We start from the raw sequence: 144,179 nt of genomic DNA, 5'->3' as shown, positions 1-144,179 counted from the left end.
ACAGGGATGTCGTTTGCGCACGGGATGAGTCGGCTATTATCAGAGGATCTTGGAATTGAACAAAAAACAATCGATTATCCTGTCTGGAATTGTTCAGCTATCGCCATGTAAAAAAAAAAATGACTGACGGGGCAGATTTGTACCAGACTAAAATGACAGATGTGGTGTTTTGTGCTCGCAATTACATCACCTGACCTTCCCCAGTAAAACGAATCCTCTCCGACTAGGGCTTATGTTTCACCTGAAATAAACTGTTCAATCATAAAGCCTATGTTGATGTTGGACCCCGATGCGTCTGTCCCCGATGACGTCAATGAAGAAATGGGCGGTGGAAGCTCCTACGAAAGCTGATCATGATGCATGTGACTTGATGGTGACAGCCCAGTAATAGATTGACTGCAGTCCCTTTTTTTAGTGACAGGCCATTGTTCCTCTTTGTATCTCAAATGACAGTGGTTCCATACCTATAGTCCTGTTACAAAGAGTACTTTCATTGAAACGACCAATTTTAGTCGGCCTTTAACCAGATCCCGAATATATCCGCATGATCTCTGACCGATCACATTTCTGTAGGCTACGTGTACAATATTCTGCCCATTTGAAGGAATGTATTTTAGCCCGTTAGTCTGGAACTGCCACACGCAGCATTTAGTTCACTCTAACAACACTCATAAACACAAACACGTCAGATCCCTTGTTTCCCCTCCCAAATACGAGGTATTGTAGCCGACAGTGCACGGAGAGCGAGTGCGCTGAGGGCTCTGCATGCAGCTCTGTACACTCGCAGACTCATTTTGCTGGAACCGAAAAGCCACATAAGCCCCAATCACCCCCCCAGAGCGGTGGCCTCTCCAGTTGTTGAGCCCCCCAGTGGCATGTTTAAAGCCCTTTAGATGAGGAGGAGAGGAAGAGGAGGAGGGGAGGGGGGGATTTGACATTTTCAATATCTTCAGAGGATTTATTTGCCCCTGCTTTAGATGCACTGGTCCCTGTGGAGAGGCACGGGCACTCAGTGCAGCTCTCTGGGCGTCCTACTGAGGGAGGGAGGGAGCGGGTGAAAAGTGGGGTGGGGGGGGGGGCTAGATCACAGGAGGAGAGAGGAGGTTAGGCAGAAGGTGGAAAGGAGATGAGGGAGAACAGGGGGTTTACTTGAGTTTGCCAGGTTCCCCATTAGCCACAGCACATGCAGCAGCTACTCTTCCTGGGGTCCACACAAAACATACAAATACATGACAAAGTACAGAACGGAGAACTGTTGAATGACAACGAGGGAGGAAAGGAGAGAGAAGAAGGTGTAAGACGGGGTGCGAAGAACAGGCGGGATATCAGAGGGAAGGAGAGGAAGAAGGTGTAAGACGTAGTCGCATTTACATTTAAAGTTTGGGCTGCAGTTGTGTTCTAGTGTGATGGGTTAATTAATTTTGAAGTGTGTGTGGGCGTAGGTTTTGTGTGTTACGTTCTCGTGAATGACTTCACCTCCTCACCCTGCAGGCAGAGAACTCCTTACTCATTCCCTGGTCATAGAATTTCAAAAAAGAAATGTCTTTGTATCTCCTCTCTCTCCCTTTGATAAGTGTCTGTCTGCCTGTCTGTGTAGAACCCCTAATGAGAAGTTATGGGCTAGGTGAGGCTTCAGCGGCCGCCAAAATGAATTGAGTCATCAAGTGGCTTTTTCATGGCTGATGTCCTGCCACATAAGACGCTTTGTCAGTCAGTGATGGGAATTTTAATTGGTTAGCCTGGCTGGCTTATCATTGGGCTCCATGGGCACATATTTTATTATTCGCCGGTATAGTACTTTGAATTGATGTTTTTGGCCAAACCAACACACACACAGAAGACAAACGCACACACAGTCACAGGCTGTGACAACAACGCGAAGACACAGAGGTCTCCACAGAAAAGTGTCTCCGAGCGTGAGAAGTGAAAACATGTCTTTTATCTGCATAAAAGGATAGGAAATGTGAAGTTGTTCCTCTCAATCCCTCCTCCTCTCTCCTCTCAATCCATCCTCCTCCTCCTCTCAAGACCTCCTCCTTGTCCTCTCAATCCCTCCTCCTCTCTCCTCTCAATCCCTCCTCCTCTCTCCTCTCAATCCATCCTCCTCTCTCAATTGGTTAGCCTCAATCCCTCCTCCTTTCCTTCAATCCCTCCTCTAGTACTCTGAATCCATCATTTTCCCCTCAACCCTCTCCTCACAGAAGACAATCCCTCCTCCTCTCTCACAGGCCCTCCTCCTCTCTCCTCTCAATCCCTCCTCCTCTCTCCCCTCAATCCCTCCTCCTCTCTCCTCTCAATCCCTCCTCCTCTCTCCCCTCAATCCCTCCTCCTTTTATCTGCAATCCCTCCTCCTCAATCCCTCCTCCTCTCTCCCCTCAATCTCTCCTCCTCCTCTCTCTCTCAATCCCTCCTCCTCTCTCCTCTCAATCCATCCTCTCCTCTCTCCTCAATCCCTCCTCCTCTCTCCTCTCAATCCATCCTCCTCTCTCCCCCCAGCCCTCTCCTCTCTCCTCAATCCCTCCTCCTCTCTCCTCTCAATCCCTCCTCCTCTCTCCTCTCAATCCCTCCTCCTCTCTCCCCTCAATCCCTCCTCCTCTCTCCTCTCAATCCCTCCTCCTCTCTCCCCTCAATCCCTCCTCCTCTCTCCTCTCAATCCCTCCTCCTCTTTCCTCTCAATCCCTCCTCCTCATTCCCTCCTCCTCTCTCCTCTCAATCCCTCCTCCTCTCTTCTCTCAATCATTCCTCCTCTCTCCTCTCAGTCCCTCCTCCTCTCTCCCCTCAATCCATCCACCTCTCGTCCCCTCAATCCCTCCTCCTCTCGTCCCCCAATCCCTCCTCCTCTCTCCCCAATCCCTCCTCCTCTCTCCTCTCAATCGCTCCGCCTCTCTCCCCCCAATCCCTCCGCCTCTCTCCCCCCAATCCCTCCGCCTCTCTCCCCCCAATCCCTCCTCCTCTCTCCTCTCAATCCCTCCTCCTCTCTCCTCTCAATCCCTCCTCCTCTCTCCTCTCAATCCCTCCTCCTCTCTCCCCTCAAATCCTCCTCCTCTCTTTCATTTTCTCCTCCTCACAACTGTTGAGATCTTCATTGTGCAGCTAGCTGTCAAGGGTGTGTGTGGTGTGTGTGTGTGTCTCCAGTGGTTTGTTGATGAGCTCAACTGTCTGTGTCACCCTCCTGCTGGTCTGTCAGACACAACAGTGACAGGCCTAACAGACAGCTGCCTCTCATCACTTAGCTCACACCCACCAAGGTCTAATACAGCACAGAAGGAACACACACACACACCTCCCCACTTAGCCTCCCCCGTCTCCCCGTCTCCCCCCCCCCCCGTCTCCCCGTCACATCGAGGTCTACTCTGAGCATTCCCGTGTGCGCTTGTGCAGTGTGTGTTCGCCATAAACAGTAAGCGTATCCAACGCGTTGTGGCTGTCTTTCTCCTACAATCAGCACTTTATTCTCTCAAACTTCACTCTGCACTCCCCGTGAACTCATCCCCTCTCTAAACATATTTTGTGTGTGTGTGTGTGTGTGTGTGTCATTTCCCCTGACTGTGACCTCCGTCAGGTTGTGTTGAGGTCTCTCGTCGTCCCCTCTGCCAAACCGTGGCGGCAGGCATGCCTGTCCCGGTATGTGTGGATGTGAGCCCCGCCACAGGCTGCCTGGCTTACAGCAAGTGTCATAATACAGGACATAAGGGAAGACAGAGAAGCACAGGAGCAGCATCGCCCTGCACACAGCTACATTAAGAGATTCAGTTACTGGAAGACTGAGCTGTTTCATTATTCAGGAGCTAGTCTGTCCAACTCACTTACTGGGAAACTGGTCTGAGACCGGCAAATTTGAGAATGATTTTGGAAACGTGTGTTTTGGATGAATTTGAGTGGGGGGGGGGGGGGGGGGGCTAAACTTCATGTGCCTCTCTCGTTAACTCACTTTTCTGGCACCCGTCCATCCACCCACAGGCTGACATGTTCAATCATTCGGTCACTCTCCAATGGTTCTCAGTGTACACACACATGCAAACACAGGTGCATGCAAGCACACACATAATGTGCCCACACAGTCTATAATCATGCACTTTAGATGGAAATGTATCTGTGGCATGTGTCTCCTCTCCCACTCTCTTCCCGCACAGCAGAATCCTATCTCAGGTGTGTGTGTTTTCTCTCCGAACACGCGACACACACACACACACACACATAGAGGTTCATATGAATGAAAATGACCAACGATAATAGCCTCTATTTGCCGCCCAAATCCTCTGCACTATCTCCTCCTCCTTCCCTCTCTTTCTTCCCCTTTCTCCTCCTTCCTTCCTCCCCCTCTTTCTTCCCCTTCCTCTCTCTTTCTTCCCCTTCCTCCCCCTCTTTCTTCCCCTTCCTCCCCCTCTTTCCTCCCCTTCCTCCTCCTTCCTTCCTCCCCCTCTTTCTCCTCCTCCTCCCTCCCTCTCTTTCTCCTTCTTCTTCCCTCCCTCTCTTTCTTCCCCTTCCTCTCTCTTTCTTCCCCTTCCTCCCCCTCGTCCCCTTCCTCCCTCACTTTCTTCCCCTTCCTCCCCCTCTTTCTTCCCATTCCTCCCCCTCTTTCTTCCCCTTCCTCTCTCTCTTTCTTCCCCTCCCTCCCTCTTTCTCCTCCTTCCTCCCGCTCTCTCTTTCTTCCCCTTTCTCCATCTCTTTCTTCCTCTTCCTCCCTCTCTTTCCTCCTCTTCCTCTCTCTTCCTCTTCCCTCTTCTCTTTCTTCCCCTTCCTCTCTCTCTGTCTTCCCCTCCCTCTCTTTCTTTCCCTCCCTCCCTCTCTTTCTTTCCCTCCCTCCCTCTCTTTCTTCCCCTCCCTCCCTCTCTTTCTTCCCCTCCCTCCCTCTCTTTCTCCTCCTTCCCCTTCCTCACTCTTTCTTCCCCTCCCTCCCTCTCTCTTCCCCTCCCTCCCTCTCTTTCTCCTCCTTCCCCTTCCTCACTCTTTCTTCCCCTCCCTCCCTCTCTTTCTTCCCCTCCCTCCCTCTCTTTCTTCCCCTCCCTCCCTCTCTTTCTCCTCCTTCCCCTTCCTCACTCTTTCTTCCCCTTCCTCCCTCGCTTTCTTCCCCTTCCTCTCTCTCTCTTTCTTCCCCTCCCTCCCTCTCTTTCTTCCCCTTCCTCTCTCTCTCTTTCTTCCTTATCCTCTTTCTTCCCCTTCCTCTCTCTCTCTTTCTTCCCCTTCCTCCTCTCTTTCTTCCCCCCCCTCCCTCTCTTTCTTCCCCCTCCTCTCTTTCTTCCCTCCCTCCCTCTTTCTCCTCCTTCCTCTCTCTCTTTCTTCCCCTTCCTCCCTCTTTCTTCCCCTCCCTCCCTCTCTTTCTTCCCCTCCCTCCCTCTCTTTCTTCCCTCCCTCCCTCTCTTTCTTCCCCCCTCCCTCTCTTTCTTCTCCTCCCTCCCTCTTTCTCCTCCTTCCTCTCTCTCTTTCTTCCCCTTCCTCCCTCTCTTTCTTCCCCTCCCTCCCTCTCTTTCTTCCCCTCCCTCCCTCTCTTTCTTCCCCTCCCTCCCTCTCTTTCTTCCCTCCCTCTCTCTCTTTCTCCTCCTTCCTCTCTCTCTTTCTTCCCCTTCCTCACTCTCTTTCTTCCCCTTCGTCACTCTCTTTCTTCCCCTTCCTCTCTCTCTCTTTCTTCCTCTCTCTCTCTGTCTTCCCCTTCCTCTCTCTCCTTCCTCTTTCTTCCCCTTCCCCCCTCTTTCTTCCCCTTCCTCTCTCTCTCTTTCTTCCTCTTTCTTCCCCTTCCTCCCTCTCTTTCACCCCTTCCTTCCTCTCTCTCTCTGTCTTCCCCTTCCTCTCTCTCTTTCTTCCCCTTCCTCTCTCTCTCTGTCTTCCCCTTCCTCCCCCTCTTTCTTCCCCTTCCTCCCTCTCTTTCTTCCCCTTCCTCTCTCTCTTTCTTCCCCTTCCTCTCTCTCTCTGTCTTCCCCTTCCTCCCTCTCTTTCACCCCTTCCTCTCTCTTCTTCCCCTTCCTCCCTCTCTTTCACCCCTTCCTCTTCTTCCTCTTTCTTCCCCTTCCTTCCTCTCTTTCTTCCCCTTCCTCTTTCTTTCCCTTCCTCACTCTCTCTTTCTTCCTCTTTCTTCCCCTTCCTCTTTCTTTCCCTTCCTCTCTCTCTCTTTCTTCCTCTTTCTTCCCCTTCCTCCCTCTCTTTCTTCCCCTTCCTCCCTCTCTTTCTTCCCCTCCCTCTCTTTCGTCCCCTTCCCTCCCTTCTTCTCCTCCCTTCCTCTCTTTCTTCCCCTTCCTCACTCTCTTTCTTCCCCTTCCTCACTCTCTTTCTTCCCCTTCCTCACTCTCTTTCTTCCCCTTCCTCTCTCTCTTTCTTCCCCTTCCTCTCTCTCTCTGTCTTCCCCTTTCTTCCCCTTCCTCCCCCTCTTTCTTCCCCTTCCTCCACCTCTTTCTTCCCCTTCCTCTCTCTCTCTCTTCCTCTGTCTTCCCCTTCCTCCCCCTCTTTCTTCCCCTTCCTCCCTCTCTTTCTTCCCATTCCTCTCTCTCTCTCTTTCTTCCTCTTTCTTCCCCTTCCTCCCTCTCTTTCTTCCCCTTCCTATTTTGGGTAGCCATAGTACCTGTGTAATTGTGAGTTTTTTTATCTGGGCCGGCGTGGGGCCTGCAGACAGACAGAATGCTGATAGGGCAGATTACACAGGGAGCGGGGGACATCCTGCCAGATAGCGTGCCTCCGCTGGTTTGGCTGATAGACCCAGATTAAAAGTGGGGGCCATTGCCAGATAGTGAGCCCTGGGAGGGGTGATGCTGGGCCACAACACAACATCATTATCGCAGTCTGTCTTTGAGGCTCACACACATTCTGATTTAAGGCAAAGGGAGAGGGCTATTTTGATGGCAGGGTCTTATTCAGGTGTTGAATGATTTGTGTTGTGTTGGATTTGGTGAATGTCGTGACTGTCACAGAGGCATTTTAGATGTAGGGGAATTGACACACACTCTACGGGTGGATATACACACGCGGACACACACACACACACACACACACACACACACAATGTAGTGGCATTCAGATCGCAGAAACATTTTTTTAAATTCTACCCTCTCCCCAAAGATGTGTTACTGTCCCCCAGTATCTTAGTGTTTATAGTGGCATTGGTCTGAGCTCATTTGCCTATGCCAAGCCTCCGGGAGACATACACACAAACATACATAAACACATAGGCAGTACCGGAGATGCATCGGGCAGGGTGCCGGAGATGCATCGGGCAGGGTGCCGGAGATGCATCGGGCAGGGTGCCGGAGATGCATCGGGCAGGGTGCCGGAGATGCATCGGGCAGGGTGCCGGAGATGCATCGGGCAGGGTGCCGGAGATGCATCGGGCAGGGTGCCGGAGATGCATCGGGCAGGGTGCCGGAGATGCATCGGGCAGGGTGCCGGAGATGCATCGGGCAGGGTGCCGGAGATGCAGGATGCCTCTAACACTACACTCCTTTCCTCCCCAAGTCCGTTTTAACCCAGCTTGTAGATGTTTAGAGTAATGCTGTACACTGTACTTACAGCCTGTTAACTTCCCTATCACGATTGGTTGATACCCGTTGGCTTAATCACTCAAGTCTTTTTTGTGTGTACGTACACACGCGCGCGCTCGTGAGAGAGAGAGCGAGAGACAAGTAGAACAAAGAAATCCCTGCATGCTAAGGTGGATGTATTCACTGCAGAGGCATAAACAGGGCTGTAGGGAAGAACAGTCCCTGGAGAAAGAGACAGGGAGGGTGGGAGAGAGGGAGAGATTGATTCATACACACTCTCCTTCTCTGTGGTGGTGCTGAGGGACTACAGCTCCACTGCCTGTCTTCAGTGATTGCGAGTAGCAGCGTAGTGCACCTTCACATCAAATCATCAAATCCCATTGTATTGGTCACATACACATGGTTAGCAGATGTTATTGCGAGTGTAGCGAAATGCTTGTGCTTCTAGATCTGACAGTGCAGCAGATTCTAACAGGTAATATCTAACAATTCCACAACAAAACCTAATACACACAATCTAGTAAAGGAATGGAATGAGAATATATAAATTTAAAATATATGGATGAGCAGTGACAAAGCGGCTAAGATGCAATAGATAGTAAAGAATAGATAGTGAAGGATACATTATACAGCATATACATATGAGATGAGTAATGCGAGATATGCTAACATTCTTAAAGTGGCATTATTAATGTGACTAGTGTTCCATCTATTAAAGTGGCCAATGATATCAAGCCTGTAGGTAGGCAGCCGCATGTCTGTGCTAGTGGTGACTGTTTAACAATCTGATTGCCTTGAGATAGAAGCTGTTTTTCAATCTCTCGGTCCCAGCTGTAATGCACCTGTACTGACCTCGCCTTCTGGGTGGAAGCGGGGTGAACAGGTTGTGGCTTGGGTGGTTATTGACCTTGATTATCTTTTTTGCCTTCCTGTGACATTGGGTGTTGTAGGTGTCTTGCAGGGCAAGTAGTTTGCCCCGGTAATGTGTTGTGCAGATCTCACTACCCTCTGGAGAGTCCTGTGGTTGTGGGCGGTGCAGTTGCCGTACCAGGCAGATTGTGCACCTGTAAAGTTAGTGAGGGTTTTCGGTGACAAGCCACATGCCAGCTGGTCTGCGCATGCTCCGAGGACGTGGCTAGGGATGCTGTCTGGGCCAGCAGCCTTGCGAGGGTTAACACGTTTAAATGTTTCACTCACGTTGGCCAAGGAAAAGGAGAGCCCACTGTCTTTGGTAGCGGGCCATGTCGGTGGCACTGTATTGTCCTCAAAACACGCAAAGAAGTTGTTTAATTTGTCTGGGAGAAAGACGTCGATGTCCGCAATGGGGCTGGTTTTCTTTTTGTAATCCGTGATTGTCTGTAGACCCTGCCACATATGTCTCGTGTTTGAGCCGTTGATTTGTGACTCCACTTTGTCTCTATAATGACACTTTGCTTGTTTTGATTGCCTTACGGTGGGAATAACTACACTGTTTGTATTCGTTCATGTTTCCAGTCGCCTTGCCATGATGATTAAATGCGGTGGTAGGTGCTTTTAGTTTTATGCAAATGCTGCCATCAATCCACAGTTTCTGGTTAGGGAAGGTGTTAATAGTCACAGTGCGTACAACATCTCCTATACACTTGCTGATAAACTCGCTTGCTAATAAACTCAAAACATATCCCAGTCCACGTGATCGAAGCAATCTTGAAGCCTGGAATCCGTTTGGTTAGACCAGCGTTGGATAGACCTAAGCACGGGCGCTTCCTGTTTATGTTTCTGCCTATAGTAGGGAAGCAACAAGATGGAGTCATGGTCAAATTTGCCAAAAGGAGGGCGTGGGAGGGCCTTGTATGCATCGTGGAGGTTAGAGTAGCAGTGTTCGAGTGTGTTATTCGCTCGTGTACTGCAATCAATATGCTGATATAATTAAGGTAGCTCTGTTTGCATAAAGTCCAGTGAAGTTCCTTGGTGGCCGTCTTGGTATCCGCTTGCGGGGGGATATACACGGCAGGGACGATAACCGAGGAGAGATCTCTTGGGAGGTAATACGGTCTGCATTTGATTGTGAGGAATTCTAGGTCAGGTGAACAAAAGGATTTGAGTTCTTGTATGTTGTTACAATTACACCATGGGTCGTTAATCATGAAACATACACCCCTGCCCTTCTTCTTACCAGAGAGATATTTGTTCCTGTCGGCGCGATGCACTGAATATCTGTTGGCTGTATGGACACTGACAGCATGTCCCCAGCTAGCCATGTCTCCGTGAAACAGAGTATGTTACAATCCCGGATATCTCTTTGGAAAGCAACTTTTCCCCTAATTTCGTTGACTTTGTTAACTAGGGACTAGACAATAGTGAGTAATATACTTGGAAGCGGTGGGTGGTGTGCGCGGATCCGAAGCCTCACTAGAAGACCGCTCCGGCAACCTCTGCTACGACGGCGTTGTTTTGGGTTGGCCTCTGGAATCAGCTCAAATGCCCTGGGAGGTGCAGACAAAGGATCAGCTTTGCGAAAGTCGTATTCCTAGAAGTAATGGTTGTGCTGGTAAGTTGCCGTTTCTCTGATATCCAATAGTTCTTCCTGGCTGTATGTAATAACACTTAAGGTTTTCTGGGCTAACAATATAAGATATAATACATTAAAAATTCAATACTGCACAGTTTCCTAAGGACTTGAAGTGAAGCTGCCATCTCTATCGTCACCATCTTATTCATGTTTGTTTGCTGCGTCAAGATGGAAGGCATGTGCAACTGTGAAACACGGTGGCCATTTTGTGCCAAATTGTATTAATTACCTGCAATAGAGCCGCCGCCACCACATCGTCTTCTTTATTTTCACAATATAAATTTTTTATACTGCAACCTGGTTGGTTACGTGAGTATAGAATCCACGTGCAACTGTGGAGGCGGGAGCCATTTTGTGCCACTACCTACCTGTCGCATAGCTGTCTTTTTTTGTCATATTTATACTGCACCTTTGTGTACACCACCTGCGTAGACACCTGCCAGAACTGAGCCACCACACCACGTAGCTTCATTATCTTCCACACCTTTAAAAAAAATCTGTTAAAATGAAAGGGATTGGATCTGTTTGTCTGTCTTTCCCTCCATGTCATTTTGTGGATGCGATCTATGATGAGGCTGTTAAGGCTGTGGTGTTGCTCATCTGTCTGGCTAGCCATGGGGTTCGGGCCTTGATTACAGTGGAACCCTGAAGGCCATAACCTCAGTCTATTGCCGGTGGAAATGAGGCTTGGTCTGCCGCAGCCAATTCGGTCTCCTGTCAGCATCCATCTCCCATTCAGACAGACACACACACACACACACACACACACACACACACACACACACACACACACACACACACACACACACACACACACACACACACACTCTCTCTCCTCTCAGCATCAATTTCCTTTCATTCAAACAGGGTCAACTCCATGGACACACACCAGCTGCTTTCAGACTGGACGGGAAACTAGATATTAAGAGAGTGCGTTTGTGTTTAGGTGTGTGTGGGGGGGGTCAGTGTGTGTGTGCCGGTGCAAGATGGAATGTGCGCGTCATTTTGTGTTTGGTATGTGCATTACTACGTTGGTCTATAGAACTACACCCCTGTCCTTTCCAAGTGTGTGTTTTCTTCACACTCTATATTTCTGTTTTTGCAACTACACTACCAGGGTGTGTTTAACGTCCACCCTCTGAGTGTGTTAGTGGTTTAACGTCCACCCTCGGAGTGTGTTAGTGGTTTAATGTTCTCCCTCGGAGTGTGTTAGTGGTTTAATGTCCACCCTCGGAGTGTCTTAGTAGTTTAACGTCCACCCTCGGAGAGTGTTAGTGGTTTAACGTCCACCCTCGGAGAGTGTTAGTGGTTTAATGTCCACCCTCGGAGTGTGTTAGTGGTTTTACGTCCACCCTCGAAGTGTGTTAGTGGTTAATGTTCTCCCTTGGTGTGTGTTAGTGTTTTAATGTTCTCCAACCGGTACTACCGCCGCGTTTGGGTATGTGTCCGCAGCTATGATTCTTTCAGACGGAGTTACGCTGTGAGCCCGACCTCATGTGAGCCAGAGTTTTTAAGCAGTCAGTCTCCATGCATAATTCATCACAAAAGAACAGCAAACAATAGCTGAGCGTTTTAGAAGGCAGAGCAAGTTGACAGTGTGTTCTTGGTGTATCTAATACAGCACTTACTGCTTAAAGTAGTGCCTCCCTCTTTCTCTCTCTTCCCTGGTGCTATTGGTCTGTTTGTCGATTTGCCTGTTTGTGCCTGTCTCGGTCTGTGTGCCTGCTTATCTGTGTGTGTGTCTCACCATATCATGTATGCCGGTGCGTGTATGTTTGTTTGCAATACGGTATACACTGAGTGTACAAAACATTAGGAACACCTGAGCTTGCCATGACAGACTGACCAGGTGAATCCAGGTGAAAGCTGTGATCCTGTATTGGTGTCACTTGTTAAAGCCACTTCAATCGGTGTGGATGAAGAGGAGGAGACGTGTTGAAAATGATGTTTAAGCCTTGAGACGATTGAGACTTGGATTGTGTATGTGTGCCATTCAGAGGGTGAATTGGCAAGACAAAATATGTAAGTGCCTTTGAACAGGGTATTTAAGTGCCTTTGAACGGGGTATTTAAGTGCCTTTGAACGGGGTATTTAAGTGCCTTTGAACGGGGTATTTAAGTTCCTTTGAACAGGGTATGGTAGCAGGTATATCAAGAATGGTCCACCACCCAAAGGACATCCAGCCAACTTGACACAACTGTGGCAAGCATTGGAGGCAACATGGGCCAGCATCCCTGTGGAACGCTTTTGACACCTTGTCGAGTCCATGCCCCAATGAATGGAGGCTGTTCTGAAGGCTCAAGGGGATACAACTCAATATTAGGAATGTTTTGTAGACTCCGTATATATGTTCCTGCATCTAAAGTTATTTACGTTCAGGTAATCTGTTAAATTATTGTACTGTAATCTGTTGAGGCACTTCTGGGTAGAGACGGCTGCCTTTTACTGAGATTAGAGTAGGTGGAGATGGATACACACATGCGCAAACATGACAATGTATGCTTGCACACACTGTAGAAATACACAAAACACACATGGCAATGCACTCCGATGATTTCTATCCGATGGCTCTCTGTCTGTTACCAGTCCATTTCACTCTATTGTCTCGTGATTGAGTTGCTGCCCGTAGTTGTAATTGAACAGGCTGTGTGCAGCCCTCGTTAGCTGCCCGTAAGACACAGACCGATATCAATCAGGTATTCTTCTTCTGTTTCTAAAGAGGAGAGATCAAATTAAATAAGGGAGGGATACTCAGACAGACCAGGTCGGCCCTGGCTGTGATCCTCACTTCAACTAGGGGTCCTACAGAAAAGGGAGTCTAAGGGGCACGGTCACATGACTTTGGAGCGGATGTGCGACGAACAGGTGTCCACGTACTTCTGGTCCTGTCGTGTATTGGTTTGATAGAAAGGCCACTGTGTTTGTGAGGAGGAAAGGTGACGAGATCTCGGGAAGATAATAGAAGTGTAATAATAAGGAATGAGGACAGAAATGCAGACTTGTCAGAATTGACATGGATCTACATGGGAGAGAGTGAAAGAAAGAGATTTGCAAGTATTACCTCGTTAATGACTCCGTAATTATAGCGAGCAAAATATTGATTGTGGTAATGAAATAAGGCTTCAGCCATAATGGTCTTTGACTGACAATGAGCAGCACGTTTTAGTGTTTAATTTGACCTTTATTTAACTAGGCAAGTCGGATAAGAACAAATTCTTATTTACAATGGCGGCCCACCCCGGCCAAACCCAGACGACGCTGGGCCAATTGTGCGCCGCCCTATGGGACTCCCAATCACGGCCGGATGTGAAACAGCCTGGCTTCGAACCAGGGACTGTAGTGACGCCTCTTGCACTGAGATGCAGTGCCTTACCTCGTTAATGACTCCTTAATTATAGCTTGCCGAGTGGGCGGAGCTTTCAGCTCATCTGCGGTAACAAGGGACGTTTTCCTGGTCACTTCAGGTCATGTGGTAAAGTATTTCTCATAGAATGTGGAAAGGTATTTTTGCAGTCTTCATGTTCAGTGTTCCAACAGTACATGTACTGGATATTATTGAGTAAGAAGCAGAGGTTCTGAGGAGAGCAGTCTCAGAGGGAGAGAACATCTCCACCCACCCTCCAGCCATCAATAAATACAAAGATGTATCTTCTTCCAGATCTGTATGGAGACCCACTCCACTCACTGCTAACATCATAACCCTTTTATGACTTCAATGAAGTTGTCCCAGACAGAACTTTGACAAATGCATTTCATTATTTATTTTCTTGTCTCCCTTTCACCCCCCCCTGTCCTTTCCACTTCTCTTTTTCTCACTAGCGCCCTCTCTGGTGAGTGAGTTTCGTGCGGAGAAGATTGAGCAGCGCAGCCTCACGCTGGTGTGGAGGGAACCTAGCTACCCCAACAGCAGCCGCACCGAGTACGAGATCAAGTACTACGAAAAGGTAACGCCGTCACCTCCGTCATATACGGTCACATTTCAACTGTCGTCATATTTGGTCAACTCCGACACTTGGAAAAGCTCCATTGCCTTAGATTTAATCTTAAATCCGCTCTTTCGCGCAACGGCTCTTTCATGCGTTCACCCTACTCCACTCCGTCGCACTCCCTCTCAATTAAACTCGGTCACACTCTCAACTCGTCTCTTGGCCCTCTCCTTCTTTTAAGCCGTTTCTCTTTCCGTTACATTATTTCGCCCCCGCATTATCTCCCTCCATCACATCCTACTCTCGGGAGCACCATCCATCTCTCAAATCCACCATGTCCACTATTAATGGTCTCTCCACAGGGACTCTCATTGCGCCTGTCAGTCTATCTCGGTGTGCACTTTTCACTCTTCTCTTCTCTCCACACGTACGACAGCGTTAAAGAGCACGCACCTCCAAATCCTCATTTACCGCACGATGACGAGCAAACAGGGGCGCGCGCGCACACACTCGCACGCGTTCAAAGACATGCATGCAAGTCATGGGGGCTTTGGCTACCTTAAAGCGTCATGATGGTGATTGGCGAGTTTTCTCCATATACACTATGTTGCTTTGACGCTGACGGTTTATGCGCGTCACATCACTGTTAACCTTTAGAATCAAAGCCATTTTAAATCACGCAAGTCTACTTTAAAATAGAGCCTATGTAAATAAAATAAAAATAGTAATTACATTTTTTTTTTATAAATATATATATATATATACACACACACACACACACACACACACACACACACACACACACACACACACACACACACATACACACACACACACACAGAGTACCAGTCAAAAGTTTGGACACCTACTCATTCATTGGTTTTTCTTTATTCTTTACTATGTTCTACATTGAAGAATAATAATGAAGACATCAAAACACGTATGAACCCTGTAGTAACCCAAAAAGTTTTTAAAAATCGAAATATATTTTTAGATTCTTCAAATAGCCACCCTTTGCCTTGATGACAGCTTTGCACACTCTTCACCTGGAATGCTTTTCCAACAGTCTTGAAGGAGTTCCTACACATCTCAATTGGCTTGAGGTCAGGTGTTTGTGGAGGCCAGGTCATCTGATGCAACATCTCTCTTTCTTGGTCAAATAGCCCTTACGCAGAAAAACAAATGATAGTCCCACTAAGCACAAACTATATGGTATGGCGTGTCGCTGCAGAATGCTGTGGTAGCTATGCTGGTTAAGTGTGCCTTGAATTCCAAATAAATCACTGACAGTGTCACCAGCAATGCACCATCACACCCCCTCCTTGCTTCACGCGTGGAACGACAGAGATCATCCGTTCACCTACAGTCCACAAAGACTGTCCACAAAGACTTTTTGGTTGGAACCAAAAATATAACATTTGGACTCATCAGACCAAAGGACAGATTTCCAATGGTCTAATGTCCATTGCTCATGTTTCTTGGCCCAAGCAAGTCTCTTCTTATTATTGGTGTCCTTTAGTAGTGGTTTCTTTGCAGCAATTCAACCATGAAGGCCTGATTCACAGTCTCCTCTGAACAGTTGATATTGAGATGTGTCTGTTACTTGAACTCTGTGAAGCATTTATTTGGACTGCAATCTAAGGTACAGTTAACTCTAATGAACGCATCCTCTGCAGCAGAGGTAACTCTGGGTCTTCCTGTCCTGTGGTTGTCCTCATGAGAGCCAGTTTCATCATTGAGCTTGATGGTTTTTGCGACTGCACTTGAAGAAACTTTCAAAGGTCTTGAGTGACTGAGCATCACGTCTTAAAGCAATGATGGACTGTTGTTTCTCTTTGCTTATTTGAGCCTTTCTTGCCATAGTATGGACTTGGTCTTTCACCAAATAGGGCTACCTTCTGTATACCACCCCTACCTTGTCACAACACAACTGATTGGCTCAAATGCATTAAGAAGGAAAGGAATTCCACAAATTCACTTTTAACAAGGCACACCTGTTAATTGAAATGCATTCCAGTTGACTACCTCATGAAGCTGGTTGAGAGAATGCCAAGAGTGTGCAAAGCTGTGAATCTCAAATATGAAATATATCTTGATTACTACACTTTTCTGGTTACTACATGATTCCATATGTGTTCTTTCATAGTTTTGATGTCTTTACTATTTTTCTACATTGTAGGTAATAGTAAAAATAAAGAAAACGCCTGGAATGAGTAGGTGTGTCCACACTTTTGTCTGGTACTGTAGATGTTTTATTGTCCCATACACCGGATAGGTGCAGTGAAATGTGTTGTTTAACAGGGTCAGTGCCTTGCTCAAGGGCACTGGCCCAACGCTCTCTGAGTGATCTTATGGCATGTATAGACTCCGGATCATCAAAGAGGAAAAGTTCATTGCTAAAATATAATTGTGTATGCCATTTTATCCGAAGCAACTTAGTCATGCGTGCGTGCATACATTTTACGGACATGCGGTCCTGGGAATCTAACCCACTGTCCTGACTTCGCGAGCGCCTTGCTCTACCCACTGAGCTCCAAATGACAATGTAACAAAATGTTTGGTTTTTTAAGTGTCTTGAAACAGAGCGTACACCCACTTGGTGCTTTCATAGTTCCTTCCTGCCACTCTCTCTCCTTCCTCATTCAGGAACAGAAGGACAAGAGCTACTCAACGGTCAAGACGGCCGCCACCCGCATCAGCGTCAACAACCTCAAGGCCGGCACCACCTACGTCTTCCTCATCCGCCCCTTCTCCACCCCGGCCCCCTCCTCCTCCCTCCTCTCCGCCTCTTCCTCCTCCTCTTCCTCCTCCCCCTCTCCCATCGACTACGGAGGCTACAGCGCTCCCCTGGAGCTGCAGACACTTGGTGAATGTGAGTATGGCCATTCCTCACTCCTTTTCCTCGACTATCTTGTTCCAATGCCGTGAGGCAGCTTAGGATATGGTCGTGGCGGTGTCCGGCCAGCCCACACAATGATGGCCTCGTGTTTGCTAAAGACTGAGGTGTGTGTATGAAGGGGCTCCGGGATTTTGAAATCAAGCCGTGAAATGGCTCTTCTTTTTGCTCTGTGATAAGGTGTCCCTTTATTGTCATCTGTTTGTGTGTGTGTGTATTCTCCCATGTGCCTGCTCTTACACAATATGTCCGTTCCAATCCACAGTGGCGCTGGCGTCCAGTGAGCAGAACCCAGTAATCATCATCGTGGTGGTGTCTGTGGCCGCCCTCATCATGCTGCTCTCTATGGGAGTGGGCCTGCTCCTCTGGAGAAGGTACACACACACACACACACACTCATACAGATACACACACACACACTCATACAGATACACACACACACTCATTAGGATATACACAATGTGCACACGCACAGACACACAAACAAACAATCTGAAGAAAGTACACGCACACACAACACACACCGTGCAAATGCACTCGTACTAGTGTACACAACATGCACGTACACACGCAAACAATTACATCTGAAGAAGGTACACACACATATAATATGCACACACACACACACACTTCTAAACACACACTCAGTCAGTGCTCATGCCACTCCATCATCATCCTGATTACAATAATCCAATGACGAGAAGCACTCTGCCTCAAAGCATGTAATCACATTGAGAAGAGCTTTAATGCATGTTCAATCAGCTGTGTTCAGAGCCACTGTAATATAGAGCATTAACAAGCGACATTAGACGGTCTATTGTCAATGCTGGGGTAGCCATGCTAAACGGTTGCATCGTTAAACTCGGGACATTTTCATGATTTCAATTTGACCTATCCTCTTAGGGTAACGTACGGTATACAGCTAAGTCCGTTCAATAGAATTTGGCTGGCGCTCTTACTTTGTAACTCATCGCTGTTTTCTGTACAATTATTTACAGTTGTCATGCACAATTGAGGACTTTGGTTACCAATGTAGTAACGACATGACATGAGGGCAACTCCATAAGGTCATTGTGTCTCAGGCACACACGTGAACACGTGAGTTTTATTCAGGTCGGTGGAGACATGGAAAGTAGTTTTCTGCTTGGCGTTCCATCCCGGTGCACTTTCACATCTGTTCAGGTCTATTGAAAAGAAGAAGAAAAAAACAACTCACACGCCCACACACACTCCCCCGCATCTTCACACACTCCCCCGCACCCTCACACACTCCCCGCATCCTCACACACTCCCCGCACCCTCACACACTCCCCCGCACCCTCACACACTCCCCCGCACCCTCACACACGTGCCCCGGCGTGTTGGCATGCAGAACCACACTCCCACGCAGTCGAACACAATTACACACGGCCGCAATCAGATGTGACCCATTTGGTTAACTCTCCTATACAGAGCCATTCACAGTCGGTGTGTTTAACATGTCGCCTGAACCTTCACAAAATGTTAGTCTTCTCAGTAAGAGAGGAACACGTGATGTACACACACACACACACACACACACACACACACACACCCACAGCAGATCTATCACCCTGATCACCCTGATCTGATAGCATCTGGGCGCGCGCTCATGGGTACGCGAAATAAGCGCGCGCCCGATTGACAGTTCCTCCTCAACGTATCGTGTTGGCGTGAATGAAGGAGCGGGAGACGCGCGCGCACACAGGGATATGTAGCACCTCGCGGGCGCAATTCCGCCCTCACACCGCCGTGCTTTATGAATCCTTTACACGCTCACCTAGATACATACGGTACTTTATGGACGCGTGCCCACAGACACGTTTCAAGGACGCAATCCTGCGGACACGACGCCCTGTCCCGAATCCCTACCGGCGTGAACCGATTGTCCTTCATTGAGAATGGATCTATTCCAAACTGTTCATCCAGAACGCTCGCATCATTCATCAGTCTATGAGAATATGGTTATCAGCCATCTCTTTATGTCTCGACCACAGAGGCAAAGACAAATGGGTTGATACCTCAATTACCATGCTTCCTCGTTTGCAAATATGGCTGACCCCCCCGACATCCCCGCGGGGCACCAGTTACAGATGACCTGCTCACTGAGACGTGTGTGTGTGCGCGCGCACACACACACACACACACACACACACACACACACACACACACACACACACACACACACACACACACTCTGTCTGTCCACATAGATTATGTCCACTTGAATGAAATGGCCCTGTCAAATCAAGCGGTTTTAAATTGTTTGGAGTCGGCTAGATGTTTTGCCTAGGGGTCATATGGGGTATACATTAATATTCTCCATCCCTCCTCCAAACACTCCCTCCTCCCCCTTCCTCTTAGAGACGAGTTATGGATACATTACTGGAACACACACGCACGCACGCACGCACACACACATATATATATATAGTGGAGATTTTGTCATAGTCATGCACACACCGACACGCGCAGTTATTGCCATTCTGCATATAAAAACGAATAGTTTCCTACTTTAATTTAGATAAGCATGAACAGACCGATGCATCACACACACACAGTTCCTTCTTGCTTGACAGAGTTTGATAGTGCCAAGGTTTCAGGGCAGCAGCAGCCCCTAATCTCTCCAGGAAGCTCAGGCTTGGCTGGTCAGAGCACTGATTGTTTACCCTCTGCTGCCTCCGGACAGACACCGTTGGTCACACGGTCAGTTGAGGGGTTAGATCGAGGGAGAAAAATGAAAAAGTACTATGGAAGGAAAGAAAGAACGATCAGCATAAGTGGAAGGCCTGTGACACAATCATAGGAAGGGTGTATGAGACGGAAGGAAGGAAAATAATCCCTTGTCTCGCTTGCTGCACGCCTGGTACACACCAGTGCACCACTACCACTATTTCCTCTTTTTGTTTTGCTCACTTCCTCCTTGCTCACCTGACCAATAGTGCTCTAATTCCCTCAACCCCTCAGCTTGGCTCCCCCCTTTCCCTTTTATGTCAGCACCTGTGAGGCTCTCTATGCTCTTCACAAGGTCAATACAGTACTCCCAGAATCTCCCATATGTTGGCAGACTACATTGCAGTCTAATGTGCTACTCACTGGAAGAGATTAGGTATTTTGCCAATTAAATCTCAAGCCTAGTTTGCCAAACTCTTCGCTGTATCTCGGCTCTGGGTGAAGCACCGTGCATACCTTCTGGTTTACTTCCAGCCTGTCCTATTACATCATTTGCACCTGTCCTGTAGCCAATGAGGAGAGAGGATGTGACTTAGCCCTGCCCCCTCCCCTTCTTCTCTTCTACCCAGCAGTCTCTCGCCCAGCTCCTCCAACATAGCTCCTACTAGCGTGGTGCTGCTCTCCACCTCCTTCTCCACTCTTCCTCCTCCTCCTCTTTCTCCCTACTGTCAGCTGTCAACCCCCAGGTACAGGCATGTCTGCACTCCTCCCCCGCTCCTCCCTCCTTCCTGTCATCCCTTTGTTTGGACCATTCCTCCTCTCTTTCACCCTCATTCTTTTCCTGCCTGACCCAGTCCCCCCCCCCACCCCAGCCCCAGTCTAGACAGAGAGAGGATGACACAATGAAGCTGCCCCCTCTCCTGGAGTGTGTACTTTAATGTGTATTGTGGCACTGAACAGCGCTCATCTGGGTAAGAGACCGTGGTCTCGGCATTGCCTCCCTGTCAGCATCGAGGTTAAATAATTCAATAAAAAGGACCTTGGGCCTGGTTCCATTCGGACCCCTTCCCATTTGGTGTTCCCAGGTGGAAATGTATACACTACAGTGGAGGCTCCACTTGAAATGTTGGAGGGCTAGGTGGAGCTTACAACTGTCTGGGAGAGCTGCAGGGGTCGGGGCTCAAATGGAACCAGGCCGTTGTATGCCTTTTGCTCTCTTGCCCTATCTCTCTCTGCATGTGTCTGCTGGTTGGTCCTGACAGATTGGCCCTATAGGCTTGCCTTATTTTCCCCACTCCTCTCTCTCTGGCCCTGCTGGTTAAGAGTCTGTATGTGTCAGGTCCCCCCCACCACCAAACCGGTCTTTCCCATCACACCGTGTGCATGCACTGGTGATACGGCTTGACGTGCGCATTAACACATTTGAACAAGGACACTCAGACAGACCAGGCATGCACACACACGTGGACAGACACACGCATTAACAAGCACACACACACGGCAGACAGGCAGACCACACTAACACGGACATGCAATCACACACTACAGACATATTGTAGACACAAATGCACAGTTGCGAGCACACAAAAACAACGACGTGCACTCACAGACTCGTGTATATTGCACACCACAGGCGGCTGGTGGCACCTTAAATGGGGAGGACGGGCTCGTAGTAATGGCTGGAACGGAATAAATGGAATGGTATTAAACACATGGTTTCAATGTGTTGGACACCATTCCATTTACTCCGTTCAAGGCATTATTATGAGACGTCCTCCCTTCACCAGCCTCCTGTGTTTATTATATATGTATGCACATATTTAGCCTTTAGCTCTGCCTGGCCCGGTGTCTTTCTTTTGTGTCAAACTGGTGGTGAATTATGGACCACTCAGTCTCTGAATGCTTCCCTTCGACTCAAACTGTAACTTCAATCAAAGGCCTCTGTCCTCATCTTAATCCCTTATTATGCCTGCGTGCATGGTGGCCAAACAGAATGCCTGGCTCTGTCTGTCCCCATTCAGTTCTTAATGTCTCACTCTGGTGGCCTTAACCCTCCTGTTGTGCCTGTTTCATGTTAGTTCATTCTATGTTCCTGGTCCAAAATGACCGCCCCGTTATAGCTGATTATAGATCCATAATAATACATATACTATCACCTAATGTTGTGTTAGATCTTTGTATCAACTTAAGTTCTTGTGAACATTACAAGTTTTGAACTTCTATTGGCTCTTTATGTCCTGTAGGCCTCATTGACCTGAACTCATTCAACTTGTTTTTGATTAAAAAAACACAAAAAAAGCATAATGTATGGATTATTTTAACTATAACAAATACTCAGATGAAACATATTGTGCTATTTATCACAGACTACTTCAATGTCAGTTTCCTGACCTCTCTCTCTCTCCTCACCTGTGTCATGATCAAAGATATGATCAAGAGCCTCACATACAGTATATCGTTTAGTCATTGTGCTGCCACAGAATGAATTGTGAGCAAGGCCTCAAAAAAGCTTGATATACCAGAGCTGCGAGAAAACTTCTATATATTATTGAAACAATGTTGAGCATGTTTGTGAGAATGCCAACAGGTGTGGTTCCCGTGGGGGGAAGATTCTATTGGGGAAAGGTTCCCGTGGGGTTTGCCATGGAAGCCAAGAAGGGGAGTGACGTGTGTGTGTGTGTGTGTGTGTGTGTGTGTGTGTGTGTGTGTGTGTGTGTGTGTGTGTGTGTGTGTGTGTGTGTGTGTGTGTGTGTGTCCATCTGTGTGTCCATCTGTGAATGGGCATGTGGCAGTCTGTGTCCATCTGTGTGTCCATCATGCATGTGGCAATCTGTGTGTCCATCTGATGAATGGGCATGTGGCAGTCTGTGTCCATCTGTGTGTCCATCTGATGTGTGTCCATCTGTGTGTCCATCTGATGAATGGGCATGTGGCAGTCTGTGTCCATCTGTGTGTCCATCTGATGAATGGGCATGTGGCAGTCTGTGTCCATCTGTGTGTCCATCTGATGAATGGGCATGTGGCAGTCTGTGTCCATCTGTGTGTCCATCTGATGAATGGGCATGTGGCAGTCTGTGTCCATCTGTGTGTCCATCTGATGAATGGGCATGTGGCTGTCTGTGTCCATCTGTGTGTCCATCTGATGAATGGGCATGTGGCAGTGTGTCCATCTGATGAATGGGCATGTGTCATCTGATGAATGGGCTGTGGCAGTCTGTGTCCATCTGTGTGTCCATCTGATGAATGGGCATGTGGAAGTCTGTGTCCATCTGTGTGTCCATCTGATGAATGGGCATGTGGCAGTCTGTGTCCATCTGATGAATGGGCATGTGGCTGAACTCAAATTTTATACACTAATTGTATTCCCGCCCATTCATTTCTAATGACCGGGAACACCACACGTGTACAAAAGTTTAATAAAACACCCAAAATGTAATGAATCATCCAAATGTGTTTTGTGTGTTCAGATGCCCTGTGTGGACAAAGTCATGGAACCTTATGACAATCAGATTACATGAACTACAATTTTCAGAGAGAGAACTTGTAAATCTGTCCAATTCGACCGGAGCACAACAGCAGGGTTAAGAGGAAGGCCCTGAACTCGAGTTGGAAATTCCCACCAATTAGACGACCTCTCTACTTTACCACTTTAGGACTCCCTGTTGAGGCACAGGATGAGCAATGTGAGAGGAAGTGTTTACAGCTCATTAGAACAGGATGCGCGTGTGTTTGGGCGGGGGGGGGGGGTGTATTTATGCAGAAGTGTGTGCCTGTGGAATTGTGCAAACTATGAGTGTTTGCCCATGTGTGTCCACTCAAACAAAGCAGGTTTGATTTCCACAGTAAGATGCCCAGTTTCAAAAGTGAGTTTTGTCCAGCCAGTTCCACTGAGCAACAGGGGGGGGGCTCTACCATTGATCCAAGTTCCAATTCACTGATGTCCAGAAACCTATTCTCATTTCCAAGAGGGATTGAAGACTTGTATCCATCGATTTCTGCAACGTTAGTGATGTTTTACGTCTGTGTGGCTTTGTTTGTTCCCTCCCTGCAGACAATGTGGATACAGCAAGGCCAGTCAAGAGGGAGACGAAGAGCTCTACTTCCAATGTGAGTAACTGTGGCGACACACACTTCCTCTCTGTGTGTGTGTTGAGTCTGCACTCTATGGATGGAGGAGGAGTCTGCTAGTGTGTTGTTGAGAGAGATTACTTGTGAGGTATTAACTTGTGCGTGGCCATTAAGGCTTCATTCCGCGTGTGTGTTTAGGCTACACTGAACACACCGCTCCAGTCCATTAGATGGTGTGTGAGGCGGGATGTGATGGAGAGAGATGGAAATAAATGGGGATGGAGGGAGGAGGATGAGGGAGGGAGGGAGGGAGGGAGGGAGGGAGGGAGGGAGGGAGGGAGGGAGGGAGGGAGGGAGGGAGAGGGAGGGAGGAGAGGAGGGAGGAGGATGAGAGGGGGAATGACGAGAAGGGAATTGATAGATGGAACAAAGGCAACGTGGGAGGAGTAAGAAGACAGAGAGTGGGGGCCAGTCAGATGATTTGCCGTCCCCCGAGAAGGAAGGGTTTGAATGTGTGTCGCAAACTTTTAGAGTTGCCCGTGTCTCTGTTTTACCATCAACCTATTTGAAGGGCTTTGTTTGACAGATTGTGGGCGGTTTGACATTTTTCCTGTGTGTGTGCGTGTTTGTGTGTGTGTGTTTGTTGAGAATTAAATATGCCCGGAAAATAACACGCCATCAGTCGACGAGCTCACACACACACTTTCTCCCAGACGTGAACAAATGCAGACAGACATCTACACACACTAAAAGCGTACACACGCTGACACACGTACTCACTCCCCCTTGGTAACAATACATTTGCAGTCTCTCGGGAACCCCTACAGCACAGTGTTTCCCTACCCTGGACCCCGAGTATCCCCAAGGGTACCGTGGTCCTGGACAACACTGTTCTAGCATGCTGTACTGAATGTTGCTGCCCATCTAACCCATCAGTTAGGACACGAAGCTGTTTCCTCCCCCATCGGTGGGTCTCATTACGTCTGTGTGTGTGCATGCCTTCATGCGTGTGTATCTCTCGTGCAATCATGCAGTGTTTATATCCGTTAATTTCCCCCCCAATCGCTTGTGGCAAAGACATGGTTAACCCTGAAACAAATCAGCTACACAAGAAGCCCAAGCAGGAAGAGAGGGAAGGAGGGAGAGGGAGAGGGAGAGGGAGAGGGAGAGGGAGAGAGAGAGAGAGAGAGAGAGAGAGAGAGAGAGAGAGAGAGAGAGAGAGAGAGAGAGAAATGAATCAAAACTGGTGTTGGCCTGCTTTAATTAATGTTGTGTGGTTACAAAACCCATTGCTTTGGAAAAGAGGATATTCGATCCTTCCACTTAACACTGGCCAGCTGGAATGGAGAAGTTTTCATTTTCTCTGCAATCAGACTGTGTGTGTGTGTGTGTGTGTGTGTGATCAATAAGCTGTTATGAGACAGTGAGTCGAGACCTGGTCGATTTAGAGTTGTAATCACATTTCAGAACCAGTCTGGCCCAAAGGCTTCTGGGAAGGCCCGGCATCTTAGGTAGAAGTAGGGCCTAAGTACCACTGGTTTTGAATCCTCAGAGTAATTAAGTCCAATTTGGGGTATATCCTGATCCTAGATCTGTTTCTAAGGGTAACTTCATCCCAGAACTAGTCTTGTACTGCGGGGGTGACTGCGTAAGAGGTCAAAGATTAGGTATTGAAAAGTCCATTGGCTAGTGGCGAGAGTGTACATTTATTGGTCATTGGTCATGAGCCACATAGTAGTTAAAGGCTGAGGGGCTAGTCAGGGTTGAATAGGGTTTAGAGACTAGTAATGGACTTACAAGGGAGATCAAATCAAATCATCATGTTCAGATCAAATCATTTTAACTTTACACCTTTCATAATGGATTGCAGGTTAGAAAGCAAGAGTTTACAAGACAGACATTTAGTGGGTTCACAGATACTTGTGGGATAGGAACTGAATATATATTCCTTTGTTGCAGGTAGAGTTTTTAGGTTGCCTTGTGAGGATAGAAACTGATAACAAAGTGACACTAAGGCCTTTTACCTCAGGATTTTCTCTCTCCTGACAAGTATTTCCTGCCCTAGTTCCTAGTGAATATTTATTATTGTTTTTCCTCAGCAGTTCTGAAGTCATAAGAGACAACCCCCTTGAACTGAGCTACTGTCTCCAGGAAATGTGAGCTGCACAAATAAGACATACAGTGATGTGGTTGATTCCCTTTTTCCCCAAGTAGCACAATAGGTGAGAAGGTGGTGACGGGACAAACGATGGAGTCCGATTTTAAAACACACCATCCATACAGTGGTTGTCAAACGAAAGACTACACCAGATTGCCACATATGTCGTGATGTATTTTGCGTGCCTTCAATACGGTTTTGTGACTCACAAACAGGACTGGCGTGTGTAGTTTCTGTGGTGTTGTGGTAGATTGTTGCAGGTTGTAATCTTGCGTGACTTTCCGTGTCCCACAGTTAAGATCCCGACCCGGAGGACCTACATAGACCCAGAGACGTGTGAGGATCTGGTGCAGGCTGTCCTCACCTTTGCCAAAGAGCTCGACAACTCCAGCATCAAGATAGAGAGAATTGTCCACACAGGTACTGAGACAGTGCTTTGGCTTTCGTATACTCTCATATTCTCTTTCTTTGTACTTCTGTCTCTTATCTTTGCCAATTTTCACTCCTCTATCTCCCCTCCCTGTTTGCCCTGTTTTTATCTCCTTCTCTCTCTCTCGCTATCTCTCTCCTCATCTCTCTCTCTCTCTCTCCTCATCTCTCTCTCTCATCTCTCTCTCTCTCTCCTCATCTCTCTCTCTCTCCTCATCTCTTACTCACCCCCACCTCTCTCTCTGATAAACCAGCACTGCAGTCCGCTATCTAACCCCGTCTCTGTGTCTCCACCTGCAGGTGACTTTGGGGAGGTGTGTCGTGGCTGTCTCAAGCTGCCCAGTAAGCGGGAGCTTCCGGTGGCCATCAAGGCACTGAGGGCCGGCTGCTCAGAGAAACAGAGGCGCTCCTTCCTCAGCGAGGCCGGGATACTGGGACAGTTTGACCACTCCAACATCGTCCGTCTGGAGGGAGTCATCACCAGCGGTGAGCTAGTTACCGAAATCTTAAATAAACCCTTAGCCCCTATGCATTTACACCTAGCTCCTATTTACTATGCTTTATAGAGGGCAACTGTCTGGGGGGGGCATTTACTGAACAGACCACACAACCACAAAACGATTACTCATTGGCAGATGGACAGCAGTTGAATTCCAGCAGAGAAGGGAGAGGGGGATAAGGTTAATGGAGAAAGGTAGGTGAGGAGAGTTTCAGAGGGGCAGATGAGGTAGAACCAGGGTTGAAAGGAATGGGACTGGTGCCTGCCTGCCTGAACACACACTGTGCACCGTACGACTGCAGCAGATGTGTTGGATACGGTAATTGGTGCTAGAGACACAGCAGGACTCTGAAACGCACTCTAATCTTCCCCGCCACCTTACACACACCCTCACACGTGTGCATGCTCACACACCGGTGTGCATACACACTCATTCAAACTGTCGCACACCACACACACCGCCCTCGGATTGCAAATCACCCCACTAGCCCGCCATTCGAACCCCTTCCACCCCCACAGCCCACCTGTCAGCCCCCACCACCTCTCCCTCCATCAGAGGGCTCCAGCACTACAGAGAGGGTCATTAGAGAGACAGAGACGTGCGGCTAGCTAAACGTCCAGCAGGGGGCACCAGGGGGAGGTGGTGTAGGATACCGGGTAGTGTGTGGTAGTGTAGGGATGTTGATGTTGGGGGGGGGGCTCAGCAGGATAGTTTGCCTGGTAGGGAAGAAGAGGTAGAGTAGTGAGCCAGAGTAATGATAGTGATTTAGTGAAGCGGTAGTTCTGTATGTTAGTGTTGCATGATAACGTATGATGTGGTAGAACAGAGTGATGGGGTAATGTCATGGTTTTAGTCCTGTCTGCCTCTCCTCCAGTCTGTCTGTTTGGGATAGAGGGTGCCTCAGGGAGGCTGATGGTGTCCATTTATAAGGCACTTAGATCACAGCCAGCAAGAGGTATATGTGTGTGTGTGTGCGTGCTCAGTTTCCATGTTACTTTGCTCCATCTCTGGCTGACGTGCACACACACACACACACACACACACACACACACACTAGCTGGTCACTAAAGGGAGCCTTTACTTCCTGTATTTCTAATGGAGCAGCATCCTTTTCTCCTCAGCTGGCTGCTCTCTCCCTCACCCTCACCATCTCTCCCTCCTTATCCCAGCGCTCTTTCTGTCCCCTCTTCTTCTACTTTTTGTGTGTTCTTTCCCTCTCCCGTTCCCTCATTCCTACCCCAGTGCCGTCTCCTACTGTCCTCTCTTCTTCCCCCTCTCAGGTTTCTGTCTTCTCTCCCTTCACTATTTTGATACAGTCTGGCCACCTGCACTCAGCGAGTCTGAGAAGTGTGTGTGTGTGTGTGTGTGTGTGTGTGTGGTGTCATTCAACTTGGTGTGACTGAGAGAGCAGCACACAGGCCATCCTGCTCCTCTCCAGTAGATGAAGGATGGCAGTGCATAACCACTGCTGCCCCCAAGTCAGCTGGACTATAATAATAACGTGTGTGTGTGTGTGTGTAGGTAACACCATGATGATTGTGTTGGAGAGCATGTCCAATGGGCCCCTGGACTCCTTCCTCAGGGTAAGAGTGTGTGCATACTGGAACAGTGTTTACCTCAGCATGAGCCCTGGTCTACTTTCCAAACGTTACAATAGATGGTTGGTATAAAATAAATCCCGAGGCATGTTATGTATCCTTATAAAGCCACATAACTAACCATCATGTCATTGAATCCTTCATAACGGAGTTTGTTCTCCGTCGAAACGGCAATGTATTATATTGCATCTCTACGGTCCTTAACCCTACTATCGACCCCCTCCTCCCCCCCCTCCAGAAGCACGAGGGCCAGCTCTCCGTGCTCCAGTTGATGGACATGCTGGGGGGCGTGGCCTCTGGGATGAAGTACCTGACCGAGATGGGCTTCGTCCACCGCCGCCTGGCTGCCCACAAGGTACTGGTCAACGCCAGCCTGGGCTGCAAGGTGTCCGGCTTCAGACCCTTCCAAGAGGACAAGATGGAGGCCATCTACAGCACAATGGTGAGACTACTGACTGATATTCTATTACAAGTAAAAAAGTATATTACTAGATATATGTATATATTTAACTAGTACTATATATTACAATTATATATTTTTTTAAATCTATTATATTACTACCTAGTCTTTACTCTTCACCCATAGAGGTCATCTCCAGCACACTGGTGAAGGGACTGACTGATATTATATTACTAGTAAAAAAGAATATTACTTGTTATATTTCTTTACTAGTACTGTGTATTATATATATTTTTAAATAATATATTACTACCTATAGTCTTTATTCTTTACCCATAGAGGTCATCTACACCACGCTGGTGAGACTACTGACTGACATGTACTGATATTTACATGGTTGAAAACCTTATTGTTTACAACCTTCTTTAGTCTCACTGTGATAGGTAATACATATATGTACTATATTGTTTACATTGTTTCCTACTTTGTTTAGCCTTTACCCATATAGACCACACTGGTGAGAGACCTAGCTGATATCTTCTCCTGTTAAATATATTACTCCTAATAAATACAAAAAATCTCATTTTATAAAAAAATGCTATAAAAATCATACATTCAAAAAAAAAAAAATCATACATTCAAATGACAATGACAGAAGCCCCATTGAAGCCGGCGGGAGAGGTGTGCTTCTTTTTGTATTTCCCTTTTATGTTGAATCTGATGTGCAAGTGTGTGTGCAGTGCAGACTATGATTTAAAAATGCATTCTATAATGAATCCGTGTTTCCCTGTGGTTTCTCCTTCTCTTTGTCTGACTCCCTTTTTTCCACTCTCTTTTGGTTGACAGTGGTTGATTTCGATTAGATTTAGATGAGGCAGTGTGTAGGATACATTTGATTTGACTGTACATTACATGATGATTTAAGAGTAACTGCGTTTCAAACTATGCAACATCGGGAACCAGAACTATTCTGGAGTAGCGATGAAGTACAACTTGAATGGCGATTCAGAAAATCCGTTTTCCTTGTGGCACATTTTATTTCCAAAGCGTGGAAGTCGTGACAAGATAAGTTTTTTTTGTGTTTCAATTGTATTCATTTCGGTAGGAATGACTACGCTACTCTCTTACTGGTTGCCCATGTTCCTAAATGTCTACTGACCCGTAGCACTCACATCTGTAGCCATGAGGTGCTTTGAAAGGCTGGTCATGGCTCACACCAACACCGTTATCCCAGAAACACTAGACGCACTCCACACTGCCCTTTCACACCTGGACAAAAGGAACACCTACGTGAGAATGCTATTCATTGACTTCAGCTCAGCGTTCAACACCATAGTGCTCTCAAAGCTCATCAATAAGCTAAGGACCCTGGGACTAAACACCTCCCTCTGCAACTGGATCCTGGACTTCCTGACGGGCCGCCCCCAGGTGGTAAGGTTAGGTAACAACACATCTGCCACGCTGATCCTCAACACTGGAGCCCTTCAGGGGTGCGTGCTCAGTCCCCTCCTGTACTCCCTGTTCAGCCACGACTGCATGGCTGCGCACGACTCCAACACCATCATTAAGTTTGCAGACGACACAACAGTGGTAGGCCTCATCACTGACAACGATGAGACAGCCTATAGGGAGGAGGTCAGAGAATTGACCGGGTGGTGCCAGAATAACAACCTATCCCTCAGTGTAATCAAGACAAAGGAGATGATTGTGGACTACAGGAAAAGGAGGACCGAGCACGTCCCCATGCTCATTGACGGGGCTGTAGTGGAGCAGGTTGAGAGCTTCAAGTTCCTCTGTGTCCACATCACCAACAAACTAGAAAGGTCCAAACACACCAAGAAAGTTGTGAAGAGGGCACGACAACGTCTATTCCTCAGGAAACTAAAAAGATTTGGCATGTGTCCTACTTCTACAGCTGCAACATCGAGCGCACTGGTTGCATCACTGCCTGGTACGACAACTGCTTGGCCTCCGACCGCAAGGCACTACAGAGGGTAGTGCGTACGGCCCAGTACATCACCGGGGCTAATCTGCCTGCCATCCAGGACCTCTATACCAGGCGGTGTCAGAGGAAGGCCCTAAAAATGTTCAAAGACTCCAACCACCCCAGTCATAGACGGTTCTCTCTGTCCCAGAGCACCAAGTCTAGGACCAAAAGCCCATATCAACAGCTTTTACCCCCAAGCCAAAAGACTCCTGAACAGCTAATCAAATGGCTACACAGACTATGCTCCCCCCCGCCAACCCCTTTTTTACGCTGCCTTTTTTACGCTGCTGCTACTCTCTGTTTCGTATAATGTTTACATACCCTACATTATTCATCTCATATGTATACGTATATACTGTGCTCTATCATCTACTGCATCCTTATGTAATACATGCATCACTAGCCACTTTAACTATGCCACTTTGTTTACATACTCATCTCATATGTATATACTGTACTCGATACCATCTACTGCATCTTGCCTATGCTGCTCTGCACCATCACTCATTCATATCTTTATGTACATATTCTTTATCCCCTTACACTGTGTATAAGAAATTAGTTTTGGAATTGTTAGTTAGATTACTTGTTGGTTATTATTGCATTGTCGGAACTGGAAGCACAAGCATTTCGCTACACTCGCATTAACATATCTGCTAACCATGTGTATGTGACAAATAAAATTTGATTTGATTTATCATCTATGCATAGTCACTTTAATTCATCCTACATGTACAGTGCCTTGCGAAAGTATTCGGCCCCCTTGAACTTTGCGACCTTTTGCCACATTTCAGGCTTCAAACATAAAGATATAAAACTGTATTTTTTTGTGAAGAATCAACAACAAGTGGGACACAATCATGAAGTGGAACGACATTTATTGGATATTTCAAACTTTTTTAACAAATCAAAAACTGAAAAATTGGGCAAAAGGTCTGAAATGTGGCAAAAGGTCGCAAAGGGGGCCGAATACTTTCGCAAGGCACTGTACATATTACCTCAAATAGCACAACTAACCGGTACACCCGCACGTTGACTCTGTACCGGTACCACCACCTGTACATAGCCTCGCTACTGTAATTTTTTACTGTTTTTATTTACTTATCTATTGTTTACCTAATACCTATGTTTTACTTAAGCACTGCACTGTTGGTTAAGGGCTTGTAAGTAAGCATTTCACTGTAAGGTCTACACCTTTTGTATTCGGCGCACGTGACAAATAGACTTTGATATGATGTACGTACAGTACCAGTCAAAAGTTTGGACACGCCTACTCATTCAAGAGTTTTTCTTTAGTTTGACTATTTTCTACATTGTAGAATAATAGTGGACACATCAAAACTATGAAATAACATATATGGAATCACGTAGTAACCAAAAAAGTGTTAAACAAATCAAAGTATATTTTATATTTGAGATTCTTCAAAGTATCCTCCCTTTGCCTTGACGAAAGCTTTGCACACTCAAGGCATTCTCTCAACCAGCTTCATGAGGAATGTTTTTCCAACAGTCTTGAAGGAGTTCCCACATATGCTGAGCACTCGTTTGGCTGCTTCTCCTTCACTCTGTTGTCCAACTCATCCCAAACCATCTCAATTGGGTTGAGGTCAGGTGACTGTGGAGGCCAGGTCATCTGATGCAGCACAGCCTGGAGGTGTGTTTTGGGTCATTGTCCTGTTGAAAACAAATGATAGTCCCACTAAACACAAACCAGATGGGATGGCGTATCGCTGCAGAATGCTGTGATAGCAATGCTGGTTAAGTGTGCCATGAATTCTAAATAAATCACAGACAGTGTCACCAGTAAATCAACCCCACACCATCACACCTCCTCCTCCATGCTTCATGGTGGGAACCACACATGCGGAGATCATCCATTCACCTACTCTGCGTCTCACAAAGACACAGCAGTTGGAACAAAAAAAATCTCAAATTTGGACTCATCAGACCAAAGGACAGATTTCCACCGGTCTAATGTCCATTGCTCGTGTTTCTTGGCCCAAGCAAGTCTCTTCTTATTGGTGTCCTTTAGTAGTTTTTTTTTTAAACAATTCAACCATGAAGGCCTGATTCACACTGTCTCCTCTGAACAGTTGATGTTGAGATGTGTTTGTTACTTGAACTCTGAAGGAGTTAACTCTGCTGCACAATATAAATTCATTAGAGGTAACTCCGGGTCTTCCATTCCACACCCTAATCTGGTGGTCCCAGCGCGCACGACCCACGTGGAGTTCCTGGTCTCCGGTAGCCTCTGGAACTGCCGATCTGCGGCCAACAAGGCAGAGTTCATCTCAGCCTATGCCTCCCTCCAGTCCCTCGACTTCCTGGCACTGACGGAAACATGGATCACCACAGATAACACTGCTACTCCTACTGCTCTCTCTTCGTCCGCCCACGTGTTCTCGCACACCCCGAGAGCTTCTGGTCAGCGGGGTGGTGGCACCGGGATCCTCATCTCTCCCAAGTGGTCATTCTCTCTTTCTCCCCTTACCCATCTGTCTATCGCCTCCTTTGAATTCCATGCTGTCACAGTTACCAGCCCTTTCAAGCTTAACATCCTTATCATTTATCGCCCTCCATGTTCCCTCGGAGAGTTCATCAATGAGCTTGATGCCTTGATAAGCTCCTTTCCTGACGACGGCTCACCTCTCACAGTCCTGGGCGACTTTAACCTCCCCACGTCTACCTTTGACTCATTCCTCTCTGCCTCCTTCTTTCCACTCCTCTCCTCTTTTGACCTCACCCTCTCACCTTCCCCCTACTCACAAGGCAGGCAATACGCCCGACCTCATCTTTACTAGATGATGTTCTTCCACTAACCTCATTGCAACTCCCCTCCAAGTCTCCGACCACTACCTTGTATCCTTTTCCCTCTCGCTCTCATCCAACACTTCCCACACTGCCCCTACTCGGATGGTATCGCGCCGTCCCAACCTTCGCTCTCTCTCCCCCGCTACTCTCTCCTCTTCCATCCTATCATCTCTTCCCTCTGCTCATACCTTCTCCAACCTTTCTCCTGATTCTGCCTCCTCAACCCTCCTCTCTTCCCTTTCTGCATCCTTTGACTCTCTATGTCCCCTATCCTCCAGGCCGGCTCGGTCCTCCCCTCCCGCTCCGTGGCTCGATGACTCATTGCGAGCTCACAGAACAGAGCTCCGGGCAGCCGAGCGGAAATGGAGGAAAACTCGCCTCCCTGCGGACCTGGCATCCTTTCACTCCCTCCTCTCTACATTTTCCTCCTCTGTCTCTGCTGCTAAAGCCACTTTCTACCACTCTAAATTCCAAGCATCTGCCTCTAACCCTAGGAAGCTCTTTGCCACCTTCTCCTCCCTCCTGAATCCTCCTCCCCCTCCCCCCCCCCTCCTCCCTCTCTGCAGATGACTTCGTCAACCATTTTGAAAAGAAGGTCGACGACATCCGATCCTCGTTTGCTAAGTCAAACGACACCGCTGGTTCTGCTCACACTGCCCTACCCTGTGCTCTGACCTCTTTCTCCCCCTCTCTCCAGATGAAATCTCGCTTCTTGTGACGGCCGGCCGCCCAACAACCTGCCCGCTTGACCCTATCCCCTCCTCTCTTCTCCAGACCATTTCCGGAGACCTTCTTCCTTACCTCACCTCGCTCATCAACTCATCCCTGACCGCTGGCTACGTCCCTTCCGTCTTCAAGAGAGCGAGAGTTGCACCCCTTCTGAAAAAACCTACACTCGATCCCTCCGATGTCAACAACTACAGACCAGTATCCCTTCTTTCTTTTCTCTCCAAAACTCTTGAACGTGCCGTCCTTGGCCAGCTCTCCCGCTATCTCTCTCAGAATGACCTTCTTGACCCAAATCAGTCAGGTTTCAAGACTAGTCATTCAACTGAGACTGCTCTTCTCTGTATCACGGAGGCGCTCCGCACTGCTAAAGCTAACTCTCTCTCCTCTGCTCTCATCCTTCTAGACCTATCGGCTGCCTTCGATACTGTGAACCATCAGATCCTCCTCTCCACCCTCTCCGAGTTGGGCATCTCACGCGGCCCACGCTTGGATTGCGTCCTACCTGACAGGTCGCTCCTACCAGGTGGCGTGGCGAGAATCTGTCTCCTCGCCACGCGCTCTCACCACTGGTGTCCCCCAGGGCTCTGTTCTAGGCCCTCTCCTATTCTCGCTATACACCAAGTCACTTGGCTCTGTCATAACCTCACATGGTCTCTCCTATCATTGCTATGCAGACGACACACAATTAATCTTCTCCTTTCCCCCTTCTGATGACCAGGTGGCGAATCGCATCTCTGCATGTCTGGCAGACATATCAGTGTGGATGACGGATCACCACCTCAAGCTGAACCTCGGCAAGACGGAGCTGCTCTTCCTCCCGGGGAAGGACTGCCCGTTCCATGATCTCGCCATCACGGTTGACAACTCCATTGTGTCCTCCTCCCAGAGTGCTAAGAACCTTGGCGTGATCCTGGACAACACCCTGTCGTTCTCAACCAACATCATGGCGGTGGCCCGTTCCTGTAGGTTCATGCTCTACAACATCCGCAGAGTACGACCCTGCCTCACACAGGAAGCGGCGCAGGTCCTAATCCAGGCACTTGTCATCTCCCGTCTGGATTACTGCAACTCGCTGTTGGCTGGGCTCCCTGCCTGTGCCATTAAACCCCTACAACTCATCCAGAACGCCGCAGCCCGTCTGGTGTTCAACCTTCCCAAGTTCTCTCACGTTACCCCGCTCCTCCGCTCTCTCCACTGGCTTCCAGTTGAAGCTCGCATCCGCTACAAGACCATGGTGCTTGCCTACGGAGCTGTGAGGGGAACGGCACCGCAGTACCTCCAGGCTCTGATCAGGCCCTACACCCAAGCAAGGGCACTGCGTTCATCCACCTCTGGCCTGCTCGCCTCCCTACCATTGAGGAAGTACAGTTCCCGCTCAGCCCAGTCAAAACTGTTCGCTGCTCTGGCCCCCCAATGGTGGAACAAACTCCCTCACGACGCCAGGACAGCGGAGTCAATCACCACCTTCCGGAGACACCTGAAACCCCACCTCTTCAAGGAATACCTAGGATAGGATAAGTAATCCTTCTCACCACCCCCCCCTTAATGATTTAGATGCACTATTGTAAAGTGGCTGTTCCACTGGATGTCAGAAGGTGAATTCACCAATTTGTAAGTCGCTCTGGATAAGAGCGTCTGCTAAATGACTTAAATGTAATGTTAAATGATTCCTGTGGCGGTCCTCATGAGAGCCAGTTTCATCATAGCGCTTGATGGTTTTTACGACTGCACTTGAAGAAACATTTAAAGTGTTTAAACAGATTAAGAAAATAAATTCTACAAATTAACTTTTAACAAGGCACACCTGTTAATCGAAATGCATTCCAGGTGACAACCTCATGATGCTGGTTGAGAGAATGCCAAGAGTTTGCAAAGCTGTCATCAAGGCAAAGGGTGGTTACTTTAATAAAGCTAATATATAAAATATATGTTTATTGGTCACTACATGATTCCAAATGTGTTATTTCATAGTGTTGTTGTCTTCACTATTATTCTACAATGTAGAAAATAAAGAAAAACCCTTGAATAAGTAGGTGTGTCCAAACGTTTGACTGTTACTGTATGTGTTTGCATATCTAAGTATGATCATTTTATTTGTGGACTGGGCATCCTGATGCATGACACAATAATCAAATAAATAAATAGCAAATATATAATAATCATAGTGTAGTAGGATGTTGAAATGTAGATTCTAGCATAGGCTACATGAAACATACTCATACAAGATGGCCAGTGTCAAGTGTGGAGTTGAACGTGTGAATTGAAAATCTCTCTCTCTCTCTCTCTCAGCATGCGGGGAAGAGTGTGGTGTTGTGGACAGCCCCAGAGGCCATCCAGTACCACCGTTACAGCTCAGCGTCTGACGTCTGGAGCTTTGGCATCGTCATGTGGGAGGTCATGTCCTACGGAGAGAGACCCTACTGGGACATGGGCAACCAGGACGTGAGTAGAGTGACTGTCTCTCTCTCTCCCTCTACACTCAACCTTCTCCTCTCTAGTCTCTTTATCCAACTCATCTCTCTCGCTCTCTTCACTCAACCTTCTCGTCTCTAGTCTATCCATCTCATCTCTGTAACTCATCTCTCTCTCTACACTCAACCTTCTCCTCTCTAGTCTCTTTATCCATCTCATCTCTGTAACTCATCACTCTCTCTACACTCAACCTTCTCGTCTCTCGTCTATCCATCTCATCTCTGTAACTCATCTCTCTCTCTACACTTGACCTTCTCCTCTCTAGTCTCTCTATCCATCTCATCTCTGTAACTCATCTCTCTCTCTACACTCGACCTTCTCCTCTCTAGTCTCTTTATCCATCTCATCTCTCTCGGTTGATCGTGCTCTCTGTCTTTCTCTCTGTCTCTCTGTCTTTCTCTCTGTCTCTCTCTCATTCCCTTTGATCTTTATCCACATGTGCATCTCTGTCCCCTCCCTCACCCCATTCCCTATGCTGTCTCCTTCTCTACATATTCATCTCTCTCCTATACTTTCTCTTCTCTTGTGCTAGCTCTCTCTCTCTCTCTCTCTCTCCCCCCGTCTTCTCTGTCCCCTCTAAAACGGTGCGAACTTTTTGACTTGGGCTATAGCTCAGATCTTATTAGAGGGAAAGCCACGGGTGCTTCTCTAAAAGTCTCTTTGAGCTCTAAGTCCCCAGCATAAGTCCTCTCCGTGACCAATCCTGTTTCTCTTAAGGACACCATGTCGCTTTTTGGTGGCGGTCCCAAAGTGCCACCACGATCCCCGCTCTTAGAGGAAGCCTAAAATCCCGGCAGGAAGCGGCACTCTCTTTAAGGAAATGTGAAATATAGCTATTTTAGGAGGGTGAGAAGATTTGTCCAATCGCTAGGACCCTGCCGCCGCGAGTTTGTGTCGATGAGGGCGTGTGTTTTGGTTCCCTTCTCCCCTCCCTCTCAATTTTTCAGAGGGATCGCTTTTTTTTCGCTTTGGAAGAAAACCCCCAAAACTTCAAAAGAGTGCAGAAAATGTTGCGTAAGACTTTGTTGAAGAGAAAAGTGAGAGTGCTTTTGAGCCAACATGCCTTTGATCCAAGGCCGTGTCATGAATGGCATTCAAAGGTATTAGAGGAGATAGAGGGTTAATCAGAGTTCACAAAGTTCACACTTAAGCCAACAGCTTGTTCATGCTAATACGCTGGCTAAATCTTTCCACTAATCCGAATGATAAAAAGGCAAACTAGACGACCATGAAATGTTGAAATGAATTACCATGAACCGTCCCTCAGCTAGGACATGAACCGGGACGGTGTATTACTAGCTTACCTTTTCAATATCCAGACTCTGTGTCTACCTCTATGTTCACAGTACTAAACTCTCCAAAAGAAATGTCAAAGGCCAAGCTGGCTGAGCCCTTGAGATATTAATGCATTAAACAAATACATCATTTCACCATTATCTCACGCAGCCCACACGCTGCCCTAACATGCCCCTTTTCTTTTTAGCTCTGATTAAATGGAAAATGTCCGCCAATGAAGAAACACTTTAGGAACACTGTTTGGTTAAATCGGAGGTCAGGACAGAACTGAAGAGGTCTGTGTTTTTAGTGAATGTGGAACATTTTCAAAGTTTTTTTTCCGAAGAGCTTTTTCTAGGGAGCAGTGTTAGAACACGGTGCTTTAAAGGGGGAGAATATATTTTTGTATTTAGAAGTCTTTATGGGGGATAAATCTGTTTGCTGGATTAGCGCTTTTGAAAGAACCTTTGAATAAAGAGATTGTTTTGGTGTCGTTTTGTTGTCGGAGATCTCCTGAAGCCACTTTAGACTGAGATGGTGTCATCGCTCACTATCAACATTTCTCCCTGTAAGTTAACACCCCTTTCTCTCCCGCCATCTCCTCTCCGTCTCGTCCTAGGTGATCAAAGCGATAGAGGATGGCTTCCGCCTGCCCGCCCCTATGAACTGTCCACCCCACCTCCACCAGCTGATGTTGGACTGTTGGCAGAAGGAGAGGACCGAGAGACCCACCTTCAGCCAGATCCACTCGGCTCTCAGCAAGAGCATCCGCAGCCCCAACGGCATCGGCTCCTCCACACTGGCACGCAGGTAGGACATAGGCCCCTGCAAACCATACTTAACACGGGCTAAACAAGGGTCAATATACAGGCTAACAGGTAACAGACTTTGCTAGCCAACATGGGCTGGCATCGGTAGGGTTTGTTTATGTCGTCCAAGCAGGTCTCCCACTTCCCACTCAGTTTTGATATCAGAGTAGAAATACTACCGCTTATGGTAACAATAGACTCATGCATCCCTTCCTGAAATCTATCTCTCTCTCTCTCTCTCCCCTTCTATCCGTAGAACCCTCCCTCAGCTAGGAACCCTCCCTCTGGGCTCCTCCATCTCTCTGGCAGAGCGGACTCTTCCGTCGTTCCCCTCGTTTAACTCGGTAGGGGAGTGGTTGGATGCGGTGGACATGGGGCGCTACAAGGACAACTTCACCGCGGCAGGATACTGCTACCTGGAGTCTGTGGCCCGTATGACAGTCCAGTGAGTGGCTCTAAGTGTGTGTGTGCGGGTGGGCGAGCGAGCGAGAGAGAGAGAGAGCGTTGATGCACAAACAAGTATGTTGCTGGTGCATCTGAATATCATGAGTTGGTATAGTCTAACTGATATCTTTGTGCTGTGGTCGTTCTCCACAGAGATGTATTGAGTCTAGGCATCACCTCTCTGGAGCACCAGAAACAGATCCTGTCTGCCATCCAGACCCTTAGAGCCCAGGTCATCCAGATGCACGGCAGAGGGGTGCAGGTCTGACACACACACACACGTGCAAATGGACGGACGGACGGATAGAAGGATTTTCACAGAGGAGAGACTTGTCTCTCATCCAGATGGACAACATGAAGTGGATAGAGAGATCGGAAGAGATATCGCCACACTGCACCCACTCACTCTTCCTCCTCCTCCCTCTCTCTAAGTCCTTGGGAGCGAGGCATCTTCCAGTCATGTGATCAACGTACTTTGTCAAAAGTCATATGACTTTTGTCTGCACGCTGACCCAAATTGACTGGATGTCCGCTCTGACAACAGGCCCTGGATCAGTAGTTACAGAGACTTAAAACTACCCGGATAGAGAAGTACTGTCCACCTAAAATGTCTGGCACTGCTCTCAAAACATGGGGTAATTACATTTCCTTGATGGAGAAGAACTGTCCCCTCAAGCAGAGTAATACTCTACTGAACCACTTGTCTCAGAACTGAGGTTAAAACCAACCTGGTTAAGAAGTACTGTCCATTACAGGGCTGCCCCTCTACCACTGGTCTCAGAACAGTGGGATAAGGCACTAATGGTGAAAGTTCTGTCTGTCGAACAGGGCTAAAATGATAAAACTGGTCTCAGTTCAATGGTTAAAACATTACTGTTCCGGCCTCTGAAGTGATCGAGTGACTGGTTCCCACAGTGTGGGCGGAGCCCAGGCCGTGTCAAGTCGTACGTAGCCCGACCAATCACGAGGCTGGAAAAAGACTTACCTTCAGAAGGAAACTACTGATTAAAAAATGAAAACTAGAAAACTGTAAATCGAAACAAAGGATTTTCGTGTGTTTGATTGTTAATTTCTATTTAGTCTGTTACACAATTTGTCTTTTTTAAAGTTTTTCCGTTAACCGTCTCTGCTCTCCCGGTGTTTTCTCAGTGTGTGGAATGGCTAATGTCCCTTAGCCGGGATGTCAGTGGTATCATGTAGCGTCTCGCTAATATATTTCTCCTGTCTAAAAAGCATTTTCACTACATGGGTATATTGCACTGTTGAGAATAAAGGTCAAGTCTCAAGCTGACGTATCTGAAATGTATTCATATTTATGTGTGTTTCCAGTTTACAGACTCTCACAACCTGAGGGGACGAGGTTACGAGGGTCATACTTGATTTTTTTCCTATTTTTTTAATTACTAAATAATTTGTGTCATTTTGTGTTTAAGGATGCTGCAAAGCACATGTCCCTTTGGTGTCAAGCATATCCCTTCCTAGCCGTTCTGTTTCTTTTGATTACAGTGTGTATCATAAAGTTTTCTTAATTTTTTTCTAGTTAGAGAGATTCTGTTACTGAATAAGGGTGTTCTGAACCAGAAGAAGATATTATGAAGAGGACTTAAGTATGTTGACTTTTTTCTTCTCCTAGACAGGGGGTGTAGAATCATTTTGATACAGTCAACAAATCTACAGTAGTTGATATAGGACTTATACATTTTGAGTCCAGTGTCGCTGGATGTATGGTATCGATGTGTTGCATTATATATGCAGTATTGCAGTATTTCAGAATGTCGTAGAGTGATCATGTATGTTTTTTTTCCGGGCCAGCAATTCAAGCCGTCATGCATAGGGCCCTGTGTTTTGGTTAATCATGTCACATGACCTGAATTTTAACCTTTTTGTTTAAAGCTTTTTCATCAAACTGTCCCCCCTTTCTTTTTATGTCAGATGGTCCAAGCGCCATCCTCAGACAATTGCTTACATTTTTGGTCTAATTCTCATTTCTGGAAAATGCTTAAAATCAAGGTTAAGTGGTTAACCAAAACACAGGGCCCTAGCTATACATCATGGTTGTACACATAACGTGTTCTAAATGTTCCCACAAATCCCACAACCCCCCACTGTGCAGTCACAAGCCACTCCCATTTGTCAGTATTATGTATTTCAAAACAGGTAACATTTAATTGTAGGCAACATGTTTTGAGGCATTTGATTTATATCATACTCTTGTAGCTCGCTGCAGTGCATTCGGGAAGTATTCAGACCCCTTCACTTCTTCCAAACTTTGTTCCATTATTTTAAAATACTTATTTTAAAATACTTTTCCCCCTCATCAATCTACACACAATACCCCAAAATAACAAAGCGAAAGCAGTTTTTTTGTGTGCAAATTTATAAAAAATGAAAAAGATACCATATTTCCGTAAGTATACAGATCGTTTGCTATCAGACTTGAAATTGAACTTGATCAGGGAGATGACCAAGAACGCGATGGTCACTGACAGAGCTCTAGAGTTCCTCTGTGGAGATGGGAGAAACTTCCAGAAGGACAACCATCTCTGCAGCACTCCACCAATCAGACCTTTATCGTAGAGTGTCCAGACGGAAGCCACTCCTCAGTAAAAGGCACATGACAGCCCGCTTGGAGTTTGCCAAAAGGCACCTAAAGGACTCTGACCATGAGAAACAAGATTCTCTGGTCTGATGAAACCAAGATCGATCTCTTTGGCCTGAATTCCAAGGGTCATGTCTGGAGGAAACCAGGCACCGCTCATCACCTGGCCAATACCATCCCTACGGTGAAGCATGGTGGTGGCAGCATCATGTTGTGGGGATGTTTTTCAGCAGCAGGGACTGGGAGACTAGTTAGGATCGAGGGAAAGATTGTGATGGAAAATGTTATGTTTGTGCTTTTCTAGTAACAAATGTCTGTGTTCATGCAAGTGACTGACTGACTGTGCCTGGGAGTAATCCTCACCATCAGTATCTGCAATTTGCTAGTACACCCAGAACCTTGTTTTGAGAATGAAAGGGATATCTCAGTGTCAAGGTTTCAGCTTGGAGAGAAGAGGCCTTGTGAGGTATTGGTCTGTCACATGCATGAACCAAACGTTAATGATAAATTAATTATGAATGATGAATAGGCTAAATCATGCAAATGTAACTTGTCTGCGTAAGCCGTATGAGATCTAACGGGACTGCCCCGACGAAGCTCACTTCAGACCAGTACTTTATGCATCTAGGTTTGACTGTGACTTCTCCAGCTTGCTGTTAATAAAACAATGATTCATTTAATATTGGCGTTCAGTGTCCCTGTGTAGAATTTCCACGACAAGATGAATGGAACAAAGTACAGAGAGATCCTTGATGAAAACCTGCTTCAGAGCGCTCAGAACCTCAGACTGGAGTGAAAGTTCACCTTTCAACAGGACAATGACCCTAAGCACATGCAGGAGTGGCTTCAGGACAAGTCTCTGAATGCCCTTGAGTTTCCCAGCCAGAGCTCCGGGCTTCAGCCCGATCGAACATCACTGGATGACAAAGCTGAAAATCTGTGCAGAGAACATCCCCATCCAATCTGACAGAGCTTGAGAGGATCTGCAGAGAAGAATGGGAGAAACTCCCCAAATACAGGTGTGCCAAGCTTGTAGCGTCATACCCAAGAAGACTAGGGTGTAATAGCTGCCAAAGGTGCTTCAACAAAGTACTGAGTAAAGGGTCTGAATACTTAATGTGATAATTCAGTTTTTGTTTTTATACATTTGCAAAAAAATCAAAATCTGCGTTTCCTTTGTCATTATGGGGTATTGTGTGTAGATTAATCAGGGGGGGGGGGACTATGTAATCAATTTTAGAATAAGGCTGTAACATAAAGTTTGGAAGAAGTGAAGGGGTCTGAATACTTTCCGAATGCACCATACACAATAGATGTTTTATTGGTTCAGTGCGGATCATAAATGGCATCTTGTAATAGTATCTGGTATGAAAGGACTACCAGTACATTCTCTTTTCTTCCCCTCTCTCTCTTTCCCCCTCTCTTGGTTTTGCCTCAACACCATATATAAACCCATATCATGTTCTGAAAAGATACTCCTATAGACTCTCACACACACACACATATATACATATATATATACACACACTGTTTGTTTATATATAATATATATATATACACACACACACACTGTTTGTTTATATATAATATATATATATATACACACACACACACTGTTTGTTTATATATAATATATATATTGTTTATATATATATAAACAGTCTCAACAGCCCTGTATACACAGACACCAAACTGGACCTTTTCACTTCAGCAAATCAGTCGTTGTTGTCCCCCCCTCTCTGTTTACTCTACCATTACAAAATATGTTTACTGTAAATATGTATTTGAAAATGCAATCTATTTTTATAATTTGTTTGAAGAACAATGTGTTGAAAATATCTGCTCACTGTGTAGGGGTTTTATCGTTTGAATTTAGGGCCATTGCCAATCAACTTGGGTGTTTGGAATTTTAAAACATTTTTTTTTTTTTTTTACCTGTTTAGAAAAACAGATGGCTGTTGCAATATTGACATGTGTTATTAAAAAATCTCCAATAAGAGCAAACATTGTCTGCGTGCTTCAGGCTCTGAGCTTGATCATCTGTTCATCCTTACCCATATGCAATTCTGCTTCATTCCCCTTGTCAAAAGATGCAGTCAATTAGTTTACAAAAAACTCAACTCTTTCAGTTCACCTTTTGTTCTGTTCTTCTCAGCAAACATTCTGTTCACAGCCTTTGCCAATGACTCTCCGGATTGAATCAAGGCCTTCATTGAGAAAGAGCCCTGGAATTGTGCTCAGTTGTGAATCCCGGCCTCAATCTTGTTCTAAAGGAAGCTCCAGCAAACATGGTGGATAAATGAAGATGTCTTACTCAGGCCGTATACGATTGATAAAATTGGTCTCAGTTCCAGTCTACTGTGACACCAATCAAGCCCCCAAGGACTGGAATTTCTCATCCCTTGCTCAAGGGGTGGTTCTCCCATAGGCAGCAATGCGATAGCAGTTGGGTCTGGTCTGCTTTGTTCATTGACTGTATATGTCTCACTTCCTTCTCTGGCTCCACATCAAGGGCAGAACTAATGTGATTGGTTGGATGAAAGCTATGGGCACAGCTTGAGGTGACACATCAGTCGGTGGAGTTTACAGGTGAGTTAAATTTAAAAAAGGCCTTAGGGGTGGTTGCCAAGAACTCAACCAGAGAGGAAGAGGCGAGGCAAGAGGGATAACTTGGCCCAAACTCTGTCTTCTTGTTCAGCAGTCAATGAGTGTAAAATTTGGTTAACAAAAAATGTAATGGCTTATTTGCTTGAATAGACGTTTCGTAATTATTAGGTTGTTAGAAGTGTACCGATATATAGGACACTTGACATCAAATTTGAAAAAGACCTTGCAGTGAAATGCTTACTTAGCCCTTAACGAACAATGCTTAAAAAACAAAGTTCTCTACATTAGACACGTCATTCAAAACTAACAGGTCTTGTGATTTTGTTCGGAAAACACTGCCATTCCAAATGCCACACTCATTGACCGATTACCTACACCCAGTGCTGACCTGTGGAAGCACTTAAAGCTAATGTCTTCACTTAGACATCAGAGCTTGAGCACTATAAATAGCTTTCAGGTTGCCTTTCTTGGTTTGGACAACAATGGAGGCCAATTTTGGAGAGAGAGTTGGAGGAAGAGTAAGGGGTGCGAGGAGGAGGGGGAGGAAAAGCTTATCTGTTTTTCTTCTGTAATATTCACCTTGAAATCTGTATATAAATAGAATGTTTTGAGAAAAAAACACATGTTATTTTCCCCCCCTTGCATTTCTGTTTATAGTGTAAATATATACTGAATATGCATACATACTGTATATATTTGTGTACATACATGTACGTGTGAGTGCCACGACAAACTGCTGTGGACTCCACTACACACTGAACATGCAAAAGACACAAGATTAACTCAGCAAAAAAAGAAGCGTCCTCTCACTGTCAACTGCGTTTATTTTCAGCAAACTTAACATGTGTAAATATTTGTATGAACATAAGATTCAACAACTGAGACATAAACTGAACAAGTTCCACAGGCATGTGACTAACAGAAATGGAATAATGTGTCCCTGAACAAATGGGGGGGTCAAAATCAAAAGTAACAGTCAGTATCTGGTGTGGCCACCAGCTGCATTAAGTACTGCAGTGCATCAGGATGAGCCTGCAGGAAGGGTACCATATGAGGGAGGAGGATGTCTTCCCTGTAACGCCTAGCGTTGAGATTGACTGCAATGACAACAAGCTCAGTCTGATGATGCTGTGACACACCAACCCAGACCATGACGGACCTTCCACCTCCAAATTGATCCCGCTCCTGAGTACAGGCCTCATTCCTTCGACGATGAACGTGAATCTGACCATCACCCCGGGTAAGACAAAACCATGAGTGATGCTGGCCCCCACTGTTCAGGAGAATTGTGGTCTCTCGAACTCCGTAGCCAATGTGAGTAAGACATTTAAGCGCGTTAACTCTCGCAAGATCCCCAGCTGCGTCCTCAGAGCATGCACAGACCAGCTGGCTGGAGCGTTTACGGACAAATTCAATCTCTCCCTATCCCAGTCTGTTGCCCCCACATGCTTCAAGATGTCCACCATTGTTCCTGTACCCAAATGACTATCACCCAGTAGCACTCACTTCTGTCATCATGAGAGGCTAGTCAAGGACCATATCCACCTTACCTTACACCCTAGACCGCACCACGGGAGCATTCTGCGTCTAAGGAAAGCCAGGGAGATCATTGCGGAGCTCAGCCACCCAGGCCATGGACTATTCACTCTGCTACTGTCTGGCAGACGATACAGGTGCATCAGAGCCGTGACCTGGAGGCTTGGAAACCGCTTCTATCACCAGGACATCAGACTGTTGAACAGCCGTCACTAGCCATCTTCCTGCCCGGTACTCTGTCCTACACATTAGAGACTTTTTGGCACGCATACTCTCACACACTCACTCACTCACTCACACAAAATACAGACATGCTCACACACCTCATACACACATACAGAGTCCTGCACACATATACACTCACACACACATATTCACCCATACTCACAAACATACACACACAGCCAACGCTGCTGTCCCTTATAAACACAGCAAAAAAAATAAACAGCCCTTTTTCAGGACCTTGTCTTTCAAAGAAAATTCTTAAAACTCCAAATAACTTCACAGATCTTCATTGTACAGGGTTTGAACACTGTTTCCCATGCTTGTTCAATGAACCATGAACAATTAATGAACATGCACCCGTGGAACGGTCGTTAAAACACTAACAGTTTACAGACGGTAGGCAATTAAGGTCACAGTTATGAAAACTTAGGACACTAAAGAGGCGTTTCTACTAACTCTGAAAAACACCAAAAAAAATATGCCCAGGGTCCCTGTTCATCTGCGTGAACATGCCTTAGGCATGCTGCAAGGAGGCATGAGGACTGCAGATGTGGCCAGGGCAATAAATTGCTATGTCCGTACTGTGAGACGCCTAAGACAGCGCTACAGGGAGACAGGACGGACAGCTGATCATCCTCACAGTGGCAGACCACGTGTAACAACACCTGCACAGGATCGATACATCCGAACATCACACCTGCGGGACAGGTACAGGATGGCAACAACAACTGCCCGAGTTAGACCAGGAAAGCACAATTCCTCCATCAGGGTTCAGACTGTCCGCAATAGGCTTAGAGAGGCTGGACTGAGGGCTTGTAGGCCTGTTGTAAGGCAGGTCCTCACCAGACATCACCGGCAACAACGTCGCCTGTGGGCATAAACCCACCGTCGCTGGACCAGACTGGACTGGCAAATGGGATCTCAATCCTATTGAGCACGTCTGGGACCTGTTGGATCAGAGGGTGAGGGCTAGGGCCGTTCCCCCCAGAAATGTCCGGGAACTTGCAGGTGCCTTGGTGGAAGTGTGGGGAAACATCTCACAGCAAGAACTGGCAAATCTGGTGCAGTCCATGAGGAGGAGATGCATTGCAGTACTTAATGCAGCTGGTGGCCACACCAAATACTGACTGTTACTTTTTATTTTTGACCCCCCCTTTGTTCAGGGACACATTACTCAATTTATGTTAGTCACATGTCTGTGGAACTTGTTCAGTTTATGTCTCAGTTGTTGAATCTTGTTATGTTCATGCAAATTTACACATGTTAAGTTTGACAGTGAGAGGACATTTCCTTTTTTGCTGAGTTTATATAGAGACATTATATGGACACTTAATTTATCTTGTATACAGTTTTTCACACTGTGTATTTATATAGTGTATTCTCAACCTCAATCCCCAAGCACTGACTTGCCAGGAAAAGTCAACGAGTAAGGAGAGAGAAGCAAGGAAGAGCCTTGGAAGGAAATTAAAAAAGAGGGAAAGAGAAAGAGCCACAGAGAGATTGAAAGAAAGAGCGAGTGAACAAAAAAGAGAGGGCGAGAGAGGAAGTACCGTAAAGTCTTGAGTGACTCCCAGCTGTGCGTCGGTAAGGGACGCCTCTCTCTCCTTCTCTCTCACTCAGTAGATTAAAAAGTCCACATAAAGGAGAGAGAAGAGTCCACTTGCAGTTCAATGGTTGAAAGAAAGTGCGCTGGAGCTCAAATCGGCTTCGAGAAATTAATCCCTGTACTGTGGCTGGGCATAAACAAACGGGACAGTGTGTGGATCTGAGAGTGTGTGTGTGTACAGTGAGCTAAGGGCCACCCTGGCAATTCTAGGTGAAAATGTGCGCACACACTCGCTCACTGGGGAGGATAGAGACGTTGAGGCTTTAAAGAAAGTGTAAGAGAGAGAATGCTAAAGTATGGTTATTGGTTGGATAGATGTGAAAAATGAAGGAAATGAGGCAGAAAGAAGACTGAACTGTCCTCCTGTATCTCCAGGGAGAAAAGACTGAACTATCCTCCTGTACTTCCAAGGAGAAAAGACTGAACTATCCTCCTGTACTTCCAAGGAGAAAAGACTGAACTATCCTCCTGTATCTCCAGGGAGAAAAGACTGAACTGTCCTCCTGTATCTCCAGGGAGAAAAGACTGAACTATCCTCCTGTATCTCCAGGGAGAAAAGACTGAACTGTCCTCCTGTATCTCCAGGGGGAAAATAGCAATAACTTCACTTATTCCTAGAACACTTTATTCCTTTCACATCTCTTCTACTTCTTGCTCTCTTTTGTACAAGTACAGAGAACAACTAAGACGCATTATGGCCTGTAGTGCCTTGATCTGATCATGAAGCCCTCCTCATTCTCACTTTTTCTGATGGAAGAGACACCGTTCTCATCAAATCCTCTCTCTCACACACACACACACACACACATCCCTCCCCAGTGTAACCCCCCTGCCTCTTTATCCAATTAGAGGGCACAAGTTCAGTCCTACTAAATCACAACTTTCCAGTGAGCTCAGATTAAACTCTGTGTGACCGCCATGTGGCTTGGGAGCTCCCTCTCTCTCTCTCCTTATACTACAGTTATCACTCACTCACTCTCTCTGTCAGTCATTTGGTCAGTCAGTCAGTGTCTTTCCATCTGTGGATCTTCTTGGATCCATGCTTGTGTAGTAATTGCTTTATTTTACTCCCTACGCTCATCTCAGTCAATATCTCCATGCTTCATCTCTCCCTTCCACATTCCATCCCTCTCTCTCAGTGCCAGGAAACAACCACAGAGCCAACAATCCCTTCATTCTCTCTACTCTATTTTTACTTCCTCGTCATTGGGTGATCTTTCCACTCATCCTGACAGATATGGGATTTAAAGAAGGGCCATCCTACGGTGTTTTTGTGCTCACTCACTCAGTGAAACAGCAGTGGAGAATTACATTAAACTGACACGTGTCATTTCACCCTTTGGTCAGAGAGGGTATTTGTTTGATTGACAGGAGGGAGTTGTGGCTGGGCTTGAAACACCATAGATGATAGAACACTAACTCTGTGTTGTCTGTTTACACTGCTATGCTTTATCTTGGCCAGGTCGCAGTTGCAAATGAGAACTTGTTCTCAACTAGCCTACCTGGTTAAATAAAGGTGAAATAAAAGATGCTGTTTCAAAAGGTGTCTGACACTGCCTCTTGGTGGTGGAATTGTGTATTACTCACATTGCAAACATATTTTCTGCATGCCCTGTACAGTACCTTTGGAAAGTATTCAGACCCCTTGACTTTTTCCACATTTTGTTACGTTCCTGCCTTATTCTAAAGTGGATTGAATAAACAAAATCCACATGTACACAATGACAAAGCAAAAACAGTTATTTTGACATTTTTGCAAATTTGTTAAAAATAAAAGAAATACCTTATTTACCTAAGTATTCAGACCCTTTCCTATGAGATCTGAAAGATCTGAAAGATCTGAAAGATCTGATGAGATCTGAAATTGAGCTCAAGTGCAACCTGTTTCCATTGATCATCCTTGAGATGTTTCTCCAACTTGGTGTCCACCTGTGGTAAATTCAATTGATTGGACATGATTTGGAAAGGCACACACCTATAAGATCCCACAGTTGACAGTGTATTTCAGAGCAAAAAAAACAAGCCATGGGCTCCGAGACAGGATTGTGTCAAGGCACAGATCTGGGGAAGGGTACCAAAAAATGTCTGCAGCATTTAATGTCCCCAAGACCACAGTGGCCTCCATCATTCTTAAATGGATGAAGTTTGGAGCCAGCAAGACTTCCTAGAGATGGCCTGAGCAATAGGGGGAGAAGGGCCTTGGTCAGGGAAGTGACCAAGAACCCGGTGGTCACTGACAGAGCTCCAGAGTTCCTCTGCGGAGATGAGAGAACCTTCATGAAGGACAACCATCTCTGCAGCATTCCACCAATCAGGCCTTTATGGTAGAGTGGCCAGACGGAAGCCAGTCCTCAGTAAAAGGCACATAATAGCCCGCTTGGAGTTTGCCCAAAGGCACCAAAAGACTGACCATGAGAAACAAGATTCTCTGGTCTGATGAAATCAAGATTGAACACTTTGGCCTGAATGCCAAGTGTCACATCTGGAGAAAACCTGTTACTATCCCTATGGTGAAGCATGGCAGTGGCAGCATCCTGCTGTGAGGATGTTTTTCTTCAGCAGGGACTGGGAGACTAGTCAGGATAGGATCGATGGCAAAGATGAACGGATGAACAATGATTAATTTAATATTTACTTTGTGTCCCTGTGTAGAATTTCCACGACAAGATGAAAGGAACAAAGTACAGAGAGATCCTTGATGAAAACCTGCTCGAGCGCTCAGGACCTCAGACTGGGGTGAAGGTTCACCTTCCCACAGGACAACAACCCTAAGCACACAGCCAAGACAACCCTGGAGTGGCTTTGGGAGAAGTCTCTGAATGTCCTAGAGTGGCCCAGTCAGAGCCCGGATTTGAACCTGATAAACCATCTCTGGAGAGACCTGAAAATAGCTGTACAGCGAAGCTCCCCCATCCAACCTGGCAGGGAGAGGATCTGCAGAGAAGAATGAGAGAAACTCCCCATATACAGGTGTGCCGAGCTTGTAGTATCATACCAAAGAAGAATCGAGGGTGTAATAGCTGCCAAAGATGCTTCAACAAAGTACTGAGTAAAGGGTCATTTTTATACATTTGTAAAAAATTCTAAAAGCCTGTTTTTGCTTTGTCATTTTGGGGTATTGTGTGTAGATTGATTTTAATACATTTTAGAATAAGGCTGTAACGTAACAAACTGAAAAAGTCAAAGGGCAACGTACTGAAGTACTTACTAAAGTAAAACTAAGCAATAAGGCTCAAAGTGGTGTGGTATATAGTCACCATTCCAGGCTCAGGGCTGTTCTTAAGAGTGACGCCACACAGAGTGCTCGGATACAGCCCTTAGCGTGGTATATTGGAAATATACCAAACACCCTAGTTGCTTTACTGCTAATCAACGTAATTAGAGCAGTAAAAAGAAAGGTTTTGCCATGCCCATGGTATACGGTCTGATATACCACAGCTTTCAGCCAATCAGCATTCAGGGCTCTAACCACCCAGTTTATAATTAAAAACATACAAGCAATCCAAACACTAACAAAAGGGGTGTTGCAATATGTTTAATAGTAGTTCCAAATGCCAGTTACAGGGAATGTGATTTGAGTAGTTAATTTAGACATTTATCATGAACCATCTTGCTACTAAAACACACCAACAACACAATTTAGATTGCTATGGAGTGTGACGTTTCGTCAGTCACTGCTTTGACATTGACTAGGCTATTAGTCTCTTTTTTCCCCCCAAGAGGATATATTTTGGAATTGTCACTAATCTACTGTTCAAATCCCATTGCCTTATATTGTAGAGATTATATACCACACCTGTCTGAAATGGGTATCAGGGACACAAATTCAATTACAGGGGAGTAATGAGCAGACTGTCTCACGGAATCAATGCAGGCAAACAGTAATGTCCAGTTGTCTCTGACTACAGCATATTATGGCAACAAGAGAACATGAAAAAGACACTTGTATTTCTGTACTTTATTACTAGTACGACCAGAGCTTCACGTAGGCCTAGATCTGAAAGCCTACAGAGCCACAACCCCCTCCCCCAAACAGCGGTCCCAACTTCCGTCACACAAATTAAGACGTTCCCCAGAAAGAGATTACACTTAAGGAAAATAACTGAACAAAACAGCATATTTACTTTTAAAAACAGAATTGTCCAAATACTACAAAAATCTAAAATACATGGGCCGTAGTTACATCACACATTGAACTGGCACAACCCCCACTATAGTGCAGACAAAGCTGTATTGATGAGACAGGCCAATCGATATAGCATTGACAATAACAGGCTCCCAAATGAGTTTCAAACATGTTATGCTAGACTATAAGGGGAAGAATGTAGTTAGGGTTTATTCATTTTAGTCAGATTTACAACCTTGACGTTATATAAATCACCATCATGGAAGAATAGAACATTCCCTTACTGCATGCATTGAGCATCCCTGCAAATAGCATCTCAAAATCATGACTGACTGATTTAAGAATCAAAGATTTTAAGCGAAAAGATGCAACGACAAACACCCTGATGCAGACCTGACAGATAAACATAACTACGTATTAAAATAGAAGAAATATACAGACAGTAGTGTTAAAAAACATTTAAAAATGTGAATCTTGTACAATAAAAAATGCTGGGACTTCACAACCGGCCGCGAGTCCTATTGGGCTGCGCACAATTGGCCCAGTGTCGTCCGGGTTAGGGGAGGGTTTAGCTGGGGGTGTTTTACTTGGCTCATCACGCTCTAGCCACTCCTTCGCCTCGGACGTTAGTCAAACAGTGTTTCCGCCGACACATTGGTGCAGCTGGCTTCCGGGTTAAGTGGGCAGGTGTTTCAGAAGCGCAGGTCATGTTTTGGAGGACGCGCGACTCGACCTTCACCTCTCCCGAGACTGTTGGGGAGTTGCAGCGATGAGACAAGATCGAAATCGCTGGGACTGAAGGTGCAGCGGTCACTCGGCTGTTTCACACAGTGTTGCAAGACGGTTCTGTGGAGAGCAATGTGAACATGAGTTTGATGTAACAGCTACTCTCAGCTTTTACAAAGAAAACCCATTTCAAACCAGCTAAATAAACGCGGCTAATGTGAGGCAATCATAAAGTGCTGTGAAAAAGTATTTGCCCCCTTTCTGATTCTCCATTTTTGCATATTGTTTACTGAATGTTAACGGATCTTCAACGAATATAAAATATTAGGGAACCTGAGCTTACAAAAGAAAGCAGCTCAGTGTGATGTTCTCCTGCAGAATTCATGGTTCCTTCTAATTTAGGCAAGTCACAAAGGTCCAGAGGCAGCAAAGCTTCCTCAAAACATCCCACTACCACCACCATACTTGACTGTTGATGAGGTTCTTACTGTGAAATGCAGTGTTTGGTTTTCACCAGGCATAATGGGAACCATCTCATCCATAAAGTTGACTCAAGTTTGCCAAAACGCACCCAGGTGATCAAGACTTTTGGAAGAATGTTGTCTGGACAGATGGGTCCCATTATGCCTGGCAAAAACCAAACACGGCATTCAAAACATATACGGGCTGCGTGGTGCGACTATAGGCTGTTGATTAGAGAAAGTAGCAAAAGAAGCTTGCGCTCTGGTCCTTACCTCCAGGCTGCACAGCTGTTCTCTCATCAAGTGATCATGTTTTCCCCCATCAGACTTCTCCATTTAATCTGGTCTTTAATATGTCAAATTAGTTTCGATTTAGAATGGCCAGTTAATCAAATGAGCAAGGGTAGAAAACAGTCATCATCCACACTCAGATAGTGAATGGAGGCAGCGCTCTTTCCCACAGGTCTGTTTTTCAATGCCTGATAGACCACTTCGGTTTTATAGGGGAGCTTGATTAACTAGCTTTTACGGATTAGCTGTGCTTAATAGGAGCAGCCGAGAAATAAGCACTTTGACTCCACACAACAACCACTGTTTGAAGAGCATGCTTTCGCTTCGCGACAGGTGATATTCCGCCCATCCCTGTTCCTGCAGCTATACAGAGCTTCGTTTGTGAAATCTGTTCGGGAACATCGATAGTAACATGTTTTCACAACGGAACATATTTCACTAAACTGCTGACACTCCATCTACACACTTGATAAAGGAATGAAAGAGAGAAAGGAGGGCGATGGAAAAGCATGGTGGTGAGATGTTCTTTAGTTATAAGGTAATGTGTCAGCGTTTTATGAAAACATAAAAAGAAATCCCTATTACTAGGCTATTCAAAATCAAATACAAATTCACTAGAACTGTAGGCTAACTGTAATCCGCCCTGCACCATCAATGAACAGACAGCATCGACTAGTGCTATACATTCTCTACCAGACTCATGGATAGACATTTTGGAGTGTAGCATATATAACTAGTCCATCCAGTATGTATAATAATTACATTCCACACAAAAAGCCATTTCTCAAATTTGTTTCATTTTGGATGCTAGACCAATTATGTGCCAAAGACATCTTAAATCAGTTTTGTTTCATGTTTGTTTTTTCTGCCATGCATAATATGCAGTAGGCTAAGTATTGTATAAAAGCACAATTGTCATTTTTATTCAGAGTTCTCAGGCCTGGGCTCATAAGCCTATGCATAAGCTCAGGTTGTTTTGAATGAATCATCACCTTGGAAAGCGTTGTCCATTTCATTGTGTTAGGCTTTGAAACATCCACAAACATGTTTTACACTTCTTCAACCTGCTGCTGAACTTCTTTCTCCAAATTGATCATCACAGCGAGGTGATTTTAAAAGCATGATACTATTTTGATGATAAGCGTTTGATGTGATTTTCGATTTCATTTGCATTGATGTCAGAGCGGTTAGAGGGACAGCCAAGAGTACCAGGCCATTAATGACACGATGTTCATCAGGGTACTTACCAACACATGTCTTGAGTGCATAAGAGGATATGACCGTGACTCAGTCACGTGCAATTTAACTGCTTTCATGACTGCCGGTGTGGTGGTAATACGGTGACCGCAACAGCCCTAGTGAAGACCATACCTGTAGCAGACGAATGCTAGTTATGGCCGTCTCATCCAGCTGTCCCAGGTCCACAGTGTCCATCTGACTGGCCAGCAGCTGAATGCTCTGGAACCAAAAACTCTACGTCAGCAGATTAACCTTATCAACACACAGGAAGTGTGTCAATTTCACTGCACCTATCCGGTGTGTGACAACAAAACAATAATAATCAGGTTGACACATTTTACACAAGTAACATGAACACGCAAACAGTCAGAGGAGTTAGTGAGGGTTTTTATCCAAGTCCGATGGTCACACACTGTTCAGAAAGGACCAGTCTAAAACTGGAAGGTGGCAGCCTGCTTACCTCTCCGTTCCCCACAGGGACATTGATGACGATATCATTACTGCCTTCTGAGATGGGGGAGCCGTTGACCGAGATGCTGTACACCCTCTCCTTGTGGCGGGGTATCCTCGTCGCCGGGGTCTTGGGAAGCCTGAGGTATTTGACAACAAGTGAAGCGGTGTCCACTAGCACAGTGGTACCCAATGTTGCTTTGGGGGCCTTCGTGTCCCGCCTGGAAAATGTAACTCGGGGAAAGACTGAATAGACCGTTCTCTAACCACAAACCAGCTTTAGGAAACACTCGTTATGGACAAGCCGCAGCAAACCCAACTCATCTTATTAAAAACAGAACATCACCCACTGCCACTTTACCAGGGGTCGAAGCATGGTGTGATGGGGGGGTTAGGGCCCATCAGGGAGCTGTCCAGCATGTTCCTAGTAGGAGTGACCAGTGGCTTCCTACTGGTCCTGAACACAAGTGGCAAATGAATATCAGAAATTTATTTACGTACATCCATAAAACACACACCAACACATACAAACATATTAGCAGAGGCTGAGGAAAGGGTCTTACTTTTTGATGGAGGTGTTCTGCTTGCTGACTGACAGTGCTTTGGCCCTCTTTGACAGAGGTTTCCTAGTTGATTTACCCTGAGAATTGGACCATGTGGAAACAGTGCAGGTTTGAGTTAAACATGGTGCGGTCCTAATACTGATATGGGCTATTGCTATAATTTGGAATAAAAATGTAAAAGCCTAAAGAAAGGAGGCTTTTGAGGACTACGTTGAGTCTTCTGAAACTAAACACACGATAAGTCTCCCTAACCTTGCCAATGAATACGGCACTAACCTTCTTCCCTCTGGCCATAATAGTGTTCTCCTCATCCTCTGAACTTGTCCTGACATCACCGCTTTTCGACGTTGCTGCAGAGGGGAGCAGAGTAAGTTGAACATTCAGTGGGATCCCCTTCTGTTGCATTTCTCTCCAAGGCGAAGGTCGAGTCCCACCATGACCCACCTAACCGCGCTTCTTAACACCCATCCACTTAACCCGAAAGCCAGCCGCACCAATGCATCGGAGGAAACACTAACTGACGACCTAACCCGGGCGACGCTGGGCCAATTGTGCGGCGCCCTATGGGACTCTCGGTCACAGCCGGTTGTGATACAGCCTGGGATCGAACCCGGGTCTGTAGTGACACCTCAAGCACTGCAACTTTTAAAATTGAACCTTTATCTACCTAGGAAAGTCCGGTAAGAAATAATTATTTTACAATGACGGTCTACTCGGCCAAATCCTCCCCTAACCCAGCCAATTGTTGCGCTGCCCTATGGGACTCCCAATCACGGCCAGTTGTGATACAGGCCGGGATCGAACCCGGGTCTGTAGTGACACCTCTAGCACTGAGATGCAGTGCCTTTGACCGCTGCGCCACTCGGGAGGTCATCCAGTGGGATTCTAAAGAGTCACAGACATATAACAACTGGTATGTAGTACAGCAAAGAGACTTGCCTTTTTTAGCAGTCTTGGGGAGAATAGTATGGACTTCAGCCATGATGCTCTCCACTTGTGCAGCCTCCTCTAATTTCTAGACAAATAGAGTGAACAGAGACTCTGTGTGGGTGGCACTTGATGTGTCAAAACCATGGCCAGACTTAACTGACAGTTGATGAAATATTCAATTTTAATTTATACTGAACAAAAATATAAAACATTCAAAGTTTTCCCATGTTTCATGAGCGGAAATAAAATACGATTTTCCATACGCACAAAAGGCTTCTAGAATTTTGTGCACAAATGTTAACATCTGTTAGTGAGCATTTCTACTTGCCAAGATAATCCAGCCACCTGATAGGTATGGCATATCAAGAAGCTGATTAAACAGCATGATCATTACACAGGTGCACCTTGTGCCGGGGACAATAAAAAGCCACTAAAATGTGCAGTTGTGTACAGATATCTCAAGTTGAGGAAGCGTGCAATTGGCATACTGACTGAAGGAATGTCCACCAGAGCTGTTGACAGATAATTTAATGTTCATTTCTCTACAATAAGACGCCTCCAACATTGTTTTAAATTATTTAGCAATATGTCCAACCGGCCCCACAACTGCAGACCATGAGTAACCACTCGAGCCCAGGACCTCCACATCCGGCTTCTTCACCTGCGGATTAAACTGTGGGTTTACACAACCAAAGATTGTTCTTTCTCAGGGAAGCTCATCTGCGTGCTCGTCGTCCTCACCAGGATCTTGACCTGACTGCAATTCGGCAACATAAACAACTTGAGTGGGCAAATGCTCACCTCAATGGCCACTGGCACGCTGGAGAGGTGTGCCCTTTACGGATTAATCCCGGTTCCAACTGTACCGGGAAAATGGCTGATGTCAATGTTGTGAACAAAGTGCTTCATGGTGTCGGTGGGGCTATGGTATGGGCAGGCGTAAGCTACAGGCAACAATTGCATTTTAATTTGAATGGACAGAGATATGACGAGATCCTGGTGCCCATTGTCGTCCATGGCCTGCATACTCAGACATGTCACACATTGAGCATGTTTGGGATGCTCTGGATCGACGTGTATGACAGCGTGTTCCAGTACCCGACAATATTCATTAACTTCGCACAGTCATTGAAGAGGTGTAAGACAACATTCCACAATCAACAGCTTGATTAACTATAAGCAAAGGAGATGTCTTGCTGCATGAGGTAAATGGTGGTCACACTAGATACTGACTGGTTTTCTGATCGACACCCTTGTTAGCAGTCAATCAGGAGATTAAGAGTCGACTCCCGTGGTGGTTTGTGCTCAGCCCTCTTTTCCTTGGATCAACACAGTTGAATTTTTCCTTGTTGTTCAAGACCATTAGGGTGACAGCACCAAGTGTTAGCAGTTGATGTTACTCTTCAATAACACAGACCCCAATGCAAATCAGGGAGAGAAAAAAAGGACAAATCATAGATGTTATGCTGAGAAGTAGATGTTCATTCTCCCCTGTCCTCAGTGATTCTCTCCACAGAACAAAGGGACGGGATGTAGTTTTATAACCCAACCCTAGCCTGTGGTTGACCAATTAGAATTCCTTGCAATAGAACTGGGCCAATGGCCAAATAACAAGTATCCTGTTTCAGGCTCTATGCCTTGACAAATTCCTCCCATGTCTCTGACCCATTAACCATTAATTCCCTATTACAGAAAAAACACTATTTCCATTGATACCGTTAGTACCAGAGGTGGGACCAAGTCATAGTTTTTCAAGTAAGTCTCAAGTCGTAGCACTCAAGTCCCAAGTCAAGACAGGCAAGTCCGAGTCAAGTCTCAAGTCCTAAACTTAGAGTTTAGAGTCCTAAACAAGTCAATGTGCTCTTCACCAAATGTACTACCATTTCATATTTTTAACAAGAGTAAGTTAGTCTATTAGATTTACGCAAATCATGAATGCTTTTTAAAAATGCCTATATACACACACACACTGCTCAAATAAAGGGAACACTTAAACAACAATGTAACGCCAAGTCAATCACACTTCTGTGAAATCAAACTGTCCACTTAGGAAGCAAAACTGATTGACAAATTTCACATGCTGTTGTGCAAATGGAATAGACAACAGGTGGACATTTTAGGCAATTAGCAAGACACCCCCAATAAAGGAGTGGTTCTGCAGGTGGTAACCACAGACCACTTCTCAGTTCCTATGCTTCCTGGCTGATGTTTTGGTCACTTTTTGAATGCTGGTGGTGCTTTCACTCTAGTGGTAGCATGAGACGGAGTCTACAACCCACACAAGTGGCTCAGGTAGTACAGCTCATCCAGGATGGCACATCAATGCGAGATGTGGCAAGAAGGTTTGCTGTGTCTGTCAGCGTAGTGTCCAGAGCATGGAGGCGCTACCAGGAGACAGGCCAGTACATCAGGAGACGTGGAGGAGGCCGTAGGAGGGCAACAACCCAGCAGCAGGACCGCTACCTCCGCCTTTGTGCAAGGAGGAGCACTGCCAGAGCCCTGCAAAATGACCTCCAGCAGGCCACAAATGTGCATGTGTCTGCTCAAACGGTCAGAAACAGACTCCTTGAGGGTGGTATGAGGGCCCGACATCCACAGGTGGAGGTTGAGCTTACAGCCCAACACCGTGCAGGACGTTTGGCATTTGCCAGAGAACACCAAGATTGGCAAATTCGCCACTGGCGCCCTGTGCTCTTCACAGATGAAAGCAGGTTCACACTGAGCACGTGACAGAGTCTGGAGACGCCGTGGAGAACGTCCTGCTGCCTGCAACATCCTCCAGCATGACCGGTTTGGCGGTGGGTCAGTCATGGTGTGGGGTGGCATTTCTTTGGGGGGCCACACAGCCCTCCATGTACTCACCAGAGGTAGCCTGACTGCCATTAGGTACCGAGATGAGATCCTCAGACCCCTTGTGAGACCATATGCTGGTGCGGTTGGCCCTGGGTTCGTCCTAATGCAAGACAATGTGGCTGGAGTGTGTCAGCAGTTCCTGCAAGAGGAAGGCATTGATGCTATGGACTGGCCCGCCCGTTCCCCAGACCTGAATCCAATTGAGCACATCTGGGACATCATGTCTCGCTCCATCCAACAACGCCACGTTGCACCACAGAGTGTCCAGGAGTTGGTGGATGCTTTAGTCCAGGTCTGGGAGGAAATCCCTCAGGAGACCATCCACCACCTCATCAGGAGCATGCCCAGGCGTTGTAGGGAGGTCATACAGGCACGGAGGCCACACACACTATTGAGCCTCAGTTTGACTTGTTTTAAGGACATTACATCAAAGTTGGATCGGCCTGTAGTGTGGTTTTCCACTTTAATGAAAAATTTGATTTCCATTGATAATTTGTGACTTTGTTGTCAGCACATTCAACTATGTAAAGAAAAAAGTACTTAATAAGAATATTTTATTCATTCAGATCTAGGATGTGTTATTTTAGTGTTGCCTTGATTTTTTTGAGCAGTGTATTTATTAATTTCCAAATAAATGTTATACTTCCATAGAAATACATGGGTAGCCATGAGAAAGCCCCCCCCCGAATAGTGATCGACTATGGAGGATCGCAATCGCCCAACCGTAACACACACATTCCCTCTCTGTGTGGTTACAGTAGGCTAACGCATGTCAATGGTTTTAGGAACAGCAGTACCATCAGGCAGGATTTAGGCTACCACCTGCCTAGCCAGTTGTAACTCAATCTGGGGTGCAATGATCACGTTCCCACACTGACTGACTGTGTGGCGGCTCATTGATTTAACGTTAAGTTATGCTACACTAGCAAAGTTATATATAGCTGTCGGCTATATTAGCCACGGTTGTTGCGCCTACTTCTGTCATTTTCTTCCCGCATGTTCTGCAAGTTGCAATACATTTTTTTGTTGATACACTGTGGTCTTTATATCCGAAAATAATCATTTAGGGTATCATCTTTCCAAGGGATCCATCTGAATTCACCCGCCGACGTTCCTCTGCACTACCATGCACAACTTTGTCTCAGCTGGCACAATTTGATTGGCTGTTGTCTGATTCAAACTGTAATCCATTAAATGAAGAGTTGATGCGCTGCACACTTTTTTAAATAGCATTATTTTTAATATTTGGGCTTGGGGGAGGGTATCAAGTCAGGTCGAGTCATAAGGCTCAAGTCAAGAGTCATTAGTGTTAAAGTCAAAGTCGAGTTGCAGGTCATCATATTTATGACTCAAGTCCACCTCTGGTTAGTACCCTCTTGACCGTTAGTACTCTGCGTTGTGTATTATTTTCTAAAAATTATTACACCCCTACCTTTTTTTTAAAGTACCTGTGACCAACAGATGCATATTTGTATTCCCAGTCATGTGAACGCCATTGATAAAGGCCTAACGAATTTATTTCAATTGACTGATTTCCTCATATGAACTGTAAAATCTTCAATTGTTAAGTTTATATTTTTGTTCAGTGTGGAAAACTCACCTTGCCATCCTCCACCGGTGACTTTGGTTTCTCTGATCCTGAGGGGATAAAGTAGACGTTTTATCTGACAAACGTACACAACATACGCTACATGACCAAAAGTATGTGGACACATACTCAAACATCTCATTCCAAAATCATGGGCATTAATATGGAGGAGGTCTCCCCTTTGCTGCAATAACAGCCCCCACTCTTCTGGGAAGGCTTTCCACTAGATGTTAGAACACTGCTGCGGGAACTTGCTTCGATTCAGCCACGAGAATTAGTGAGGTCGGGCAAATAGGCCCAACATTTTATCCCAAAGGTGTTTGATGTGGTTAAGGTCAGGGCTCGGTGCAGGCCAGTCAAGATCCTTCACACCAGACTCAACAAACCATTTCTGTATGCACCTCACCTTTGTATACAGGGGCATTGTCATGCTGAAACAGAAAAGCGCCTTCCCCAAACTGTTGCCAAAGTTGGAAGGGCGGAATCATCTAGAATGTCATTGTATGCTGTAGCGTTAAGATTTCCCTTCACTGGAACTAACGGACCTAGCTCAAACCATTAAAAAAAAACAGCCCCAGACCAATATTCATCCACCAAACTTTACAGTTGGCACTATGCATTCAGGTAGGTAGCATTCTCCTGGCATCCGCCAAACCCAGATAAGTCCATCGGACTGTCAGATTCTGAAGAGTGATTCACTCCAGAGAACGCGTTTCCACTACTCCAGAGTTAAATGGCGGTGAGCTTTACACCACTCCAGTCAGCGCTTGGCTTTGCGCATGGTGAAATTAGGCTTATGTGCGGCTGCTCGGCCATGGAAACCCATTCTATGAAGCTTCCGACTAACATTTTTTGTGCAGATGCTGCTTCCAGAGGCAGTTTGGAACTCGATAGTGAGTTTTTCAACCGAGGAAAGAGAATTTTTACACGCTTCAGCGGGCCTGTTCTGTGAGCTTGTGTGGCCTACCACTACGCAGCTGGGCAGTTGTTGCTCCTAGACGTTAACTTCACAATAACAACACTTACAGTTGACCTGGGCAGCTTTACCAGGGTAGAATTTTGACAAACTGACTTGTTGGAAAAGTTGCATCCTATGACGCTGCCACGTTGAAAGACACTGAGCTCTTCAGTAAGGCCATTCTTCTGCCAATGTTTGTCAATGGAGATTGCATGGCTGTGTGCTCGATTTCACCTTATTTTAACAATGTGAAAAGTCAGTATAAGAGTAGAGAATATGATTTATTTCAGGTTTTATTTCTTTCATCACATTCCAAGTGGGTCAGACGTTTACATACACTCAATTAGTATTTGGTAGCATTGCCTTTAAATTGTTGAACTTGTGTCAAACATTTGGGTAGCCTAACACAAGCTTCCCACAATAAGTTGGGTGAATTTTGGCCCACTCCTCCTGACAGAGCTGGTATAATAGTCAGGGTTATAGGCCTCCTTTCTTGCAGACGCTTTTTCAGTTACGCCCACAACTTTTCTATAGGATTAAGGTCAGTGCTTTGTGATGGCTACTCCAATACCATGACTTTGTTGTCCTTAAGCCATTTTGCCAAAACTTTGGAAGTATGCTTGGGGTCATTGTCAACTTGGAAGACCCAGTCGCGACCAAGCTCTAACTTCCTGACTGATGTCTTGAGATTTTGCTTTAATATATCCACATCATTGTCCTTCCTCATGATGCCATCTATTTTGTGAAGTGCACCAGTCCCTCCTGCAGCAAAGCACCACCATAACATGATGCTGCCACCCCCATGCTTCACGGTTGGGATGGTGTTCTTCGGCTTGCAAGCCTCCCCCTTTTTCCTCAACCACTCCACAAATGTATTGTTAAACTATAGTTTTGGCAAGTCGGTTAGGACATCTACTTTGTGCATCACAAGTAATTCTTCCAACAATTGTTTAGAGAGATTATTTCACTTTATCAAAATTCCAGTGGGTCAGACGTTTACATACAGTAAGTTGACTGTGCCTTTAAATAGCTTGGAAAATTCCAGAAAAGTATGTCATGGCTCTAGAAGCTTCTGATAGACTAATTGACATTTGAATCATTTGGAGGTTTACTTGTGGATGTATTTCAAGGCCTACCTTCAAACTCAGTGCCTCTTGCTTGACATCATGGAAAAATCAAAAGAAATCAGCCAAGACCTCAGAAAAACAATTGTAGACCTCCACAAGTCTGGTTCATCCTTGGGAGCAATTTCCAAATGGCTGAAGGTACCACGTTCACCTGTATAAACAATAGTATGCAAGTATAAACACCATGGGATCACGCAGCTGTCACACCGCTCAGGAAGGAGACGCGTTCTGTCTCCTAGAGAGGAACGTACTTCGGTGCAAAAAGTACAAATCAATCCCAGAACAGCAGCAATGGACCTTGTGAAGATGCGGGAGAAAACCGGTACAAAAGTATCTATACCCACAGTAAAACGAGTCCAATATCGACATAACCTGAAAGGCCGCTCAGCAAGGAAGAAGCCACAGCTCCAAAACCGCCATAAAAAAGCCAGACTACGGTTTGCAACTGCACATGGGACAAAGATTGTACTTTTTGGAGAAATGTCCTCTGGTCTGATGAAACAAAAATATTACTGTTTGGCCATAATAACCATTGTTGTGTTTGGAGGAAAAAGGGGAGGCTTGTAAAGCAGAAGAACACAATCCCAACCATAAAACACAGGGGGTGGCAGCATCATGTTGTGCGGGTGCTTGCTGCAGGAGGGACTGGTGCACTTCACAAAATAGATGGCAACATGAGGATGGAAAATTATGTGGATATATTGAAGCAACATCTCAAGACATCAGTCAGGAAGTTAAAGCTTGGTCGCAAATGGGTATTCCAAGTGGACAATGACCCCAAGCATACTTCCAAAGTTGTGGCAAAATGGCTTAGGGACAACAAAGTCAAAGTATTGGAGTGGCCATGACCTCGATCCTATAGACCAGCTTTGTCAGAAAGAACGGGCCAAAATTCACCCAACTTATTGTGGGAAGCTTGTGGAAGACTACCAGAAACATTTGACCCAAGTTAAACAATTTAAAGTCGATGCCACCAAATACTAATTGAGTGTATGTAAACTTCTGACCCACTGGGAATGTGATGAAATAAATAAAAAATGAAATAAATCACTCTATTATTCTGACATTTCACATTCTTAAAATAAAGTGGTGATCCTAACTGACCTAAGACAGGGACTTTTTACCAGGATTAAATGTCAGGAATAGTGAAAAACTGAGTTTAAATGTATTTGGCTAAGGTGTATGTAAACTTCTGACTTCAACTGTGTGTGTGTGTGTGTGTGTGTGTGTGTCTCACACCAACCTTTCCCATGTGGTTGCCATCAGGTGCATGAGTCTTCACCTAACTTACCACAATGCTCAAGCCAGTTCATCTGCCTCACTGCTTTAGGCAGCTTGATCACAGCCATGTTGAAGAAGTTGTCTGCATCTTTCAGGAGGCTGTTTGTCCTCTCCTTCAGCCTTTCAACTATAGTTTTCACTGAAAATAAAAACGTTAGTATAACTTCTCCAACCCCACGTTAACGTTCACATAATGGCTAACAGCTAACTTGCATATACATGCTCTTTGTCATTGGTCCATACCCTCACTGTCGAAATCTTCGAGAAAAGCCTCCAATTTGTCCAACTTGGGGTTTTTACGTTGTTTGGTCGTCTTCTTTGGTCGTCCCATTGTGACTCTGTGCATTGGTACCAACAGTAAATTGGTGCTTGGGCTAGTCAAGCAGCTAAAATGTTGCTAGTAGTAACTAATGTTAGCTAGCCCTTTTTGAACTATTCAGGGATCATGAGCTAGCTAACTTTACATGATTTAGCCAGATTGAAACTGCTCCGTTTCAAAAGTCCCTGTTTCACTTCAGATTTGAAATACATAAAATGCAATGGTATTCTAAACATTGAGATTAACTGTTTGACATGTTTAATTTCATTATGATTTACCCGGTGACGGTATTTTTTTTCTTTCCTAGTTAGAAACGTAATTCTGCCGCTCCCTCTCTTTACAGCTGGAGAAATTTTAAAATGTCCACGCAGACCCGGAATGTGTCAGAGATCAGCCAATAAGGATACGCTTTACCTTGACGTCATTTTGGAACCATTTTTAACCTATCATTTCGAAGAACGTCCATGTTTAGATCACTTGACCGGAAATGTAATAAAATTAACGTGAGGAGGTACAAATGTTGACTGGAAAACTTAAGTGACAGTCATTTTTGAAGGGCATCGTCCGTTTTTAGATTAAGTTGAATGTTTTATGTATTTAGCTGTGTATCAGATTTATTCCAGCAAATAATTACCTTGTCGCTGGCTTTTTTCACCAGCCACATAGCTTTCGCTGTTGAGTTGTAAGGTGTGTTAACTAAACTAGCTAGCCAAATGTCGAAGTCTGTGTTATTTTCGGTTTACCAAACATTTAAAAAATGCTTTCAAATCTTGGAGAACAATCAGAAAGTATGGAATTCAGTTTTGGCTGAATGCAAGCCTTTAATGGTTTCACTTGGAAACCTCGAAGAGCAGTTGAGGGCGTTTCAAAAGGTCCAAATCGCCAACACCCCTCTTCACACCTTTCCTGATCTGCACCAGCGTCTTCACTTCAAGCTCATACAGGCAGTGGACATAGTTTTGGGAAAACTCACTGACAAAATGTAAGATGACTGGTAGCTCACTACATAAACTCTTTAAAATAGTGCAGAGAAAGCTTGAACACATTTTTTTAAACCAAAAATGACTCATTTCTTACAGGTGTTCTCTCCAGTCTGTGCGAGATGCTATCAGTAATCAGGTGTCTGGTGCGTTCCAGTTGTATGAGCAGAATATAGGCAGCCTTGACCTAGCTACCTGCACCCAGAGATCTGCAGTCGCTCCATCCATCGCTGACATGTTGGAGTGGCTTCAGGATGCGGAGCGTTACTATCGTCAACAGTATCCTTTCCTGTGTCACTGTATTACTGTACCAGTACTAGGGGTGCGCAATACATTTTCATTGTGTGCGATCTATTGTGGGCATGCCTTTCGACTGCATACTGCTGAGGAAGGCTTGGAGCTGAAACGCATCAATTCAGTGTGTGGCATTACACATTTGGAAAAGGTCCTATTGTTGATTTGTGTGAGAAAGATAGTTTTCCTCATCTACATGTACAGGTTTCTGAGAAGAAAGAACTTGCTGCTGACACTGAGGGCTGATGACCTCTCCCTTCTGCAAACTGCTCCCAAGAGATGGGAGTCCCTGGAAACACCCAGTGGAGAGGAGAGCATATCAGGTAAACCTATCAATGGTGCTCTATTTTCTGTATATACAGTGCTTTCAGGAAGTATTCACATCTTGACTTTTTATACCTTTTGTTGTGATACAATGTGGGATAAAAATGTATGTAATTGTACTTTTTTTGTCAACGGTCTACACAAAATACTCTGTCAAAGACAAATAAATTATAAAATGAAATAAAAATACTTTATGGAAAATTAAACACTAATATATCTTCATTAGATAAGTATTCAACCCCCTGTTTTAATACATTTTATAATAATCTTTGGCAGTGATTGCAGATGTGAGTCTTTATGGGTAATATTTGCACATTATTCTTTAGAAAATTCTTCAAGCTCTGTCATGTTCAAATCAAATGTATTTATATAGCCCTTCGTACATCAGCTGATATCTCACAGTGCTGTACAGAAACCCAGCCTAAAACCCCAAACAGCAAGCAATGCAGGTGTAGAAGCACGGTGGCTAGGAAAAACTCCCTAGAAAGGCCGAAACCTAGAGAGGAACCAGGCTATGTGGGGTGGCCAGTCCTCTTCTAGCTGTGCCGGGTGAAGATTATAACAGAACATGGCCAAGATTTACAAATGTTCATAAATGACCAGCATGGTCAAATAATAATAAGGCAGAACAGTTGAAACTGGAGCAGCAGTACGGCCAGGTGGACTGGGGACAGAAAGGAGTCATCATTGAACTACAACTTATTTTATTTAAAAATGTCAAATTCAGTGCAAAGTAATGTAGTGCATTGGTGTCTAGATCCCTGTTGGGTGGAAAAGTGTCACAAGAATCCTGTGGGGAGAGAAAACAAAAAACGTACTTTTGCGTTGGAAGGATAACATATACAGGATGAATTCACCAATTTGTAAGTCGCTCTGGATAAGAGCGTCTGCTAAATGACTTAAATGTAAATGTAAATGTAAATGTCAGGTAGTCCTGAGGCATGGTCCTAGGGCTCAGGTCCTCAGAGAGAAAGCGAGAATTAGAGAGAGGACACTTAAATTCACACAGGACACCGAATAGGACAGGAGAAGTACTCCAGATATAACAAACTGACCCTAGCCCCCCGACACATAAACTACTGCAGCATAAATACTGGAGGCTGAGACAGGAGGGGTCAGGAGACACTGTGGACCCATCCGAGGACACCCCCGGACAGGGCCAAACAGGAAGGATATAACCCCACCCACTTTGCCAAAGCACAGCCCCCACACCACGAGAGGGATATCTTCAACCACCAACTTACCATCCTGAGACAAGGCCGAGTATAGCCCACAAAGATCTCCGCCACGGCACAACCCAAGGGGGGGTGCCAACCCAGACAGGAAGATCACATCATTGACTCAACCCACTCAAGTGACACACCCCTCCTAGGGACGGTATGAAAGTGCCCCAGTAAGCCAGTGACTCAGCCCCTGTAATAGGGTTAGAGGCAGAGAATCCCAATGGAAAGAGGGGAACCGGCCAGGCAGAGAGAGCAAGGGCAGTTCGTTGCTCCAGAGCCTTTCCGTTCACCTTCCCACTCCTGGGCCAGACTACACTCAATCATATGACGCACTGAAGAGATGAGTCTTCAGTAAAGACTTAAAGGTTGAGACCGAGTTTGCGTCTCTGACATGGGTAGGCAGACCGTTCCATAAAAATGGAGCCCCCTTTGAGAAAGCCCTGCCTCCAGCTGTTTGCTTAGAAATTCTAGGGACAATTAGGAGGCCTGCGTCTTGTGACCGTAGCGTACGTGTAGGTATGTACGGCAGGACCAAATCAGAGAGATAGGTAAGAGCAAGCCCATGTAATGCTTTGTAGGTTAGCAGTAAAACCTTGAAATCAGCCCATGCCTTGAAATTTTTTAGAGAAGGCTGTTGCGCAGCAACTCACTGCCTTCCTGAAGACAAACAATGTCTACGCCAGTGTAGGGAGGCTAGCACTGGAGTAATATGATCAAATTTTTTGGTTCTAGTCAGGATTCTAGCAGCCGTATTTAGCACTAACTGAAGTTTATTTAGTGCTTTATCCGGGTAGCCGGAAAGTAGAGCATTGTAATAGTCCAACCTAGAAGTGACAAAAGCATGGATTAATTTTTCTGCATCATTTTTGGACAGAAAGTTTCTGATTTTTGCAATGTTACGTAGATGGAAAAAAGCTGTCCTTGAAATGGTCTTGATATGTTCTTCAAAAGAGAGATCAGGGTCCAGAGTAACGTCGAGGTCCTTCACAGTTTTATTTGAGACTACTGTACAACCATTAAGATTAATTGTCAGATTCAACAGAAGATCTCTTTGTTTCTTGGGCCCTAGAACAAGCATCTCTGTTTTGTCCGAGTTTGAAAGTAGAAAGTTTGCAGCCATCCACTTCCATATGTCTGAAACACATGCTTCTAGCGAGGGCAATTTTGGGGCTTCACCATGTTTCATTGAAATGTACAGCTGTGTGTCATCCGCATAGCAGTGAAAGTTAACATTATGTTTTCGAATGACATCCCCAAGAGGTAAAATATATAGTGAAAGCAATAGTGGTCCTAAAACGGAACCTTGAGGAACACCGAAATTTACAGTTGATTTGTCAGACAAACCATTCACAGAGACAAACTTTCCGACAGATAAGATCTAAACCAGGCCAGAACTCGTCCGTGTAGACCAATTTGGGTTTCCAATCTCTCCAAAAGAATGTGGTGATCGATGGTATCAAAAGAAGCACGCCGTTAAAAGGTAATTTACCACCTTCACAAGTGCAGTCTCAGTGCTATGATGGGGTCTAAAACCAGACTGAAGCATTTCGTATACATTGTTTGTCTTCAGGAAGGCAGTGAGTTGCTGCGCAACAGCCTTTTCTAACATTTTTGAGAGGAATGGAAGATTCGATATAGGCCGATAGTTTTTACATTTTCTGGGTCAAGGTTTGGCTTTTTCAAGAGAGGCTTTATTACTGCCACTTTTAGTGAGTTCGGTACACATCCGGTGGATAGAGAGCCATTTATTATGTTCAACATAGGAGGGCCAAGCACAGGAAGCAGCTCTTTCAGTAGGGTCCAGTATGCAGAAATAGGGTCCAGTATGCAGCTTGAAGGTTTAGAGGCCATGATTATTTTCATCATTGTGTCAAGAGATATAGTACTAAAACACTTGAGCGTCTCTCTTGATCCTAGGTGGTTGTTGATCATTGCTAGATAGTCACTTTCAAGTCTTGTCATAGATTTTCAAGCCAATTTTAGTCAAAACTGTAATTTGGCCACTCGGAACATTCAATGTCATCTTGGTAAGTAACTCCAGTGTATATTTGGCCTTGTGTTTTAGGGTATTGTCCTTCTGAAAGGGGAATTTGTCTCCCAGTGTCTGTTGGAAAACGGACTGAACCAATTTTTTAAATCTAGGATTTTGCCTGTGCTTAGCTCTTTCTTTTTATCCCCCAAAAACCTTCCTAGTCCTTGCCGATGACAAGCATATCATAACATGATGCAGCCACCACCATGCTTGAACATATGGAGAGTGGTACTCACTGATGTGTTGTATTGGATTTGCCCCAAACATAACGCTTTCTATTCAGGACAAAAATATAATTTCTTCGCCACAGTTTTTGCAGTATTACTTTAGTGCCTTATTGCAAACAGGTTGCATGTTTTGTATTATGTACAGGCTTCCTTCTTTTCATTGTCATTTATGTTAGTATTGTGGAGTAACGACAATGTTGCTGATCCATCCTCAGTTATCTCCTATCACAGCCATTAAACTCTGAACTGTTTTAAAGTCACCATTGGCCTCATGGTGAAATCCCTGAGTGGTTTCCTTCCTCTTTGGCGACTGAGTTAGGAAGGACGCCTGTATCTTTGTAGTGACTGGGTGGATCGATACACCATCCAAAGTGTAGTTAATAACTGCACCATGCTCAAAGGGATATTTAATTTGTTTTTTTTAACCAATCTACCAATAGGTGCCCTTCTTTGCGAGGCATTGGAAAATCTCCCATGACATTGTGGTTGAATCTGTGCTTGAAATTCCCAGCACGACTGAGGGACCTTACATATTGCGCACAGAGTCCATGTAACTTATTATGTGACTTAAGCACATTTTTACTTCTGAAGTTAAGGCTTGCGATCACAAAAGGGTTGAATACTTATTGGCTCAAGACATTTCAGCTTTTAATTTTTCATTAATTTGTAAACATTTCTAAAAACAATTCCTATTTGACATTATTGGGTGTTGAGTGACACAATCTCAGTTTAATCCATTTTAAATTCAGTCTGAAACACAATGAAATGTGGAAAAAGTCTAGGGGTGTGAATACTTTCTGATTAATTCTAATTACCCTCACCGAATGTAATAAACTCATGTAGTTATTCTGCATACTCTTTCAGATACACTGTTCAAAGTGTCCTTTTTCATTGAGTCACAGTGAAAGAGAACTACCAGGATGTCTGCAAGATGACTACCCGGTGGATGTGATTGTCCACTTTCAGATGGTCTACAATAACAGGACTCCGTAATGGGTTGAAGAGTAAAAGAACAAACTGGGGTCAGGTTGATCTTGACTTGGATGTGTCAGCCCTGATCGGTGCAGAGCACCTGACTGGACTGGATGTGGACAAAGGAGAGGACTGAACGAGGCAGAGGACAGCGTCAGAATTGTAACAGAGCTCTGTTACCATTCTAGCTCAGGTCTTTGCTGTTGTATCACTGTTGACTTCTAAGCAAAAAAAATGTATTGTGGACAAACATTTGAAATGTCATGGAGTATATGAGAAATAATAAATAGGCAACTTTTGTTACACCTCTCTTGCTCCAACTATCTGTTTTATTCAGGATCCCATTTCCTCATTTTGCTAACCTGAAAGATAAAATTAATTTGACAGCCTATAGGAGAGCTAGATTGAGCCATCATTATATTACCCAAGGTCAGAGCAACAGGAACACATTTGGAGTTGTGCACAGCTGAACATTTAGCACAGATATGAGGCCCCCAATACTCTGGTCAAACAATGAAAAAAGATCAGTTTGTCATGAACTAAACATATGTAAAAACATAACACCCTTGGGAAAATCTGTTTATTCTTTTACAATTTTGACTTATTCAAACTCCATTACATAGTCATGAGACAAAATCTGTGAAGTAATTTAACAGACATCTGAGAAGAATTGTGAAAGAAATCAATAAAATCTTCACAACACAAGGCACACAAAACGAATATCTTAAAGATGTTTATGGTGATTGATGTCGTGTCTTCCAGGCATTCGCTGAAGTATTGTGAGCTGTCTGTGCACTAATACTATATATCACAATGTAATAAATGTGTATTGTAGTCAATAAATACTTTAGAATACAAATGAGGTGAATAATGATAGGCATAATGGAGAGTCTCAATATGTAGAGATGAATATATACAAATACATTTGAAAAATATTAGTTCCAATAAATAAAAATGCATCAGGTTCACAGTAAAAGAGTGAAAGATCACTGCAGAGTAGAGCTTCAAATCCAATGCTTCCCATCTTCAAAACCTTCCAAGTCACAACTCCTCACCCCCACTCACAGTCCAAAAAATGTTTCCTTTGCCTGCCTTCTACTTCCTCTTCTCAACCTTGCTCCTTCCCATACTCCAATTCATACAATTATATTCACACATTTTCTCTTGACTACACATATTCTTTCAGGGGCACACTGTTAGAGGTGATAGGTTTCGGAGGATCAGGTGCGAGGGGGGAGGGGCGCCAGTTAGGAAAGCTCCGGCCCATGTACCCCCGGCGGTACTCCCCTCCTCCCCTCTCGATATGAGGGCAGGTGCTGCTCAGCACGGCCCCGCTGATTATCAGAATAACTGCAGATGCCCAACCCAGGTAGATCGCCTGGCCAAGCTCTCGCTTGTACATGACAGGCACGTTGGGGTTGTAGAAGTCCTGGACCACCGTGTTGGCGGTCCAGGAGACGGGTACCAACACGCACAGGCCCGTCAGGATGAATAGCACGCCGCCAGAGAGGGCGATGCCCGCCTTGGCGCGACGGTCGTCGCCAGCGCACGTGGTGCACTTCATGCCGCAGCAGGACACGGTGCAGGACAGCCAGCCCAGGAAGATGGCCACACACATGAGGGCACGAGCTGCCTGGAGGTCCGGGGGCAGAGCCAGCATGGAGTCGTAGGTCTTGCACTGCATGTGGCCCGTGGTCTGGTAGATGCAGCTCATCCAGATGCCCTCCCACTTGATCTCGGAGGTGAGGATGTTGCTGCCGATGAAGGCTGACACCTTCCACTGAGGCAAGGCCGTCACAGCGATGGCCATGACCCAACCTGTCACCGCGCAGGTGAAGCTGATCAGCTGCATGCCTGTGTTGACCATGATGGCTGCTCTCGATGTCTTCTGACCACCTGAAACGGACCTTTAAAACACTTGTCTATGTCCTCTTTCTCACTTCAAGGCCCACTCCTTTGCTCCACCTGCTCTCTCTGTCTGGGCCTTTCACAATCCTGAATTTGAGTCACTCACTGTCCTGTCTTAAACTACCTTCCCTTCTCAAGCTTCTTATGTCTCTGTGTTTCTTTCCAACATCTAGTCAGATGTCTTCAACTCAGCGTTTTTCTACTTTTTCCCCCCCGGTGATAGTCTTCTCTTCCTCCACCACCATCCGTCACTCCTAGCTCTCTTACTTTCCCCCTATTACAAACTGATGAATTATTGAAGAGTCAATAGCTGTTCAGCCACTAGTGGCAGCTCACCTATTTTGATTGATCGAGCTTCAGAAACGGCACCATCAGGCCTAGTGGGTTTGTGGCTAGGGTATAATTGATGTCATCCACTTCTGTCAGCAGCTCTGGCCCTCTAACTTCACACGAACCCAAGCGCTGAGCTGATCTAGGTGTAGCCTTACCGAGATACGTCAGGCTGATCAAATCTGATACTCGATTCGCTGGGAGTAAAAAACAACTGATACAGTCCTCTATGAGCAAAAAGGTCCACAGAAGATAAACAAAACATGAACCGATGTCTTGACAAAACACAAATAGGCCTTTGTCCATTTATTTCCTTTGTCCAAGTTCATCCTAAATTAGCCTCCAAATGAACCAAAGCTTGATGGTTGATCCCAAAGTTGTTTCACCGCTAAAGCTTAAAATGTGTTATGATGGTGTCTTAAAGAACACAGCCTTGGAGAGTGAAGAGGCATCTGCCGCTGGCGCCTGTTGAAGTGTCTTCGTCACAATGCTCACAAAGGGCTCAGAGCCTGCCGAGCCACTTCAGACTCGACGCAGGTTCAGCTTGCTGCCCTTCCCCCCCCCACCCCACGCACGCAAACCCAAATGAGTCAGTCCAATCTGGGTGTTAGGGTATAGATAGCAGGCCAGACCACTTAGTCAAGCTGCCAGGTAAGTGGAATAGTACGTCCGTCCCTCCCATCTTCAGAACAACCTCAGTTTTACCGTCAACCTGTGAGAGCAACACCGTGTCTGGAAAGACAAGGGGAACTCGACAGTACAGGGGGAGGGAGAGGGGGGTGTCTGTAGGCGGATCAATTAATACAAAGATAATCAAGGGGGCCTCTACAATGGGGCTTAAATGCTCTGCTTTGCGCTACATGGCTAAATGAGCTTTTACAACTCTGCTTTTTGTCTGGGGGTGCTGCAGTAAAAGGGAGAAATGGCCAAAAAAATTAAAATAAAAAGGCAGCTAGGTGGAGTGACTGTTGTTTGCGAGCAGAAAGAATCAGACTACAAAGCAGAAACCCCCACATGAGAAATACAGGTCAGGTGTAAGCATTCACTCTCCATCCAAGGGATGGAGAAAAGTGGTGCAAGCGAGTGTCATTTTTCCATTGAGATCATCTGTTTCTTCTCATTCAAGAGAGATTGATTCGATGTCTATGGTCACAAAGAACAGGTCTTCCATATCAAGGGCTGATATCCCATCTTGTGGATTATATCAATGGATTTACATTGTTAACGGTGTGATTGATGGAGAACAAATTCTTTCTTTTGCTTATCAGCTGTTCGTTTCCATCTCCTTGCTCACCACATCTCATTGAACCTTGGTGTGCTGATTAATTCAATAGTATGGTAACAAGATCTGCGGTTCGAGTTCCCTTTCTCGTGCGAGTGTGACCTCTCCTTGGTAACGGTGGTCATGACAACAGCACGGGACACAGGAAATGGAATAGGAGGGGCAGTGATACAAGAGAGGGGGAAAGGGGGAGGGAGGATGGGGATCCACAGGCTGTCCATTGTGAATGAGACATATTGGCCCATATGATGAATACCACATCGTAAATGAAGGCTATTGCGGAAATCCACCGGAATCATTAGCACACACGAAAGAATACATGAAAGTCGTAATAAATGTTCGAAACCCAAATTTAAGTCGCCAGGTTTTCATTGATATGTCTAGTTGGTGCTCCACACACACAGAACATGTTTGACGGAACAGGCAGTGGACACCCTAACACACACACACAATAGCAGTAATTGTTCAAGATGGACATCCCTGATTTTGTGTAATCATCTCCAAGATAGTTGTATCAGCTGACTACATTGTCCAAGTCAACAAATGCTGCCTTTAGATTTACAATTACTCTTTGGTACATGATCGTGGCTTTGTCATAAAATGACAGTGTCTTATCTTTTGTTAACCTAAACTGAGTGAGGAGGGGGTTTTCTGGAGTCCCATCTCCTCAGACTGTTTTTGCTCAGCCAGTAACCTGGTAAGTGACTTGTTCTGCTCATTGAGAGAATGATGCCATCTACTGACATATTAATGTAGTACCCCTAGTTGTGATTGTGGACTAGTTCTATTATACTGTACATTAAATTATCTACAGTGGCAGCCCTGTAATCACACAACTCATTTATTATACATTGTAAATGGAGCAGAAGACTAGCATTTGCCCTTTGTGTCATGTGTGGTGTTGGGGTAAAAAGCAATAAAGGAATGAAGAGAGGAAACAACAGCGTATGATATAGGCATAAAATACCAATTTATTACTTTGCACAATAACACAAATATTCCCTGCAGGCTAAAAAAAAATTAAAAAAAATAATTCAACATGTCACATAGCGAATACAGCGAGTGATTAGGCGCCTTTGTGGGAGGGGCCTGAGGAAGCCCCACCCCCTCCCCAGCAGGTCAGACAGGGTACCTTTCTATTGCTATTGGACAGTCACACAGCTCAGACCACTAGCAGAAAACAGCAGAGCTACACACCAGAATAAAGAAGAAAATTATATTACACAATGTCAAATAACAAACCTGTAGTCATTATATCAAAGAGGAATTAAAAAATAAAATCATGCTCTCTTTCAAACGGGGCACAGAAAGAATGGTTCGTTAAAAAGGTTAAAAAGGAGGTATTCCTGTGGCCGTGGACACCTTGGGCCGAGGCCCCCCACAGAGAGGAAGTGCGCTTGTGTGGGTGGCCAGCAGGGTGGCGCCACGAGACAGGACAGCCCCAAGAGGCGTGGCAGGGGCACAAACCAGGAAGTGGAGGCCGAAATGGACACTACACTGAAGCCTGTACGGGGGCGAGAGTTCAAGTCTTTACCGGGCCCACTTTTGAAGAAAGTACCTCGTTTGTCTTCGGGCCATGACATAAAGGCTCGAACGCTCAGCCTCTAGTGGTCTGTGCCTCCGTTTTTTACTGACATTTGTGTAGGAATCTTTCAAATACGTCTTGAGGAGAGTGGACGATATTGCTAGCCTATAACAGTCTCACTAAATTCATAAACATTTATTTTTTCCCCCTCCTGTCTCTTAATAAATATAATTCTAAAGATATTTTTTAGAGACAATACTCTGGCATGCAGGCGAGCAAAGTCTAAATGTTACCTTTTTTAAATTTTTATTCTCAGAGCCTAAAGAGCTAGTCCACTGAATGCACATTCCCACTGATTGATACAGGCAACAAAACTAGCTACAGAAACACAAACGGCGACAGAGAGCAGACCAACAGCCACGTCGACGAGAAGAATTATAGCTTTTTCCTCATTCGAAAACTGGATTCTGGGTTAATATTGCTTTGCAATGATAAGATGTTCAAAACTGGGGAGTCATCACCGCCTTTGGATCCCCTGCTAGGAGACCACACACACATCCTGGACAATGCTCCAGTCTGGCCACACCCACAGGAACACACTCTGCAGACTACCACACCAGGCTGAATCAACGCAGCACCCTTGCCGCGTGGGAAAACTAGTGCACGTCTCCAGAACAGCTTAGCCCCGCCCTTCAAACTTATTGCATGCAACGCCTGGACCGCCACCATGCTTCCCCTCCCATAGGCAAGCGCCCACGCCCTCGACAGGTAGGCGCTCAAAACTCATTCATAGCAAACCTGCTGCTTAACGTATGGTTTATTACAAAAGGGTTTCTCGCTGAGCCGACCCCCCCGACGAGGCGTGCACGCCGCCGTCGACCCCCCGCCCCATCCTCACCGCGAGTTATGCACAACCATACCCATGACTGTGGTTAAATTGGATCTTTAACCGCAGTCATGACTGGTCAGATGTCATTAGATCCAAGGGCAGTGCTTATGCTTTATGTTCATATCTGGTGTTCAAAACATTATTTCATTAAAAAATACCAGAAGTTTAGACTTGGATAGATATACTTGTTCAAATACACACAAACTATCATAGAAACACATTATGAAGTTCTAAAAATGTAACTCATTGCCTATTGCATACCTCTTTTTTTTACCACTGTCTGTCCCAGTTTCTTCCTAATGCCAGCTCTGATTGTCACCTTTCATCCATTCGAACCGAAACCCCCTGCTGCCAACAATACTCACCAGATGAGCACTGATGGTAGCCTCCTGTTTTACCAGTCAGGAGTAACGGTGATAGATCAACAGATGTTCCCTACTGGAGAACACAGCCAAACCATTCCCTAACACCATAAACTACTACATAACTGAGGAGCAGAAGGGCGCATAAACTGATACACCTTGGGCCTCCCCCACGCCGGAGGCCCCCCACCTTGGGCTCCCCCCCACACCGGAGGCCAGAATGCTACAAAGTGTCTAACTCTAAACCCAGCCACTGATCTCCTAACTACACATCTGGTTGCTGCCGGTTTGATAATTATCATAATCGTAGATAAGAACATTAACAACAACAATAAGAACAACATCAAATATACCAACTATGTCTGAACAATAGTTAAGATTAGCCACAAAAACAGTTTTATATTAAACTCTTACAAATTCTGCTTTTTGATTTGTATGTATAAATGCATAAAGGTAAGAGAAGAGTGCCCTCTGTTGCTTACCTCGCGTCCCCGGTCAGTGCAATGAATTGGCCGGTAGCAAAGGAGACCCCAAAAGTTAAGTGAATGTGTTTTCCTGCTCTGAAAAATTCAGACGACTAGCGCCTTGCTAAAAAACATGCTCCACCCCAACAATGTCATAACCGTTGAGACAAACAAGTTTAATAAGGGATGGATCCCCTTCCTCACACGGGGCACCAACTAAGACGGCTTAGCCCAATGCCGTAAACCCTCACGAAGCTCTCAACCATTCAATAGGTCCCATTGCCCAGTCAGCCACACCGGCTAAACCACAGTTGCTACTGCTACACATATACCCACCGGCCTCTGTGAAGCCTGTATAGTTCAATCTGTTCTATAGATGTAAATATTTATATATATGTAATGTGTGAATATAAAAACATCAAATCTGAGGCATTTACAGCAGTTATCTCCTTGATTTTCCCTTTACAATTCAGTGGCCTGCCATGAAACACACACACGCAAAGACACACACGCACACGTATATACACAAACACACTTATTCTTCGCTAAATGGGAGAAGAAAGAGTAATGGGTATGGATACCCAGGTGACCTCGCTTGTAAAAGACTGAAGAAAAGGAGAAAGGAAAAACATGATCATAAAAGGAAAAATATATATATTCTCAAAAAAAGGTCCACCCCACCCATGTTTCCACGCATACCCCCAATGACCCACACCAACCCTAGACCTTATGACAGGTTTTCACCCAAAGGGGCTTTGAGGTAAAAAGTAGACAGAGTCCTGCTTAGCTAGAAGAGCTGCCACTGACGATTGGCGTCAGTCCGCTCCATTGCTCAGTGTTACAAAAAAAAATAACAAAAAAAGACATTCAAAAGGAAAAATAAAAAATAAAATGGCTCAACTTGTGTATGCGTGTATTTGCTTTCTCTGTACATTGGAAACCCCACGGTCTCTCAGTGCCGGATTGCTGGTAGAAGGCGGCTCAATCGGGAACGCCGGATGTCGTTTTTTCCCCGAAAAGGAAAATACTCCATTGGCACACTTCACTGGCTTCGAACCGCTTTGGTGCAGATCAAGACGCAAGAGAGAGAGAGAGAGACTGGCAAAAAAAGAGAGAGACAGAGGAGAGAGAGAGAGAAGGGACAGAACTGCACCCATTGCTGGCGTAGCTCAGGCGAAGTACATGGTGTGCTGGGTATCATAGTGGATCTGGACTGCCTTGGCTAGGGCCAGGGGGTCGCGACCGTTACTCTGGCCCGACACGTGGCTGCCCTCCGCACTGCAGGACAAGAGAAAGGGGTCAGATACATGATAAAGTAACAGAAGCAAAAGCCCAACTCTTTGGTTGCTCCATTACAACTTACGGTCATTTTGAACTAAATCTACCAGAATGTATTTGCATCAACATGCCAAACAAAAATGGTATATTCAGTAAAGCTAGATGTTGCAGATATAAATCTAACATATAGGGCAGCTAATACAACCCATTAGTGTCTGTTCAGGCTAAAATGACATTTCATATACAGTCCCCTGTGTAATTACTGGGACAGTGAAGCATGTTTTTTTTCCTTTTGGCTCTGTACTTAATCACTTTGATTTGAAATGATACAATGACTGAGGTTAAGGTGCAGACTGTTTGCTTTAATTTGAGGTTATATTCATCCATATCGGGTGAACCATTTAGAAATTACACCACTTTTTGTACGTAGTTCCCCCCCATTTTAGGAGACCAAAAGTACTGGGACAAACTCAACAAATTTGTTGGATGCACAGTATTTAACGCCCAATATAAATGGTAAATATAATTTTGTAGTCACTTTTATTGTAAATAAGAATAGAATGTTTCTAAACACTTCTACATTAAATGTGGATTCTAACATGATTACGGATAATCCTGAATGAATCGTGAATAATGATGCGTGAGAAGGTTAGACACACAAATATCATAACCCCCAAGGCTAACCTCACCATTACAATAAAGGGAAGTTAGCATTTTTGGGGTATGATATGTGTGTCTAACTTTCTCACTCATCATTATTCATGATTCATTCCGGATTATCCGTAATCATGGTAGAATCCACATTAATGTAGAAGTGTTTAGAAATGTATTATATATTGTTATTTATAATAAAAGTGACTCCGAATTGATTAATACATTTACCATTCATTTATATTGGGCACAAAATACTCAAACCAAAAACATCCAAAAACAAACAGCAAGTGCAGCCAACAAATTTGTTGAGTTTGTCACAGTACTTTTGGTCTCCTAAAATGGGGGGGGCCTATGTACAAAAAGTGGTGTAATTTCTAAATGGTTCACCCGATATGGATGAATATAACCTCAAATTAAGTCTGCGCACTTTAACCTCAGTCATTGTATCATTCCAAATCCGAAGTGCTGAAGTACAGAGCCAAAAGAAAACGGTCCCAATAACTACAGAGGGCACTGCATATCTGTGATACCCCTCAGTATTCAGAACTTGTGCCTTGCCACTTTCATCAGTACCTGTCGTGATCTTTGTCCACCAGGTGGTAGCGGGCGCGGAAAGCCACCAACCGGGCGTAGTAGGCTGGCGCGGGGATGGAGACTGAGCGGGTGCAGCGGACGTAGGTGTGGCACAGCTGGTAGGTGAGCAGCTGGAGCTCGTCGGCCGTGAAGCAGTTGTCGTCCCACAGGACGTGGTAGTGGGAGGGCCGGCTGGTGCCCTGGATCCCAGCATGGCTGCACAGGTAGAAGTCAAACTCGGAGGGGTGGGTGATTGTGCTGTCCACCGTGGTTCCGGCTGGGACGTTGCCACTCTTTCCAACCTGTAGGGGGGGATAGTTGCGATTAAAGACACTGGATATGCTGGGGTGCAAGCTGAAGAGGGGCTAACACGCTCTGCAACCCGTCTATAACTTCGGCTGTGTCTAAATCATGAATCTAGTGAAATGTCAGCTCAGATATTACTCCAAAGATAGGAGTTTTGAGAGATGCATTTAAAAAGTATTGAAACACTGCCAAAGGCCTGGTACAGATGTCGTTTTATCCACAAATGGTTTACAGGTGGGTAATCTGATCCTAGACCTGCGGTTAACTGCACCCTTTACATCAGGGATGTCAAACTCAATTCCCGGAGGGCTGGGTGTCCTCGTCCGTCCCATGTACTTGATCAATCATTTGAAAAAGGTAATTGCTTAGGAAGTTCCCTCAAAAACCACAGACACAGCCCTCCAGGAATTGAGTTGACACCCCTGCTCTACATGGGTCTCCACTCACCCTCTCGGCCTTGTCTGAGCAGAAGAGGCGGGTGTGGTGGCGTTTCTGAACCACGATGTAGGTGATGCCCGGTCGGTAGTCCTCCTCCAAGCTGATACAGGCCTTCCTGATTGCTATCAGCTCCGGCCACGCCACCTACACACACAGCCACCCACACAGACATAGAAACAGTGAGATTCACATTGCATGGAAAAATGCATTGATATGATTCTCTGGTTGAGTCAAAGTTGGCTGCGTTTACACAGGTAGCCTAATTCTGATCTTTTGCCCAATTATTGGCCAAAGATCTGATCCGATTTCAAAAGACCAATAATTGAGCAAAAGATCCAAATCGGGCTGCCTGTGTAAACGCAGTGAGATGCTATATCCAGGGCACTGTGGCACAAATCAGTAGGGACCAAACTTGTTCTCTTCTATCCTTTACATTATATCTCAAGTTGTAGAGACAGGGTTAATTGGAGAGGGAGATCCGTCTGGATATACTTTGAGTCAGTATTGAACCGTCAACGCCCAACACTGATAGGACACCATGGTTTTGCTGGGGTGCGAGGGGCCACACATTTTAAAGGGATAAGCAGCCACCGACTCAAAATAAGAAATCATAAAGCAATGTCATTCAACGGTCAATTCAGAACAGAGTCAAAACTTGAAAACCCACAAACCCTAATGAACCGAAACGACACGCATCAAACCCTCCCGGTCACCCCCTCACCTGTTTCATTTGGCCCTCGGACACGCCGCCGCGGTAGTAGATGATGCGGGTGGGCTTGAAGCGCGTGGACTTGTAGAACTGGATGAGCAGCTCACGCACCATGTTGGTCAGGTCCTGGATGACCTCCTGGCTGTACAGCTGCTCCTGGGACAGGTCCTGGCGCGACGTCTGCACTCGCACTGTGGCACAGTAGCGGCTGGGGTGGCCGTCCATGCTGCCCACCACCGCCGCGATGGAGGGCTTCTTGCCGTCGCCGGCTGGAGGGTGAGTAACGTCCGCCCCCAGGAAGATGACAGGTTGCTGGAACACAGAGGGTCTGGAGGTAGGGAGAGGTTTACATTATTTACATGTTTTTTTAAAGATATGGCAATAAAATAAACATACGTTTGTGCGTGTGTGTGTATGAGTGTTGCTTTGCTCTTAGAGCAGAGGTATAAGTCTTCAGCATAATACATTTGAGAATTGATTGACATGTTATGGACATAACAGAATGTGGATAGGCAATTGTATGTTGTGTGGGTGTATTGCGCTTTCATTGATGATTAAGCAGTGGGCTGTTTTATTCACAGTTGTACTGCATCAGTGTTGCCTTTAGGCAATTTCTTCAAAGCCATGAAGGCTTGGAAGACCATCACTTGCAGCGAGACACAATCTTGAGTATACCACATTGAACAAACAAACACGCAACATGTAAAGTGTGCTAAAATAAAAAAAAATAAAAAAACAAACATTTTCCATACACACAAAAAGCGGATTTCTCGCAAATTTTGTGTACAGATTTGTTTATATCCCTTTTCGTGAGCCTTTCTCCTTTGCCAAGATAATCCAGCCGCCTGACAAGTGTTGGATATGAAGAAGCTGAATAAAACAGTAGGTTCCCCTTGTGCTGGAGACAATAAAAGATGTCTCAAGTTGAGGAAGCGGGCAATTGGCATGCTGACTGCAGGAATGTCCACCAGACCTGTTGCCAGAGAATTTAATGTTAATTTATCAACCATAAGCTGCATCCAATGTCATTTTAGAGAATTTAGCAGCATGTCCAACCAGTCTCACAACCGCAGACCACTTGTAACCCACACCAGCCCAGGACCTCCATAGCCAGATTCTTCACCTGCAGGATCGTCTGAGGGGTGGTGGGGGTGCTGAGGAGTATTTGTCTGTAATAAAGCCCTTTTGTGGAGAAAAACTCATTTCTGATTGGCTCCCTATGGCCGCACCCCTGCCCAGTCATGTGAAATTACATAGATTAGGGCCTAATGAATTTATTTCAATTAACTGATGTCCTTATATGAATTGTAACTCTTTAAAATTGCATGTATGAGTATGTGTGTGTGTGGTTGCCACCTCTGATGGGGCACAAGGACGTTGTTGATGCCACCCAGTTTGGCGTTGATCTTGAGGCAGAGGTTGGAGAGGGTTTGGGGGGACGTCTTCACCACGTTCTTCACCTGGACACACTGAGTGGCCATGCCCAGGAGAGTGTCTCCTACCCGCTTCACCTCCGCTGTGGCACCAGGACAATAGGGACACAGAAAAGTAATTGAGCTCTAATATTCTCAAATGCAAGAGTAGCTAGTAGATTGGTTCTCTTAACATTTTAAGCATGAGTAGTGAACTAGTGTTCCTCAAGTCACTAGTGGAAATTGAGGGGGGTTTGCTCCCCTACCACCATTTTCAAGCCTTCCAATTATATTTGATCAAATATCTTATACAAATCCATAAGAGGAAATACATCTTTTTTTAAAGACACTAGGAAGAGACTGACAACCTAGTTGAAGTTAGTTTGCCCTTCTTTCAACATAAATACATTTCCCCAAATAAAGAATAGATTTCCCAACAAAAGTAGTATGATTCTTACCGTAGACGGGGGTTTTGCCGGGCAGGATGACCACGATGAGCTGCAGTCCCACATAGGACATCTTCAGGTGTTTGAACATGGGTTCCACGCTGTCCGCTCCCTGGGCGTATTTACAGAAACACGGCTGTCCCTGAATGGGCATCCCCGCGTCCTTTGAGATCTTCCTCAGCTGGTCTGTGAAGCTCCTAGAAAACCATGAACAAACCTTCAGGGAATCTAGTCTAGAGCCAGAATACTGCATTCAAACTGTTGAGTAATAAGTTGAAATTCTGTGGTCAAAATCCTAAATTAAGATGTATTTGCGTAACTAGTATGCATACATCAATGGGAGATGTACATCATATTTTGGATAAGCCCACATATCTTAAAAGTTTAGATTTTGCCCTAAATGAGTAATGATCACCACACAGACTAAGCTGGGCTATAGAGATTTGTGGGAATAGGAAAAGAGAAAGGGTGAAGGTGTGTCTCCCATGTTGACGGGCAGATGACTCACTTGAGCAGGTCCTCTCTGCACTGTTTCTGTGGGGCGAAGCAGGCCACAGCCCACACCTTGATCTCGATCCCGGCGTAGAACTGCTTCCCCCGCATGTCCCACACACCCTGGTTGGGCGTGGCCACGGTCTTATTCTGCGGAGAGAGTCCCTACACTCTTAGTGAACCCCCCGGTTTAACCAGCCGACACAGCAGATACAACTCCCCAGCTTCCTGCCTGCACCACGCACATGGAGCAGGTAGAAGAAGTTGCACCTTCCCAGTGATACAGGGTCAGATCTAATTGGGGTGATTAGGATGTGGGGGGTAGGAGAATCTGACCCTAGATCTGTGGTTTGAGGCAACTTCTACCGTAAGATCCTATTACACACAGTTCATCCCATTGCAAGAATCATGCAGGCAAAACCTCCACATAGTAGACCGCAACGGACGCTTATTCAACAGGGCAGAACATTCCCGTATGGAATAGACACTGTACAATATAAGACGTGCCCAGAAATGTCTATTCTACAGATGAGCAAATACTTTACACTGTGATAAGACTGCAGGCTACCACCCTTCCAGTTATATCAACAACCAATTTTGCTGATACACACCTAGGTGCCATGTGTTATTCAATGCATTCCTACTAAAGCTAACTTAGATAGATGTACATCTATCCATCTATCTCTCAGGGTCCGTATCCACAAAGCGGATACTCAGAGTAGGAGTGTCACTGCTGCTCTACGCTTTTTAGTGCATAATGAATACATGGACAGATCCTAGATCAGCACTCCTCCTCCGAGACGCTCTGTGGACACGGACCCAGATGTTATCAAATCATTCTAGCTATGAATAGAAGTTCCTCCAGTGTTCAGGGCCCTTAGCATCCCTGCTTAAATTTAGCATTATATCGAGTTAGGCTACTTGCTCTTGTAACTATTGGGCAACCACATGCGATTCTCCAGCAAGCTATACATATAAAAATGCGCAGTTCAAGAATGAAAAAGCCCTGAAGACTGAGGTGCCGATCCAGCATTGAATCACAGATTTCCACAGTAATTATAGCAACGTACTGTATATTATAAACATCAGCATGATAAAACAGTGATGGAGTGACAAAACACAAGGACAGTCACTTGTCTCATCACGAACCCATTAGAGCTACAACATAGCCATTGCAGTTAAAATGGCTGAAAGATGTGCCAGTCATACAAACAAATAGTATTGAGAAAAACATTTCAAAGGATGAAGATAAGACTCAATTACCCAGCAGTCCAAAACACTCAAGAAGAGACTGTAAAATGGGCCCAATAAAATGCATAGAAACCAGCAATACTGTGCCAAAACTGTCAGTACATCTCTATTAAACCCATTTCTGTGACAAAATGTTTTACAGTCCACATGGGGCCTATAAGAAGGTCTGTGGTAGAGGTCTACCTGTACCAAACATTATTACGCTATATAAAGACTGGACGGAACTCATGTCAAAACCAAGTATATAGCCTATATATAACAAACACACACACAGCACCAGTCAAAAGTCTTGACACACTCTTTCAAGGGCTTTTATTTTACATTGTAGAAAATAGTAAGAAATCGAAATATATTTTAGATTCTTCAAATTGCCACGCTTTGCCTTGATGACAGCTTTGCACACTATTAGCATTATCTCAACCAGCTTAACATGGAATGCTTTTTCAACAGTCTTGGAGTTCCCTCATATGCTGAGCACTTGTTGACTGCTTTTCCTTCATTCTGCGGTTCAACTCATCCCAAACCATCTCAATTGGGTTGAGGTCAGGGGATTGTGTAGGCCAGGTCATCTGATGCAGCACTCCATCACTCTTCTTTTTGGTCAAATAGCCTTTTACACAGCCGAGAAGTGTGTTGGGTCATTGTCCTGTTGAAAAACAAATGATAGTGGGACTAAGCAAAAACCAGATGGGATGGCGTATCGCTGCAGAATGCTGTGGGAGCCATGCTGGTTAAGTGTGCCTTGAATTCTAAATAATTCAGGACAGTGTCACCAGCAAAGCACCCCCAAACTATCACACCTCCTCCATGCTTCACAGTGGGAACCACACATGCAGAGATCATCCGTTCAACTACTCTACGTCTCACAAAGATACGGAGATCGGAACCAAAAATTTGGACTCATACCAAAGGGCAGATTTCCACTGCTCGGGTATTTCGTGTCTTCCTTTCCTGTGGCGGTCCTCATGAGAGCCAGTTTCATCATAGCGCTTGATGGTTTTTGCGAATGCACTTGAAGAAACGTTTAAAATGTGGAAATGTTCCATGTTGACTGACCTTCATGTCTTAAAGCAATGATGGACTGTCATTCTCTTTGCTTATTTGAGCTGTTTTTGCTATAATATGGACTTGGTCTTTTACCAAATAGAGCTACCTTCTGTATACCACCCCTTCCTTGTCACAACACAACTGATTGGCTCAAAAGTATTAAAAGGAAATAAATTCCACAAATTCACTTTTAACAAAGCACACCTGTTAATTGAAATGCATTCCAGGTGACTACCTCGTGAAGCTGGTTGAGAGAATGCCAAGAATGTGCAAAGCTGTCATCAAGGCAAAGGATGGCGACAAAGGGGGCGGCAGGTAGCCTAGTGGTTAGAGCAGTAACCGAAAGGTTGCTTGATCGAATCCCCGAGCTGACAAGGTAAAAATCTGTCATTCTGCCCCTGAACAATGTGTTTCCTACGCCGTGCTTCACAGTAGGTATAGTGTTCTTTGGATGCAACTCAGCATTCTTTGTCCTCCAAACACGACGAGTTGAGTTTTTACCAAAAAGTTCTGGTTTCACCACAAAACTCAACTCGTCGTGTTTGGAGGACAAAGAATGCTGAGTTGCATCCAAAGAACACCATACCTACTGTGAAGCATGGGTGTGGAAACATCATGCTTTGGGGCTGTTTTTCTGCAAAGGGACCAGGACGACTAATCCGTGTAAAGGAATGAATGGGGCCATGTATCGTGAGATTGAGTGAAAACCTCCTTCCATCAGCAAAGGCATTGAAGATGAAACGTGGCTGGGTCTTTCAGCATGACAATGATCCCAAACACACCGCCCGGGCAACAAAGGAGTGGCTTTGTAAGAAGCATTTCAAGGTCCTTTTGTGGCCTAGTCAGTCTCCAGATCTCAACCCCATAGAAAATCTTTGGAGGGAGTTGAAAGTCCGTGTTGCCCAGCAACAGCCCCAAAACATCACTGCTCTAGAGGAGATCTACATGGAGGAATTGGCCAAAATACCAGCAACAGTGTGTGAAAAACATTTTCTGTAAGTCTTCACAAGGGTATATAACAAAGTATTGAGATAAACTTTTGTTATTGACCAAATACTTATTTTCCACCATAATATGCAAATAAATTCATTAAAAATCCTACAGTGATTTTCTGGATTTTTTTTTCTCATTTTGTCTGTCATAGTTGAAGTGTACCTATGATGAAAATTACAGGCCTCTCATCTTTTTAAGTGGGAGAACTTGCACAATTGGTGGCTGTCTAAATAAATTTTTGCCCCACTGTATGTCAAGGCCTACCTTCAAACTCAGTGCCTGTTTGCTTGACATCATGGGAAAATCAAAAAAAATCAGCCAAGCCCTCAGAAAACAAATTGTAGACCTCCACAAGTCTGGTTCATCCTTGGGAGAAATTTCCAAATGCCTGAAGTTACCACGTTCATCTGTTCAAACAATACTACGCAAGTATAAAACACAATGGGACCACACAGCCGTCACACAACTCAGGAAGGTGATGCGTTCTGTCTCCTAGAGATAAACTTACTTTTGTGCGAAAAGTGCAAATCAATCCCAGAACAACAGCAAAGGACCTTGTGAAGATGCTGGAGGAAACGGGTACAAAAGTATCTATATCCACAGTAAAACGAGTCCTATAGCGACATAACCTGAAATGCTGCTCAGCAAGGAAGAAGCCACTGCTCCAAAACCGCTATAATAAAATCCAGACTATGGTTTGTAACTGCACATGGGGACAAAGATCGTACTTTTTGGAGAAATGTCCTCTGGTCTGATGAAACAAAAATAGAACTGTATGGCCATAATGGCCATTGTTATCTTTGGAGGAAAAAGCAGGAGGCTTGCAAGCCAAAGAACACCATCCCAACTGTGAAGCATGGCAGCATCATGTTGTGGGGGTGCTTTACTGCAGGAGGGACTGGTGCACTTCACAAAATAGATGGCATCATGAGGTAGGAAAATTGTGTGAATATATTGAAGCGACATCTCAAGACATCAGTCAGGAAGGTAAAGCTTGGTCGCAAATGGGTCTTCCAAATGGACAATGACCCCAAGCATACTTCCAAAGTTGTGGCAAAATAGCTTAAGGACAACAAAGTCAAAGTATTGGAGTGGCCATCACAAAGCAGTGACTTAAATCCTATAGAAAATTTGTGGGCAGAACTGAAAAGGCGTGTGCGGGCAAGGAGGCAAACAAACCTGACTCAGTTACACCAGCTCTGTCAGGAGGAATGAGCCAAAATTCACCCAACTTATTGTGGGAAGCTTGTGGAAGGCTACCCGAAAAGTTTGACCCAGGTTAAACAATTTAAAGGCAATGCTACCAAATGCGAATTGAGTGCATGTAAACTTCTGACCCACTGTGATGAAAGAAATAAAAGCTGAAATAAATCATTCTTTCTACTATTATTCTGACATTTCACATTATTAAAATAAAGTGGTGATCTAACGGACCTAAAAAAAAAAACAGGGAATTTTTACTAAGATTAAATGTCAGGAATTGTGAAAAACTGAGTATAAATGTATTTGGCTAAGGAAGATGTAAACTTCTGACTTCACCTGTATGTCCAAACTTATGACTGGTACCACACACACAATATGCAATAATAAATGCCCTTGAGGGATGTTGGAAGGAATTTATTGCAGCAACTTCACAGAAGTTGGTGGAAAATTGGAGGCAAACTAAATAGTGTGCCACAAAATGTTGCCAGAAGTTTGCAAATGTTTGCCACAAGTGGTAATCCGCAGCAAACCTCTGGCAATAATAATATTTATTGCCACTGTTGGCAAACAGCTAGCCAGAGTTGTTTTTATTTTCTGGACAACAATTCTCTCAAGATTCTATTTGAATCAGTGGCAAACCTGTGGCAACAATATGCATTGCTGCTAGTTGCAAACAGTTCACCAGAAGCCGTTTCTGGGGAACACCTGAGTTCCAAGACCAGTAACCGTTGACGACCAATCAGGGGTATTAGGAAAATCTGCTGGAAAATGGATACCAAGCTACCTACCAAAGTGGTCTGGAATGAGTCCAACTTCATTAACCTTCCTAATAAACATGAAATGTGCTAGCTAATTGATGCCTAGTTAGCAGTGTCATGTTTTATGGGATAGAGTGAAAGGGTTGAGGCTGGTTAAATAAGGATTTTTAAGCCTCAAGACAATTGAGACATGGATTGTGTATGTGTGCCATTCGGAGGGTGAATGGGCAAGACAAAATATTGAAGTGCCATGTTAGCAGGTGCCAGGAGCACCGGTTTGTGTCAGGAACTGCAACGCTGCTGGGTTTTTCACACTCAACAGTTTACCGTGTGTATCAAGAATGGTCCACCAACCAAAGGACATCCAACCAACTTGCTGGCCCATGTTGGAGTCAACACTTAACACCTTGTGGAGTCCGTGCCCCAATTAATATTTGGAACGTTCTTAATGTTTTGTAGACTCAATGTATGTGTGCACCAGGTCAAGACTTCAAGGCAATAATTAATTTTGGAAAAATAATATGAACTGCTTTTGTTGCTCATCTTCCACCCAAGTCTTATACACACCTGAGTCAGGGAGAAGAGACAACTGTCTCTTAAATGATGAAGTCCCCAGTCTAGATTGAATATCATAATTCATTTGATTCGTTTTAAATCGGTTGTATTGAGGCTTGGCTGGAGAAAAAATCTCGAGGAACAGTTGTGGCCACACATTTAATGGTAGATTTAGTAGGCATAAGTCCCAGTTTATGCTAGTTACAATGTTTATTTTTATAGCATTTATACAAGGCAGAAACATTATTGAGAAGCATTGCAACATCAAGCCAATTTTGTCACAGCCGACCCCGTTTTTCCAAAGCCAAACCCTCTGAGTCTACCTTAAGATGCCAAAATAGAAAATGTTTTCAGTAATATATATTTTTTTGTGTCCTAATTTTGTTTTTGTGTTTGATTGTTTCAGTTCATGCATTCAACAAGCTTGGATGAAGGACTTTCACAGAGCAGCCATCTCCAAAGTTCACTCAAAAAGGCAATAGTTCTGACCTGGTTTTGATTTCGTTATTTAAATGTATTTAAATTGTGTTAATTACAATTTAAACTTGCATTGGTTGAAAGATATTGCTCAGTTATCACTTGGCTCATGTAAATTCTGTAGTTGCCCCTTTAAAAATCCTAAGGTCAACATCCCCAGTGTTCACATTTCTCTCATGTAAATGTAGCTACATAAATAGATTTTGCTCTTTTCTTCATTAGCATGATGATTTATTTTTACCACCTAAGACATTGAATACATGTCTAGTATATTTAGTATGTTAAGTTTAGTTCTCTGTGAGAAGCATGTTCATTTAAAGTTAGACCTGTGTGTGATTTGGTTTATGTAGATACAGTTCAATGTTAACACACAATAACCAAAAACCTGATCTAATTTGCATACCAAGTTAGCAGCCAAAAAGTTGAATGTTCACCACAAGTTTTCTAGAATTGTTTGCCAAAAAAAAAAACTGTTTGCATGTGAAAATACAAGCTTGGTGCCTACTTGCGGCAAATTGGCCAAAGGTATAACAACTGTTTGCCAGAAGACAGTTGTTTTCAGTAAGGGTTATTGAATTTAATTAAAATGTGCTGTGTGGCATGAAGTCTCATCCTCCTCCCCTTGAGTAGTCCACTCACACACACACACGTATGGCCCATCCCTCCCATGAAACATTGACCCAGCCCAGTGCCCCAGTACTCACCCTGCCACAGTCCCGCCCAGTGTCGGTACTCACCCGGCCCCCATACTGCAGCATGGGCGCTGGGAGGACTCGGCCTGTCACCTCGGTCATGTCGTTGTGCACCACAATGCCAAACTCCTTCAGGTAGGGGTCGGGACCGCCCACCATGCTGTTGCTTTTGACCTGGGGGGGGGGGTGAGAAAAGGTGGTGTGGAAGAAAGAAAGGGGTTAGGCAGGCAGAGAAGACTTTGCTTCCTGCTAGTGTCTGAAGTATTTTTGTTGTTGTGAATCTATCATTTAGATTCCTACTGCAATCGACCGTTACCAATACCAGATTATCAATTCATTCATAAAGCCCTTTTAGCACAAAATTACTTTACAGTTAACCCTGCCCAGATTATATTTGGGGGGGTGGACATGGAATACTCAGTAAGGAAGCCATATGAGGCAAGAGATATGTGCGTTGGAGTTTCAAGACTGCAGACCTTTTCTGGACAACCACACTTCTTTAGAAAACAGTAACGCGGATATTTGCAACTCAAAAGATCCAACAGTGCATTTTCCTTGCAAAAAAACCAAATGGCTGCCTCAGACTACGGCACAAAGTTTACAACGTCACGAGACTTCCGGGAACGCTTGCGAAACGAAACAGACCAGGCCAGGGTTTGGTGTTCGAGAAGTCAATGAGAAAACTGAAAATTAACAACTATGGAAAAATTCTCGAAACTTAAAAGGCGCAACCTAGATTTGAGCCAATACCTCAAGTAGTTGAACATGTTATTACTCCAACCTCATGAAAGTGGCAAACTGACACGTTTCCATTTCCGTCAAAAATCAACTTTATATCGAAGGAGTGCCTTTGATTTGACGGCCTGCACAGGCTCAGTTCGGCACGAGATAACCGTTACCCCTATGACGTGTTTCTGGGCATGAGCTTAACTAGCCAACATCGCCATGACATCAACTACAACTGATTGGGGATTTCTATTAGATGCGGTTCCATACTGTACTGTCGGACTACAGTGCTCCACTTCCTGAGTTGCAGTTCACACTCCCACCACCGAGGGTGCAAGTAATCACTCACCAGTCGGCTGATCTCCTCCTGCCTGTCGGGTGCAGAACGTGCTGTAGCTTTGATCATGGTGGAGGTCTGGTTATCTGTCAGCTTCTTGATGCAGCGCTGCCCGGCCACAATGTTGCAAACCTGTATACGGACAGAGAATAGTTAGTTACTGACAATCACAGTTGTCAAGTAATGTAGAAACATGAAGAGGATTGTTTCTATTGGACAAGTCCAGGTACTCGATACCATTTCAGTCCCTTTTCTTCCATTTGGTGCCTAATGACCTGAAGGTGGAAACTAAAATCTGACCATGCCCAGGTCCAAAACCCCTTTTTCCCCCCTACCCATCGGGTATGCACAGTTGCAATGAGTGTTGCCTTCATGCAATTTCGTTAAAGTCACGAAGGCTTGGAAAACCAGTGAGAGAAACATCACTTGCAACAATATCTTGAGTGCATTCTATACATACAGTGGGGTTTCATTTGTGGAGTGTGTGTCTGCGCGTTTTAGGGCCACCCTCTTACCTCCAGGGGTAGGTAGGTGTGCTTCTGTTCCTGCCCCACTTGTAGACAGGGCAGGTGGGGGTATTTTAGCTGTAGGCTGTACTTCTGCTTGAAGTACTGAGCCACTGTACACTCCATGGCCTGGCCATTCTCCAGCTGTAAGGGGAACCTGAGCAATGGGCAGACATAATACATATTCATCCACCGTATGAATAAAACAAAAGAGCAAAAGGAAAGAGCACTGCGTCTCGTCTTTGCATCAACATGATCTTGTATCAAGAGATAGATACAGTTTATATGTTTGGATAAGTTGCTGAAAAATACATAAGATAAACTTCTGGAATGTGTAGCGACTAGCGCAGCACTTACGTTTGGTGGCTGGCAGGACGGCGTGTGACATTGCACACGCGATATTTCCTCTTCATCTGACCACAGTGGGTGACCTCGACTTTCAGACCTAAGAGCGAAAAGCATACGCATAGAAACACCCAGAAGAGCACATCACAAATAGGGCCAGAGACAGAAGAGCAGGGAGATATAACAAGTGGAGTTTGAAACGGGACATCATTGAAAATCTTTGTAATTCAAAACATTTTAGCAGATCATTTTAGACAGTTTCATCTTTGACTGTTGGACAAGACTATGGTTTGCTCTTATATGAGGTGACGGGTTGCCTTCTCACATAGCCTAACTCTCACTTGAGATGGCTATCCATAAGTGAAAACCCATTAACATCAATGCATGATTTACACCAGGAATGGGCAACTGGAAGAACTACGAGACAGGATTGTGTCGAGGCACAGATCTGGGGAAGGGTACCCCAAGACCACAGTGGACATCGTAAATAAGAATTTGTTCTTAATTGACTTGGTGGTTCCATACCGCTTCCATTTAACAATGATGGAGGCCACTGTGGTCTTGGGGACCTTTCATGAAGCCGGCTAGGAGAATGCCAAGAGTGTGCAAAGCTGTCATCAAGGCAAAGGGTGGCTACTTTGAAGAATCTCAAATATATTTTGATTTGTTTAACACTTTTTTGGTTACCACATGATTCCATGTGTTATTTCATAGTCTTGATTTCTTCACTATTATTCACCAAGAAAAACCCTTGAATGAGTAGGTGTCTCCCAACTTCTGACTGGTACTGTATATACACTGCTCCAAAAAATAAAGGGAACACTAAAATAACACATCCTAGATCTGAATGAATGAAATATTCTTATTAAATACTTTTTTTTTTTACATAGATGAATGTGCTGACAACAAAATCACTCAAATTATCAATGGAAATCAAATTTATCAACCCATGGAGGTCTGGGTTGCTGACAGACACAGCAAACCTTCTTGCCACAGCTCACATTGATGTGCCATCCTGGATGAGCTGCACTACCTGAGTCACTTGTGTGGGTTGTAGACTCCATCTCATGCTACCACTCGAGTGAAAGCACCGCCAGCATTCAAAAGTGACCAAAACATCAGCCAGGAAGCAAAGGAACTGAGAAGTGGTCTGTGGTACCACCTGCAGAACCACTCCTTTATTGGGGGTGTCTTGCTAATTGCCTATAATTTCCACCTGTTGTCTATTCTATTTGCACAACAACAACATGTGAAATTAATGGGGGTTTTTTTTACGAGAGGTTCCATCTTTGAAATGCAAGAGAAAGGCCACAATGTATTATTCCAGTTTAGGAGGAATTTAGACTTTGGAAACTAGATGGCAGCAGTGTATGTGCAAAGTTTTAGACTGATCCAATGAACCATTGCATTTCTGTTAAAATTGTTGCACCAAGTCTGCCCAAATGTGCCTAATTGGTTTATTAATCCATTGTCAAGTTCATAACTGTGCACTCTCCTCAAACAATAGCATGGCATTCTTTCACTGTAATAGCTACTGTAAATTGGTTAAGTTAGATTACCAAGAATTTAAGCTTTCTGCCCATATCAGATATGGCTATGTCCTGGGAAATGTTCTTGTTACTTACAACCTCATGTTAATCAGATTAGCGCATGTTAGCTCAACAGTGGGGGGACAGCAATCCCGTAGAGGTAAAACAAAAAAAATAATATGAGTTATAAATTTGCTTTATGAGTAGTGCGTGACCTTAGGGTGGCAACGCATACATTTTAAGGGATTTTAGTGGGTCTTAATCCATTCTGATTGTTTTATTCAACAACAAAAAAATTGCCTCATTTCCACGTAGGGCGGCAGGACACGGGCAAACAATCTTGGCCTTATTTTTAACCAATTGTTGCAATTAGGAATTGACTTGCGATTTCGAGCAAAACACTGTTCAAATCATGGAAATATAATGATTATGCTAATTCTACTTAGTTAGAATATAATAGTGGGAACTTTGAACAGTGTTTTTTGACATGACATTGAATTAAAATGCCAGGGAGGAGTTGTGACAAGGTAAGAACCAAAGTGCTGATAAGTGATTCCTTGGGGACCCTAAAATCTTCGGCTACATTGAATGTTCTCTCTTCGCTGCTTCATGAAGCTAACAGAAATTATTTGAGTATTCCTCTAACATACTGTTGCAAACATGTTGATTCAAGTCTACACCGCCACTGGTATTATCAGGCTGTAATGTCCAAGTACGTTTCCTCTGACTCAGCCAGCTAACTAACTAGCGATTAGCATTAGCGGCTAACCCGTTTTAGTGATACGCAGACCGACGAGCCACTGCGGGCCGTCAAGATGAGTTCTGTTATTTTGTGGCACCCACCCACATCAAAGTTGCCCATCCCCTGATTTACACAAAAGTTACACTAAGTTAAAGTCAAGCACGCATATCTCACGTTAAGATTCAGATTATGGGTGTACAGCACAGATGGGTGTCAATTCCATTTCAATTCATATACATTGAAATTCAAGTCAAGAGATACGAGTTAAAAGGGTCATTTATTGTCAGTAAAGACTTTTCACAATTCTCAAACTGGTTTCTCAATTCACTTCATGCACTGGAATGGACTTGACACGAGACCCTGAGATACACTTCAGTGTAGTACAGTTCAGTTGTCTGGGTGGGTGGATGCCGTCTAATAAGGCTCCGAAATGTCACACTATTTCCTATGTAGTGTACTACTTTTGACTAGGGCTCAAAAGTAGTGCATCATACAGTGAAGAGAATGGTTGGTTGTTTAGCAACAAAACAGACACGTGCGCAACTATGGGGCAAAACAGAAGGGGTTGGCTTAGATTGTTGACAATATGTCAACTATATTTTGTCTCCAATATTAATTGAAAACAAATACATTTGCACAATGAGCACTTGTTGTCTCTCAAATACATCGTTAGAATTGTTGGTTACCTGGCTAACGAAATTTTGCCATATTAGCATAGACTTGGTAACAAACAAGACATGGTACCAAGAACAAGATAAAACTAGCGGAAACGAGCCATCTACAATCCCCCTTATTGCAGCTTCTTGTCATTGTTTCTAGCCATCTGGCAATCCAGAATCACAACACACACTTCTGCCCCATTGAAGCGTGCGCATTGGTTTCGTGACAGTGTCAGCCAACACGTTTATAGGGTGCCATTTCAAATGCAGCCTTGGTGTGTAGAAACATGGTAAAAACATTGGTCTGACCTGCAGGTCCCCACCCACCTCGGATCTCCTTGGTGAACTTGACGCGTTGGGAGTCGGTGAGTGGCTTGGTCTGCTCGTTGATGTTCTGGATGTCCAGCACCTCACACATGAACTCGATCACAGGCTGGGCACGGTAGAAAGCGGTGGCAGAGACTGTGAGGGGGAGACAAAGCGAGACAGATGTAAGGTTCACGACCAAAGCAAACATCAATACACTCTGAACCAATGACATTAATTTGGGGACAGGTCGAAAAGCATTAAACATGTGGCAATTTAGCTAGTTAGCTTGTACTTGCTAGCTAATGTTAATTTGTCCTGGGATAAAAACATTGAGTTGTTATTTTACCTGAACTGCACAAGGTCCTCTACTCCGACAATTAATCCACACATAAAACAGCCAACCGAATCGTTTCTAGTCATCTCTCCTCCTTCCAGGCTTTTTCATTTTTGAACTTATATGGTGATCACATCTAAACTTTCATTGTATTACCACAACAAAGTTTGTCTTTCAATCACCCACGTTGGCATAACCAATGAGATGGCGGCACGTAGGTACCTACTTATATAAACCAATGAGGAGATGGGAGAGGCAGGACTTTCAGTGCGATCTGCGTCAGAAATAGGAATGACTTCTATTTTAGCCCTTGCAGACGCTCATTGGCTCGTGTGAGCAGTGTGGGTGCAATAATTGAATAACATGGATTTCTACATTTATTTTGCCGCGCACGCGACGTGTCCGGTCTGGGCAGCATGTAAGGCTAACCTAAAGACACACAAAGGGCTCTTACCATCGATGTTCAGCATCATGTTCCACATGGCAGGACGGACCGATTGATGGAAGCCGAACCATACCTCCCTCCCTCCGCCCAGTGGGTGGTAGTAGCCCTCCGGAGGGGAGAAGAAGGAGCGCCCCACTGGAGTGTACCTGGAAACATCCACATGGAGAGTCAGTTAGAGAACTGGTTCAGTTAGAGGTATCACAATGTATCAAAAAATGACAGACAAGATTATTCTGGAAGAGATCACTCTTCACCCCTCAGAATGACAACAGAAATTCCCTCTGGGAAAAATACTGTTATACTATTCTACACCTCAAAGTATCTGCTTGATGTTCTTATGAAATTAGGTCATAGGCACAGAGTTATTTATTTTCGAACTGTGTGTGGAAACTGGCCTAAAGTTATTCACTGTTTATATGGGCAAGACTATTTGATATAGGATGCCAAGATATAACAACACAATGAATCCATGAACAACTGGTATTTTGCCACAGGAAGAGAGAGGTGTTATGGGGCCAAGTTATAGAAGCCGTGTACCTCATATGCCTAACCATAAACTTAAACCAACAAGCAAATGTGTGTACATAAATGTTCACATAATAGCCAATTTCAAACATCGCAGGTTAGCCATATAGTGGGAACATTTACCTCATGGAAGGCAGGTGGCGGGTGATGACGTCCAAGGCCTGAACAGAGTCCTCGGGGACCTCATTGTGGCCCGAAAGGGCCTCCAGGAGCATCTGCAGGCTCACCACCGACACCCACTGCAGCGACACCTTGAAGGTCTGGTCCTTCCCCTCCCCGGGGAGAGTCACCTCCAGATCCACCTAGAGGAGAGACAGAGGGCAGGGTGTTAGGGAATGGTTGCAAGGTGAGGAAAGCCACAAATAAAGACATTTGTGATATGCTCTGAGCTATACCGCGAGGTCCAAAATTATTGGCACCCTTGATAAAGAGGAGCAAAAATGGACTGTCAAATAAATACAAAATACTATACTTTTTTATTATTCACCATTTTGTTCTGAAAAGTTTTATTTTATACTAATACAATTGCTCAGATAACAGATTTTATTTAAGTACTTTTTTTTCCCTCTGAAAAAGACAGGGGTCAAAACTATTGGCACCCCCGTTTTCAATACCTCACCTTTTTCATTTAACCTTTACATACTGAGACCAAGGTCTCTTACAGATGAGCCCTGAATTACACGTTAGAGAAAATACACACATCAAAATATAAATAGCAGAAAGAAAAACCCAGGTCATAAAAAATATAAAAGTAAATGCATTCATCAATAATATGGTCCTCAGCTTTCTGAATAACCCTAGAGGCACATGAACGTCAAATTTAAGAACATTTTGAAGATTCTTCTTTGTTTAAAAAAAAATAATAATAAATAAATAAAATGCGCAAAAAACTCCTTAGAAGCCAAAGGAATTTCGATAGTTACCACACAGTCTCAGGGATGGCTAACTCGTATGTCTAAAGTTTAGTAATGACATTAGGTACAGTGGGCTTTAGAAATTAAAACATAACGTACCAACCTACGTGACATAAAAAGAGAGCCAACCAACCTTCTGGTATAGAATGCAGTGACGAGTACTTAAACAAGCACCCATAATAAAGCGCAGTGCGCTATAATAAACTGCATCTGACGGCTTTAATGACGTGGCAGCTGCATTAATATACAGTAGATGATGTCATAGTCCAGGACCGATAGGAACGTCTACTGATTAATCTGCTTTCTACCATTTAGCAAGAGGCAGGACCTATTTCTATAGAAAAAGCCCATTTTTATTCGCAGCTTCTTAACCAACCCATCAATATGCTTTTTAAAAAGGCAGCTTTCATCTATCCAGATATGTTGTAAGCAGGGACACAATCAATATGGACACCATCCAAAGTACATATCCTTAAATCAGACTTTTTTTACATGTATTTTTTAGGTGCTTTACCTGCATTCAGTATTAATTTCAGGTCAATTAAGTTTCTGTAATACAATGAAGGCAGACTTTAGTTCAGACAAAGCGTGGTCAACCCTGGGAGAAATAGCATACACAACAGTATTACCGGCATACAAGTGCAGGTGAACATTTTACAATGTTGTTCATGTCAACAGTAAAAAGTACCGGACCCAGAATCGCCCCCTGCGGGACACATTTCGTAATATCCAGGAAACCAGATGTAACGCCGTCAGTAGATATACAAAGAGTTCCATCTGTCAAGTGATTTTTAAACCAGTTACATGCGGCCAATTGAGGAAACCCTCTGAATTAGCAGTGAGGGATCAACAGTATTGAAAGCCTTTGACAGGTCAATGAAGAGGGCAGCACAATATTGCCCTTTATCCAAACAGTTAACCACATAATTGATAAACTTGCAAGGATAAGGGCACTGAGCCTTTTGCTAAAATGTTTAATGAGATTGGAGAACACATTGGAGAACCCTCTTCAATTCCAACCACCAACCGGTAAATGTATTAGTATAAAATAGATGTACATTTTTTGGAGCATACAATATATTTATTTTATATAGTCTTTTTTAATCAATCATTCTTTAATAATGGTGGACCTGACAGTATATCTAAAGAAACTGGTCAAGGCCTGGAATAAACAGATGCACATCGCGTTTTGGGCAAATGGATCCAGTGGTTCTGGATGCGGCAGGAAATTCCCAAAAACCTTTCAAGAACTGACAGCGGTGCTGGGATGGAGCGAAAACCCATTACATCGTTGCTAAAACTAGAGATACAATAGTATAGTTTAGACGGTTGCTTACCCTGTCTCTCCCGATGGGTAGTGGATGGGCCGTGTACATGTTCCTCTTCCCGTCGTAGCCTGGTTGTCGATCACCAAAGATCTGCATCTTAAAGTGGCGAACCATGGTGTCCACCACCTCCCTGTGAGAGAGGGGGAATCATGAGCTGGCCAGATAATGCATTCACATCGACTGTACTGCTTACAGTACTATATTCTGGTCTTCACTGTCCCTCCCAATACATTATTCAAATAAACAACTTCCCACCCGCCCTGACGTTAAATATCCATTTTTATTTTCACAAGTACAACTTGCACTTGAGTTTTTGACTTATTTTGCTAACAAGTACACACTTCCATTTCCTCAACTCCCCTAAAAGCCTCCACCAAACACACAAACCCTCAAATGATAAACTTAAGACCTTGCCCTCTCTTCCTTCCAATGAAAATTCATTTCCACCTTCTAGCTCCCCTCAAGAGAGAAATGTCTCTCCTTCCCCCTCTATGTCCAGTTTTATTTACCGGTTGACCCTCCGAGGCCGTTTCTCAGGCTTGATGTCGATATCGTAATGATAGACATCAATCTTGGGAATCTGCACCTGGAAGTGGTTTGCCAGCAGGCGGATGGGCTTCCCCACGGTGCCCATGCCAGGCCTCCGCGGGGGCTGGAAGAGGGAGGTGGGGGCTGACGGGCCTATAGGGGGGTCCAAACACAGAAACACACACATTTGTTAATTGACACATTAATTTCAGCTGGTTCGTATTCACTAGATACCAAACGGAAGAAAACAGAAACAGTGAGGGGGTACCCGAACCTGAAATGCTCGTTTTTGTTTGTGGTGCAAAATCTTTTTCTACGATGTGCTCTAATGAATAAGATCCTGTTAAAGATACACTTTAAGAGGAAAGGAGAAGTAAGTAGTTAAGAGGCTTTTTGGTCTCAGACTAATTTGTTTTGGCAATGAGGCTAAGCAGCATGTTGACCACCGTGGGTGCAATTATTGGTTGGTAGCTCAGCTATTTCGACAGGACGCTCAGAAATTAATACAAACTGACCAACAAAAATTGCTGCATGCGTTTGCAGTTTCTTTTTTGCCATTATTGTAGAATTGTTGGTCAATTTGCACAATCCATTTCTGAAATCTGTTCAATCGCCTCCTTGCCACGGTTTCCCTCGTGAACTCCCTCCAACAGGTCACGACTACCTACCCACAACATCCATCACTCTGGCCTCCAACCCAGATAGGTCAACAGGAGGACAAAACAATGACCCGCAATTACACGCTGGCCCGCCCCAGCACCCCACCCCACTACAGCCAGACCATAGACTGACGCACAGGGCCCGCCCCAACACCCCAACCCAACCCACCCCACTACAACCAGACCATAGACTGACGCACAGGGCCCGCCCCAGACAAAGAGCAGCGTGTCGGAGACAGACGGAGGGCAGCAGGGCCAGATGGGGGTCCGCAGAGACCGTCGGGATTACAGTTACACACTCAACAAACACTGCCTCCACACTCCTGTCTGATACAAGATGTGCTCATACAATTTGTGTATTTCCCAATGTTAAATGTGTAGGCCTAATATACCAAGCCCCAGTACTGACTCACAGGCATGGGTCCTGAGCAATTCATCCAGCCAATGAAAATACAACAATTATTTGAGTGGATGTTTGGAAGTGGGATGCACCACTGTATTGTATACTTGTGTCTTACATTTAAATGTGAATTTGTGTTAAAATAATAGATGATAAAATAGGGGGAACTATCCAATTTCAACTACTCGGGACGTATAAAAACAAAACGTAAAAAAATAATTAGGCCTACACATTCAAGATGCAGTGCATGTAGAGAGGGAAAGGGAAGAGTTGAGCTTCTCATGATTGAAGGCTGGGTGTAAGAGGGAATGGGATGCTTACTGCTTTTGTCAACTGACAACAAGGGGGCTGCGGGGGTCCTGAACCTGATGCACCGCCACGCTCCAGTTAGCAAGTGAAGCCCAAGGGGGAGCAATCAGGACCCTCTCTGTGCTTCCTAAAAAAAACACGCTCCCTGCATGCCCTCATCCCCCCTAAACACCCCCCTCCCTAATCCTCCATATCCCAGTAAATTACTGCCATGGGAGCAACAAAAGCCCCGGGCGGCATGGTGTGTGTTCATACGTGTGTGCTGTAGGTGAGGTTCAGAAAGAGGGATCCCAGCAGTAGCAGTCAGGTTGGGTCACCCTGACTCACCCACTTTCACCAAAAACAGCACCGGCTCTATATATAGCCCCCTCAGCTGCTGCCTCAGGGTAGTTGAGAGGGTTGTCAGTGTGTGGAATGCTTGGACCCCTCCCCAAACCTACACCACGCACCTCCCTGCCACCTCCCCTAATGAGGGCGTCTCAATGGTACCTCAACTATGGGTTCAAGCCTGCAGCAGCAACCTGAAGGGCCTGGCTGATTGTAATATATGTAGTGCATGTGACAATCAAGCCCACTGTCCACGCAAATGAATGCATTGTACATGGCCACGATGTAAGCATGCGGCTTCACTGTGATTCTTAGGCGATTTAAGCCAATCTCAAAGCCAAGCGGTTACCATGGCTGCACTGCACCAAAGGAGAACGCTATCAGATAAAGCAGACCACCACAATTACATTTTTGGGGGGAAATAATGATTTTTCCGCTGGTTATTTGATCAAATGTGATTAAATGACTGAGCATAAGACTTAAAAATGAGGAGCACTGGTTGTTGGTCTATTAACTGAATCATCATTCACATTTTAAGGTGATTTATGTAGTAAATAAAAGGTGTAGTACGTATAATTCCTTAGAGTCTAACAGTCTGGCCAATAGTACCTTGCAGTTGGGAGACCAAGGAAAAGGCACTAGGGTTAGGTTCATGGACGTAACTGATACAAAACCTTCTTCAGTCATGATTTATATTTACTGGCTAAGTAACAGATACAAAACCTTCTTCAGTCATGATTTATATTTACTGGCGAGGCAAAGCTGCTACGGGCCACCGGTCAACATATAAGCCTACAACCATAAAGCATACATTTTTGTTTTACTCTAGTGCAAGCGAGAGATGGGGGTGTGGGGGGGGTATTTGACAGGAAATACAGAATGGGTGATATTGAGGGGAGGTCATTGTGTTTACACTTAGGCCTCTAGCTTGTGTAGCGTGTGACGTGAGAATGGGGCTTAACCTGCAGACAGGATGCACTGTGCTGATGAGTCAGTAATGACATTGACTGTGAGGGACATGCAGTCACCTGTAAATCACCTGGACTACACAGTGGAAAATAGAAGGGCCAGTTGTGAGTGGCCTGGAGACTGCTGGGGGCACATCAGCCATTCATAACCACAAGACACAGGCGATAGCTAGTGGCCAGCTAGGCCTGTGTGTCTTGTAGAGTAAACTGCCTAGACCCATACTATGGGTCAACTAAGGTTAGTCTACTGAAAACACCCATCTGCTGTCATTATTTTATGTCCTACATTCCTTTGTTTATGGTCATTTTTATGGATCATGCGACATTAAAACTAATTTCCACCGGGAAGACAATTACATTTTCTACCTATACAAGCATTCATGTACTGTATGTGATGCTGCTGCTCAGGAGGTTATTTGGGTGGACTGTGTTGCAATGATTTCTTGAAAGACCATCACTTGGTCTTTTTGATATTTTGTAAGCAGAATGCCAGCTGTGAACAAAAAGCCATGGATTTGCATTAGTGAAGGAAGGGGAGGACCATCCTTTTAACAAAATTTCATAAAAAAATTCAAATGCAAAACATTTAAAAAGTGATCCTTTCTCAAGAAAACTATACTAAATATATTCACGGCACCAAATGATTCATTAAAATACACTATTTTTAAAGAAGGTCTACAGTAGCCTCAACAGCACTCTGAGGTAGCAACATGGTGTAGCCGGAGGACAACTAGCTTCCATCCTCCTCTGGGTACACCGACTTCAATACAAAAGCTAAGAGACTCATGGTTCTCACTCCCTTCCAAAGACTTACACAGTAATTATGACAACTTCCGGAGGACGTCCTCCAACCTATCAGAGCTCTTGCAGCATGAACTGACATGTTGTCCACCCAATCAAAGGATCAGATAATTAATATAGTACTGAAAGCATAAGCTAAAGCTAGCAAGAACTGCATAACATCACTTTTAGTTTCACTTAGCTAGCAAATGCACCTAGCTAGTTTAGCCTACTCAAACAGAGGAATACTATGTTAGCTAGCTGGTTATGACTATCCAATACAACACTGGAACGCTTCCAAGTCAAAGTAAGCTTTTGGTTTTATTAGTTTAGTGCCACCGGGGCCAGCCGGTGTAAGTGCTAAACTGCTTAATGACTATACACAAATGTTTACTAACACGTTAGTTATATTAGCTGGGTTGACTATTTCATTACTTTAGCTAATATGGTGACAATGATGTAGACCGTGTGTAGCAGTTATGATATGGTTGGGCCTTAGAAAGGTTTTTTCGCCTGGTCACATACAGCTGATGTGTTGTGTATTGAAGTCCATAAGCGAAGGGAAAAGGTAAGAGAAGAGCACATAGATGCTAGAAGGAATACAACGTGGCTGCTATGAAAGCAAAATGTGTTTATGCATGATCAGGGGTATATTGATTCCACCGATTCTGTTGAAAAACGTTTCTTAAAATGGAAGCAAACGAAACGGGATAAACATATATGAGATTGTCCAATTGAAACTCTTGTTTACAACTGTTGGGTCGAATGTTCACCCATGTGAAAGGCAGTATTGAATGTCACTGAGCAACGTCAAATTTGTCTCTCAACCTGTGTGCACCTACATTGTAAAGTTTCATTCATAGGCAAGGTTGTAGAAACGTCATGATGGGTAAAAGGACATTTTGGGTATCATGTAGTAGCTTCAAGCTATCGCTGTAACATTGAACTGGGTGAATGGAATATGAATGACAGCCACCCAATATGGTGTAATAGAAATAAGGTCAAGCTCATTAAAAAAAAAAAAAATAAATGTCCTCCCTCATCTTAAAACGGCACAGACCGCCACTGGGTTGCATACTAAACTAGTAGGCTCTATATAACAGGGAGGAAGATTACATGGCTAGAACTGGGGTTAAAACAACCATTGAAGCCTTCCGTAATACCAATCATCAGAGCAAGGAAAACAGAGCACCTCTGTCTCAGTCTGTATAGCCCATGTATCTGATGCTGTCTGGCCCAAAAGAGTATGACATTTATTTAACTAGGCAAGCCAGTTAAGAATTATTATTATTATTATTATTATTTACAATGACAGCCCTCTGACGAACAGTGAGTTAACTGCCTTGTCCAGGGGTAGAACGACAGATTTTTACGTTGTCAGCTCGGGGATTCGATCCAGCAACCTTTCGGTTACTGGCCCAACGATCTAACCACTAGGCTACCTGCCGCCCCATGTTGCCGCTTTAGCATTTGATTGATTGATGCCAGCAAGCATCTGGCCTCCCCTTATTAAAAAAAAAAAAATCGAAATATAATTTTAATTAGCCAATCAGCGTTGAGCTGAGCTCAAGTGTGGGTTGTGTCCTGGTGCAGCAAAACACCTCTCAACGGAGCAGGTTTGGATTTGGCTTCACACCAATCAAAAGCAAAACGTCATTGTCAGATCTGTTTCAGGTCTTCTTGGGTAGTTTTCCTGTAGTAGATAGCTTGCTAAAATCAACCCTTTCCTAAGACATGGATGAGATGGGTATTTGGACTTGTGGTTGACTTAATTCTCTGTATAGGCTAATAATTATGATGGTGATTCTGTTCTTACCATAAATTAATTTATTGTGCCACTGGCCTGAGACGATTTAAGTTCAATATCTAGCCTTGTAGGCTCACTTTAACAAGCTAGCCGCTACAGGATTGGTAGCTAACGTAGGCTAATGTAATTAGCATGAGTTTGTAAGTAACAAGAACATTTCCCAGGACATAGACAGGAAGCTTAAATTCTTGTTAATCTAACTGCACTGTCCAATTTACAGTAGCTAGTACAGCGAAAGAATGACATGCTATTGTTTGAGGAGAGTGCAGTTATGAACTTGAAAATTGATTAATAAACCAATTAGGCACATTTGGTCAGACTTGATACAACATTTTGAACAGAAATACAATGGTTCATTGGATCAGTCTAAAACTTTGCACATACACTGCTGCCAGCTAGAGGCCTAAGTCTAAATTACGCCTGTGCTGGAATAATACATTTGTCTTTCTCAAAGACAAAACAAAAAATACAAAAAAAGCATTTTTTTTTTATTTCTATTACCATCTTTTACCAGATCTTAATGTTATATTCTCCTACATTCATTTCACATTTCCACAAACGTCAAAGTTTTACCTTTCAAATGGTATCAAGAATATGCATATCCTTGCTTCAGGTCCTGAGCTACAGGGAGTTAGATTTGGATTGAAAAAAAGGGTTTTATCCTTTAATCAACTTATCTGGTTCATTGTTGCCCATGTGTAATGAAGTTAGGCTAGCAAGCATCTTAGCTAGGTAGCCTTATGACAAAAACTAAATATGTACAGTATGACAGAGCCATAGACAGTTTTGCCAACATGAAAGAGAGGAGGACGGCATTGGCGTTCAACAAGACCACAAGTAGGCCACGTTTAAAAAAAATAATAATGTTTTAATTGGGTGCGCATGCACACAGAATCAGTACTATGCACAGCCACATGATATTTAAGAACATTGATTGGATTCAATTGTTTTTGGCATCTTTAAGTATGTTTTCGATGAGCATAAATAGTCTTGTTGATTTGATGTTATAAAAGTTAAAATTGTGCTACAATAGCTGAGGCAGTGATCTTGTTGTCCTTATACGGTATCTCTGTGATTCTAAAATCAGTAGTTGTTTAGTAAACTGTCGAAAAGATGATTTTGCTTGACCATGCTGTAGGTCATGACCATGCTGTTTGTGACATGCAATATAGTCTTTGTGGATTTCACCGGACAGATGGTGCTCTTCGGTTTTGTGATGAAACAAACATATGTGTAGTTGAATTTACTCTGCCACTGTGACTGTATTTTTGTTATCTCGGCCTTATTGTATATTATGGTGACGTATGAACAAATGGGTTATAGAGCAAAAACCCAATTATCACAACATAGGTTGTAATATGGCTTTTTTTAAATTGTAATATTAACTTGGCTTCCCCTGTGACTTTACCCACACACTGCTTTCTACTGCCTAGTGACATTTTACCTTAGCATGGAAATGGTTAAAACACAGGAAAATTAGAAGAATTGATAGGCATGTGGCACTAAACTGATGGCATGAGTGCTGCATTGCAGGTGACAATTGTTTCTATATCAGGCGACAAAGAGGTGATAACTTGGTAATCCCATATAATAAAGACAGGAATTCTCACCAGTTGCATGAAAGTTAGTTGTATGTCAGGTGTGAAAAAGATGAATAGATCAATTGTCAATGCAGCATTATTAAGGCATCTAAGCGTGCGTGATATCCTGAACTCAACTATGGTCATGGGAGTATGGCGATGGCTTGCAAGTTCGATCGATAAATAATAGTACGCATTCTACTCAAGGCAGGCTCCATTCCATGCATGCACGAGTGCACGTTGATTTCCTCCCAGGCACGGGCAGGCGACGGTGGCGCGCAAACCGCCGAGTACTGACAGAAACGCTAGCGAGCATATAAAACACATTTAAATGTATTATTGCCACCAAACAGTCGATAATATTGAAATATTTCAGCGTGAACAAAGACATGACGACAGTATTGTGATGTTAGCTACTGTACCTCGTTGCGTTCAATAGGTAGAAAGGACAGTACGAACGAGACGCCAGAGTTCCCTTCCCTACTGTCGATTGTACAATTACTTATTACTAGGCTTCATATTTTAACGTTTTCTAATGCTATATTGGCTTGAGGGCATACCTAGTTCAACTGGAATCATTTTAAACGTATCATGATGCTGAATAAATAGCGTGTTTGATGATGAAACGACGGGCTAGATAACAACAGACATCGTAAACACACGACACGGAAGGAAGGTCTTGGTTAAATCCCCCCCACATACACACAATGCCATCCAACCATCGTCTGGAGCTGCGGTCTTCAGATATAAAAGCAGCAGCCGAGAAACAAAAACAAATCAATCGATTTGTCTTATATAACATGTGCTTATCAGGTTGTAGAAGTCACGGACAGAACCTTATCTCCGTTATATTAATATGCCACTCACGTTGGGCCTGATATGCTTGTTTGTTTTTTTTCTGTCGCTGAGGCCTAACTACAACCACGGTTCCCAGTTGCGCAATGAATAGGCGCACACACCCCCGATATGGGCTTCTCATATCATCCTCTTACCGGGTCCGAGCGCTTCCATGGCCGAGGGCTCTCTCTCCGTCTCTGTCCCGGCCTGGCGGCTCCGTACCGACACTGAAATTGGGGGCGGTATTGCGACGCTGAGGGGGGGCTAATTTAAGAAAGGGAATGTAATGCGTAGATGTCCAGAGGTATTGTGGATGCGTTGTCTTCTGAGTGATTTAACACATATCCTGTGGATTTGGAAATGAGCATGCGCGAGGAGGTGATATAAAATAACTCTGCGCTTGCGCAAAGTGAATTACAGCAGTAGCAAAAGAGCACCACCCATGGGCACTTATGGTTAGTACACTACTCATACCTTTTACTGTAAATGTGACTCATTCATACAATAGGCTACTACATCATAGTACAGTATTTACGTAGTAGCTGTATTTCACTTGCTTGTCATTAGACTATAAATTATCATGTCATCCCCTATCTCCAGATAATCTTGCTACATTTCCCTTTATATAATAACCACCATGTGGAAGTGCACTTGGAGTCAAGCGATAATATGGTGTGTGGTCCTCCCACTACGACTCCGGAAACCATACAGTTTATTGGGCTACAGATTAAATATATTATGATGAACTTCAGAGGATGGTGAAAGTGAACGGCGATGAGCTTGATGCTGCTTTCCGATAGATATATAGGGTCTGATTCTGGTGACATGATGATCGATGCTTGTCTGCCTTTTGACAAATACAAATATTATCGCTTTTAAATTTAATAATCTCATCAAGACCAGAATAAGCACATTTACTACTTAACATAACAGTTTTTGTGACAAATGCAATGGAAACATACTGAATTGTAGATGTTTATTCGGTACATGAAAACTTAAACGAAATAGTATATTTTGTGTGCACTACATCATCAGGTACTAACTGCAACAAGACAATTTGGTGGAAACACACCACTGGTGGGAAAATTCGCATATTTTCTTTATTCGGATCATAGAATATTCGCATAAACTGGCCTTCCATGATTTTTGTAGTGGAGTGGGTGGACATATCTGGTCAGCTGTGGCACATAGATTTACCAATCAAAAGCTTTCCCTCGGTCATTGCCAAACTCACATCCAATGATTGGGTGATGGTGGACATCAATTTTCAGTATCATCCAATAGAAAAGCACAACGACAATGACTGACAGATGTAAGGATAGACTTTCGTTGTCAGCGCGCGAAAAATTAAAAAAAAGTAATAATTCAGAACAAGAACAATCGGGAGGGAGAGAAAGGTTGCTAGCTAGCTAAATTCGAATCAATAAACGCAATTTAATAACATTAGCAATACAACATTTTACACTGATATGTGTGCCTTATGTTTGGAAATAATTTAAAACGGTACAGAAGTTTTGGTTTCCCGATTTTAATGAAGCTTCACTGCGAATACACATAATTGGCGAATAAAGTCAAGATGTGTCTGGTGGTCCATCAACAACAGGTAAGAATTTATATTTTCTAATTGACAAGCAGCTAAGTCAACTACTTTCGCTAGCCAGTTACGTTAATTTATTTGGGGGATTGAGTCCGCCATAACACATGCCAGTAAACTCGCTAACAAGCTAACGTTAACTAGCTACCTGGATTGTCTCTGATTTGAGTTGGATTAACTAGCTAACGTTACTGTTAACTAACTGGCGAACAACCATCGTCCGGCTTTGGCTAGTTAAGTTTGTCTAAGTTTTGAAAGATTTGTTTGTTCGTCATTTTCACAGGGTAACACTGTCACTGACTGTGAGTAATGAACAGGCCCGTGTTAACTGTTGATTCTTCTAGACAGTTTCCTAGGTTAGGTGTGACATTAACCACGGAATGTCCGGCTGGCAAACGTAACCGTATGCTCTTTGTGGCAGCTGAGAGAGAAGGCTCCGCAAGCACCACAGCCATTTCGGCGACCCAACATTGAACAAGAGATGCAAGTTAATTTACCTACAATTTGCAGTCGTGTTTTTCATATTTCAATTGTCAAAGTTTTTTAAATCAGTCAACTGTATGTCTTGTCACTGGGCATGAAGAAGACAGACCATGGTTTTGTAGGAAAAAGACTGGCATGGTTCCATCTAACATCAACATGAGGTGAATTTGTCATTGTTTCCCCCGATCCAGGCAGTGGAGCTCCCTGCTGAGGTCTCAGTAGCTGAGAGTGATTCAGACAGCGGGATGAGCTCACTAGTGGAGGAAATGCAGATGGCTTCTGAGATGATTAGCAATACTGTTGACCTGCAAGGTACAGTGACACAACAAAGAAGATTGATCAGTACCTTAACAGACCACCTGACCAGAGCCCCCTGTTAATGTAAATATACAGCGCTGGACCATTTGCTCTGTGATGAGAAATGATGAATAGTCTTTGACTTTAGACTATCAATGCAAACTGCAGTACTTGACAATTCAACCACCAATGCAAACTAACCTACTTACTTTAATAGGAAATAGTTTACATTGTGATGCAACGGGAATACCACCTATACCGCACTAGTCATTAAGATGGCTTGTAATGTTTTTCCCAGATTCGGATGATGACATGACAGTAAACAGGCGGTCCCGTTGTCATAAGGCCTTGAGAGACAGTGACTGCGAGGAGGAGGTGCATGAGATGGCAGAGGTTCTGGTCCTATCAGCATCCAGTGGAGATGAGATGGAGACTGCTGAGGAAGAGGTCAAAAGGGCTAAATTAGAGAGCAAGAAGATATCCCGGATAGCCCCTGTCGACAGTGATGAAAGCACGACAGAGGGTGAGGAAGAGCTGGTAAGAAAGGCTGTGAAACCGAAGAAGGAAGGGAAGAAAGGGGAAAAGAGCCAGCAACACAAAGAAAAGAACAGCAAGGCTCTGGAGCGGCAGAAGAAGAGAGTGAGACTTGAGGAGGCAAGCGAGATTGAGGGACAGAAAAATAAGTGACTGTGTAAAATGAAGAGTTTTGAGACAAATTAAAGACTTGTTATCCCCATCACTCTCTGTTTTGTAGGAGACCCCTTTGCCCTGTACTCTGAATGACAGCGGTTGTCTCCTTGTTAACAATGACCTGTATGATGCTGGTCTGGATGATGAAGAGGAAGAGTCTCTGGATGCCATCAGAGCAGCAGTAAAACAAAAAGCCAAGATGCACAAAGTAAGAGCATTATTTAAGTCATCTCAGTATCTGTAGGTGTGAGGTCACTAAAAAGCAAACATACTCCCAAAAGAAATCCCCTAGAATAGTGGTTTGAGAGTTCATTTGAGTTTATGGCTAGTCTTACTTAGCTTTCTCTGTACATTAAGTCAGTGGTTTGTGTGCTATGCAGGTAGAAGATGCACTGTATTCTGTGTCAGAACTATGCCCTGTATCTTTCCCTAAGGAGCCTTTATTTGACGATGAGGAGGGAGATGAAGAGGCTGGACCGAAACAGCGTCCCCAGGAAAGGAAGGCAGCTCGAGCTGGCAAAGAGGCCATGAAGCAGCTGCACAGTGAGACCCAGAGGCTTGTCCGTGGTCAGTTTGTATTCACGTTCATTTTACAATGGTGTGTCTGTATGTAGTGTGTTGCAGTGTTCCACAATGCTTTGTCTCTACATGACTTGCTACACACTTGTCCTTTGTGGCTTCTATTGTCAACCCAGTGTCTCTTGTAACATGTTCTTAATTCCTTTGCAGAATCCACATGCGGGCTGCCCTATCACATGCCTGAGCCCAAGAGCATCGACCAGTTCTTCAAGAGGAGAGCCCGACCTGAAGGTTCTGCTATGGCACTACTCAAGTAAGTAGACATTTTTCTACCTGGATTTCTTTTTTACTTGTAATAGTTTTCGCTACCATTTCTGAACTATGCTCATCTGGTTTTGTCTGGCAATCTGCGATTACATTAATTATACATATATACATGCATACTAGAGGTCGAGCGATTATGATTTTTCAACACCGATACCGATTATTGGAGGACCAAAATAAGGTGATACCGATTTAAATCGGGCAGTTTTTTTTGTTGTTTTTTTGTAATAATGACAATTACAACAATACTGAAAGAACACTTATTTTAACTTCATATAATGCATCAATAAAATCAATTTAGCCTCATAAATAATGAAACATGTTAAATTTGGTTTAAATAATGCAAAAATAAAGAAAGTAAAAGTGCAATATGTGCCATGTAAAAAGCTAACGTTTAAGTTCCTTGCTCAGAACATGAGAACATATGAAAGCTGGTGGTTCCTTTTAACATGAGTCTTCAATATTCCCAGGTAAGAAGTTTTAGGTTGTTGTTGTTATAGGACTATTTCTCTCTATACCATTTGTATTTCATTTACCTTTGACTATTGGATGTTCTTATAGGCACTTTAGTATTACCAGTGTAACAGTATATCTTCCGTTCCTCTCCTCGCCCCTACTTGGCCTCGAACCAAGAACACATCGACAACAGCCACCCTCGAAGCATCGTTACCCATCACTCCACAGAAGCCGCGGCCTTGCAGCGCAAGGGGAATAACTACTCCAAATTTAAAAGCGAGTGACGTTTGAAATAGTATTAGCTCGCACCCCTCTAACTAGCTAGCCATTTCACATCGGTTACACCAGCCTAATCTCGGGAGTTGATAGGCTTGAAGTCATAAACAGCACAATGCTTGAAACATTGAAACATCTGGCAAATTAGTTCGCAACGAGCCAGGAGGCCCAAACTGTTGCATATACCCTGACTGCATGCAATGAACGCAAGAGAAGTGACACAATTTCCCTAGTTTAATATTGCCTGCTATCATGAATTTATTTTAACTAAATATGCAGGTTTAAAAAATATATAAACTTCTGTGTATTGATTTTAAGGAAGGCATTGATGTTTATGGTTAGGTGCATTCGTGCAACGTTTATGCTTTTTTCGCAAATGCGCTTTTGTTAAATCATCCCCCGTTTGGCGAAGTAGTGTTATGGTTTTCTTCCGGTGAAGGAGAGGAGGACCAAAATGCAGCGTGGTTATCTCGATACATCTTTAATAAAGATAATAACGAACAATACAAAACGAGAAGCGTAATGTGAAAACCCTAAACGGCCCTATCTGGTGCAAACAAACACAGAGACAGGAACAATCACCCACGAAACACTCAAATAATATGGCTGCCTAAATATGGTTCCCAATCAGAGACAACGATAAACACCTGCCTCTGATCAAGAACCACTCTAGGCAACCATAGACTTACCTAGACAATATACCACAATCCCATAACCTACAAAAACCCCAAGACAAAACACACCACATAATTAACCCATGTCACACCCTGGCCTGACCAAAATAATAAAGAAAAAACTAAATACTAAGATCAGGGTGTGACAAGTAGGCTATGTTTCAATGATAAATTAACAGGCACCGCATCGATTCTATTTATTTAAATTTTATTTAACTAGGCAAGTCCGTTAAGAACTACCTGTTCAAGGGCAGAACAACAGATTTGTACCTTGCCAGCTCGGGGATATGAACTTGCAACCTTTCAGTTACTAGTCCAACGCTCTAACCACTAGGCTACCCTGCCGCCCCAACGCAGGACAAGCATGTAATATCATCAACCATGTGTAGTTATGTTAAGGTTGATTGTTTTCTATAAGATATGTTTAATGCTACCTAGCACATTACCTTGGCTCCTTGCTGCACTCGCATAACAGATAGTCAGCCTGCCACACAGTCTCCTCGTGGAGTGCAATGTAATCGGCCATGATCGGTGTCCAAAAATGCAGATTACCGATTGTTATGAAAACATGAAATTTGTCCTAATATTAATCGGCCATTCCGATTAATCGGTCGACCTCTAATACAGACAGACCGTACCAGTCAAAGGTTTGGACACCTAATTCCAGTGTTTTTCTTTATTTGTACTATTTTCTACATTGTAGAATAATAGTGAAGATATCAAAACTATGAAATAACATATGGAATCATTTAGTAATGCAAAAGCATCCGCCAACTCCTGGACAGTCTGTGGTGCAACGTGGCGTTGTTGGATGGAGCGAGACGTGATGTCCCAGATGTGCTCAATTGGATTCAGGTCTGGGGAACGGGCGGGCCAGTCCATAGCATCAACGCCATCCTCTTGCAGGAACTGCTGACACACTCCAGCCACATGAGGTCTAGCATTGTCTTGCATTAGTAGGAACCCAGGGCCAACCGCACCAGCATATGGTCTCACAAGTGGTCTGAGGATCTCATCTCGGTACCTAATGGCAGTCAGGCTACCTCTGGCGAGCACATGGAGGGCTGTGCGGCCCCCCAAAGAAATGCCACCCCACACCATGACTGACCCACCGCCAAACCGGTCATGCTGGAGGATGTTGCAGGCAGCAGAACCTTCTCCACGGCGTCTCCAGACTGTCACGTCTGTCACGTGCTCAGTGTGAACCTGTTTTCATCTGTGAAGAGCACAGGGCGCCAGTGGTGAATTTTCCAATCTTGGTGTTCTCTGGCAAATGCAAAACGTCTTGCACAGTGTTGGGCTGTAAGCACAACCCCCACCTGTGGACATCGGGCCCTCATACCACCCTCATGGAGTCTGTTTCTGACCGTTTGAACAGACACATGCACATTTGTGGCCTGCTGGAGGTCATTTTGCAGGGCTCTGGCAGTGCTCCTCCTTGCACAAGGGCGGAGGTAGCGGGTCCACTGCTGTGTTGTTGCCCTCCTATGGCCTCCTCCACGTCTCCTGATGTACTGGCCTGTCTCCTGGTAGCGCCTCCATGCTCTGGACACTACGCTGACAGACACAGCAAACCTTCTTGCCACAGCTTGCATTGATGTGCCATCCTGGATGAGCTGTACTACCTGAGCCACTTGTGTGGGTTGTAGACTCCATCTCATGCTACCACTAGAGTGAAAGCATCGCCAGCATTCAAAAGTGACCAAAACATCAGCCAGGAAGCATAGGAACTGAGAAGTGGTCTGTGGTCACCACCTGCAGAACCACTCGTTTATTGGGGGTGTCTTGCTAATTGCCTATAATTTCCACCTGTTGTCTTCCATTTGCACAACAGCATGTGAAATTTATTGTCAATCAGTGTTGCTTCCTAAGTGGATAGTTTGATTTCACAGAAGTGTGATTGACTTGGAGTTACATTGTGTTGTTTAAGTGTTCCCTTTATTTTTTTGAGCAGTGTATATTTGGTTCTTCCAAGTAGCCACCCCTTGCCTTGATGACAGCTTTGCAAACTCTTGGCATTCTCTCGTACCTCCTTTTCCTATAGTCCACAATCAGCTCATTTGTCTTGCTCACATTGAGAAAGAGCGAGGTTGTTTTCCTGGCACCACACTGCCAGGATCTCTGACCTCCCTATAGGCTGTCTCATCTTTGTTGGTGATCAGGCCAACCACTGTTGTGTCGTCAGCAAACTTAATGATGGTGTTGGAGTCATGTTTTGCCACGCTGTCGTGGGTGAACAGGGAGTACAGGTGTGGATTAAGCACACACCCCTGTGGCGCCCCAGTGTTCAGGATCAACATAGCAGGTGTGTTGCTTTCCCTTACCACCTGTGGGTGGCCTGTCAGGAAGTCCAGGATCCAGTTGCAGAGGGATGTGTTTAGTTCCATGGTCCTTAACTTCGTGATGAGCTTTGTGGGCACTGTTGTTGAATGCTGAGCTGTTGTCAATGAACAGCATTCTCTCATAGGTATTCCTTGTGTCCAGGTGGGAAATGGCAGTGTGGAGTGCGATTGAGATTGCATCAACACCATCATCTGTTGGGGCGGTATGCAAATTGGAGTGGGTATAGGGTTTCTGGGATGATGATGTTGCTGTGAGCCACGACCAGCCTTTCAAAGCACTTCATAGCTACTGACGTGAGTGCTACCGGGTGATAGTAATTTAGGCAGGTTGCCTTTGCTATCTTGGGCACAGGGACTGGTGGTCTGTTTGAAATATGTTGGTATTAGACTTCTTCAGGGACATGTTGAAAATGTCAGTGAACACACTAGCACTCTGCGCATGCTTCGAGTACACGTCCTTGTAATCCGTCTGGCCCTGCGGCTTTGTGAATGTTTATCTGTTTAAAGGTCTTGCTCATATCATCTACGGAGAGCGTGATCACAGTCGTCCAGAACAGCTGGTGCTCTCATGCATGCTTCAGTGTTGCTTGCCTCAAAGCGTGAGTAAAAGGCATTTAGGTTGTCTGGAAGGCTCGTGTCACTGGACAGCTTGCGACTGGGGTTTCCCTTTGTAGTCCTTAATAGTTTAAGCCTTGCCACATCCAGCGAGCGTCTCAGCCGGTGTAGTAGGATTCGATCTTAGTCCTGTATTGCTGCTTTGCCTGTTTGATGGTTCGTCAGAGGGCATAACGGGATTTCTTATAAGCTTCTGAGTTCCGCTCCTTGAAAGCGGAAGCTCTAGACTTTAACTCGGTTCAGATGTTCCCTGTTGTCCATGGTTTCTGGTTGGAAAATGTATTTACGTTCACTGTGGGGAGGTAATATACTCCTCAATGCAATTGGATGAATCCAGGAACATACTCCAGCCTGCTAGCAAAACAGTCCTGCGTCTGACCACTTCTGTATTGAGGGAGTCACTGGTACTTTCTGTTTTAGTTTTTGCTTGTAAGCAGGAATCAGGAGGATAGAATTATGGTCAGTTTTGCCAAATGGAAGGCGAGGGAGTGCATTGTATGTGTCTTTGTGTGTGGAGTAAATGTGGTCTATAGGTTTTGTTTTTCTCCCTCCGGTTACACGTGTAACCCTGCATTAAAGTTGAAAATAAAAGTGAGCCGCACACTCTAGGAGCTCAGATGCAAAAATGTAATTACCAACGTTTCGACAGCCAAGCTGTCTTCATCAGGGTATAATCACAAACACTGCGGGATGACTCATTTATATAGTGTCAAGACACAGGTGTCTGTAATCATGGCCAAGAGTGGCCTAATATCATTGGTTAATAATCAAATATTAAAATGTCATACAAAGGACAGCATACAAACAACAAATGGATAGCATACGATCATAGATTAATTTGACTACACAAGCTTACAAACAATTACAATGGCAAAGTCACAAGAATGGCTTCAGATCAAAGTCTACGTTGAGACTGAAGGGCGCAAGGGTCTTTAAATTAAAGAATCCAGGCAGCCTCTCATTTTAACAATAAATTATCAAGGTCACCCCCTCTCCTAGGGAGGGTGACCTGTTCGATGCCAATATAACGGAGAGACAAAATTGAGTGGCCTGCCACCAAGAAGTGGGCCGCAACTGAATAAGTAAAGTTTTTACACCTAATGGTGCTACGATGCTCTGAGATACGTACTTTTAATTCGCTCTGTTTTACCTACATCATTTTTACCACAAGGATAAGTTATAAGATAAATAACTGCCGTAGTGGAGCACGTAATAACACCTTTTATTGGGATCGATTTCCCTGTTTGTGGGTGTTTGAAGGATCTACATTTATAAGTGCCATTGCATTGAGCACAGCCATTACATTTGTAATTTCCATCCAGTAGGGGCGCAAATAGACGTTGTTTACCACCCCAAGGAATATCTTTTTCTTCTAGATCACCCTGCATTAAAGTCCCTGGCCACTAGGCGCGCCGCTTCTGTGTAAGCATTTTCTTGTTTACTTATGGCCGTATAGAGTTAATTGAGTGTGGTCTTAGTGCCAGCATCAGTTTGTGGTGGTAAATAGACTGCTACGAACAATTTTGATGTGAAGTCTCTTGGTGCATAGTGTGGTCTACAGCTTATCATGAGCTATTATACCTCAGATGTGAAATACCCTGAGTCTTGTTTAATATTAGACATCGCGCACCAGCAGTTATTGACAAACGAATCACACCCCGCCCCTCGTCTTACCAGATGTCCTTGCTCTGTCCTGCCGAAAAACTGAAGTTAATCAGCTCTATATTATTCGTGACATCGTTCAGCCAAGTCTCAAAGTAACATAAGATATTTGTTTTTTATGTCCCATTTGTAGAATAGTCTTAATTGTAGATCGTCCAGTTTGTTTCCACAATCCGAGACAGGATTGTGGAGGCACAGATCTGGGGAAGGGTACCAAACCATTTCTGCGTCATTAAATGTCCCCAAGAACACAGTGGCCTTCTTAATTGAAAGAAGTTTGGAACCACTAAGACTCTTCCTAGAGCTGGCTGCCTGGCCAAACTGAGTAATCGGGGGAGAATTGGCCTTGATCAGGGAGATGGCCAAGAACCTGATGGTCACTCTGACAGAGCTCCAGAGTTCCTCTGTGGAGATGGGAGAACCTTCCAAAAGGACAACCATCTCTGCAACACTCCACCAATCAGGCCTTTATGGTAGATTGGCCAGACGGAAGCCACTCAGCCTGCTTGGAGTTTGCCTAAAGACTCAGACCAAGACAACGCAGGAGTGGCTTCGGGACAAGCCCGATCGAACATGTCTGGAGGGAGGACAATAGCTGTGCAGCAACACTCCTCATCCAATGTGACAAAGCTTGAGAGGATCTGCAGCGAAGAATGGGAGAAACTCCCCAAATACAGATGTGCAAAGCTTGTAGCGTCATACCCAAGAATACTCGAGGCTGTAATTGCTGCCAAAGGTGCTTCCACAAAAAAACTTAGTAAAGTGTCTGAATACTTATGTAAATGTGTCATTTCAGGCTTTTAAAAAATAATTAACTTGTTTTTGCTTTGTCATTACGGGGATTGTGTGTACATAATTTGTAGAATAAGAATGTAATGTAACAAAATGTGGAAGGTCAAGTGGTCTGAATACTTTCTGAAGGTGCTTTATACCTATTGATTCTTTAAGAATATTACTTATCTTATGTGCTTAGTTTAACTGTCATACCCTATCAGAACCCAAAATCTCTGTATAACCTCAAAACATAGTTTTAGCCATTTTATATAGGTGGTTGTGATGGTGGGGGGGATCGATACCATTATATATTGCAGTATTATTTTGGATATTGTATCGATACTTTGACTCCAAGTGTCGATTTGCAAAAATATATATATTTGTATTTTATTTTGCTGGGTAGCGTTTGCTAGCGCCAGTCGGCTGTAGTTGCGTCTAAACGCCTGTATTTTCCCCATGTAGCTTTTTCTACTTTTTAAATTGTTAGCCAACATGTTTTCAGCCCTTATTTCCGTGACTGATTTAAAACTCATTTTCTCATATGCCCAGTATCAAATCGCAATACATATATATTTTCGGCACCAACAGTAAGTATTGTGAGGTCCCTGGCAATTCCCCGTCCTAATAGGTCCTTGCATCCATAGGTCCGTCGTTGCATTGCGTTAAGCCCAATCCCTCAACCTTTTACCAAAACTGTGATGGGGTTTCCGTTTTATTGTTTGAACAGCAGATTGTTCCTTTAAGGATATAATCCTCCCCCCCGTAAAGGTCTGCCAAGTATCAGGACTTGATAAAGGAGGCAACCCGACCACCTCCCCCTGAACCACCCAAGGAGCCCCAACAGCCCCCAGACTCCCTGGACCCACACTCGACCCAGGCTCTTCCCCAGCTACCGGCCACCAGCTCCACACACCAGGAGAACCAGAGCAGGGCAGGTGAGACTTCTTCAACCCCGGATTCCGACGACGATGAATACCCACTACCTGAACTGGTTGCGATTATGCAGGGGGCCAATATTTTTTTACGTTTGGATAGTGCTGAAATGACATCACCAGAATTTATGGAGGCTGAACCACTAGAGCAGAACCAGGCAGAGGCCTCTGTCTCCCAAGCCCAGGAGATGGAGGCAACTCAGCCCCTACCTGCTCCGGCCAGTGTGGAGCCCGTAGCTCCACCAGTCCCCAAACCCAAGAAGGACAGGCTTGCCAGACTGAGGGAGTTGGGGGTAGAGCCTCCGCCGGTCTCCAAACTGTGTGCTGACGATGGGTCCTTCGATCTGGAGCCCCCTCAGGTTAACCCAGGTGAGAGCACAACAAAAAATATTCACCTCTGCAATGTCAACTCTCTACCACAATATTTCCCATATGGTGGGTTGGGGTTTAAAGCCTTGTGTTTAGATGCATGCTGTTGTCAATTGTATGTGCTGGACAAAAGGATCTTGGTGGGACAACTTAAGCCACTGCTTTAGCACACTTTATTGTGGCAAAATAGGGTGAGCTTGAATGAATTGAGGTGAGAAGTAACCCAGTCAAGTTGGTTATGTATCTGTAGTTAAACTGTTTGTTTCCCCCTTAGGCGTGGAGGCGCTGAAGGAGCGGTACCTACGTCACGTCCAGCCCGTGGCCCGGCCCAGAGGGGAACGCACTGTGCAGCTCAGCGTCATCCATAAAGACAGCGGCGAGGAGCTCCACCAAGACTTTGTAACCACCACCATCAAGGAAGGGGAGGAGGAGGTTGCACACACCGCGCCTGGTATGGACATGGTACCGTTCATCACACCATCTCACACACACCGTCTCTCTAAACCTCCACACACTCTAAAGAGGTAACTGCACTGCATCCCATATGATTCATAGTAAGCCAGGTTCCTGAAATATTTCCAACAGTCTTCGCTTCTGTCCTCTAGCTACATGAGTCTTTCCTAACCAGTCCTGTGTTCTCTCTGTCCTCAGGTGAGAAGCTGACCAACCTGAAGACCCGTCTGCAGCAAGCCATGGCCGTAAAGAGACAGGAGGATAGAGAACGGAAGGCTGCCATCTATCGCCTAGACAACGAGGACTGTGGCGAGGACGAGGAGGAAATGACGGATTCCGAGGGGGAAGAGGTAAGAGTGGATCGTCTGCGTTGACGTTCCACAGCCAGTGTGCTTTCCGTAGTTTTTTCAAGGTGGTGCTCGAAGATGGGAACCGAAACATTCAAGACCAAAACCTTTAAATGTTTCACTTAGCGAGGGTTAATGGACCAGGAGAGGGGAGCCAGGCATGTCCAATGACTTGTAAAGGAAACATGAAGTAGGTGTGGTTAAGAGTTTGTCAAAACCTGTTTTTGTCACTCCATAGGGTGTAGATGAGCTACTGGGGGGTGTCGAGGAAGAGGATGAGGGCAGTGTGGCCCAGAGGAGTGTAAGGAGCCCCTCCCCATCAAGGTTAAAGTGTCCCTCTCCCCCACCAGAACTGCCCAACACAGAAGGAACCCTCATGCTGTTTGCCAACAGCTCCTGCTCGCGCACCGGGTATGTGTGTGGTGCTGATATCCGAGAGTCTCAGTCATTTACATGGGCTGACAGTACGTGGCCTTCAGGCCTGCAAAAGACAAAGGCAACGTAGCTAGCGAGGTACTGCTCTGTTTCAGCGGTCATGGGGAGCTTTGCTGTGCAGAGAGCAAGGTACCACATATCTGAATCCTTCTCAAACGTGATTGGTGTATTCAAATCATGTAAATGTGTGTACGCCAGTGTTAATTCCGTCAGTAAAAATGTGACAAATTTTCGTGAAACACCTATTTTTCTGTGGCAATTGACTAGATTTTTTTATTTCTTTTCACAAAAACGAGATGGAAATTCTCTTGACAAATCTGCGTAGTAAATGGACTGGATAAGAGTCTTTTAGAGTTTAGAGAGCTTTTCAGTGATGAACACAATATTAGCTGAACAGATGCGCAGTTCTGTTCAGCAATGGGAAGGATGTGCCACACCTGGCACAAACAGCGTACATCAGCTGGTTAGCTGCAGGGCTGCAAGCGATGCGCATGTGCAGACAGGCTCCAGCTCCGACTATACACATCGTGCGGCAACTTTCTTCTAGTTATCTACCCTCTGGTTAAGAAACACAAGCTGCTTTATGAAATTATTAACAATTTGCAGCGTTAAGTTTAACAGTAAAACAACATTCTAGCTATGCTTTTCTCTCCAAGGAGTGTTTGGGTTCATATTGTCATGAAGGTCCTGGAATTTCAACATGGTATTTTCCAGGCCTGGGGGGGATAGAATAGAAAAAGATACAATCCAAAACGTTTTTGAAAAGTAATGGAAATTTAATTTTCTGTTAATGTCATTTATTAAGGCACAGTTTTTAAATATTTTATCAGTCAAATAAAAATGAACGTATCATCCCCGATCGGAGTGCTCAATGTCTGCGGGTTTTCGCTCCTCCCTTGTACTCCTCCCTTGTACTCCTCCCTTGTACTTGATTGATGAAGTGATGTCACAAGTTAGTAAGGAACTCCCCTCACCTGGTAGTCTAGGACTCAATTGAAAAGAAAAACCTGCAGACACTTAGGCCCTCCATGGAATGAGTTTGACACCCCTGCTTTAGGGGCTTTGTCTGTGTGCATCACCTGCATGTGTGCGAGACGAGCGTGTCGTTCAAGGAGAGGGTCAGAGGCCTAGCCTATAATACGATAGGGACCAGGCTAATAACTCGGTAGCAAGTTCAAAACATATATTGTACCCCCTCTCGTTAAGTGTTTAGCTATTATTAGTATGTGTTCATGTTTTTTGTCACGTCCCTGTCCCCCCCTCATAAAAAACAAGGTCACACGCTTGCGAATAAGGCCATACAAAGTTGATTTAACATCTGGACCAATTCATATGATTAATTTAAACAATTCTTTTGGATGAAATTAACTACTCACTTCGCAATTATATTAGTTGGAATAACATTACCAATAGCCTATATGCAAGCATTTGGTGGCACAGAAAAAGGGATGGCAAACAATTTATTGATTACACTGACTGGGTAAATAACTTTTAGTTGATGTGGACCCAGTGACTCCGACTTGAGCACTGAGACTTGAACTTCAGCAATAGGGACTTGTGACTCGATTCGGAGTCGGGGTTTTGTTTCACTTGGCGAAACAATGTGTGGCTGTTAAACGTTAATAAAAATGGCAATGAAGCGACTGAGTGCTGCTCTTTCGCTCTCTGCGCCTGATAATTATTACATGGCCAGATAAATATGATGTATTCTTATGTTTGTCATATGTCTGCTGTTGGCAGAGAGTAGGATGTTATGCAGAAAAATATTTTGGTAGGACAGGGCTATGTGTGTTTACGCACATGGAATTCTGATTCATGTTTACTGTAGGTTAACGAAGCAATACTAGACTTAACTACACAATTAAAAATGTGAAATAAGACTTATAATGTAGTCAAAATGACTGACGAGACTACATGTAGAAAAAGAATGCAGAAAATGAACACTGGTGTAAATGTATGTGCTCAGTAAGTTCGTCTCGGTGTTATCTGTCCCAAGTTGTTGACGTTTTAGTCTATCACAGAGATGGTGTAAAGAGGACAGAGCCTGGTGGTCAAGACAGTTACACAAAGATGGGTGAGCAGAGACCGAACATCTTTCAAGTCAATTGTCTACTTGAAAATACTCTCATCCTTGATGGAATCTGTTGTCTTTTTTTCCAGTGTAAAACACATTTTATTTAACGACCATAGTTCAATTTTAATTGACATTCTATGTCTCTTTCCCGCTACAGAGGAGGAAGATTCTCTGTCCCTGGCCAAGGACAACAGTCACAACAGTAGTTTTGAGCTGCAGGGCTCCATGCTGCCGTCCTACCAGCCTGTCAACCGCAGCGCCACAGGAGGCAGGGGTCTGTCAGCCAGCACCTTCCGCTCCCCCTCACCCTGCTTCTTCCGACCCAGCTTCCTGGGATCTGCCTCCAAGGTAAAACACTGACAGTTTAGAAGGGTTGATGACATGTATGACTAGGACCCGGTGTTTTCCGTACCACTGTATGACAGTATAAAAGTGTCAGGAGAGAGCCAGTCATAACCAAACAGACCCCAGTATGCGTGTCTCCCGGTAATGCATGCGTTACGTGACAATTTAAGGAGGGGTGATGGAGCGATTTTTGACAGGAGTTGCGGGACCTCCTGTGTGTGTGCATTATCTTTTTTTTATGAGCATAATAGTATTTGTTGTGTCATTTCGCTGAAGAATTGTATTACCCTTTTAATGTGACATGAACACAACCAGGCGTGCTGATGAACCATGTTTTTATGTGAGTAAAGTCGTACCGCATAGTTTGTACGGTCATGAAAATCCTGGAGAAGTCATGGCATTTTAAAATGCCGTTTTCCAGGCTTGGAAAAGTTTTGGATAATGATCAAATCCAAAAGGTTTTGTAGAATTAATTTAATTTCTGTTAATGTAGATTTTTTTTAGGCACAGTTTAAATATTTAGTCAATCAAATAAAAGTCTACATATCAGCCAGGATCAGCATGACACTTAAGCGTGTCTGTTTGCGTCACAGGCACGTGTGCAAGACAATTGGGACGTTGCTCAAGGAGATAGCGACAGTCGGACATTGCTACAGCAGCAGGTAGGCCTAGCCTATAAAATATGATGGAGGACAGACTAATAACTAGGTAGCCAATTCAAGAGTATCTTGTACCCTCTAGTTAGCTGCTTAGCTATTTTTCGCATGTATTAATGTTTGAGTCATGTCCCCTTAAACTTTCCACCAACACTTGTGATTAAGGTCGCACAAAGTTGATTAGCTTTTTTTTGGAACAATTAGCTTTTTTCATAATTTAAACAATACATTTTTTACAAAACTAGCGGTTCACTTCGCCATTGTATTAGTTGTGAATCGAATCATGTAGTAATTTGTGAATCAGAAACAGTTTATATCAGGAAAACATATTTGATGTTGCCTTTTGAAATATGTGGCTTCAACTGGTTTTGTAGATACTTTGTAACTCAATAGATGCTTGTCAGCCTGCAAAGTAAACACTTCTTAGGTAACTAAGATAAATATGACTAAACTCAAAGGTACATTTCCTGAAAAAATTGTGTGCTTGCTTCAGCAGAATGAAAACATTTCTAGCCATTTGATCTTTGATATATATTGAATGAGCAAATTATTTCAACAGGCATTAAATGTGTTTGGTTGCAATGTTATACATCAAGGTTGGTCTACCATCCTCCAGGAGAGCTAATGTTTGTGCATGCTTTTATTCCAGTCCCCCTCTCGAACAAACCAAGTAAGAAATTAGCTGCTCAACTGGACCTTGATGAACTCTGTTTTGAGCAGGGCTTGATCAAAAGCCTGCACACCCAGTAGCTCTCCGGACAAAGGGTTGACCACATCTGTTTTCAACTCTTGCCTAACAGATATTCTACTTTGGGTGGGTTAAGTGCCTTGCACAACGACAGGAGTTGGTACTTGGGATCAGAAAGCAGCATCCCAGTGTCCATACCACAATACATATACTTTTATGTATGTATAAAAAGTAAGCGCCAATTGTTGTGGTCATGCCACCAACCGTTGGTCATGGAAATTTGGTTTCAAAGGCATGAAAAGGTAATTCAATTCCATTTGTCAAAAATGTGTACTAACCCTGTGTACTGCAGCGCCAGCTGTGCCACCAGAGACTCTGGGTTCGCGCCCAGGCTCTGCCGCAACCGGGTGGTCCGTGGGGCGACGCACAATTGGCCTAGTGTCGTCCGGGTTAGGGAGGGCTTTGCCGGTAGGGATATCCTTGACTCATCGCGCACCAGCGACTCCTGTGGCGGGCCGGGCACAGTGCACGCTAACCAAGGTTGCCAGGTGCACGGCGTTTCCTCCGACACATTGGTGCGGCTGGCTTCCATGTTGGATGCGCGCTGTGTTAAGAAGCAGTGCGGCTTGGTTGGGTTGTGTATCGGAGGACGCATACGGGAGTTGTAGCGATGAGACAAGATAGTAGCTACTAACAATTGGATACCACGAAATTGGGGAGAAAAGGTGAAATTCTATAAAAAAATAAAAACCTTCACATAATCACTAGTTAACTACACATGGTTGATGATATTACTAGTTTATCTAGCTTGTGCTGCGTTGCCTATAATCGATGCGGTGCCTGTTAATTTCTCATCGAATCGCAGCCTACTTTGCCAAACCGGTGATGATTTAGCACTGTCGTTGCACCAAACCTAACCATAAATATCAATGCCTTTCTTTAAAATCAATACACAAGTATATATTTTTAAACCTGTATATTTAGTTAATGTTTCCTGCTAACATGAATTTCTAATAATTAGGGAAATTGTGTCACTTTTCTTGCGTTCCGTGCAAGCAGTCAGGGTATATGCAGCAGTTTGGGCCGCCTGGCTCGTTGCGAACTGTGTGAAGTCCATTTATTCCTAACAAAGACTGTAATTAATTTGCCAAAATTGTACATAATTATGACATAACATTGAAGGTTGTACAATGTAACAGCAATATTTAGACTTAGGGATGCCACCCGTTAGATAAAATACAGAACGGTTACGTATTTCACTGAAAGAATAAATGTTTTGTTTTCTAAATGAATATTAATAACCAAAGGCTCGTATTTCTGTGTGTTATGTTATAATTAAGTCTATGATTTGATAGAGCAGTCTGACTGAGCGACGGTAGGCAGCAGCAGGCTCATACGCATTCATTCAAACAGCACTTTCATGCGTTTTGCTAGCAGCTCTTCACAATGCTTCAAGCATTGAGCTGTTTATGACTTCAAGCCTATCAACCCCCGAGATTATGCTGGTGTAACCGATGTGAAATGGCTAGCTAGTTAGCGAGGAGAGGGACGGAAGCTTTACTGTTACACTGGCAATACTATTGCACTTTTGCATTCTTCTCCCACACTTTGTTTTTGCATTATTTAAACCAAATTGAACATGCTTCATTATTTATTTGAGGCTAAATTGATTTTATTGATGTATTGTATGAAGTTAAAATAAGTGTTCATTCAGTATTGTAATTGTCATTATTACAAATAAAAATGTAAAATGTCCGACGTAATCGGCATCGGCCTTTTTTGGGTCCTCCAATAATCAGTATCGGTGTTGAAAAATCATACTTTTTTGACAACTATCAGTCGAGTTGAAAATGTGCAGGAAACACATTGAACTATAGATTTTTATTCGGTATATGAGTACTTACAGCTGCTATGTCACTTTTGGGGGGGGGTGACCTGATCAAATTCACATGGAATTGAGTGACAGATCTGTAATTCTCATTGAACGCAAGTCTAAGTGGTAGATCTGTCCTGTGTTTCCCATTCTCAGGTTTAGTTTTTGTATCTTACGTACACCAGCTGAAAATATAATATTTTTTGTTATTAAGACGATATTTCACAGCGGTTTAGATGGTACAATGATTCTCTACACTATACTTGCTTGTTTTGTCTCAAACTGAAATTAGGCAAACTATTTAGAATTTTAGCAACCAGGAAATGGCAGAGCCATTTCTGCATATAGCACCTTTAAGCAAAAAAATATATATATATTTTGTGTGCGGTACATGAACCCACAGGTTTTTATCTGCAACAAGCCCGTTTTGTTGAAACACTGCTGGTGAGAAAATTAGCATTTTCTTTATATTATACAAATTGTAGAATATTTGCATGAAAATCTGTCGCCAATTGGAATCAAATCTAGCTACTGCCAAACAAGCCACTTCAAAAAGTAGCCTACCTGCGCACGTTTGATCCACTCTACAATGATTCCAGCATCTAACAGTTGGGTGTTTTAATAGCTGTCGCCACCATTTGATGAATGGAAAGCGACGGCTATTAAAACACCCAACTGTAATGTAGGGCTGGGCTGTATAACGTATTTTGCGATATACTGGTATTGACGCATGGACCGGCTTGGGTTTTTACTTTTCCTTCTATAACGGTATTTGAATGTTTGGTTTGTTGAATGTGATATGCTGTGTGATGTCCATTTTTTTTTATAGTTTACTTCGCTACTTGAGTCATCACTCACTCCATGCCGCTTTCCACACAGACCGAGCCCTGCCCCATCATGCAAGGAGCTCATCTGTTGGTCTTCGACCACGAGACACTTGCGTTCAGTCTGCATGGTCAATGCAGCACATGTCATGACAATGATGCTGTTTTCAGTTTGCTGCTTAATATAAATCCACTAGCGTTCTATTATTAGATTATTCGTTTGTTTCTGACGTCTACAAACTAGTTTCTCTTTCCTTAGTAAGTTGGGTGCAAAATGTGTTAGCCGCTAATTGTTAGTTAGCTGGCTGAGTCAGAGCAGACGTGAATAGCTATACAGCCTGATAATACCAGTAACTGTGTAGACTTAAATCAGCATGTTTGTGCAACTGTCTTTTTAAATCATAGAGGAATACACGGCGCATGAATGTTAGCTACTAAGAGAACATTCAATGTAGCCTTGGAATCACTTATCAACACTTAGGGTAGGAACCAATCACAATAACTCTTCCCTGGCATTTTCATTCGTTGTCATGTCAAGCAACACTATTCAAAGTGGACGTGTAGTGACCGGAGCGAAAATGCAATATCCTAACTCTAAAACAGCAGGGGTTTTTTTTTGCCCCCGTGCAAAATGTCCAAATGACATCATTAGTTTCAAGGAATTGAAAACTATCCATCATGAATCTAAGATTTCAGTTCGTCTTGGATGCATATTTTATGTGGTTGAAATAGCCTATTGTCAGCCTATTGCCGTGCATACACATTCTCTCAAGATGCTGAAATAAATACATTTTTCCACTCCTATTCCCAGAGACAAAATGAACATATGGTGTATCATTTTACTGCAATAAATACTATTATTAGGCTACCTGTGAGTTATAGACCAACAGTCATTGTCCGTATTTCAGTTTCTACATTAAGCGAAAACTTCTGTGTCAAAACATACATTTTTGGTTCAGACTTCCGCATCCTACTTCCGCAAGTCTCTGAATTCAAGTTGCACAGACATGCTTATCTCCAGTTAGAGTTGAACTCTTGATGACGAGGAAGAAAGGATGACTCCTTTGCTGAGATTCATCCCCAGTGTCTCATCCCTTTCTTTCTCCGTCCCACAGAGTTCAGGCAAACTCTCCGAGCCCTCCCTCTCGCTGCCCGTGGAGGACTCCCAGGACCTGTACACTCCCCACTCCCCCGGCGAGTCTTCTGGACCCCTGGGGGCCCCGTCTCAGGGATGCTTCTCTGTGGAGGAGGACTCCCAGCTCCTGGATGCCGACGGCTTCCTCAATGTGGGACCCCGCACCGGGCTCCCGCGCTCCCACAAGCGACAGCTCCTACTCGACAGCCTGGATGAGAACGCTATGGATGCTAACATGGGGGAGCTGTTAGGAATGTGCTCTGGAGGGTTCGGGACAGCCAGAGAGGGCAGCATGGGGGGTCTTGGGGCCTCGCAGGAATTGTTAGGGCTGTGTTCGGGAGTGTTCCCTACCACACAGAAGGGGGGAGTGAAAGAGAGGAAGCGAGAGGGAGGGCTAGGGGCAACGCAAGAGGATGAGCTGCTGGGGCTCTGTTCGGGGGTGTTCACTAGCGCACAGGCAGAAAGGGAGAAGGAAGGAGCGGAAGGGAGGAGGAGAAGATGGAGTTGGAAATGGACCGAGACAATGACATGGATCAGCTGCTCGGCCTCTGCTCTGGGAAGTTTACTACTCAAGGTAAGAGTGTCTGTCTGTGTAAGGGGGTAGTATACAGGTGTGGTGTTTTGGTTCCATTTCTTAATCTTTCTCTCCATATAGGTGTCTCCCCCTTGCGATCCAACTCGAGCCCCACCCCACACTCTTCAACCGCTGAAGACGGGTAAAAAGTGCAAGCCTAACATCTGATAAATAATTTCCCAGTTTATTCAATTCAGTAACAGAGTACCATCTTACACTTCTACTAACCAACTATGATATTCTCAGGCTGTAGATTCAATTATTGATCCCTGTGAAGGCTAAATGCAATTTATGTGGTTGTTTCAGTAGTAAGAAGCAGGTGGAGGAGGAGGACGAGGATTGCGAGTTTCGGCTTCTGTCAGACGTGGAGAGCCAGAGTGAGCACGTAAGACACTTGAGCGTGTTCGTTTGCTTGCATCAACGATGTATAGCCCGAACAGGTGAACTAACTCCTTCCTTCCAGCAGGACGATGAGGAGGATGGAGAGAACGAGGTAGAAGAGGAGAGGGAGGCTGTGTTTGCACCCCATCAAGGAAAGAAGAAAATGTAAGTAGAGGCAGAACTTCCTGAATCATCAAATCAAATTTTTATAGCCCTTCGTACATCAGCTGATATCTCAAAGTGCTTTACAGAAACCCAGTCTAAAACGGCAAACTGCATTGGGGTCACCCCATTTTTTGATTAGATTTTTATTTTTTAGAACAGAACACTTTCTTTGTTTTGATTTTTTTTAATGATTATTATTTATTTATTTACAGAAATTGAGAGTAAAGATGGGGCAGTATATACAAACTGACAAATTGTATTTTATTAAATGTATTGGATTCTTTTCATTTTGATAAGAGATGAAAATGTGAGTTTGTTGATGTAAAAGTTGAAATTCATTTTTTTTTTTTTTTTGTTACTATTCGATTCGGGGTGGGTGTTGTGAGAAATTCTGCCAACTGAAAAAGTTTCAGTACTCTCTTAGTCTGTCTATAGTTTTTAGGTCTTTGAGTAGGTGCCCATACCTTATCAGGTATGCACACTCATCACTATTAACCGTTTTGATTTCAAAATGGGGCATCCAGGTGAGTCGTGTAGATCCCAAGGGAAAAAGGTTTGGGTTCAGGAAGTATGTTTCTAATACCGAAATGATTGACTGATCCCAGAATGCATCCCTTGGCGTCCTACAATGAGAGTATCAGAGTTCAGAGCGTGGTGTCATATCAGAATAACTGCTCCATCCAATATCACGTGTGAACTTTGATCAGCCAGCCCGCATCCCCTAACCAGCCATTAGCTTTAGGCATAAGTTAGCCTACTGTCCGTCCACTCTCCATCAGTTTAAAATGTAATTTCCGGGAGGATAGTTTAAGCCCACTTTGGATTCATGTCCGGGTGTGTGTGTGTGTGTTCCCCTCCAGGCGCATAACAGAGTTTGTGGACTCTGAGGCTGAGCTCTCGGGTAGTGACGTGGGCAGTGAGGATGAGGAGGATGGTGAGAATGAATATGAGGAAGAGGAGCTGCTGGACGAACTGCCTTCTGATGAAGAGCTGCAGGACCAGGTCAACAAGATCCACATGTAAGTGCTGACAGAACATTCTAAATACCTCAACAAAACAATCAGAATAACTTTTATAGCATTACTATTACTGCTATTTGGTTAAGAAAAGCAATGCACAATGTGCGTTACCTTTATAGGTAGTGTTTAGTAGAGGGGTTTCGTTTATTTTATTTTGGGGGGGGGGGCAATCCAATCATAGGGTAAACATTTCACACAGATATCCTAAAGCTTGCTTGAATCCGCTCGTCTACAGGAAACAGGTCCTTGACGACGACAAGCGGAGACTGAGGCTGTACCAGGAGCGTTACCTCGCCGACGGGGACCTGCACTCAGATGGCCCGGGCCGAGCTCGCCGCTTCCGCTGGAAGAACATCGGTGAGTGTTTTCCAATAGGTGTTCTTCTAAGACTGATTATAATACTTTTCTATCCCACAAGCTTTAATCAACGGTCGGGTGTATTGCCCAGTGCAGACTTTGTCAACAAAGTCAGTTTGGATGCAGTCCATCATTATTATTACAAGCGATAGGTTCAGTACTCTTAACTGCATTCTGTCAGAAATTAATCAAATGTATTTAATCTGATGAGAAAGTAGGCTGGATCTCTTTTGAAATCTTGTAGATCGATGCATTGCACTGCTTTTTAAAGAAAATGTTATAAAGCCCTCCTGCATAAATTTCCTCAGTACCTTACTTCATTGTTAACTTATAGACAGATGTATGAGATACTAAACCCGGTCTCAGAGATGGCTAACTCTGGAGATCCATTCGAGATCTGCTTTTAGTTTTTATTTCTCCTCCTTCCATTTTGGAAGGATATGATCTCAATACACTTCATAATTGGTGCCTCTAGGGCATTTCAGACTGCTGTTAGGGTATCTTTTTACTGAAAAATGTGTTTATGATTTGTGTATATAATGTGTATTTTCATATTGCACAAAACACTGCTCATCTGGAAAAGAGACCTTGGTAACAACATTGACTGGCAAATTAAGGTTAAATACCTTTTTTTAGATTGTGCGTGGTGCTTTTCTTCCATAGATGATGGATTTGACATGGATGGCATGGGGGGGGAGGAAGAGGAGGAGGAGGAAGAGGTGGACCAGGCAGAGCTGCAGAGGAGGAAAGAGAGGCTGGAAAGGGAGCACTGGCTACGAGAACAGGTTTGTGTAGCATATGAGAGTGTATCGAACACTTGGTGTGTGTCATTCTACTCTGTCAGGGGAAACGGGTGTATTCACTAGGAACCACAGGAGGAGGGACCTAGCTGAATTTGTCCAATAGAAACTCGTATTCGTTGCACAACTTTTTCAGTTTGCTAAGGTTTGTACTGATGATTACACCCCTGGTCTGTCTTCTATGTAGTGTGCGTTTATGTGTGGTGTATCATGTATCCAATTCCCCTCTGTCCGTCTAGGCCGACGCTAAGGCCAAGAAAGAGGAGGACGAGGAAGAGGGGGACCAAATTGGAGAGGAGGACAGCCAGTTCATGAAGCTCGCCAAGAAACTGACTGCCAAGAAACTACAGAAGAAAGGTGAGCTGATATGGAATGAGAGATCTAAGGAATGACTGCAAATTTCTCATTTTTGAAGTGCTCCTCTTTTTAACCCTTCTCCATCACAATCCCTCCATCTCTTGTTTTCCAGAGCTGCCTCTTTCACCCCAGGCGGAGAGAACCCCAGTTCAGAACCCCTTCCAGAGACCCTCTCAACCCACCATGGTCACTACCTTCCCCATACTAGTCATCACCCTCTCTAGTGTGACACTGTTGTGTAATCTGCTCCTCCTAAGAATCTTTACTAGATGACTCTGACCATTTGATCTCTATTCAACCTTTGAACCCCGACCTTAGGTGAAGAGGGGCTCGTTGCTCAGCCAGCCCCGCGCGGTGCTGCAGAAGCTGGCCTGCATCTCTGAGGGGAACCCTCTAGCCCCCCGCAACACCCGAGGGTTCGTCTTCCAAAGCCTGTCGCCAGAGAAAGAGGCCTCTGCTGTGGAGGCCCCTAAAAAACAGGCAGGTCCAACCATAGAGATAGAATGGTGTTTTATATGTAACCCTGTGTGCCCAACACACATAGGAGGATGAGGGTGCTTGTTGGTCAGTGTTGTAAACAAATGATCATTTATCTTTTAGAAAGCCTCCCTATCCACTCCCATCCATTCCACAGTTTTAAGAACACATGGTTTCTTCTGTAGAACTTGTGCCAGTTTAGTCATTGCTGTGCTCGTTTTGCTAGTTGTCATGTTGGAGCCTGTAGTGTTGTACTGATATTAGACCATAGGGTGGCGACAAAGGCCATAGCTGTCGACGTTTCACTGCTCGCTCTTATCCGTACTTACTCAGCTTTAAGCTGAATGTGTACAACGTTACAATATCCAAACTAGATCTGTATGGAATATGTATATCTATATGATTGTATACAGTGAGTGTCCATGAGACTGACCAGGTGAGTCCAGGTGAAGGCTATGGTCCCTTATTTGTTAAATCTACTTCAGTCACAAGTTTTTAAAAAATAAACATTTAAAAAACAATTGAGACATGGATTGTGTATGTGTGCCATTCAGAGGGTGAATGGGCAAGACAACATATTTAAGTGCCATTGAACAGGGTATGGTAGTAGGTGCCAGGTGCACAAGTTTGAGTGTGTCAAGAACTGCACCGCTGCTGGGTTTTTCTTGCTCAACAGTTTTCTGTCTATACCAAGAATGGTCCACCATCCAAAGGACATCCAGCCAACTTGACACAACTGTGAGAAGCATTGGAGTCAACATAGGCCAGCATCACTGTGGAACACTTTCAACACCTTGTAAAGTCCATGCCCTGGGGCGGCAGTGTAGCCTAGTGGTTAGAGCATTGGACTAGTAACTGGAAGGTTGCAAGTTCAAATCCCCGACCTGACAAGGTACAAAATCTGTCGTTCTGCCCCTGAACGGGCAGTTAACCCACTGTTCCTAGGCAGTCATTGAAAATAAGAATTTGTTCTTAACTGACTTGCCTAGTAAAATAAAGGTAAAATAAAATATAAAAAAATGCCCTGATGCATTGAGGCTGTTCTGAGGGTAAAATGGGGTGAAACTTAATATTAGGAATTGTGTTCCTAATGTTTTGTACATTCTATGTATATCATCTCTGAACCGATCAGGGAAGCAGCATGAAACATGAAATTCCAATTTGTCTCAGGACATTGTCTTTTTTTAAATTGGCTCTAATTTTTATTAGTCATAATGACATTTAATGATAATTACAGTAAAATGTGACAGATCCTGCTAACCGTGTTAAGACTCTGTTGGGGAGTTCTGTTTTAAACTGAGGCTTAATTGATCTTTAAATAGCTGTAGTACTTCTCAGAGCCGTACAGTAGATCTACAGACCTCAACAAACACAGCTGGGCGTGTAGAATTGTAATGGGACTCCATGTCGAGACCAAAATAATTACATTCTAATAAGAAATGAAGAGTCCCTAAATGGAAATGTTATCGTAATGGGACATTTGCTGCTAACGTGGTGGAGAGTTTGTTGACAAGCTTGGTGCATCTCTGCTCGGTTCTGGTCTATTATTTTAGCAACAGGAGTCATTTCTCATATTTCACTCCGAATATCTTTATTTTGCAGATGAAGAAGCGGGGACAAATAGAGGTTTTGGCCCCGGCTGCTAAGCGGCCATGTCGGGGAAAAGAGACACCAGCAGCGAAAGGACCCCAAAGAAGTATCTTCTGTTACCTGGAGAACTGAGGTGCTCAACATTGTGCCTGTTGTGCCAATCACACTCACAACACCCGGAGTGTGTGCTACTACAACATTCACACTTTCTCTCAGGGCCACATTGGCTCTTTTGGACAGCACTTGACTGACTTTGTGTCCTGAATTATTATTATTTTTTTATCCTGTAAATAGAATGGGTTAGATGTTTTATTTATTTATTTTTTTGGGGGGGGGGGGTGTAATTAAATGTATTTTAAGTTTGTGAAATTAAATCATATTTTAACATGCTTTCGTTTTTTGTTTTTTGTTTTCCCTCTTTTACTCAGACAGGCAGGTTTCTTGTAGGTGAATAGAAGAACAATGCCTTCAGAACGTTTTCACACCCCTTGCCTTATTCCACGTTTTGTTTTTAGTCTGAAATCAAAATTAAGGGGGGGGGGAAATCTCACCCATCTACACACACTACACCATCATAATGACAAGGTGAAAACAGTGTTTGCTAATTTATTAGAAAATGAAATACAGTTATCTCATTTACATATGTTTTCACACCCCTGAGTCAATACATGTTAGAATCACTTTGGCAGCAATTATACTGTTAACTGTCTTTCTGGGTACGTTTTTAAGAGCTTTCTACACCTGGATTATACAATATTTTCCAATTTTCATAATTCTTCAAGCTCTGTCAAATTTGTTGTTGATCATAACTAGGCAACTGTTTTCATGTCTTGCCCAAGATTTTCAAGACGATTTTAAGTCAAAACTGTAGATCGGCCCATCGGGAACATTCACGGCCTTCATGGTAAGCTATTACAGTGTAGATTTGGCCTTGTGTTTTAGGTTATAGTCCTACTGAAAGGTGAATTCATCTCCCAGTGTCTGGTGGAAGCAGACTGAACCGGGTTTTGCACTAGGATTTTTCCTTTGCTTCACTCTATTATACCTGGAAAAACACCCCAGTCCTTAACAATTACAAGCATAACCATAACATGATGCAGCCACCACTATGCTTGAAAATATGGACAGTGGTACTTCGTAATGTTTGGTGCAAATCCAAAACACTTGGTTTTCAGGAAAAAATGCTTGTTGTTTTGCCCAAATCTTGCTGTTTTGCATAGCTGCAATCAGGATGCATGTTTTTGTATTTTTTAAATTCCGTACAGGTTTCCTTTTCACTCTGTCATTTAGGTTAATGTTGTGGCTGAACTACAATCTCCATCCTTAGTTTTCTCATCACAGCCATTAATTGTTTTAAAATCACTATTGGCCTCATGTTGATATCCTTAAAGGTTATCCTTCCACTCCGACAACGGAGTTAGGACACGTATCTTTCTAGTGACGGTGTATTGATACACCATCCAAAGTGTAGTTAATAACGGCACCATGCTCAAACGGCTATTCAGTGTCTGAGTACAGGGATGAGGTCATTCAACACTGCCTGCACACAGTAAGTCCATAGAACGTTTGTGACTAAAGAATGTTTACTTCTGAATGCCAGGCTTGCCGTGACAAAGGGATTGAATACTTATTGGCTCAAGACATTTCAGCTTTTTTCATTAACAATTCTTTGCTGACATTGGGGCACAGTGGTGGGAAAGTAAAGATACCTTTTAATACACTGAGCAACAATTTTGATGATTTGACTGAGTTGTAATTCATATAAGGAAATCAGTCAATTGAAATTTGTCCGGCCCGAATCTATAGATTTTTACATGACTGGGAATACAAAATATGCCAATGTTGGTCACAGATACCTTTTTTAAGTGTGTGTGTATATATATTTTATTTATAATGTGTGTATATATATTTTATTTATAATGTAATGTGTGTGTATATATTTATTTATAATGTAATGTGTGTGTGTGTGTGTGTGTGTATATATATTAAAAAGGTATGGATCCGAACTATTCCGCGTCTGGTATGACAATGGCACCACCCTCGTCACATGGCACTACAGAGGGATGTGAGGACAGCCCAGTACATCACTGGGCCGAGCTCCCTGCCATCCAGAACCTATATCAGGCGGTGCAAAAAGAAGGCCTGGGGAAATCGTCCAAGCACCCCACCCACCCAAGCCATAGACTTTTCTCTGCTGCCGCACGGGAAGAGGTACCGCTGCATCAAGTGTGACACCAACGGGCTCTTGAACAGCTTCTATCCCCAAGCAACACGACTTATTAATAGCTACACGGACTGAGTTTACCTTCTCTCGTTATTGACCTTTTGTTTCTATGCACAAAAACACAATCATTTGCTCACTCAAACGAAATATGCACATTTTGTGCAGGTGTCTTGTCAGTATAAATGTATGTAGTTCTGTCCTTGAGCTGTTCTTGTCTATTGATGTTCCATATTGTCATTCTGTATTTTGTTTTGTGTGGACCCCAGGAAGAGGAGCTGCTGCTTTTGCAACAGCTAATGGGGACCCTAATAAAATACCAATTGCACAGAAGCTGCTGCTACTCTTATATCCTGTTGCCGAGTCACCTTTCCCCTACACATGTATCTTTGCACATGTAAATATGGTATTGGACCTGACTTTATAAATATTTCCTGTATTTAGTATGCTCATGTTGTATTTCTTCTTGTGCTTTTTTTTCCTGGTATTACATTGTTATTGATATTTGTGTTCTTGTGTTGAGTTTGCAATTTTGCATTTTACTGTACTTGTACATGTGACATTAACTTGAAACTTGATCCACATCTGCCTCGTGCAGCGTGACATCTCCTTCGCATAGAGTTTATCAATCAGGCTGTTGATTGTGGAATATTGTCCCAATCTTCAATGGCCGTGCGAAGTTCCTGGATATTGGCAGGAACTGGAACACGCTGTGGTACACCGAGCCAGAGCACCCCAAACCGGCTCAATGGGTGACGTCTGGTGAGTATGCAGGCTATGGAAGAACTGGGACATTTTCAGCTTCCAGGAATTGTTTACAGACCCTTGTGACATGGGGCTGTGCTTTATAATGCTGAAACATGAGGTGATGGTGGCAGATGAATGGCACGATAACGGACCTCAGGATCTCGTCACGGGTTCTATGCGCATTCAAATTGCCATGGTTAAATGCTATTGTGTTTGTTGTCCGTAGCTTCTGCCTGCCCATAACATAACCCCACTGTCACCATGGGGCACTCTGTTCACAACTTTGACATCATGCAACCGCTCGTCCATACGCCATACACTCTATCTGCCCGGTACAGTTGAAACCGGGATTCATCCATGAAGAGCACACTCCACCGTGCCAGTAGCCATCGAAGGTGAGCATTTGCTCACTGAAGTTGGTTACGACACCAAACTGCAGTCAGGTCGCAACCATGGTGAGGACGACGAGTACTAAAATGAGCTTCCCTGAGATGATTTCTGACAGTTTGTGCAGAAATTCTTCGGTTGTGCAAACCCACAGTTTCATCAGCTATCCGGGTGGCTGGTTGGACATACTACCAAATTATAACAACGTTGGAGGCGGTTTATGGTAAAGAAAAACAACATTAAATTATCTGGTGACAGCTCTGTTGCACAATCCTGCAGTCAGCATGCTAATTGCCCGATCCCTCAAAACTTGAGACATTTGTGGTGGTGTGTAACAAAACTGAACATTTTATTGTCCCCGGCACAAGGTGCACCTGTGTAATTATCATGCTGTTAAATGTATTTTTATTTTATTGAAACTTTATTTTTAACCAACGCTCAAACCACTACTCTACCCGCCGGCCCTAAACTTCTTGATATTCCACACCTGTCAGGTGGATGGATTATCTTGGCAAAGGAGAAATGTTCACTAACAGGGATGTTAACAAATTTGTGTATGACAACAGGTATGGCAAAACATTTATTTTTACTGCTCTAATTACGTTGGTTAGGCACCTTGGGGGTTCATGGTATATGGTCAATATGCCATGGCTAAGTGCTGTGTCCAGGCACTTCACGTTGCTTCGTGCATAACAACATATTCAAGCCATGGTATATTGGTCACGGACCACACCCCCTCGGGCCTTATTGCTTAAATACAAAATTATGCAGTTCAAATCAATTTTGTCACATGCGCCGAACACAACAGGTGTAGGTAGACCTTACAGTGAAATGCTTACTGACAAGCCCTTAACCAACAATGCCGTTTTAAGAAAAAAAAATTTTTTTAAATAAATAAACGTAACAAATAATTAAAGAGCAGCAGTAAAATAACAATAGGGAGGCAATATACATGGGGTACCGGTACAGAGTCAATGTGCGGGGGCACTGGTTAGATGATTTAATTGAGGTAATATTTACATGTAGATAGAGTTATTAAAGTGACTATGCATAGATAATAACAGAGAGTAGCAGCAGCGTAGAGGGATGGGAGGGGGGGTAATGAAAATAGTCTGGGTAGCCATTTGATTAGATGTTCATGAGCCTTATGGCTTGGGGGTAGAAGCTGTTGAGAAGCCTCTTGGACCTAGACTTGGCATTCCAGTACCGCTTACCATGCTGTAGCAGAGAGAACAGTCTATGACTTGGGTGGCTGGAGTCGTTGACAACTTTTCAGGCCTTCTTCTGACACTGCCTGGTATAGAGGTCCTGGATGGCAGGAAGCTTGGCCCCAGTGATGTACTGGAGTCCAAATGGAGGGTGAGGGAGAGCTTTGTACGCATCTCTGTGTGTGTGGAGTAAAGGTGGTCTATAGTTTTTTTTCCTCTCTAGTTGCACATTTAACATGCTGGTAGAAATTAGGTAAAACTGATTTAAGTTTCCCTGCATTAAATTCCCCAGCCACTAGTAGCGCCGCCTCTGGATGAGCGTTTTCCTGTTTGCTTATGGCCATATACAGCTCATTGAGTGCGGTCTTAGTGCCAGCATTAGTTTATGGTGGTAAATAGACATCTACGACGAATATATATGAAACTCTCTTGGTAGATAGTGTGGTCAAGAGATACTCTACCTCAGGCGAGCAAAACCTTGAGACTTCCTTAGATATTGTGCACCAGCTGTTGTTTACAAATATACACCTGTTGTCTTACCAGAGGCTGCTGTTCTATCCTGCCGATACAATGAATAACCCGCCAGCTGTATGTTATTCATGTAGTCGTTCAGCCGCGACTCTGTGAAACATAAGATATTTCCGTTTTTAATGTCCTGTTGGTAGGATATACGTGCTTGTAGTTTGTCCACTTTATTATTCAGCGATTGTACATTGGCCAATAGTACCGATGGCAAAGGCAGATTAGCCACTAGACGCCGGATCTTTACAAGGCACCCCATGATCTCCCGCGATATCTCCGTCTTTTCCTCCTGCGAATGACGGGGATGAGGGCCTCGTCGGGTGTCTAGAGTAAATCATAAGAGACGGTAGCAGCAACATTATGTACAAAGTAAGTTACAAGCAATGCGGAAAAAAACAAACAAAATAGCAAGGTTGGTTAAGAGCCCATAAAATGGCAGCCATACCCTCCAGTGCCTTCATCGCCTGTTCAGCCTCATTGTTGGAAAAGAGCAACGTAATACTAATGTTTATCTTCTGCCATCCTTGTTAAGCCTTCATAAAGCATTGCCTGTAAGTACAAATCATTTCTAAAATGTTCATATTTTAGTATTGTAAGTATTTTCTACAGGTTATGTTTTAATTCAGAGTTTTTAAGTAAAATCGATTACATGTATTTCTTATTTTAATTTTATTTAACCTTTATTTAAATAGGCAAGTCAGTTAAGAACAAATTCTTATTTACAATGAGGCCTACCAAAAGGCAAAAGACCTGCGGGGACAGGGGTTGGGATTAAAAATAAATAACATAGAAATATAGGACAAAACACAAATTCCTTCACTCACCTGCCTGTTAAGTGCTGTTCTGCAGCTAGCTTCTCTCTACATGTGAGTTCTCTTCCCACTTAAGTTATCTTACATGAAAATGTAAATACTAATCCTGTTTAGAACAATATTCAAGCAGGATACGTACATTTTCTATGTACAGTGTTGGTCAAGTATTGTATTGTTCACAATGCAACTCTATTCACTCTTATGTATTTATATTGCCTTTAAGTCTGAGCTGCTCCAATAATTTTGTTTTTCTTTGTTGTTACAGCTTTATACCATTTCAACTGTAAAACAGGAGGTTTATGGAAAGCCTGTCCCTGACTCTGGTTCAGTTCTTGATTGGAGTTTGGCTTGCTGTCAAATTATGGTTGCATACACCTTAAGGAGGACAGTACAGTCAAAAGGCACAGCTACTATGGCAGTGGATCGATTCACAGTACACCAGAACCTGCAACATGGAAGCTAAAGGAAAACAAGACGAACAATGTTCCCAGGTCAGTTCCAGAACGGGATCGTCAAGATCATCAGTTGCTGCAGCGAGTAGAGCCAGGGCAGAGGAAGCACGCACCCGTGCATCATTCGCTGACAGAGAAGCTTAGATCAAGATAGAAAAAGCTACATTTGAAGCGGAGTTAAACCTTCATAGAGAGGCAGCCGCAGCACTGGCTCAGGCCGAGATTTGGGAGGCAGCGATAGAGCTACAGGATGAGGGGCTCCGCGATAAAATTGGCTAACATCGAAGGACATTGCTGAACGCACAGGCGAATTACGTCAGGGAGAAGGCTAAGCCGTCGTGGAGCAGGCTAAGCCGTCGGGGAGTAGGCTAAGCCGTCAGGGAGTAGGCTAAGCCGTCAGGGAGCAGGCTAAGCCGTCAGGGAGCAGGCTAAGCCGTCAGGGAGTAGGCTAAGCCGTCAGGGAGTAGGCTCAGCCATCAGGGAGTAGGCTCAGCCGTCAGGGAGCAGGCGAATTACGTCAGGGAGCAGGCAAATTACTTCAGGGAGCAGGCAAATTACTTCAGGGAGCAGGTGAATTACGTCAGGGAGCAGGCTAAGCCGTCAGGGAGCAGGCAATTTACGTCAGGGATCAGGCGAATTACGTCAGGGAGCAGGCGAATTACGTCAGGGAGCAGGCTAAGCCGTCAGGGAGCAGGCTAAGCCATCAGGGAGCAGGCGAATACGTCAGGGAGCAGGCTAAGCTGTCAGGGAGCAGGCGAATTACGTCAGGGAGCAGGCGATTTACGTCAGGGATCAGGCGAATTAAGTCAGGGTGCAGGCGAATTACGTCAGGGAGCAGGCGAATACGTCAGGGAGCAGGTGAATACGTCAGGGAGCAAGCTAAGCCGTCAGGGAGCTGGCAAATACGTCAGGGAGCAGGCTAAGCCGTCAGGGAGCTGGCGAATACGTCAGGGAGCAGGCTAAGCCGTCAGGGAGCAGGCTAAGCCGTCAGGGAGCAGGCGAATATGTCAGGGAGTAGGCTAAGCCGTCAGGGAGCAGGCTAAGCCGTCAGGGAGCAGGCTAAGCCGTCAGGGAGCTGGCGAATACGTCAGGGAGCAGGCTAAGCCGCCAGGGAGCAGGCTAAGCCGTCAGGGAGCAGGCAAATACATCAGGGAGCAGGCTAAGCCGTCAGGGAGCAGGCTAAGCCGTCAGGGAGTAGGCTCAGCCGTCAGGGAGCAGGCAAATTACTTCAGGGAGCAGGCGAATTACATCCGGGAGCAGGCGAATACGTCAGGGAGCAGGCGAAATGTCAGGGAGCAGGTGAATACGTCAGGGAGCAGGCTAAGCCGTCAGGGAGCAGGTGAATTACATCATGGAGCAGGCGATTTACGTCAGGGAGCAGGCGAATACGTCAGGGAGCAGGCTAAGCCGTCAGGGAGCTGGCGAATACGTCAGGGAGCAGGCTAAGCCGTCAGGGAGCAGGCGAAGCCGTCAGGGAGCAGGCTAAGCCGTCAGGGAGCAGGCTAAGCCGTCAGGGAGCAGGCGAATGCGTCAGGGAGCAGGCGAATGCGTCAGGGAGCAGGCTAAGCCGTCAGGGAGTAGGCCAAGCTACATACTAGCTGTCCTTCCTTGCCAAGCCTAGAACCACACTCACCCTGAAGAGCGTCATAACTCAATGCTAACAGAGAGACATTCACCACCCATCAACAATACAGGATCCCCTGCTGCTAATTCATCACAACCCAAAAGAAAACATAGCCAGCCATGGAACACCCTAGCTCAGCCCTACACCGCTCAGCAACACACAGCTCTAGCAGACCAGACTCAAGCTCCTAAAATGATTGACTTTGCCAAATATCTAGCACGTTGGGAGTTGGTAAACACAGGACTCACACAGTTCGTCGACCAGCCTGAGAGCTTTAGGGCATGGCAGTCCTCATTCAACAATGCTACCAAGGGCCTGGACCTCTCCCGCTAGTGAGGAGCAGGATCTGCTAACAAAATGGATGGGTAAGGAGTCGTCACAAAATGTCAAGTGGGTCGGCTCAGTGAACGTCAACGACCCAAGTGTAGCCCTGAAAAAGCCCTGGGATAGATTGAAGCAGTGTTACGGCTCATCAGTAGTCATAGAAACAACACTCTTCAAGAAGTTGGACAACTTCCCCAGAATCTCTATCGAAGACTATTCCAGGATAATGGAACTTGTAGGTCTCCTGATGGAAGTTAAGCCTGTAAAAGATGGAGACTTACCTGCTCTAACTTACCTGGACACTGCCTGTGGTATCAGCCCCATAGTGGAACAACTCTCCCACAGCCTTGAGGAAAGATGGATTTCCCATGGTTCAAGGTACAAAAATGAAAACAACCATTGTTTTCCTTCATTCTCCTTCTTCACAAAGTTCATCAAATCAAATCAAATTTTATTTGTCACATACACATGGTTAGCAGATGTTAATGCGAGTGTAGCGAAATGCTTGTGCTTCCAGTTCCGACAATGCAGTAATAACCAACAAGTAATCTAACTAACAATTCCAAAACTAATATCTTATACACAGTGTAAGGGGATAAAGAATATGTACATAAAGATATGAATGAGTGATGGTGCAGAGCAGCATAGGCAAGATACAGTAGATGGTATCGAGTACAGTATATACATATGAGATGAGTATGTAAACAAAGTGGCATAGTTAAAGTGGCTAGTGATACATGTATTACATAAGGATGCAGTAGATGATAGAGTACAGTATATACGTATACATATGAGATGAATAATGTAGGGTATGTAAACATTATATTAGGTAGCATTGTTTAAAGTGGCTAGTGATATATTTTACATCCTTTCCCATCAATTCCCATTATTGAAGTGGCTGGAGTTGAGTCAGTGTGTTGGCAGCAGCCACTCAATGTTAGTGGTTGCTGTTTAACAGTCTGATGCGATGAAGCAAGAACTAGACACGACCCGAGTTTTGCCCTTTCTAATAGTGGACCTGCAAGAAGCGAGTACCCAGCCATGAGGAACACGAGAACCCCTATATTTGAAAACAAAATGGAAGTTGCCACCACTGCTGACCCCAACACAGTAACCACAGAAAAGAAAGAAGATTGCCCCATCCACAATAAACCACATCCGCTCAGAAAGGCTTCAGAGCCAAAATCATTGATGAGCGAAAAGCCTTTCTCAAAGAGAAGGGAATATGCATCAAGTGCTGTACTTCATCCTCCCACCTGGCAAAAGACTGCACCATACCATTGAAATGTAAAGAGTGTGAAGTGAATGGCACAGCAATGCATCCAAGCCCTGGATCCTACAGCCCTCTGGCTCTATGTCAGAGAACAGCGGGGAGGATGAAGGAAACCCGACCACTGCACCCACAATCAGCTCCCAAAGCTTCCGTTCATGCTCAAAAATTTGCCTCGTGATTGTATACCCCAAGGGGCAGCGTGAAAGCCCTGTCAAGCTGTATGCTATACTAGACGGCCAGAGCAACCGCTCATTGGCAAGATCGGACTTCTTCAATCAGTTCAGTATTCTGGGCAACCCATCTCCCTACTCTCTGAGGACCTGCGCTGGAGTCATGGAAACGGCAGGAAGAAAGGCGGACAGCTTCC

The 144,179-nt window shown here is 44.5% G+C and overlaps 6 protein-coding genes across 19 annotated transcripts in view; 3 read left to right on the top strand and 3 right to left on the bottom strand.

Annotated features, from left to right (window-relative positions):
- LOC135550054 (ephrin type-A receptor 7-like) overlaps positions 1-40,496 on the top strand; it is a 163,023-nt gene extending 122,527 nt beyond the window's left edge. The window contains exons 5-16 of the mRNA XM_064980512.1: positions 13,837-13,961; positions 16,590-16,815; positions 17,105-17,213; positions 23,582-23,637; positions 26,051-26,176; positions 26,486-26,671; positions 28,207-28,268; positions 28,522-28,725; positions 36,500-36,652; positions 38,577-38,767; positions 39,023-39,211; positions 39,364-40,496. Coding sequence (XP_064836584.1) covers positions 13,837-13,961; positions 16,590-16,815; positions 17,105-17,213; positions 23,582-23,637; positions 26,051-26,176; positions 26,486-26,671; positions 28,207-28,268; positions 28,522-28,725; positions 36,500-36,652; positions 38,577-38,767; positions 39,023-39,211; positions 39,364-39,478 — 1,742 coding nt within the window. The 3' untranslated portion in view covers positions 39,479-40,496. The remainder of the gene's footprint in view (positions 1-13,836; positions 13,962-16,589; positions 16,816-17,104; positions 17,214-23,581; positions 23,638-26,050; positions 26,177-26,485; positions 26,672-28,206; positions 28,269-28,521; positions 28,726-36,499; positions 36,653-38,576; positions 38,768-39,022; positions 39,212-39,363) is intronic.
- A 10,815-nt stretch (positions 40,497-51,311) lies between these two features.
- Positions 51,312-65,049, bottom strand: cdca8 (cell division cycle associated 8). Of its 3 annotated transcripts, none has more exons than XM_064980509.1 (10): positions 64,974-65,049; positions 64,620-64,714; positions 64,387-64,515; positions 61,023-61,060; positions 56,579-56,654; positions 55,916-55,989; positions 55,640-55,716; positions 55,438-55,533; positions 55,087-55,216; positions 51,312-54,845 (listed from the first exon to the last, which is right to left on the bottom strand). In XM_064980509.1, exons 2-10 carry the CDS (start codon positions 64,705-64,707, stop codon positions 54,690-54,692), a joined length of 864 nt encoding a protein of 287 aa, XP_064836581.1. In that variant the 5' UTR covers positions 64,708-64,714; positions 64,974-65,049; the 3' UTR covers positions 51,312-54,689. The 3 variants fall into 3 exon arrangements, with proteins under 3 accessions (XP_064836581.1, XP_064836583.1, XP_064836580.1); XM_064980511.1 differs by having other exon boundaries at positions 51,312-52,755; positions 54,759-54,845; positions 64,620-65,041; XM_064980508.1 differs by having other exon boundaries at positions 64,620-65,041.
- A 135-nt stretch (positions 65,050-65,184) lies between these two features.
- airim (AFG2 interacting ribosome maturation factor) lies at positions 65,185-71,054 on the top strand. The gene is made up of 4 exons (XM_064980507.1): positions 65,185-65,677; positions 65,775-65,954; positions 66,174-66,292; positions 70,640-71,054. Exons 1-4 carry the CDS (start codon positions 65,409-65,411, stop codon positions 70,678-70,680), a joined length of 609 nt encoding a protein of 202 aa, XP_064836579.1. The 5' UTR covers positions 65,185-65,408; the 3' UTR covers positions 70,681-71,054.
- A 255-nt stretch (positions 71,055-71,309) lies between these two features.
- LOC135550051 (claudin-9-like) lies at positions 71,310-73,488 on the bottom strand. The gene has a single exon (XM_064980506.1). The coding sequence runs from the start codon at positions 72,612-72,614 to the stop codon at positions 71,916-71,918; it is 699 nt and encodes a 232-aa protein (XP_064836578.1). The 5' UTR covers positions 72,615-73,488; the 3' UTR covers positions 71,310-71,915.
- A 1,725-nt stretch (positions 73,489-75,213) lies between these two features.
- ago4 (argonaute RISC component 4) lies at positions 75,214-108,052 on the bottom strand. 12 transcript variants are annotated; one of them, XR_010457058.1, is made up of 18 exons: positions 107,842-108,052; positions 100,000-100,184; positions 99,500-99,620; positions 97,372-97,550; positions 96,733-96,869; positions 95,945-96,097; positions 92,718-92,805; positions 92,370-92,517; positions 91,867-91,986; positions 90,804-90,965; positions 83,832-83,980; positions 83,336-83,520; positions 82,822-82,981; positions 81,478-81,793; positions 80,766-80,900; positions 80,013-80,314; positions 77,234-78,785; positions 75,214-77,201 (listed from the first exon to the last, which is right to left on the bottom strand). XR_010457058.1 is itself a non-coding variant. In XM_064980495.1 (17 exons), exons 1-17 carry the CDS (start codon positions 107,857-107,859, stop codon positions 78,677-78,679), a joined length of 2,655 nt encoding a protein of 884 aa, XP_064836567.1. In that variant the 5' UTR covers positions 107,860-108,052; the 3' UTR covers positions 75,214-78,676. The 12 variants fall into 12 exon arrangements, 11 of the variants coding, with proteins under 11 accessions (XP_064836567.1, XP_064836570.1, XP_064836577.1 ...); XM_064980495.1 differs by having other exon boundaries at positions 75,214-78,785; positions 100,000-100,171; positions 107,841-108,052; XM_064980498.1 differs by having other exon boundaries at positions 75,214-78,785; positions 95,963-96,097; positions 100,000-100,171; positions 107,841-108,052.
- A 960-nt stretch (positions 108,053-109,012) lies between these two features.
- Positions 109,013-134,541, top strand: LOC135550048 (claspin-like). The gene is given in 25 exon segments (XM_064980493.1): positions 109,013-109,288; positions 109,624-109,766; positions 109,958-110,074; positions 110,358-110,713; positions 110,814-110,957; positions 111,184-111,316; positions 111,479-111,581; positions 119,160-119,692; positions 119,967-120,143; positions 120,344-120,495; positions 120,731-120,903; positions 122,949-123,001; positions 123,159-123,349; positions 128,503-128,986; positions 128,989-129,096; positions 129,178-129,238; positions 129,403-129,481; positions 129,560-129,642; positions 130,503-130,661; positions 130,897-131,018; positions 131,682-131,803; positions 132,058-132,175; positions 132,288-132,361; positions 132,494-132,655; positions 134,255-134,541. Coding segments are annotated over 24 exon segments (3,825 nt in total). The 5' UTR covers positions 109,013-109,288; positions 109,624-109,765; the 3' UTR covers positions 134,375-134,541.
- Positions 134,542-144,179: the final 9,638 nt, after the last annotated feature.

Source organism: Oncorhynchus masou, chromosome 12, assembly GCF_036934945.1.
Source record: "Oncorhynchus masou masou isolate Uvic2021 chromosome 12, UVic_Omas_1.1, whole genome shotgun sequence".
Lineage (NCBI taxonomy): Eukaryota > Metazoa > Chordata > Actinopteri > Salmoniformes > Salmonidae > Oncorhynchus > Oncorhynchus masou.
The sequence above is the reverse complement of the archived record's forward strand: the minus strand, read 5'-3'. Positions and strand labels throughout refer to the sequence as shown.

Coding starts and splice junctions, on each gene's coding strand:
- cdca8 (XM_064980508.1), bottom strand. CDS start 64,722: ATGCACAGAGTCACAATGGGACGACCAAAGAAGACGACCAAACAACGT. Junction 64,516..64,619: donor CGAAGATTTCGACAGTGAGG/GTATGGACCAAT, acceptor TTTTATTTTCAG/TGAAAACTATAGTTGAAAGG. Junction 61,061..64,386: donor GAACTGGCTTGAGCATTGTG/GTAAGTTAGGTG, acceptor TTATCCCCTCAG/GATCAGAGAAACCAAAGTCA.
- airim (XM_064980507.1), top strand. CDS start 65,409: ATGTCGAAGTCTGTGTTATTTTCGGTTTACCAAACATTTAAAAAATGC. Junction 65,678..65,774: donor GGAAAACTCACTGACAAAAT/GTAAGATGACTG, acceptor CATTTCTTACAG/GTGTTCTCTCCAGTCTGTGC. Junction 65,955..66,173: donor GAGCGTTACTATCGTCAACA/GTATCCTTTCCT, acceptor CTACATGTACAG/GTTTCTGAGAAGAAAGAACT.
- LOC135550051 (XM_064980506.1), bottom strand. CDS start 72,614: ATGGTCAACACAGGCATGCAGCTGATCAGCTTCACCTGCGCGGTGACA.
- ago4 (XM_064980494.1), bottom strand. Junction 81,794..82,821: donor GTCCTTGTGCCCCATCAGAG/GTGGCAACCACA, acceptor CCCTACCTCCAG/ACCCTCTGTGTTCCAGCAAC. Junction 80,901..81,477: donor CCGAGGGCCAAATGAAACAG/GTGAGGGGGTGA, acceptor CTGTGTGTGTAG/GTGGCGTGGCCGGAGCTGAT.